This window comes from Meles meles, chromosome 12 (genome assembly GCF_922984935.1).
Source record: "Meles meles chromosome 12, mMelMel3.1 paternal haplotype, whole genome shotgun sequence".
In the NCBI taxonomy this organism is placed as follows: domain Eukaryota; kingdom Metazoa; phylum Chordata; class Mammalia; order Carnivora; family Mustelidae; genus Meles; species Meles meles.
The window spans coordinates 68,572,782-68,716,960 of NC_060077.1; the positions used below are offsets into that span (position 1 = coordinate 68,572,782).

Here is a 144,179-nt window from a genome sequence, read left to right on the forward strand (position 1 = left end):
GCAGAGATCAAACAAGCTGGTCCAGGCAAGAAGCCCACAAAATCAACCCATAATATCATGAGAAATAAGTGATTGTTTGCAGCTTATTTTAAGTTTTGGACTTGTTGTTAGCTGCAGTAGCTAATTGATAAAAGTAGCTTGTGAAATTAATGTCCAAAATAAGAGAGAGCAAAAAATATGCACTGTAAGAACCAAAGAAACTTGGTACCGGCATAACTTTATAGAAAGTAATTATATTAAATGTAAGCGAGAAAATGTTTTAGTTAAAAGGTAAAGATAGAAAAAATAGGTTTCTTTTAAAAAAAAACCTCTAAGTGTATGCCATACATGGGAGAAATATCTTAAAAGTAAGGATAGATGGATCCACAAATACGACATATTACATACTTCTGTTAGTAATTGGTAGAACAGGCAGGAAAAAACTAGCAAGGATACGGAATATTGAAACAACACAATTAGCAAACTTGATCCAATGGACATATAAAGAAGCTTATACCCAGCTGCCACTGGATACATGTTCTTTTTAGGTGCATCCAGAACATTTATAAAAATTGCCCAGGGGTGCCTGGTTGACCCAGTCAGTAGAGCATGTGACTCCTGATCTCAGGGTGATGAATTCAAGCCCCACACTGGGCATGGAGCTTACCTAGGGGGGAAAAATGTCCAAATAGTGGGCAGGAAAAGAAATCTCAACTACTATAAGAGCTCTGAAATATACAGCATATTCTCTCATCACAATGCAATTAGATAAGAATAAATAACTAAAAAGTTGTATGTTTGGTTTTTAAGAAATATACTCTACATAGCCTATAAATCAAATAATAATATAAATTAGAAAATATTTAGAAGCAAACAATAATGAGAACTATACATCAAAAACTGTATTTCTGCTTTTGGCCCTGATGGAGAATAGTGATCAGATTGACTATCTCGCTTTACACAGAAAAACAAATGAAAAATGGGAAACTATAGGGGTGACTGGGTGGCTCAGATGGTTAAGTATCTGCCTTCAGCTCAGGTCATGATCTCCAGGTCCTGGGATCAAGCCCCACATTAGGCTCCCAACTCAGTGGGGAGCCTGCTTCTCCCTTTCCCTCTGCCTCTCCGCCTGCTTGTGGTCTCTCTGTCTCTCTCTCTCAAATGAATTAAAACAAACAAACAAACAAACAAAAAAAAGTAGGAAACTATAGTCTTCAGACATTGAATAACAAACCAGCACAGGACATTAATTCATAAGAGAAGAAAACAAGGTGCGCCATCTGACTGCCCCAGCTTACTGCATGAAGATAGGTAAAACGGACTTTATGAAAATGAAAAACTTTTGTGTTTCAAAAGACACCATTAAGGAAATGAATAGGGGGTGCCCACCTGGCTCAGTAGTTGGAGCATGCAACTCTTGATCTCACAATTGTAAGTTCAAGCCCACCTTGGGTGTAGAGATTACTTTAAAATAAAATCTTAAAAAAAAAATGAATAGACAACCTGCAGAATGGGGGAAATACTTGCAAATCACATATCTGATAAAGGACTTATATCCAGAATCTGTAAAAATTCTTACAACTTAATGAAAGGCAAACAACCCAATTAACAAATGAGTAAGGGATTCAAATAGGCATTTCTCCAGTAAAAATGTACAAATGCCCAAGTAAGCAATGAAAAGATGCTTGACATCATTAGTTATCAGGGAAATGAAAATCAAAACCACAATGAGATGCTATCTCATCCTCACTAAGGTGGCTAAAATAAAAAAGACAAGTAACAAGTGCTGGTGAAGATGTGGACAAATTGGAATCCTCATCACTAATGGTAGGAATAAAATGGTACAGTTGTTTCAAAAACCAGTTTGTCAAGGTCTCAAATAATTAAATAGAAAGTTACTTTATGACCCAACAGTTCAACTCCCAGGTATGTATCCAAGAGAAATGAAACACACATCCACACAAGAACTTGCATGTGAATGTTTACATTAGGGTTATTCAGATGCCCACCACCAGATGAGTAGACAAACAAAATGGGGTATATCCCTACAATGGAGTAGTACTCATCCATAAAAAGGAGGGAACTACTACTGATCCATGCTACACCGTGGATGAACCCTGAAATCATTATGCTAAGTGAAAGAAGCCAATGGTAAAAACCATATGTTATAGGATTCCAGTCACATGAAATGTCCAGAAATACACAGAGACAGAAAGCAAATTGATGCTGCTTAGGGCTGGGAGGATGAGAGATATGGAGTGATAGCTAAACAGTACAGAGTTCCTCTTAAGGTAAATGTTGCACGTGTCTATGAATATATCAAAAACTAGTGAATTATACTTTATTTTTTTTTTAAAGTGGGCTCCATGCCCAGTGTGGAGGCATTCAGTGTGGGGCTTGAACTCATGACCCTGAGATCAAGAGCTGAGCTGATACCAAGAGTAGGACGCTTAACCAACTGAGCCACCCAAGCGCCTCAAATTATATACTTGAAATGGGTGAACTGTATGGTAAATAAAGCTGTTGGAAGGAAAGGTATGCAGATTAAAAAAGACGTACAGCTGTTTCTATTTGCAGATGAAGTTAGTGACATGAGCATCCATACCTGGAAGTGGATGTGGGGTGTGGGCAAGCAAATACAGAATTAAACCTTTTCTTCTAATTCCATTTCTAGGTCTCTAACCTGCATATTTTCTGGAAACATCAAATATACCCATATGGATGGGGCTTGGGTGTAGTGTGTGAGAAGGAGCCTCTGTTGTTTTTTTCTTGTCTCTAATTCTGACTCCTGGACTGCATGTTTATCTGGAGAGAACCACTGCTTTACCCCAAAATCATAGTGCGTTGATCTCTTAAGTACAGAGACATTCTTAGGTAATCACAGCAAAATGGTCAAATTCAGGAAATTTAACATTGGTAAAATATTACTACCTAATATATAGTCCCTACTCAAATTTCTCCAGTTGTCTGAATAATGTGCTTCATGGGTGGGGGGGATGGGTGAAATAGATACAGGGGATTAAAAAGATACAAACTTCCAGTTATGAAATAAGTAAGCCACAGAGGTGGAAAGTGCAACATAAGGAATATAGCCAATAAGATTGTAAAAATGTTGGGATGCCTAGGTGGCTCAGTCAGTTGTCTGCCTTCGGCTCAGGTCATGATTCCAGGGTCCTGGGATCAAGTCCCGCATCGGGCTCCCTGCTCAGCGGGGAGTCTGCTTGTCCCTCTCCCTCTGCCTCTACCTTCTGCTCGTGCGCTCTCTCTCTCTTTCTCTCTCTCTCACTTTGTGCATCTCAAATAAATAAATTAAATCTTTTAAAAAATTTAAAAGATTGTAAAAATGTTGTTTGGTGACGGATGATGACTGTACTTACTGTGGTGAGCACTGAATAATGTATAGAATTGTTGAGTCATTATGTTGTGCACCTGAAATTAATAGAACACCATATTTTTTTCTTTTTTTTAAATTTTTATTTTTTTAACTTCTTTTCAGTGTTCTGGAATTCATTGTTTATGTACCACACCCAGTGCTCCATGCAATACGTGCCCTCCATAACACCCACCACCAGGCTCACCTAACCCCTCACCCCTCCACCCCTCCAAAACCCTCAGATTGTTTTTCAGAGTCCACAGTCTCTCATGGTTCGTCTCCCCCTCCAATTTCCCCCAACTCCCTTCTCCACTATATGTTAACTCTGCTTCGGTTTTTAAAAATGTGGGCTGCTCAGGGGCACCTGGCTGGCTCAGTTCATGGAGTATATGATTCTTGATCTCGGGGTTGTAAGTTTAAGCCCCATACTGGGTGTAAAAATGTGAAATGCCCAGGTGGATAAAAGGTTTATATATATAAAAAAAATAATGTTCTTCCTAACAATTGTTTTTCCAATCCAGACCCTATTGTGCATCATTGTCTCTATCTGAAGTCAGCTTTTAACACCTGGTTTTGACCATTTTGCTTTTACTGTTTCATTAGACCCCCATTTCTAGACCAATGAAACATTGCCCCTCCACATCCAGCTGTCTGAGCGAGTTCAGCCAGGATGGCACAAACCCAGGGACCCTGCATGTAGAGATCCAAGGCCTGAAGAATCCCTGTGCTTTGCCCCATGTTCTGTCCTGTGAGAAGGGCAGATTTGCCTTGGCCTCTACGAAATTAAGAAGTTGTGACCTAGGCAGGGGCTCGAGTTTCCAGCAGAATGGGATTAGCTATTACAGTTTCCGCTACTTGGGAGACTTACGAAGCTCGATATTGGGTGAGAAGTGTAGCATGAATGAAAAGATGTTCATTAAAATGTGTCTGAAGCTATTTTGGGAGTAGACTGAGGATTGTATGTGTGGATGTCCTTGGAGCCTGTTTGGTTGCCAGGGGATATTTTTCTTGTGATTGATCACGGGAGCACGTGACAGCTGTGCCACAGTCTGGCTAGGACCCTGTGCCTACATGTCCCAGCTTTGATGAGACACCACCCAAGGAGGCCACTCTGCCAGCTATATTTAGTACCATGATGCACGCATGTCCTTCTGACCTTAGCTTCCTCTCACGTCATACAGATGTATATTTTTAGGTTTATCTTACAGCACCCAGCTCTCACATTTACAGTTTTCTTTGGATTCTGCAGCAGCGGTCGTGGGCTGACAGCCTGCCTCCACTGCGTGGGGAAAAAGAATTGCTCTCTCTGCCTTTTCAGGATCCGGATTTCTACAGCATGTTCAGACGCTGAGCATGAAATCTCGTTCTTACGTGTCCTGGAAATGTAACCTTAAAGACGTCATGTAAACTTTCAGGTGTCCTAAGGGTATAATAGGTGCCCTCCCTCACGCTTATATCACTCATTCCATCCATTCACCTATTCAGCAACAAGCTTTATTAAATACTCTGTGTTAGGTTTGGGGGCCTCAAAGATCAATAAGAACTTACCCCCTCCAGAGAGGCAGTTTATAAATTTCACAGATCATCAGACTGGAAGGGACGGTTCAGTCTAAATTTTAGTCTTATAGACCAGGAAACGGAGGCCCAAAGAAGTATAATAACTGCCCGGATGTTACACCCAGTCACTGACCAAACTGGGATTAGAGCCCAGATCGCTTAAAAAGAACACAGATCACCTTATTTCCCAGCCCAAGGATCTTTGCTCTATCACCTGCTTTTAGCTAAACTGTAGTGAGCTTCAATTTTCCTTACATGACCTTAACATAACATTATAAAATTAATATCCAGTGATTGAGAAAATATACAGTAACTAAAAGCTAACATGAAATCAGAAATCAGTACCATTTTGAGGGTGCCTGTGTGGCGCAGTCTGTTAAGATTCAACCCTTTGTTTCAGCTCAGGTCGTGATCTCAGGGCTGCAATAGAACCCCGCGTGGGCTCCACACTCAGCATGGAATTTGCTTGAATTCTCTCTCCATCTCCCTGTGATCCTCCCCCCTTCTCTCACTCTCTCTCTAAAATAGATAAATACTTAGAAAAAGAAAAAGAAACTAAAACCGTTTATAAATCAATTGGAGTTTATTCATCAAATAAGCATGAACAGATATTTGAAAAATAATTGTCATGTATGTGTGAGATGTGGTGCATATTCAGCCTACAGGTTTTCCTGTAAATTGCATTTAACTGCATATAACATAAAACACAAAACCATGGCTCAAACAAAAGAGTGGTTTATCTTTCATATGTAGAATACCAGAAGCAGGTAGTTCAGGGTGGAGATGGGGCCTTCTGGGGCCACCAGGGACTTCAGTTCCTCTGTGTAATTAACTATCTTTTAGCACTGGTTTCCATCCTTATGTCATAAAATGTCTGCTGCGTTATGGCACCTCACAGTCATATAATGGCAGCCGCAGCACCAGCTTTCATGTCCATGTCACTTTGGAAAACCCCAGCTGCCAGGGGGGCTAGAAAATGTAGTATGTTCGTGGACACATTGTTACATGGAATAAATTTGGGCTTCTTCACTTAAGGAAGAGTGAGAAGAATTAACAAGGGGTTGACTAGAAGTCCCTGCCACAGAAGAAACTATTTTACCTTCCAGTCCTGGGTTGAATTTTCTCTCGTCCTTCACTCTGTGGAAATCAGATTTGCAGAGATTAGATTTCCTTTCTTTTTATTCAGTTTTGCCACTTCTCTTTCTGCCACTTTTTGTTCTAACAAAGTTTAGTTTTCCAATTTGAGATGTCAGACTCCCTCTGTTTGGATTTTAAAGCAGCCCTACTTAACATTTGCCTCATATTCTAGAGTTATGTCTCTGTCTCTAGGTTTATAAGTGTATATGGTTTTTTAAAAAGATTTATTTATTAGAGAGGGGGAGCACACACACAAGTAAGTGTGAGTGGGGAGAAGGGTAGAGGGAGAGGATCTTCAAGCAGACTCTGCTGATCACAGAGCCCACCACCATCCCATGACCCGTGAGACATGACCTGAGCCAAAACCAACAGTCGCATGCTCAACCGACTGAGTCACACAGGTGCCCCCCACAAATGTATAGTCTTTTTTTTTTTTTAAGATTTTATTTATTTATTTGACATAGAGAGATCACAAGTAGGCAGAGAGGCAGTCAGAGAGAGAGAGAGAGAGAGAGAGAAGCAGGCTCCCTGCCAAGCAGAGAGCCCGATGCGGGACTTGATCCCAGGACCCTGAGATCATGACCTGAGCCGAAGGCAGTGGCTTAACCCACTGAGCCACCCAGGCGCCCCACAAATGTATAGTCTTAAGTAACTTTCTTTTTTTTTTCTTTAAAGATTTTATTTATTTATTTGACAGAGAGATCACAAGTAGACAGGCAGGCAGAGAGAGAGAGGGAAGCAGGCTCCCCACTGAGCAGAGAGCCCGATGTGGGACTCGATCCCAGGACCCCAGGATCATGACCTGAGCCGAAGGCAGCGGCTTAACCCACTGAGCCACCCAGGCGCCCTTAAGAAACTTTCTTTTTGAAGCAGAACATGTATGGCAAAATCATAAGTGTATAGTTTGATGAATTTCACGAAGTGAATATACCTAAGTGCACATCACTCAGATTAGGCTCCATAGACTATCACCTAGAGACCACCTTCCATACGCACCTCCCAGTTTTCACTCTCACAAAAGTAATAAAAATCCCCACTTCTCCCATGTACGTTACTTTACTCTGTTTTAGAACTTTCTTTAAGTGAACTCATACAGCAGTTACCTATTTTGTGTCTAGCTGTTTGCATGCATTGTATATTTGACAAATGTTGCATATAGCACAAACGTGTTTATTTTGACTGCCTTGAAGCAGTGATTCTCAATGGGTGGGGAGCAGGTGACATTTGGCAGTACCCAGAGACATTTTCGGTTGTCACAACCAAGGAGGTGCTGCTGTCACCTAGGGGGAAAGGCCTGGGGTGCTGTTAAATGGCTACAATGCGCAGGTCGGCCCCTCATGCTTGATGAGCATCTGGGTACCCTCTTTTGTGAGTTGCTTGTTGAGTCTTTCGCCCACTTTTCTACTAGGCTGTTTGCCTTTTTCTTACTGATTTGTAAGAGTTCTTTATATATTCTGATTATGGGGTCTTTATCAGCTGTTAAGTATTGCAAATACCTCCCCTCATTTTGTGGCTTGCCATTTTACTTTATTATTCTTTTTAATTTTTAAAAATTTTTTCTAAACCAGAATATTTATTCTGCTACCAATAATCGAAATCCTTAAGGTAAACTGATGTTGCCACGCTGCCCTCTTGGGTTTAGGAGTTGTGTCTCCATGGACTCATGCCTGCATCTGCCATATGCAATTTTCAGGTGCCTCATTTGACCCTACCCAGTGGTATTTCATCTTTTAGCCTCAGCACTCCAGTTACACTCTTCGGCTTGGCAGGGCAGCCACATCTGCCACAGGTCGACTTCTGGACATGGCAGTCCTGACAGCCACAGTGGCGGCACAAAGTGTGCATCTTCTTATGACGTCATCTCATTCCTGTAGCCAAGACTGGAGGAGAAGACCGCCATTTTGTTTGTTTAATGGCATCTTTTTGACAAACAGAATTAATGTTGATACCCACCTTATCAATCTTTTCCTCTTTCATGTGTGCATTTTGCCTTCATTTTTAAAGCTATTTTCACTGGGTTTACACCCATAGGTTGTCACTTTTTTCTTTTAGCACTTTGAATATATAATTCAAATATTTTCTTCCTTCCCTATGGCTTAGTTTTCTGCCGCCCTTCAGTATTACCACAAACTTAACATCTTAAAACACGTTTATCATCTCACAGTTTCTGTGGGTCAGATGTCTGGACACAGCTTATGTAGGTCCTGGACAAGGCTGCAGTGAAGATGTTGGTCAGTCTTGGGTTCTCAACTGGGGCTTGACTGGAAAAGACTCTCCTTCCATGTTCACTCAGTTTGTTGGCTGAATTCATTTCCTTGAAGTTGTAGCCATAAGGGCTTCAATTTGCTAGCTATCAGCTGAGGCTGCTCTGAGTAGCTAGCTCCTCAAAGTGCCTTGCCAAGTGAGATTCTCCAATACAGCCACTTACTTCTGGAAGCCAGCAAGGGAAGTGGGACTCCAGTAGACAGCAGCAGACAGGCGCCATGATCTTTTTTTTTTTTTTTTAAGATTTATCAATTTGTTTATATGAGAGAGAGAGAAAGTGCATGCACACGCATGCACAGCAGGAGGGGGCAGAGGGAGAGGGAGAGAGAATCTCAAGCAGACTCCTTACTGAGCAAGGAGCCCAATGCAGGGCTCAATCCCACCCCCCGAGATTATGACCTGAGCCAAAATCAACAGTTGGACGCTCAACCAACTGAGTCACCCAGGTGCTCCACCATGATCTTATATAACATTGTCGTGTAATCTCATCATTCACGCATTCACGTAATCATGTACCTTTCATTACCTTTGCTTATTCCCTGGATTAGAAGGAAGCCACAGGTCCTGTTCATCCTCAAGGATGGATCATACAGGTCACGAGCACCGGGAGGCAGGAATCACAGGGGCCACCACAAGAGTCTATCCACACAGCATTAGAAGCACCCTATTCATCGTAACATTGTTAATGTGAAAGTAGTATATTTTTTTTCTGTGGCTGTTTTTAAAACTTTCTCTTTGGTTTTCAGCAACCCCATGATATTCTAGGTGTGTTTTTCTTTGAACTTCTTTGAAGTTTCATAGAACTTCTTAGTGGCTTGATAGTTTTCATCTATTTGAGAACATTCAGCCATCATGTCTTCAAATATTGCTTCTGCTTTATTCTCTCTTCCCTTTCTGGTATTCCCAGTTACCCCACACATTAGACTTTCTCAGTGTATCTCATATGTTTCTTATACTCTTTTCTGTATTTTCCAACCTTTTTTTTCTTTCAAATTTTTCTGTCTTTTTTCCTCTCTTGAGTCTGGATATTTGTACCAACCTATCTTCTAGATTACTAATCTTCTTGTTAATCTGCTGCTGGTAGGCACTTCCTACCCCCACCACCTCAAATCAAGACACAGGTTTTATTGTATCTTTAAAGTACCACAGATAAGTCTGAGGAAGCTTCTGGCACCTCGCTGTTTCCATAGCTGGGCAACTTAGCTCTTATTCCTCAGCCTGCTGAACTGCATTCCTTTCTCAGAAACATAGATACAATCCAAAAATTCTCTGATATCTCCGCTTGGAACTTTTGTGGCTTACTGAATCAAAGCAGCTGAATTCGGTACAAGTTCAATGTCGTTTCATTCAAGAATTAACTCACCTTGGGGCGCCTGGGTGGCTCAGTGGGTTAAAGCCTCTGCCTTTCGCTCAGGTCATGATCCCAGGGTCCTGGGATCGAGCCCCGCATCGGGCTCTCTGCTTGGCAGGGAGCCTGCTTCCTCCTCTCTCTCTCTCTCTCTGCCTGCCTCTCTCCCTACTTGTGATCTCTATCTGTCAAATAAATAAATAAAATCTTTAAAAAAAAAAAAAAAGAATTAACTTACCTTTCTGGGCTTTAACATACTGAAAAAGCAAATGCAAGACCTCATCTGAGCCCCATGGGTGTATTTTTCACCCCGGAAATTTTGGATTTCAATAAGAGAACCATTCTCCTGAATGACAACGTTGATGGGGAGGTGAGCATACGCAGACAACATCTTGTAACAGAAGCCCAGGGTAACACCCTGGATCATGTTCTCTAAGTGACTACACAGAGTGAGAATGGTAGCCAATTCCTTTCTGTTTCTCTGCCATTTGTCAACTCGGAGCCTCTTCTTTTTCTTTCCAAGGAGACAGATCCACATTGGTGCATTCGAAAGTCCTCCACAGGGTTCCTCTGGGGCCCTTCACAACAACAGTGCACCCCTTCAGAGTGATGTTCACATTTTCTGGAACGTCAGCCATCCGATTGCGGAAAACAGCCCTCACTGTCACAGTAGATGCGGCAAAAAGAGAACCTTGTGAAACACTTCTGTCGTATCACTGCCCAGCTTTTCGGCATTTCTCTCCCACGCCATTTATGATACAGCACATTTCTCAAAGGGGGAAAGATATGGTCAGGTAGCAAGAATTTCCTGTCTCCTTGGGAAAGGAAGAATCATCCAGACTAAGAGTCCAATTGGTATGAGCCAGATTAATGGGAGAAAATACAATTATCCTGCATCCGTGGAATCCACACAGGCATGGAAATTCCAAAGACAGGCAAATTGGGGTACATATGTCAATTTGAACCAAGGAAAAGGGGGTTGGGGCCTGGGACTTCAAAGGGTAAGAATGCAATTTACAGGACAATGAAGAAAAGTAAATGGTGAATGTTTGCTAGAAAACAATGGCACATAGAGAGGAGTTAGATCAAACAGGCCTTGCTATGTTCCTCCCTGTTCTCCATAACTCGTTCATATCATAATGTAGTTACGAGGATAGCTTTTTTCCTGGAGAAGGTCCTCTATGAATTCTTTTTTTTTTCTTTAAGATTTTATTTATTTATTTGACAGACAGAGATCACAAGTAGGCAGAGAGGCAGGGCAAAGAGAGAGAGAGAGGGGGAAGCAGGCTCCCCACTGAGGAGAGAGCCCGATGCGGGTCTCGATCCCAGGACCCCAGGATCATGACCTGAGCCAAAGGCAGAGGCTTTAACCCACTGAGCCACCCAGGCGCCCCTCCTCTATGAATTCTTTTAGGCAGTTGTGGGGAAGGTAAAGAGCTTTTCCTGATTTTGCTGGGTTTTGATTACTTTTTAACTCAATAATTTTCATGCCAAAATGACCCATTTTGGTGGGGGGGGGGGCTGCTCTTGGCCCCTAAAACACCCTGTTCTTAGAATTTTCCTTCTCTCTGGAATCTTGGCTCCTTGAGTGCTGACTGTCTGGGCAGCGCTCCGATGTCTTCAAACAGAATTTTCTTTTTCCGTTTCTCTAGGCTTTCCAGTTGTTCTCAGCAAAAGGATTAATGTACCCACTTAGACCCACTTTTATACTTTAATGCAGATTTCTCTATACCACACCATCTGGTCTGAAATGTATACTTCAGTTCACATCTTTTTATAGGAAGCAAATATCTCACCAACCTGCTATCAGTCAAACATAGGTTTATAACTGGCTTACAGACCTCTGCAACACTGTGGACATATGAAGTGTGAACATTGTAGGGGTGCCTGGCTAGAGCATCATAGAGCAATGCAACTCTTGGTTTGGGGGTTGTGAGTTCAAGTCCCACCTTGGGTGTAGAGCTTACTTAAAATAAATAAATAAATAAATAAATAATTTTAAAAAGTGCAAACATTGTAATTCATGTTTCTTCTCTCCTTTATTTATTCACATGGGACAGAAGTACCAACACACCCATTCAGTGCAACACCAGGTAGATGCAAATGTTGAGGGAAAAGCTCTGAGCCCTTGGTTCATCTAATTAAGTCATTGCCCAAGGAAGAAATTTCAGAGGGAAGGTGCCTAGGCTTGCTCTCAGAGCAACACTATCTGTTTGGAATAAGATGGATTTCTTAGAAAAATGTGTAAAGTCAATATGGCTTTCTTTGCTGTTTATCAGAAATTCAGATTTAACTGGGTATCGCATTTTTATTTGCTAAACTGGCCACCAGTGTGTATTCTCCCCTGATGGTGTCTCTAAAAGAGAATTGATTCCAGTGTTATAGGAATCTTGACAATGGGAGTCATAACTTTCATTGGTCATTAATGCAAGTAAAAAATGGAAATAAATTTCGTTTTGAACCCAGCCCCTGACCGAATTAGCTTATCATTCTAATACTTTTTCTGTTGGTTTTCTTGGCTTTTCCAGTTGTCTAATTATTTCACAGCAAATAATGGTAAATTAACTTCCTCAACAATTTTGATTCTTCTCATTTTATCTCAGGAGGTACTCTCATATAGTAATACCAAAGTGGTGTTTGTGGTAATGGTTAGTGTTTTAGTCATTATTGCTGTGTAACAAATGATCCCACACTGACATAAAACAACCACGGATTCTATAGATGGGAAATCTGGACAGGGCACTTTTTAAAAAATTTTTATTTATTTATTTGACAGACAGAGATCACAAGTAGGCAGAGAGGCAGGCAGAGAGAGAGAGGGGAAAGCAGGTTCCCTGCTGAGCAGAGAGCCCGATGTGGGGCTGGATCCTAGGACCCCGGGATCATGACCTGAGCAGAAGGCAGAGGCTTTAACCCACCAAGCCACCCAGGCACCCCTAGACAGGGCACTTTTTAAGAGTGAACATCTTGAGACACCTAGATGGCTCAGTGTGTTAAGTATCTGCCTCTGGCTCAGGTCATGATTCCAGAATCCTGGGATCAAATCCCACATCAGGCTCCCTGCTCCATAGGGAGCCTGTTTCTCCCTCTGCCTCTGCCTCTCCCCCTGCTTGTGAGCTCTCTCACTGTCTCTTGCTCTCTCTGACAAATTAGTAAATAAAATCTTAAAAAGAAAAAAGAGTGGGGGTGCCTGTGTGGCCCAGTTGTTGGGCATCTGCCTTCAGCTCAGGTCATGATCCCAGAGTCCTGAGAACAAGCCCCACATTAGGCTCTCTGCTCAGTGGGAAGCTGGCTTCTCCCTTCCCACTCCCCCTGCTCGTGTTCCCTCTCTCACTGTGTCTCTGTCAAATAAATAAATAAAATCTTTTTAAAAAATTGACTATCTCAACAGAGCAAGGCAGAAGTGTACTGCATTGTTATGATCTAACCTTAAAAGTCACAAAGCACTGGGAAGACTGGGTGGTTCAGTAGGTTAAGCGGCTGTCTTCTGCTCAGGTCACATCCCACCACATGGAGCCCCACCTCCAGCTCCTTGCTATGCGGGGACTCTGCTTCTCCCTCTGCCTGCTGCTCCCCTGCTTGTGCTTGCTCTCTGTCTCTCTCTTTCTCTCTGACAAATAAATAAATACAATCTTTAAAACAAAGTCACAAAGCCTCACTTACACTATACTATATCCACCCAAGAAGATTCACAAAAGACCACCACAGAGTCAAGGGCAAGGAGGAAACAGAGACTCCCACGCAGTGGTTGGATTGTCAGTCTTGCATTCTAAGAAAAGCATGGGATAAGATATCCTTGAGGCCAGCTTTGCAACATGCAATCTACCAAAAGGAATGGCCTTATTGTGTTCCTGAGTTGAATAGCAATTCTTCTACTAAAGGTATTTCATCTTTAAGCCTCAGTTCCAATTTATTTATTTATCATGGCAACGAAGTTTCCCTATTCTGATTTTATTAAAATTTTAAAGAATAAATAATAAGGGCACCCAGGTGGCTCAGTTGGTAGAGTGTCTGACTCTTGATCCCAGGGTTGTGAGTCCAAACCCTGTGTTGGATGTGGAGTCTACTTTAAAAAATACATAAATTTAAAAGTAAAAGTAAAATAAGTAAGTAAATAAGAGATGGTGAATTTTCTCAAATGCCTTTCTGCATCTATGAAGTATCTATTGAAGAGGCATTTAATAAGACAAGAATGAATGAGGTTGTGTTTGCCCTCTTCGAGCCAAGTCTGCAGCTGATCCCGTCATTCAGTGAGCATTTCTGAGCACTCGTGTGCCAGACCTCTGCTAGGTGCTCCGACACAACACTGAACCAAAACAGAAGGGGGGGGGGCGCCTGGGGGGCTCAGTGGTTTGGGCCACTGCCTTCGGCTCGGGTCGTGATCTCGGGGTCCTGGGATCGAGTCCCGCATCGGGCTCTCTGCTCGGCGGGGAGCCTGCTTCCCTCCCACTCTCTCTGCTTGCCTCTCTGCCTACTTGTGATCTCTCTCTGTCAAATAAATAAATAAAATCTTAAAAAAAAACAAAAAAAACAGAAGGGGTTTCAGCCCTCAGGAAGCTTACAGCCAAAATGATCCAGATCCAGTTCAGTGCCTGAAATCTGGCTTTTGTGCCCCCAAAAATGCAGGAAGGGGAGTAATTCCCACCCTCCCACCTAAATCCCAAACTCAGTAACTTGGTCCTGCAAAGTCTCTCCATTTCGGTGACATCCAATCACTGGTCTGAATGTCGTCTGAAAGCAAGGGGCATTTACATGTATAATTTTAGCCACCAGAGGGCAGTCACATTTAAAAAACACTTTCAAAGGGGAAGAAATGACAAACCCAATTCCTTGAAAGGCTATACCCCGGGGTTCCCGGGCTAGAGTCAATCCCCATGGTGGGATTCTCTCCAGTGGAGAAATGGCCCAGCACCCAAACCACTCTCCCACTTCAGGCCTGGGGATCTCACCAGTTTATCTCAAGGCTCTGGTCCCTTGACTGGAGGATGATATCATGGAAACTGACATGGACAATAATGAAGTAGATCAGAGAGTCTCCAAAACCTCCCTTCAAGTCCTCACTAAGGGGAGTCGGTCAGTGAGCATTTATTGAGCCGTTATCTCCTCAACAACCAGCCCTGTGTGCTCGCTTCGGCAGCACATATACTAAAAAAAAAACAACCAGCCCTGTATGGGCAGGGGTAAAACAGATTTGTTCTGGCTACAGAGAGAGGCCTTGCTTGCACAACCTTATGAGAAAGCAGTAAGGACAGCCCCAAGGCAAAAGAGTGTCCAGTTAAGGCGTCCCTGCCCTCTGTTCCAGGGGAAGTGCACAGGAGGCCACCCAAGACGACAGCTTCTTCAGATGCAGCTTGAAGCCCTGACCCTGGGGTCCTGCCAGGGAAGGTGGTGCTTCCGGAAAGCCCAGTCTTTCTCTTTCCTAGCCTAGAGTAAAGGATCAATTTCCAATTCGGTTTGTTTTGCTTTCTTCTTGTCCGATGTGTTTTATCAGAGCCCCACATCCCCTTCCCCATCTGGGGCTTAAGTAGCATTGGGAACACATAAGCAACAGAGAATTTCAGGCTCTTTCCTACCCAGACTCCTTCCCCCTCTACATGAACAACTCTAGAGCCCACCTGAATGGGGAGAGGGAAAGGGAGAAAAATGGTTCATATCCCAAAAATATTCTCCTTCCACGGGGTTGTGACTGCGTAAGACCTAGCCCAAGAGTGGCATAGGGCAAGAACCTGTTGAGTGTTAGTTATTCTATGTCCACAATCCCGTTCTGGAATTTCCCAAGCTCTCAAAACCCAAATGTCTTTCAGAATTCATTTGGCAAAAGTAATCTGACCTAAATTCATTTGGCAGCAAAACCTCACCTGAACCATGATGCCACTGATGTTAGTCCATGTGTACCCTTTGCTGTGAATACTCATGGATTCCACTGCAGAAATCCACAATGCTCCATCACAGGGTGTAGTCCCAGACTCCACTGCGTGCATCGCTGAGTCTATGGTGTAAGCACCTGATTGTCTTCTCAAATTGAACATTCTGAATTCTGAAACATAATTGGCCTCTAGGACCTGTTTCTATATGAAATCTAGGTTCTATAGCTTATCTCTCCTATTATCTAGCTATGTGACATTCAATAGGGTGGACGGACCCTAGGGTGGCCCTAAGATTCATGTCTCCTGCATTATGCAGGCCCCACATAATCCCTTTAAGTGTGGGCAGAACCTGTGACTTGCTTCTAAGTAATAAAATATGGCAAAGGTGAAGAAATTTTGAAGATATAATTAAAATCTCAAATCAACTGATTTTTATTTAGTCAAAGGGAAAATTATCCTGAGGGAGTCTGAGTTAATCAGGTAGAAACCTTTATTTTTTTTATTTTTTAAAGATTTTATTTATTTATCTGACAGACAGAGATCACAAGTAGGCAGAGAGGCAGGCAGAGAGAGAGGAGGACGCAGGCTTCCAGCAGAGCAGAGAGGCTGATGCGCGGCTCCATCCCAGGACCCTGGGACCATGACCTGAGCCAAAGGCAGAGGCTTTAATCCACTGAGCCACCCAGGAGCCCCAGGTAAAAACCTTTAAAAGAGGGACTAAGTTAGGATATTCGGATGGCTCAGTGGGTTAAGTGTCTGGCTTGATTTTGGCCTGGTCATAATCTCAGGGTCATGAGATCAAGCCCCAGTTTGGGCTCCTGGCTTAGTGGGGGATGCCTGCTTGAGATTCTCTCCCTCTGTCCTGCCCTCTACACTCTCTCTAACGTAAATAAATAAATAATTTTTAAAGAAGGGGACTAGGCCCTCCCTGAGGTCAGAGGGTCTCAGATGTTTGCTTTGAAGAAGCTGTCAAGCTCTAAGTGGGTCTCTGGAGAGGGCCATGGGGCAAGGAACTACGGGCAGCCTTTAGTCATGAAAAGCATCCAGCTGACCACCGCAAGAAACCAGGGACCTCAGTCCTGCAAACGTGAGAAGATGAATTTTGCCCTTGAGGAAGTTCTGCCTACAGCCTGAGGGGGCCTGGAAACAGATCTTTCCCCACTTGAGACTCTGATGAGATAGCAGCCCCAAACTGATACCTGGATTCCTGGATAGCAAAACTGGGAAGCAGTGAACCCAGGTAAGCCAAACCCAGAACCCTGATCCTGACAACTGAGTGTGTTGTTTTAGTCCACTCGGTTGTGGTCATTGGTTACGCAATACGGAGAACTAACACAATGGAGACATCCCTTAACCTCCTTGGGCTGCGGTTGTTTATCTGCAAACTGGGGAAGTGTTTTGTCACACCTAGCAGCGTTTCCAGCTCTAGCTTTGGAGACCTGATGTATGGGGCAGATGCTGAGGGCTTTAGTGTTGGGGGGAGGGAGAGTGGTTTTCTTTGTGGGTGAGCAGATGCGGGGAAGGGGCTGTGGATGCCAAGGCGGTGTGCCGTTGAGGCTTCTGATGCACAAGCAGAGAAAAACACAGGCAGCTGAGGACTCAGAGAGTCCTCAGTGACCCGGCTGCCAGGCTGGACACTGACCACAGCTGGCATGGCTCCGGGCTGCAGGAGCGATCATCTTTCCAAAGCAGGAAAAACAAGCATCCTCTTTCCCCGGCTCTATAAGGGAAGCTTCACCACACTGGGCACCCGCCCCCATCTCTGTCAGTTTAGGAAGGGGCAGAAGATCCCCTCTCACCCTCTTCATCTCCGGGCACCTCAAGTTCTTGGGCTGGCAGCCTCGGGAGCTGACCTGGGGAGCTCATGGGGAGCTGAGTCAGTCAGGAAGGGCATCGGGTTTCCTGTGAGCTCTTGGCAAAGCCCAGACAGAGGTGAGGTTGTGCTTCTGTGCTCTCCCACCAGGCCAGTCCATCATGTCTCCTTGCCTTCCACACTCCTGCTGCCTGTCACAGGGGCCCCAGACCACTAACAAGCCCCAGAGGTGGCGCATGAACCGTCTGTCTTGCCTCCCCCAAATCCTCCCTCAGACACAGCTGACAGGCTCCTTTGACTGGCTGAAGCAATTGTCCCTTATTAAATTCTTTAGGGGATGATCTCATTAAGCCTTGTTATGGGTCACTTCTATTTCAGGGAGAATAAATTTGCTGGACTCTTTCTGTGTGCAGCTAGTTAATTGAAACCTGAAGTAGGAGGTGAGGGGAGGCGGAGGGACAGGCAAGGTGGTGAGCTGGCAGGGGTCTGTGGGGGGGGGGGGGCAGTGCGACTAGCTGGGTGAGGAGCTAGGAGCTGGTGGAAGGAAGAGGCAGGGGGTCCAGGTGAGGGGAACCAATAAGACAGAAGACACAGGCCTGGAGGGGGAGGGGAGATAAAAACAAGGGAGCCCTGCCGCCTGATCTGCAAGATAGCCTCCTAGCTGCCTCCCAGGCCTCTGTGCTCAACCCTGCCTGACACATGAGTCCAGACCAGCATGAAGCGATAACGGTCTAGGCCAAGATGTGGCAACAGAGATGGAAAAGAAGGAGATGTGAGAGGACTTGGAAACCAATTTAATATGAGGACAGAGGAGAGGAAAGTGCCCAAGATGACCTTGAGAGATCTCTGGAGAATGGGGAGGACTGCCAGCAAACAAGACCAGCAGACTCCTCAGATCAATACCACGCTCACGGCTCTATCGTGTGAAGATTTTCACCCAGTCTGAAAAAATGACCGTGTCCAGTCTTCTGGCTTTCTGCCACGATGCGCGGGGGCAGGAAACATGAACTGAGTACCCACCGTGGACAGGCCCCCCGGCTGGGCCCTGGGGAGGCAAACACAAACAAGCACACTGCCAGGCCAAGAGGTTCCAGCCCTTTTGGAGCAATTAGCCCCTCTCAGAGTGTTTTACTTCAATTCCCTTTTCAAACAGTTGTGTTGATCCTCAGCCTGGGCCCTTGGCAGGAGAGGGCATAAAGACAGAGGAGAGTTTTGTGTTGGGGACCTTAACATCAAGTGAACTTGGTATGGCTGAAAGACAGGTGGCTGCTGAAAGACAAGTGGCTCCGGGCCGGTGCCTTGAATTTGTGGACCGGGCTTCTTTCACCTGTAAAGGAGTGAGGGGGGTTAGGTGATTCCTGGAAATTGTCCTATCTTTCTTTCTTTTGCTTTGTTTCATGCATGGGCAAGTGGTGTGACAGGTCCGATTTCTACAGAAGTGTAGGGTCGTCCTTTATTCCAGAAAACGATAGTAATATGAGCACCCACAGAGTGGGTGTGGGGTGTGGCATGGACCCTCTATTCCCTACTCCTTGCGTTTCCATGTGGAGGTGGCTGCATTGAGCACGTTCTTAGAGTCTCCCTGGTCTCTCTCTCTCTCTTTCTCTCCCTCTCTTTCTGGAAAAAGACATCTGACTGGAAGACTTGAGGGAAGGAGCAGAGCATGCTGCACTAAGACCAGCTCCGCAAGTTCACATGTTGAAGCCCTGCAGTGTCTGGGTGGCTCAGTGGGTTAAAGCTTCTGCCTTCGGCTCAGGTCATGATCCCAGGGTCCTGGGATCGAGTCCCACATTGGGCTCTCTGCTCTGCAGGGAGCCTGCTTTCTCCTCTCTCTCTCTGCCTGCCTCTCTGCCTACTTGTGATCTCTGTCTGTCAAATAAATAAAGTCTTAAAAAAAAAAAAAAAAGAAACAGAAATCACATGTTGAAGCCCTAACCCCCCAGTACCTCAGAACGTGGCTGTACTTGGAGATCGGGCCCTTAAAGAGGGGATTAAGTTAAAATAGAGTCATGAGGGTGCATCTGGGCCCTCAACCACCTGGGTCCTTAGGAGCTTAGGACACAGACCACACAGACTGACGAGAGGCCATGTGAAGACACAGTAGGAGGGAGGTCATCTGCAAACCAAGGAGACCTTAGAAGAAACTAACCTTGCTGACGCCTTGATCTTGGCCTTCCAGCTTTTGGCATGGTAAGGAAATAACTCCCCGCTTGTTAAGCCCCCCGTGTGTGACACTCTACTATGGTAGCCCTCGTGAACTAATACAATATTCTCTTTAGGACTTGCCTGCCTATAGGGATGTATACTCAGAGCTGTTCATGACCAAACCCGCCTTCTGGGGGAGGGCTGAGTCTGTCCAGGTCTGTCTGCTGCCAGGTGAATGTCCGTCTGCAGTGCCTGGGACGTATTAGAAAGCCCCTAGGGATGGCATGTGTGTACCACGTCCTCCAATCTAGTTTGTATCTACCATAAAGTTGACATTGAAATGTTCCTCTGCTTCCCGTGTCTTATTTCCCAGTTGATCCCAAACTAGAGGAAAAGGGGCAAGGTTATTCATTGTGCCTACAGCCCCACCCCAGAAGGAGAAGGCAAAAGCACCATAGCCCATGTTACACATTTAAAGCCCTCTCTCACTGGTGCCCTCACCACTCCCACAAGGGCACTCTATGTCCAGGCCCACTCGTTCCCAGCATGGCCTGGCTCTTAGATTCCATTGGGACACCCACTTATTACACCTTTCCTCTTCTCTGTGCTGCAGAATTCTCTTCATTCTTTCAGTCTTGGCTCAGAGGTCTCCTCCTAGCTGAGTCCTTCTTGGGGCCCAGGTCATGCCTGCAGCTTTTTCATGTCAACGCCTATGACCCACTACATTATTTGTCATAACATCCTAATGTTAGGTGGCCATGTGTCTGTATTCTCCACTAAGACAGACTAGGCTGAGCACTGCACCTGGAAGGACTTCCTGGTCACACCTCTGTCCCCAGTGCTAGCTTGGGGCTTGGCCCAGAGCAGGTGTCCATAAAGTGCTGGAGTATGAGTGAGTGGCAGGATGACATTTTGACATATTAATCTGTATGTTTCTCATAGTTTTCCACCACACCCCTTCCATTTCAAGTGGACCGACCTGTTGGTAATTCTTCCATTTGTGTTTGGTATAAAGCAGAAGAGCCTGAGTTCAATGACTTCCTGTCCTTTGAAAAAAAATCTAAACTCATTGGATTTTGTGTGTGTGTGTGTGTGTGTGCACGCGTGCATGCATGTGCTGTGGGGGAAGTGTGGGAGTAAAGAGGGGAGATGGCTTTTGAGAGAGAAAAAATCATGTAGGCCTAGAAGGGGGGAGAGATGTGGGTGCCCTCACCCTTGCACAGCCCTCCATGATGGAGGTGGCCAGTCCTCCTTTAATGGCGTAAGAGCAAAGAAGTCTGCTCCTCTAAAGGACGTGAAAACAGAGCCAGCTGCCACCCATCATTGGGCTTTGGCAAATCCTGTATTTGCATGGGTGGAAGACAAGACCTCACCCCACCTTGAGATCTAGAGTCCTAAGTGGGGAAGGGAAATGAAAATTCAGCAAAGACTTGGGGCACCTAGGTGGCTCAGTCCATTATGCATCTGCCTTGGCTTGGGTCATGATCCTAGGGTCCTGGGATTGAGCCCCATGTTGGGCTCTCTGCTCAGTGGGGAGTCTGCCTCTCCCACTCATTCTCCCTCTGTGCTCTCCCTCTCTCAAATAAAGAAATAAAAGCTTAAGGGAAAAAAAATTCAGCTATGACTGACATGGTCTTTCCTGCCATGTGGGGACCTTGGAGTAGAAATTAAATTGATCTCTAAGACATAAAGAAAGTGATGTTTCTTGCATATTTGAGTTGGGAGGACTAGATTATCACCCACCAGAAATGAATTCTGGATCCTCTAAGTCCTGAAATGTTTCTTCCTTTCCCCCTCTTCTGACCAAGAAATTTGCCAAGGCCTGAACTGGTCCAGAATTTAGCCCCTCGTTCCCTCAACTATTGTTTGGAGTGTGGTAATTTGGGGAGAGTTTTATCATTTTCAAGATTGTATGGTGACTCATCCTCTCAGCAGCCTGGGGAAGCCCCAGAAGGCGAATCCTTCAGCCATTGGATGTTCCCTTCCAGAGACTAAAGGTCCTAGTATGAACATTGTATCCTTCCTTCAGTGAGGTTGGAGAGAAGTGCTGCTCAAGGTCAAGTCTCATGCATGGGAGGGAGAGGCACCCAGGGAGGCCAAGAAGAAGCTCCACTGGGAAATGACCCCAGGTGGGTAGGGGTTGGGGGTGAGGCTCTATGAGACAGGAAGGATCCCTCTAGCCAGCACTGGGCTACTGGGAGCAAGGTGCCCAAGAATGCCATGAGATCAGTAGAGCTCTCTCTCTCAGGCCCAACAAGTCACCTCTACTGCAGTTAAGACCTCTTAGAAACCACATCTCTCTCCCATCTTTAGCCCCTCTCTCATCCCTGCTCCCCCCCCCCCGCCCCCCCGCCCCCCACCACCACCTTGGTGCAGAGCCAAAGCTCCCAAGGGATGGTGTGGTGAAAGAATGTCTGACTTCCTCACCCTCACTCGGTCCAAGGACATACCATCTGTTTCTGAGGGGGACCGGGGAGGAGAATGTATGTTGAGAGGAGGAGAGCAGACCAGCAAAGAGAAGAGGGGGGCCGAGGGGAAACCAAGTTGGAAGGGACAAAAGAGAGGAAGGAGAGCTTGGGTTTGGCTTTGGGTTCCCCCCAAAAACAGAGTCTGAGACAAGAGCTGGCATATGGGTAGTTGATTGGGGAAGCTGCTTGGGAACAGAAGGAAGGGACTAGGAAGATTGGCACGAGGAAGGAGGGAGAGCCATTCCGGGGAATGCTCCCACACTGGTCTCGGTGGAGACCGAGTGTCCCCATGGTCCTGCTGGCTGTCTCTGAGGGGCACTGCAGAAGGGGCCACAGAATCATCCACCTGAAGGAAGATGGGACATTTATCCACCAGCTCTGACCTCTGCTGGCTGAGCGCCCCCCTGTGGGCTGCTGATTCCTTCTTCCAGATTCCTCTAGTGTCGACTCTCTGCCCCAGGAGGGAAGACCCAGGACAGGAGACATTAGCACACAGGGAACAGGGCACAGTGCAAGAGCAGAGGGTGAAAGCAGAAGATGCAGTCAAAGGATGGAGAGAGAGGAAGGGAAAGAGGGCTGGTGATGGGGACGGGAGGACAAGATGAACAAAGATAGTCCCTGTTTGGGGGAGAGCTACACGCCCAACAGAGGCATCATGTGGACCCTCCGCAGAGCTCTGGAACTGACTGGAGTGAGCCCTCATTGTCATCTCCTTATCTGCTATGGGACTTCAGCAGGTACAGGGGACCCTTGGCAGTGATCAGACATCCCCACCCCTAGCAGCCAGGAGCAACCTCTTTTGGGCCTTCCAGGAAGACAAACTGTCTTCTTAGTGTTTCTGGCTCTTCTGGTTCTACAACATCAACTCAGGCGTTCTGGCTGAAAACACACCTCTCCCAAGAGGCAGATTGATGGCATATGATTATACGAAAGGATCATGACTTGCCAGAATGGAGCAAGCCTCCTGCAGTCCTTGTGGCAATGGGGAATCTAGTTTGGGGCATGGTGGTCACTCCTACTCCAAACCTTCAGTGTTGAGCAGATCTGAGAGAGGCTCTTGAAACTTCTGAAGTTTAGAAAGGTCTGGGACATTCCATATCTGTATTCTACCTACACTGTAGACCCAGGATCTTCCCACCATACAGTAGGACTCTTTCTACACAGCACTGACCTTTCCTTCTCTGATGTATTATCATTCTACTAATAATCAAGAGCCCAGATTGATCTCTCGCCTGTCTTTTTTTCCTTAAAGATTTTATTTATTAATTTATTTGACAGAGTGAGAGCAAGAGTGTACAAGCAGGGGAAGCAGCAGAGGGAGAGGGAGAAGCAGGTTCCCTAAGCAGGGAGCCCGATGCAGGGCTCCATCCCAGGACCCCGGGATCATGACCTGAGCTGAAGGCAGATGCTTAACCGGCTGAGCCACCCAGGCGCCCCTCTCAGCTGTCTTCTTAATATTCTTTTCCTTTGAGTTATTCTTGTCTTCTTTACTTGTAAATTCTAGAGCTTCTTAGTTCCCAGTACACCAGAACTACAAAACAGCTGGGGTTGGGGCCCAGTAAGAATGTATAGATGAATGGGTGTTAGACTGGTCCTCCCTAGGCTGTCAGATTGCTATGATTTGAGAATTCTGAAAAACCTGGCTATCCAAAAATATCTCCCTCCTCCCAGCTGACTTGCCTTGTTGTCTGAAATCCTGTCTTTTATGTCGTTCCTCGATGGTTTCTAGAGAAGCACTTACGTTAGTTGGACAAAATGTGGTCGCCTGGGAGAGGTAATGCATTAGTCAGCTATCACTCTAGTAAGAATTGGGTTCCTTATAGAGGGTATCATGCTTAGTGAAATAAGTCAATCAGAGAAAGACAACTATAATATGATCTCCCTGATATGAGGACGTGGAGATGCAACATGGGGGGTTAGGGGGATAGGAGAAGAATAAATGAAACAAGATGGGATTGGGAGGGAGACAACACATAAGTGACTCTTAATCTCACCAAACAAACTGAGGGTTGCTGGGGGGAGGGGGGTTGGGAGAGGGGGAGGGAGGTTATGGACATTGGGGAGGGTATGTGCTATGGAGAGTGCTGTGAAGAGTGTAAACCTGGCGATTCACAGACCTGTACCCCTGGGGATAAAAATACATTATATGTTTATAAAAAATAAGAAATAAATAAAAAATTAAAAAAAAAAGAATTGGGTTCCTTAATTTATTGTTGTTAAGATGTGGAGATGAGAAGCCTTTGAGATTGAGTCCTAGGGCAGGATGTTTTGGTTGTCAAAGGTGGGGAAGACCGGCAAAGAAGGTTAAAGTCCTCCGGCCTTCCGTGGTGACGGTAACAGTGCTGACTGGGTCAAGGAGGGTCCTGGGTGTAGTGAGCACAGACACACCAAAGAGAAACTGATTGTATGGCTTGCCTTAGGTAAGGTCTACGTATACATCCCACGAACAAGATCTTAGTTCTCTGCGGGCAGGGCCTGCCTAGACACCTCATGTATCCCCCAGACTGACCCACAGTACGTGCGTGTGTGTTCTCTCGGGTGACAGAACAGAGCCAGATTTGCACACACACGTCACTCCGTGAGGCCTCCCCATCCACTGCTCTTTTGCCCTTCTGGTGACTTGAAGGACTTACAGCAAAAACCACAAGCAGGATGAAAATGCCAGAGCAGCTCTACTGAGTGCTTTAAGGGACACATTTCTCCAAACAAGCAAAATTAGCCAAACAAAAACACATTTTTCTGCAAAATAAAAGGATGATCTCTAAGGCCTCCCTCCCAGGCCTGCTGGTTACTCGTGGTTTTCAGTAAATGACAGTAACTCTAGAGGAGGGAGGCCTTTGGAAGTTGCCTGGTGCTTGCTGGCCTGGCTGGGGAGGGGACCTCCCAGCCTACTGCCCCCACACAGGTTCTGGAAATCTCTGCTTTGTCTTTTTCCCGGGGGGGGGGGGGGCATCCTGTTTCCCAAAGCCTGGTGCCTTTGCACTGACTCCTCAAGAGAGGGGTCACATGAGATACTCTGCTTCATTTCATTTTAGGTTATTGTTGCTGCTGTCAGTCTATTGAAGGACTTTAATGAATGCTTGTATTGTTCTCGGGCTGGAGCCTTTTTCAAATGATCAGCACATTATAAAACACAATAATGAGTCTAATTCCCACCCCCCAACACACACACACGCACGCACGCACCCACAAAGGCATTGCTAAGTCCCCCAGATATGTACGGTAGCGAAGAGTCTGGGATTTAAGTGCAGCAGAGCTGGGTTTGGCTCTGACTCTCCTGTTCAGTGCTGGTGAGCAAATCCATTCATTCATTCATTCATTCATCCAGTAAGCATTTATTCAGTACCTCCTTGTGTCAGTCATATAAACTCTGCAAAATGCTTTTTTAAAAAAAGATTTTATTTATTTATTTGAGAAAGAGAGAGAGAGAGAGCACGTGAACATGAACAGGGGAAGGGGCAGAGGGAGAAGCAGGCTCCTTGCTGGATCCCAGGACTCCAGGATCATGACCTGAGCCAAAGGCAGGTGCTTAACCGACGAGCCACCCAGGCGCGCCTTTCTGCAAAATGGTGCCAATGCCTGCTCTTACTATCTTTCCTAGCTGTTCAGAAGAGCTAATGAAGTCATACTTATGAAAGATCCTTGGTAAACTCTGAACACACTTGTGTTGTTGACATTCATCAGCAAAAAGTATAAAACAAAACTGGAGGGTGGGGTAGGAGGGCCCAAACCACAACACTCCATACATCACTTGTGCCAGAAATATACCTGTTCCAGGCTGGCTGGTGTGCCCTGTGTGTTGAGAGCCTAGACGTCCCTCAAGCCAGACTTTGCCTGGCATACCTTTCTGTCCATCTCTGTCCTTGGAAACCCTGCTTTCTCCAAGGCCCTGGCTGAAAGCTTCCTCTTGGCGCAAAGTCCTTCTTGCTCTTGGGAATCCATTTCTTCCTCCCACGCGTCCTTCCTCTGCTTTGGACACGTTGTGTCCCACCTGTGAACTACTGTAATTTGTTTCTAAATGGAGCCCTATTACTGGACGGACAGCCGTGCTGTGGAAGGAGGTGAGAGGTGTTCTTTTCCAGGAATCCTGGCTCTGCCCTTTCAGCTCCTGGGATCTTGGTCAGGCACACTGTCTTCTCTGGGCCTCAGTTTCCTCTTCTGTAAAACCTACGTGCCCTTGCTGACTGTGGGGAGGATGAACGAGATACCACGTGTCAGGTCCCAACACAGTGTGCCTTGCTTTCGGTGGGTGTCTTTTAAGTAAAACCGAAGGGCATTTGTGCAGACTTCGGTGCGCTCTCCCGAGACACACATGGAGGCGGTGCCCACTTAGTCGGTGCAAATGAAGAACACTGGGACCATCTCTACACAGGATCTGGTACCTGAAATATCCCCAGGAAAGGTGAATTCCTCCTCAGAGGCACTCTTTTATGTGTCAGTACCTCTGGGAGAGGCAAACATCAAAGCGCTCTACTTCCACGGGTGCTGGGTGCTGGCAGCACTGACCGCCAGTGAAAACCTGGAACACCGCAGGGAAGGGAGGTGAGGCGTCTGAGGAGAGATTTGTTAGGACTGGTCTTGCTTAACATAACATGTATTTAAAACCAAGTATGTTGATTTCAGTCAAAGTTTTTTGGGGAGGGTCTTAACAATTCACCTCAATTCTGACAGGAACTTCCCTGAGTTCGTGCAGACCCCACAAGTGCCCCCATCTCAGAGGCCAGGAGCAACTGGAGTCCCCAGGCTACCCACATGTAAGCCTGGCAGACTGTGGATTTGGGGGTTCCCGTGACTCTATTAGTTCACTAGAACACTCTCACAGAACTCAGGAGAGTGCTTTACCTGTGATTACTGGCTTACATCAAAGGCTACAACTCAGGAATAGCCAAATGGAAAAGAAATATGGTGGAAGGGGGGATGGGGGTGGCGCAGAGCTTCCACGCCCTCCCCGGGAGCGCCACCTTCCCAACATCTCAGTGTGCTCGCCTGCATGCGCTCTCTGTGAACCCGACCATTCAGGGGTTTTTATGGGGTTTCATGAAGTAGGCATGATTAATTAAATCAGTGACCATGGGTGACTGAACTCAATCTCCCGCCTTTCTCCCCTGCCCAGAGTGGGGGCTAGGGCTGAATTTTCCAACACTCTCCTCAGGAGGGGAGGTTGGCTAGCCTCCTGAAGCTGCCTGCGGGCCCACCCGGAGAACCCTCATTGGCATAAACTCAGGTGGGGTTGAAAGGACTTTCCTAAGAATGACAAAAGGCACTCTTATCACTTAGGAAATTCCAAGGCTTTTAGGAGCGCGGTGCCAGGAACTGAGGACAAAGACCACACAGTTTTAATCAGGCCACAGATCCCCTGATGTTGTTCTTAACTTAAATAGCATAGTTTTCAGAGCTGGAAAGGGGAGGGTGAGGGACTGGGGACCTTGTCCATAAGGCTAGTGTTTCCATGGCCTCCCTGTTTGCTTTGATGTTGTCTCCTGTTTCCATCTCGAGGGTCGTTGTCTTCCCAACATCCCAGGGGCTTTTCCACCTCTTACCCCCGCCCCCCCCGCAAGAGTCTTTTCTTTCCAGTCCCAGTGTGTCCTACCAGCTCCCAACAAGGAAGGTCCCTAGGGCTGCAGGCCCTTACCTTATTTTTTAATGTTTTCCTTCCTTCGACTTCAACAAGAACCAGACTGAGCCTTTCCCCTCCCAGAGCTCTCGCTGCCCCGGGGTGCGGTCAGTGTGGGGTCGATTCCTTGCCAGATTGTTCTTGGGCAGGGAGGATCTGCTGTCTGAGGTCTTGATAGTAACACTCAGCAGAGGGGGAGACACCTGCTTCCCTGTTAGTGCTGAAGGAACACAGCCCAGGCTCACCTGCAGTCCCCCACCTCCCCTCTGACCATCCCTCTCCTCACCCCTCTGCTACCAGTCACTGGCATCTTGGCGCTAGGGTCGTTGTCCTCCCAGCATCCCAGGGGCTTTTCCACCTCTTTACCCCTTTCCCCATCAAGATCAGCTTCTCTGCATATTTTCCCTCAGTCATAAACAATTGTTGGCTTGCTCTTTCTACCATGCTCTGCGCTGGACACCAAGGGAGCTCAGAAGAAGGAGGCCTGAGCTTTGCCCTCAGGGCACTGGCTCTCTTCCTCCTTTGTAACAGTGGTCAGGCCTTCCCTCAGGCATCCGTCACCGCCCTCAACTGTAGGCCTACCTCCTTCCAGCCTCTCACCCACTTGGCACCTGGCACCACTTCCTTGTCTTGACATCCCTTCAGGCTTCCATGTCTCCCTGGCTAGATGCTCCGTGGACTTCCTCCATTCACACCCACAGACTTGTGTCTGCCACAGAAGAGCGCCCCGAGGCTCTCCCTGGTGAGTCAGGTGGGTGAGGAGGAAGAATGCGTACAACAGGTACACAGGAGGGCAGATGTTACAAAGGGAACAAGCAGTTCCTGAAGTAGGCAGTGGGGTGCTGCTCTGATGGTGTGTCTGAGGAACCTCTTGCTCTTTCCACCCTGGAGGTCCCACAATGTCAAGTCCTGAGTCATACAGAGCTACTCCTTACATTGAAAAATGAGAGGACAACACACACTAATCGAGAAATTTTAAACTCCCTGTTGCATTTATTTCCACTTTTTTTTTTTTTTAAGATTTTATTTATTTATCTATTTGAGAGAGAGAGAGAAAGAGATCACAAGTAGGCAGAGAGGCAGGAAGGGGTGGGGGAAGCAGACTCCCTGCTGAGCAGAGAGCCTGATGTGGGCCTTGATCCCAGGACCCTGAGATCATGACCTGAGCCAAAGGCAGAGGCTTAACCCACTGCGCCACCCAGGTGCCCTTATTTCCACATATTAATACAAGCTATAGACTTTCCATATAGAAGGGGGTATTGCTGATTGGAAAGAGGGTTGGGGAGCCCAAGACAGAGAAGCCTCACTCAGCCACCCCAGGGAACGGGGGAGCTGAGGGGAGGCGTCCCCTCCCAGCCACCCTTGGCCACGAATGGCTCCACTCTCATGGCCTCTTCTGCCCTGGTCCATTCTGGTTCCATGTGAACCTGGGAACTGAGTTGGCAGCATCACTGTATTTAACCAGTGAGTCTGGGTGCCTCTAGGAGGTGCCTGTCCGGAGTGTTACCAGTAGAACAAGAGCCGCGTTTGTGGAGTGTTCCCTCTGAGTCAAAAATCCTGCTGACAGCTTTATATACACAAGTCACCTCACTCTTAGCCCTTACAAAAGCCTGCAAGGTGGTGTCAGGAGTGTGATGTGGTACACCGGTGAGGACCCCTGTGCTTGGCAGGGTTACTGAACTGCCCAGGGGGTCACTGCTACAGGGAGGCAGAACTGTATCCGAATTCAGCTCTGTCATATTCCAGAGCCCCTAGGGCTGATAACCATGTGACCCTCTGCTACCTGGAATCCTTAGAATGTTCTGGATAGCCTTCCGTGTGGAGGACATAATTTAATTCCATGGAATAATGCTCTGAGGCCAAGCAGGTAGTGTTAATTCTGAAGGCAGTGACTTGTCTGAGGTTATGTGGACAGCGCAGGGCAGACATTCAACAGTTCCCCTTACAGTGTATGCTGAGAGATTGTAGTGAACACTGGTCATGCTGGGGTTGGAGGGTAGAGGGCTGGGTGGTTACCCTGAGGGAGGGGTAGACTGGTTCTTAGCAATCTAGAAGAAAGACGGGGGCAACCCAGACCCACAGGTAAGGGTTCTGTCTCTCCAATCTCCCATTTTCCTTATCTAAAGAATGGCCCTAATAGTAACATCCACCTTAGGAAGAAATGGCAGAAGTAACCAGCTTGGTCAGGAGGGAAGCGGCTATAGTCAAAGCAAGTCACAGGCCAGCCATACTCTGATGCTACTGTTCAGGTCACCATTTCTAACAGGCACCTGCTACAGGCCCAGCCTCAGTGCTGGTGGTGCACCAGGTATAAGCAATGATTCCAGAAGAGTGATTCCCAAGTCTTGGCCTCCAAGACTTAGGACGAAGTTGGGAGAACTACAGCCCTGATTTAATAATAACACTGCTGGTAGGCTAAGGGATGGAAATGTTTGTGGGATGGTGTCTGCAAACATAGGGATCATATTCAATTTCTGGTAGCGACAGTGGAGTGGAGGGGGTTGCTAGTGACGTGGATGCAGGGGGAAGGGAGGCTGGGCCAGGCTGGTTGAATGGAGATGGGATTTCAGGAGCTTAGAGAGCTGAGCAGGCCCTGCGCTTGAGATTCCGGGAGACCATTCGGTATCTCTACAGCACTGATGAGATAAGATTGTCCAGGAGTAGTTTTTAAAACCAAAGGTATTAATCCACATTTACTCTTTCACTTCAAGACTGACAGGTGTGATCTTCCTAGTGAAATTTTCTCTTTTTGTACTGAAAGAGCTTGGGCTCTTATCACTACCCCACAACTTCTCAAATTCCTTGAGGACTAAGGTAGCACGGAAATAAGTGAACAAAGGGATGAACAAGTGAGTGAAATATACATAGACAAAATGTGTGTCGGGCACGTTTGAATCTCAGTGAGTTTCAAAGAGATAGGTGGTGGTAGAGGTTGGGAGAGCAAGGCCTAGAGTTGGACTATTTGTGCTGGAGTCCCATCCTGCTACTCCTGATGTGTGACCTTGGGTGGGTCACTTTAACCATTCTGGGCCTCAGTTTCCATTTTTGTCACCTGGGGCTGGTAATGGTACTGAGCTTATAGGGTTGTTGTGGGAAATAAATGAATAAATCCATTTAAACCCATGCTACAGTGCCTGGCACACAGTGGGCATTCAAAAAAAGTTGGCTAGTAATATAAAATTATTTTATACATGTATTCATTTAATCGTGGAGGGAAAACTCCCATGCTTGTGGGCAGTCAGCATAAATGAGTGAACTGGGGGAGCTGAAGCACCTGGTAGGAAGGGGAGACTGACATGGGGCCAGTGCTGTGACTTCCATAACCTCCTCTGGGGTAGTGTTACCCCAGGTGCCAGCACAGCTCCTGAAAAAGTAAAGACCTTTACATTTTCTCCTCAAGCTCTTATTTATTTATTCATTTACTTCTCAAAACCCTTACTTTGGGAGCACCAGCTAGACCTCGAGTTGCGTTTTTGTTCTCTGTGCCTTCTGAGCCCTGTACGGGCCAGGTGGCCGGCGTCCACTTCACCTTTCCTCCAGGTCCCGCGTTCAGCACGTTTCTTTCCATCACAGACCTGAAGGAAGGGCCTCGAGAGCTCAGAGAACCCGAGCGCGTCCCCAGTCCCATGGTGAAGTGCAAATGAGAGGAGTGACTCTGCAGAGGTGTAATTTGGGGCGTCCGCAAGTCGCGTAAGGGCGGAGGGGGCTCTCTCGGCAGACCCTGTCTCACCAGCAGGTGGCGGTCTATCAGCCAGGCCGGCAAGGTAACCGATCAGAAACTTGAACGGGATGCTGATGCCACTGCAAGACGAGCACAGCGGAGTCTCCTAGGGACGAGCTGTCGACATCCGCGAAAAAGTGGGGAGAGAAGAGAGCCGACTCCTTGCTGAAGTCACTCAAGAATTCAGACACTACGAGCTTCATTCCGGAAGGATTCAGAAGGGGTGAGTACTGAGAAGCGCGCGGAAAAGGGAGTATTGTCCTTCTCTTAGGGCATTGTCCTTGGCTTATACTGACTGATTTCCAGTCCCCTGGGAAGGGTGTTCCTGGAAGGGAGCTCCCTGATCAGATGGATGAACGCGGGAAAGAAGCGGGAGAAGCTGGTGCCCGCGCGCCGGGAGCTCTGCAGTGGGAGGAGCGCGGATTCCTTTCCGCCAGATGGCGCTCTCTGGCTTTCCCTTGGCTTCCCGCTCCAGTCCCTGGAGGCTGCCGCCGCAGTGGCCTCTCTAGCCGACCAGTGCCGGCTCTGTGGTTCCGGGCGGAAGTGAGGCGCCGAGCGGAACGGCCTCTGGTGACATTTTCTCCGGGCGGCGCGGACGAGTGAAGGGACTTGGTGGTGAAGGCTGTGAAGGTGGCGAAATTCGTTTTAGCTTCGGCGGGGCTTTGACCGCGACCTTCTGCTCGCCGCTGGGGCTTCTGCTGAGGAGGAGAAGGCGGCGGTGGCCGTCGCGTCCCGAGTCACCGCGGCCGGGGGAGTCCCGGCCGGGGGGTCGGTCCGTGCCCCGACGGGGCGCGCGGAGCGGTCGAGGAGGTGCAGAGCTGTCGCGAAGCTCAGGTGAGCCGGGAAGGTGCGCAGGGCTGGGGCCCGGCTGCGTCCTCGGGAGGGGTCGGGTTGGGTTGGAGGGGTACGGGCCGCGGGTGTAGGCTGTGCGGCGCCCGGGCTGCGGGGTCGTGACGGGCCCGGCCGGCGGGCGCAGAGTGCTCGCGCCGGGACTTGGCGGGAGGCACAGCCCGGGTGGAGGTCCCCGACAAGAGCGGAATCGCTGGACGCCTTGTTCGTCCGCCCGCCGGTGACCCTCAGGTCCTCCCGGCCCGGGCGAGCTGGCGGGCCGAGTTCCCTCTCCCCTTCCCCGGGCCGCGGGCCCCTCTCTCCGGGGGCGGAGAGGAGGCTGGTGGTGCCGCTGCCCGCGGGCCGCGCAGGGGAGCAGCTTTTCTGCCCTAGAGTTGTCTTTATGCAACTTTCCGGCGCCCCGGCCCGCGGGAGAAGCGGCGGCAGCAGCCTTGCCAACTCTGCCAGCTCCGCGAGCTGGGATCTGGCGCCGACACCTGCCACTGCTCCCGGGAGCCCGGGCGGCCGCCCGAGCGCCGCGGTTGCCGGGGCCTAGGAGGAGGGAGAAAAGGCTTCCTTTGGCTGGCGCCGCCTGCCTCTCGGTGCTTCCACCACCTTCGGTCGGCAGACGCCGCCAGTCGATGGGAGGGATGTGTCAGCCTCCAAAATTGACCTCTTCTGGAGAGTTTGTCAACTTTATGTAGAAAATAGGCGCAGATGTAAACTGACGGGCCCCAAGTTAAAGATCATTGTCTTCTTTGACTCTTCCCAGGGAGTTTTCACTTCTCCCCAGTAGCACTTCATGCTTTGTAACTTATTTCTTACAGCACCGACCTCCGTTCTTTGTTGGGGCCGCAGCTCCCACGAGAAACCGCAGGTCATTCATTTTCTCTTTTAAGTCCTCCTCTCCGCTGTCGCGCGGAATAGATGCTCGCAGGTTGAACGAATGAACCTCTGTCTCTACTTGTTCTTCCAGATCGAACCGCCTGAGCAGTTTATGCTTAGATGTGCTTTTCATTTCTTGACTGAGCTTTTGCTTTCTGAATCCATCCACCCAGTAGGATGAAAATCCCACTGATGATGCTTTGTCAAGGTTGGACCTCTTAATTACAAATACATCTGGCAGTTTTGCTTAGGCTATTATTGTGTAGTGTCGTTGGGCACATGCTAACAGTTTGAATCACTTCCTTTCTTCTCCTGGGATATTTTAAGGATGGAGGCTATTAACTTTCTAATGTAGTTTTGCTGATGCAGGCAATCTGGATTCCTTCAGTAAGAGCATTGCCTTTTGGTTTAACAAGCATTTTTAGAGGCTTACAATTGATAGTTATTACCTGATGTCCTGAGGAGTCACAACGCTAACCGTTTGTTAGTGGGAAGTGTAATATTTTGGCCGTCTAATCTGGCCAATACGATGCTTCATTCAGTGCTTTATGCACAGTAGGTGCTCAGTAATATAAAATTGAGTTAAGTCTTAATTAAGGAAACTAAGACGGAATTTACTGCAGTGACCTATGCTGCTTTAAAAAGAATCTTACTGAAATTTCATGCAATTCCATTGAGAAATAAAAATATTTTTAGCCCTTTTTAAATTAGAGTGCTTTTCAGTATCACTGTACTCTTAAAACTTCAAACCATGTTTGTTTTTCATAATAACATTTTGTAGATACAAACTTCAAAATAAGTGGGGTGCCTGCTCAGTTGTTAAGCGTCTGCCTTTGGCTCAGGTCCTGATGGATCGAGCCCCATATTGGGCTCCCTGTTCCGCGGGAAGCTTACTTCTCCTTCTCCCACTCCCCCTGGTTGTGTTCCCTCTCTCGTGTCTTTCCCTGTCAAATGAATACATAAAATATTTTAAAAAACCCTTCAGTATAGGTGTGTGCAATATGAAAGGCAGAGAGAAACTTCAAGGTAATTATATCTAAAGCATCAGCTAAATGATTTCTTTCTTTTTAAAAAAAAATTTGTTTTTACGTTTATTTGACAGAGGTCACAAGTAGGCAGAGAGGCAGGCAGAGAGAGGGGGGGGAAGCAGGCTCCCCACCGAGCATAGAGCCTGATGCCGGGCTCCATCCCAGGGTGCTGGAATCATGACCTGAGCCGAAGGCAGAGGCTTTTTTTTTTTTTTTTTAAGATTTTTTATTTATTTATTTGACAGAGATCACAAGTAGGCAGAGAGGCCGGAAGACAGAGAGGAAGGGAAGCAGGCTTCCCTGCTGAGCAGAGAGCCCGATGCGGGGCTGGATCCCAGGACCCTGAGATCATGACCTGAGCTGAAGGCAGAGGCTTTAACCCACTGAGCCCACCCAGGCGTCCCCAGCTAAATGATTTCTTAATGAAAAAATTTTTTCTGACATCTTTTTGTGAAAAAGGAGTGAAGCTGGAGACTTTCCTCAGTGCTAGCTTCATATTAAGTTCACAGTGTAGTTGTTATATTACTCACTAATTTAGTTTATATTTACTCTTAAGTGCATTTATGAAAGTGTCCTAATACTCTTTGTCTTGTACTCTTTGTGATTAATCCAAGATCTGTATATTAAAAAAAATTCAGCTTAAATTTTAATTTAATGCAGTTCTGTTGGAACTGAGTGCTTAGTATTTGTCCTTCAAAGATTTTATTTTGTAAGTGACATTGGTACCTTAAGTCTCATTACTATACGACTGGTAACTTCTCCAGGCTTGTGTAACTTGTAAACTCATTATTCAAGGAGTTGTTTTGCTGGGATCTTCAATCTTAAGAGTTTTGTTCTGACATCTACATGAGTAAACTTGATGTATGTGCAGTTAGAATGGTTTTGTTTTTGTTTTATCTTCCTTTTAAAGTTTGGTACTGGTATAAGAGACTCAAACCCTATGTAATTTTGGTGAATTTTCTTAGACCTTCCTGTAAAACATTAAAAATGTTCTATCTTTTAAAAAATTTTTTATTTATTTATTTGACAGAGAGAGAGGGAGAGAGAGAACGTGAGTGCGTGTGCACCCACACCGCGAGCAGCAGGAGGGTCAGAGGGAGAAGCGGACTCCCGGCTGGGCAGGAAGCCCATGCTGGGCTGGATCCTAGGACTTGAGCTAAAGGCAAACACTTAACTGATTGAGCCACCCAGGCTTCCCAAAAATGTGCTACTTAAAAAATTTTTTTTTTTTTAATTTGAGAGAAAGAGTGAGAGAGAGAAGGAGAGAGAGAAGGTCAGAGGGAGAAGCAGACTCCCCATGGAGCTGGGAGCCTGATGTGGGACTTGATCCCGGGACTCTGGGATCATGACCTGAGCCGAAGGCAGTTGCTTAGCCAACTGAGCCACCCAGGCAGCCCGCTACTTTTACAAAATTTTTATTTTTAAATACTACACCTAATGTGGGGTTGAGACGCACAATCCCGAGATCAAGAGTCATATGCACTATGGATTGAGCCAGCCAGATGCCCCTCAAAATGTGCTATTAATGTGTTTTCTTTTGAACCATACTGATTATGGTATTCTATATTATTTTAGGAAAGAATCTGTGGCCAAATAAATTTTCTTAGCTGTAGTAAAAATGAAATAGACATATTAATAATTGGGGAAGAGCTACTGAAAACTTTGAGCAAACAGAGGACAACACATTCAGGTAGAACCTCTTTATTCTTACAACACTAATTTATTGATTGCCTACTATGTGTCGCTAATGCTCTAGTTGCTAGAGATGTACTTGTGAAAAGGACTGACAAGGTCCTGATGCTGAAAGAACAAACATTTAAACCTGAGTTTAAGATGAGTTTCCAGGTGGGCATTCCAGCCTAGGTAACTGCTTACCCAGAGTCATGAGTATCAGTCTTGACTGGGTAAGTGTGGCCAGTGCCTTGAGTTCACAAAGGGGTAGGTTGTGAAGGTACCTTAGTCTGCTAAAGTGTTTTTTTTCCTTTTAGGGGTAAAAAGCTCAGGTGGAATATGAAGGATATGATAGGCATTCCTTTTGAAAAATTTTCTTCATCCTTATCTTCAATGAGTAGAAATGTTACTGGTTTAATTTTATTATTATTATTATTTAAAGATTTTATTTATTTATTTTGACACAGAGAGAGAGAAATCACAACTAGGTAGAGAGGCAAGCATAGAGAGGGGGAAGCAGACTCTCTGCCGAGCAGGGAGTCCGCTGCGGGACTCGATCCCAGGACCCTGTGATCATCACCCGAGCGGAAGTCAGAGGCCTAACCCACTGAGCCATCCAGGCGCCCCTATTATTATTATTTTAGAGTGAGCAAGCGAATGAGTGAGTGGAGAGGAGCAGAGGGAGAAGAGGAGAGAGAGAATTTTAAGCAGGTTCAATACTCAGTGTGGAGCCTTATGCTGAGCTCAGTCCCAGGACCCAGGACCCTGAGATCATGACCTGAGCTGAAATCAAGAGTCAGACACTCAATCAACTGAGCCATCCAGGTGCTCCACTGGTTTTCTTTTTTATTTTGGGTTTGATTCTTATTTGTCAGACTAATTTGATAGTTACTTTTCTTTAGGTTTTAAATATAAATTTGATTGTTGTCAAGAAACTTTTCTAAATCCTTTTAGGGTTTATCTTTTTTTTTTTTTTTTTTTTAAGGGTTTATCCTTAAAGTGTACCTGTCTTTCTTACTCTTTCGGGGCTCATGATAGGAGAAATAAACAGTGTTTTCTGCTTCTGTGTGGGCAGCCTCTCAGCACAAGTGGGATTGATGTTCAGTCAGTTTTCACACTCAGCCTTCAAGTCCTTGTGGTAAAAGGAAGGAGCAGGGTGAAACTAAAAAGTATTTTATATTCCTTCTGTATTTCTGGGCTAAGGGAGGAAATGTGTGTTGTATATATTAAACATACTTTTCATAACACATTAGTAACAGATGATAATACTGAACGTGGTTTAAAAATAATAGAAAACTAGTATGACTCAGATTTGATGATTGTCTTGTTTAGGATTTGTGGCTTTATAGTGTTCATTTTAAGTTTTGTTTCTGTTCTCTCTCATGTCTTCATTCAAAACAGGGACCTCCAATTCTGTCACTGAATAGCCAAAAGATAGATGGTGTAAACCCTAAGTTACTAATTTGACCTGATTCAATTTTAAAACAACCTGGATGGGTATTTTCTAGTTAAGATTAATTAAAAGTAGAAACCTACTACATAACTGCCATGTTTGTTTGTGAGGGTATTTATACCTTTTTAAATCAGAAGCCCATTTACTGAGTACTTAGGTGCCAGTTGGGGATGGGTAGAAAGATGAAAGAAAATTTCTGCATGAGGTACTCAAATCTAGTGAGCCAGATGACCTTTAAGTTTCTTTCCTGTCCTAAAATGTGAAGAAAAGTAGGCTATAGCAGAAAAACATATAGTGAAGTGTAGGATGGAGTTAGTCTTTTCCTTTATAAAATCATTTTAAATAAGGTATTGGAGAATGAGGTTTTTCCTAACTAGGTCTTTAAATGTGAAAGAAAATGACTGGAGACTTGAGTGTTCTTTTTTGTACTGCAAAATACTTTTTCCTCTGTCTGGAATTCAAGTCCATGTATTAGTAAATTAGTTTTGATTGTTCAAAGAGCAACAAAATTAAATCTTTAAAAATTTATAGCAGTCATTCCTAAGAATTTAGATAAACTAGGCTTGTGCTTAGGTAATCTAGAATTTTAAGTTTTCATTAGCATGATAAACATTTGGGAAACAAGATACTGACTGAAGTGTCCAGAAGTTATTTTATACTGAGTTGTCTGGTTTAAAGAAAAAAAAAATTTTTATGATGTTCTGAGTCAGCATTTTGCTAGGTGCCTTATAATTAGAGAAAGGTATTGTTGGGGATAGGGAAATTGGGTGTGGATTAAAACTCTGGGAAAACAGGACTGTTTTCCTTTCTGTATTAAGAACAAAAACCTCATGTGGTTAAGATTTTAAGTGGAACTCTGTCTGCCTTAGTTTTAACCTAGCATAGGAGCATCATTTATTCTTACATCAGTGCTTTATCAAGGGTTTCCCATTACTTTATTCCACTACAGTCCATCAAATAATTGCTATGTTAAGTTTTTGACACCATTTATCTAGGGGACCTCAGGTCCTGGCATATGATGACCCATCTTTATCCCATCTTTATGTGTACTGTATTTTGAGGGAGATAGAAATGGCCAGAGCAGAGATCTTGGAGGAAATCTGGAACGTGTGTTTTAAAGTATTCTTGATTTACACTCATAGTGCTTTTGAGTACTTAGAGGGTCTCATATTAGCCATGGTGCATTCTTTGCATGTGGTAACTTCTTGGCTCTTGATGCTGGTTTATTCACAGCCGGGGGCTGGGCCAGTTGCATGTCAGTAGTGGTGGTATCTGCAACATGAAGTGATTTGAGCAGCCATTATCACTCTTGGCCTATTTATAGAGGTTGTATCAGTGGAGGAAGGTTGGCTGGCAAGCGAGCAGAGCTGCTGTCTTCCCGTGGTTGCAGTCTCACAATTTATATTTCAGTCTAGGTGGGCCAAATCCATTCAGCTGTGTTAATTTCTAATGTTTCTTTTCTGTACTCCAATTTTTTAGCACTTCAGTTTCTTAGTCAACTTCACTCCTGAAGGAAAAAACCCAAATAACTATTACCACACTGAAGATAATTAGCACTAATTTCTTACTATCATATGATATGTAGTGTTCACATTGCTCCATTATCTCATAAATGTATTTTTACATTTATTCAGACTGAGTCAAAAAGGTCTGTGTATTGTTTGGTAATCTAAATGTTCCCCCTACATTTTTTCCCCTGGCAAATAACTTGTTGAAGAAACAGTTTTCCCCATTTGAATTTGTCAGTTACATTCCTATGGTGGTTTTAAACATGTTCCTCTGTCTCTCGGTCTCTTGTTATTTGGTATTAGGTTTAGAGGCTTGATCAGATTCAATTTTTATACTCTGTGTGTGTGTGTTTTAAGATTTTATTTATTTGACAGAGAGTGCAAGAGCGGGAACACACACACAAGCAGGGGGAGTGGGAGAGGGAGAAGCAGACTCCTCACTGAGCAGGGAAGCTGATGTGGGACTCCATCGCAGGACCTTGGGATCATGACCCAGTCCCAAGGCAGACACTTAACCAACTGAGCCACCCAAGCACCCCTGTAATGTATAGTTTCTCTCCTTTTTCTTTGAAGGGGCAAAAATATACCTTGTTAGATCATGTTGAGTAGTTGTATCAGGAGGCACATAATGTTTGGTTCTCTGTGGTGTTAGCAGCTGTTGACACCCATTGCTGAGCTGCGTTACTTAATTACTCCTAATTCCTCACTCTGAATGCCTTTCATCATTCTCATTTCTGAGGCTTTTATCCTGTACCTTGTTTATAGCCTCTTCAACCTCTTCCTTTTGAGAGCTAAGGGAAGGGATGAGTTGCTGTGGAGAAGAGGGCTGTTTCCACTACATCATTATATTGTAGTGGTTTTATTTCAGTCCTGATCTTTGGTTCCTGGACTGTACATATTATCTATGCTACCTGCAACTTCTTAGTGAAAAAACTAACCCCAAATACAACAAGTAATCAAAAGAAGTCCTTTGGGAGCAAAATTTGTTTTGAGATATTGGTGCTTACTAAGGTAAGAATACTGTTGTTATTAAAGTAGGATAGTGGGCGCCTGGGTGGCTCAGTCAGTTAAGTATCTGCAGTTGGCTCAGGCATGATTCCAGGGTACTGGGATTGAGTCCTGCATCAGGCTCCCTGCTCAGTGGGGAAGTCTTTTTGTCCCTCTGGCCCTTACCCCCAGTCGTGCTCATGTGCTCTATCTCAAAAGAAATAAAATCTTTAAAAAAAAAGAAGTGTGCATATATAAAAATTAGAAAAAAGGTTGATTTTTCTATTTCAAAAGATTTGGCAACATCACTGTTAAAGACATAGTGGATTCTCTTCCTAGAACTGCGGGCTTTGTTTGGATTTTTAGTAAGATAATTCTACCTTTTACCTTATTTGTGTTATGTTGCCTAAAAAATTTAGTTTAGTAGTGTCTGATTTTTTTTTTAAGATTTTATTTATTTATTTGATAGACAGAGATCAGAAGTAGGCAGAGAGGCACACACAGAGAGAGGAAGGGAAGCAGGCTCCCTGCCGAGCAGAGAGCCCGATGCGGGGCTCCATCCCAGGACCCTGGGATCATGACCTGAGCCGAAGGCAATGGCTTTAACCCACTGAGTCACCCAAGTGCCCCAGTAGTGTCTGATTTTTGCATCTTTATGCATAAGTTCACAAACATTTATATATAGTATTCTAATTAGGGAAAAATACCAGGATACTAGCTGTGGTGTCCATTTTTGTGTTAGGGGTTTTTTTTTTTTTTTTTTAAGTTTTTATTTATTTATTTGACAGAGAGAGACAGCACGAGAGGGAACACAACCAGAGGGAATGGGAGAGGGAGAAACAGGTCTCCTACTGAGCGGGGAGCCCCCATGAGGGGCTGGATCCCAGGACTCTGGGATCATCCCCTGAGCTGAAGGCAGATGCTTAATGATTGAGCCACCCAAGTGCCCCTGTCTTAGGTTTTATGTGGAAAGGAGAGTTACATTGTCAGAAATCATGTTGACTTTATGTAATGGAAAATATTTTTATATACAAATTGATAGTTCTGTTAAGCAAACAAGGGGTTTCATTAGTGGTCTTGGTGATTTTTAAAAATGATTCAGTTCATGGAGCACTGGGTGTGATGCCAAAACAATGAACACTGTTATGCTGTAAATAAACAAATAAAAATAAATAAAAAAAATGATTCAGTTCAGTTTAACAGTATTGTGTATAGGGGAAAAGACCATTAAGTATTAGGAACTGTGAATGAACTGAAAACAATGTAATCCCTGTTTTCAGAGGAGATTGCAATATAATAGGGCTGGAGGGAGTGAGTAAAAACATTTGCATAAGTAACTGGTTTCTTTTTATTACTTTCTTCATATTGTGCTGTTTCCCTCCTCCCCCATGTTTAAGGTTAACTCTTAATTTCGTGGGCTTAAATTTTCTGTTATTGCTGTGTGTGTTTGCTTGCTTTAAAAAATCACCCTCATAGCAGTGTATGTGTTATGTGCCACAGTCAGAAAAATCAGGTAATTTATTAGGTGCTAATTTTTTTTGGATGATTATTTATACTGTGATTCTCTCCCACCATTAGCTTGTCATATTATCTGTATCCAACTTGTCTGACATTGTGGAGTCACTTCATAATCTTTGACAGTTGCCCACACCAGCAGGAAGTAGGCTTACAAAACTGTTTGAAAGCCCTGCTTCATTCTAGTTTTATCTTCTTGGGTTGCAGTTTGTCTCTTGGTCTCTGTCTTCAGTTCATGTTTATATTTTATTTATTTATTTATTTTTTTTTTTTTTTTTTTTTTTTTTATATTTTAAAAAGTAAAACCATGCAAAACTTCAAAACACCTTAACTTGGGCCTTTTCTTTTAAGTTTTTGGTTATAGGGTAGGCAAAGTTAGGTAAAGAACTTAGAAAGTGGTTTTAAAGACCCATAATTGTCATAGAATTTTTTTTTTTTAACCTTGGTCCCAATTACTAGGAAAGTTATTACTACTGCAAGTGAGTCAGTAGAAGATGCAAGCTATGCAAGAATTGCAAGCATATGCAAGAATATGCAAGTAACTCTTGGAGGCAGAAATTTCTACTCTCTCAGAGTTAAGCTACATTGTTCGCGATGGTCTTGTGATTTCTTTTGTTTTTAAGGTCCATTCATATAAGAAGTGTTTTTATAGCAGTGTAGAAGCAGTCCAGTTGCTTTTAATTTTATTGCAAGGAGAGTGCATCGTTTTTGAATCATAGATTCAGTAATAAATGCATAGTTGAGGGGTGCCTGGCTGGCTCAGTCAGTAGAGCATGTGACTTGATCTCGCTCGGTGCTGTAAGTTAGATCCCCATGTTGGCTATAGAGATTATACTTGAAAGTATTTTTTTAAATAGAACAGCCTCTTTTATTTTTTTTAAGGGGAGAAGTACAGAGGGAGAGGGAGAGAGAAAACCTTAAGCAGGCTCCTTGCATGGTGTGGAATCCCATGTGGGTCTTGATCTCACAACCCTGAGATCATGACCTGAGCTGAAATTAAGAGTTTGATGCTTAACCAACTGAGCCACTTGTTTGTCCCCCAAATTAAAAAATCCTTAAAAAAACGCCAAAACAAACAAAAACCTGAACAAACACATGTAACTGAATATTTAAACTATAAGTCAGCTAACAGTTTTTGGATTTCAAAGCTAAACCAGTTAAAAAATTAACTTTAAAAAATTTGCTTAGACTGCTGTGAGGCTATTTGGACTGCACTTCCCTTGCTTAATAACTCCTTCCCTCCTTTATATGGCATAGTTTTTACTTATTTTTAAAAAAAGATTTTATGGAGAGCACAGAGGGAGAAGCAGACTCCCTGCTGAGCAGAGAGCCTGATGGCAGAGCTTGATCCCAGGACCCTGAGATCATGACCTGAGCTGAAGGCAGATGCTTAACCAACTGAGCCACCCAAGTACCCTGGCATAGTTTTTCCTTTTATTGATTAATTGTATGGTATGCCTTGGGCATGGTTTTAAATACGTGCAGTATGGAAAAGTACACTGCTTTTTTCAGATATAAAGATACCGAAGAGGTGGTGGTTGTGTGGTTTCTATAAAGTGAATAAAAACAATGGATATTTGTTTTTAGGGAAAGTTATCAAAGGAGTATCCTTGTTTACCTTCTTAAGTGTAAAATGTAGATATATTTTAATTTATACAAAAGATTTTTTTTTTAAATATTTTATTTATTTGACAGAGAAAGATCACAAGTAGGCAGAGAGGCAGGCAGAGAGAGAGGAGGAAGCAGGCTCCCTGCGGAGCAGAGAGCCCGATACGGGGCTCGATCCCAGGACCCTGGGATCATGACCTGAGCTGAAGTCAGAGGCTTTAACCCACTGAGCCACCCAGGTGCCCCTACAAAATATTTTTTTTTTTTTGGTTCAAGTTTTTTTTTTTTTTTTTTTTTAAGTAATCTGCACTGCCAGTGGGGGACTTGAACCCATGATCCCAAGATCAAGAATTGAACACTCAGGGCACCTGGGTGGCTCAGTTGGTTAAGCATCTGCCTTTGGCTCAGATCATGATCCAGGGTTCTGGGATCGAGCACTGCATTGGGTTCCTTGCTTAGTGGAGAGCCTGCTTCTCCTTCTCCCTCTGCTTGCCGCTCCCCCTTTTTGAGTGCCCCCTCTCTCTGTCAAAAAGTAGTATCTTGAAAAGAAAGAAAAAAAGAGTTGCCCATTTTTCCAGCTGAACCAGCCAGGTGCCCCACAAAACATGTATTCTTGTATAATTGTGGGTAAAACTGAATAATGAAGTAGCTTAGTATTTAAACATTAATAGCTTATATTAATTGAGCCATAGATTGAAGGAAAGAAAAAATTGCATGTCATTTGCATTTCCTATAGCTGCTATTGAAAAAAAAAATGTTAAGCCTTTATCATTATTGTATATCTCTGAAAGGCATGTGTTAATAATATGTAGTTTATTTGTAGATAAAGTTAGTGCTGAAGTAAAGGGTAACTGCACTTGTAGCAGAGTTTGTTCTTAAAATTTTTAAATGGTTGGGAAATTATTAAAAAAACAAGAGATTTTAAAAGATTTTATTTATTTATTTCACAGACAGAGATCACAAGTAGGCAGAGAGAGAGGAGAAAGCAGGCTCCCCACGGAGCAGAGAGCCCGATGTGGGGCTCAATTCCAGGACCCTGGGATCATGACCTGAGCTGAAGGCAGAGGCTTTAACCCACTGAGCCACCCAGGAGCTCCTAAAAAAATAAAGAGATTTTATTTTATTTTATTTTTAAAAAATATTTTATTTATTTATTTGACAGAGAGAGAAAGATCACAAGTAGGCAGAGAGGCTGGCAGAGAGAGAGGAGGAAGCAGGCTTCATGCTGAGCAGAGAGCCCGATGCGGGGCTGGATCCCAGGACCCTGAGATCATGACCTGAGCCGAAGGCAGAGGCTTAACCCACTAAGCCACCCAGGCGCCCCCCAAAATAAGAGATTTTAAAAGCCAGTGTTTGAAATAGCAAAATGTCCTTAAGATTCTATTTTAATGAGACCTATTTTTAATAAAGGATATCCACAGGCCCTAGCAAAATATCTTTTGCTTCATAAATACTGTATAAATATATGTTGTTCAACAAATATTAAGTGTCTGGCAGGTTTGGGGTATTTTTCTAAATGCTGCAGGTACAGTAATCAATGCGACAAATTCCCTGCCCTCTTATGTCTTATATTCTATGAAGTAGACAGACAATAAACTGTAAACACAAATGAGCAAGGTAATTTTAGTTTCCTTTTAAAAAATAGAGAATAATGGGGATATGAGAGAGGAGGTGTTTTAGTGTATTTAAGGAAGGCCTTTTAAAGATGGTTTTGAATTGAGATCTTAAAATACAAGAGCAAGCCAGATTTCAAAATAGCGACTACCTTTCCTTGTAGTGGGAACAGCAAGGGCAAAATCTCCTGAATCAGAGAAGATCTTAGCATGTTGAAGAATTTGGAGCCTAATGAAGCAAAATGATGCTGAAGTGAGACTTGAGCAACACAGGCCTTTCTGAAGAAACTGTAGGTCTAAGCAAGGAACAGTCTTGTTTACCTTTTTTTTTTAAAGATTTTATTTATTTGATATATATGGAGAGATCACAAGTAGATAGAGAGGCAAGTAGAGAGAGAGGGGGAAGCAGGCTCCCCGCCAAGCACAGAGCCCGACGTGGGGCTCGATCCCAGGACCCTGAGATCATGACCCGAGCCGAAGGCAGAGGCTTAACCCACTGAGCCACCCAGGTGCCCCTTGTTTACCTTTTTTGATGTACAGTGTCACACAGAGGAGTTATTCTTGTATATTTATGGGCAAAACCTGAATTTTAAATATCAAACCTCAAATACATTAGGAAAACTTACTTTAAAGGAGTCTGATGAAAGCCATATCTTTAAAATGTATAACCTAAATGATCTTTTGTAAAGATCCAGATGTTCAGAGTTTTCATTTTGGTTAAAGGAGGCTACTTGTGTGTCTTAGGTTAAGAAACAGGTTGGAAATTCAGAAACTGTTCTAAATATATCTATGTAAGTCTATCTAAATATATCTTGGCCATTGACCTACATATTCTTTTCTTAGAAATGAGCATTATATTTTTCAGGTTAACTATGAGCAGTAATTAATAAAAATAATTAAAATGTTCTGGAAACCTAAATGGAATTGTTTAGATAGTTGTCAGTGTGGCTAGACCACTTACTGTGTGTTATCTTTTTAAATTGTAGCTTTGTAAAAAGCCTGCAAATAGGCAATAAAACAGTCATCAGTTTGTTTTTAAAAATAGCAACGGAAGCATTCTTTTAGTAGGCTTTTCAGTTGAAATCGCCTGTATTTTTTTTTGCTTTTTAAAATATTCCTTGAGGGGTGCGTGGGAGGCTCTGTGAGTTGGGCATCCAACTCCTATAATTTCAGCTCAGGTCACGATCTAATCTCATGGGTGGAGAGCTCGCACATTGAGTTGGGCTTTCCATTCAGCAGGAAGTCTGCTTGGGATTCTCTCCCTCTGTTCCTCCCCCACGTATGCATGTACTCTCACAAATTAATAAATCTTTATTTATTTTAAATATTAAAATTAATATTTAAAATATTTAAACATCTTTTTATTTTATATATTATATATTTATATATTATACTTATAATATATATATTTATATATATTAAATATTTAAATATCTTTTTATTTGAGAGAGCCAGAGAGGGAGAGAGCACAAGCAGCATGAGGGCAGGGGGAGAAGCTGATTCCCCACTGAGCAGGGAGCCCAATGTGGGACTTGATCCTGGGACTCAGGGATCATGACCTGAGCCGAAGTAGATCCTTACCAACTGAGACACCCAGTTGCCCCAATAAATAAATTTTTGAAAATGAAATAACCCTTGAACGTTTTTAAAACATTGAGATCTTGGCTGATTCATGGTTGAGTTTTATGCTGTATCTAATAGTCCTCAGCAATAGTGCTTATAGGCACTAGTTTTCTGATGCTGAGAAGCAAAGGCCAGTGCAATGCAGATTGCTCTCATGTCCGCTTTTCAGTGAAGACTGCAAGTAAATCCGTTAACTTTGATGGTTTTCTGTGAGCAGTGACTCTAGCTCTTATAGAAATGGTATGCAAAAGATGACTAACATGTATATTGTAGCATCATATGCACTTTTTAAAAAGCAAAAATGAGATTTAATAGGTTCCTTTAATTTTGATAAGTTTTGTGTGCAGCTGGCCTCTAACCTAGTTGGAGCTAGGAACTTGACATCGGGGCACTATTTTTCCTGTTTGTTTACTGGCTCTCTACTGCTTTTCTTTGTGGGCTTCGTTTTCAGTCAGGCTTTGTTCTTATGAGGGCAAAGTTGGCTTCCCAGTAGCTCCAAGCTTACAATTTCCTAAGCATTAAAAAAAAAAAAAACGAATAAACTATATTTTAGACCAGTTTTAGGTTTGCTGAAAAATTGAGAGAAAGTACAAAGAGTTCCTCCTCTTCAGTTTTCCTATTGGTGCATTTGTTAACAACTATGAGCTAATATTGATACATTACAAAAGTCCAAGTTTATATTAGGTCTCACTTTTTGTGTTGAAGAATAGAGATAACATAACACAGAATAAAAGTCCTGGGGATTTTGACAACTGCCTGCCTGTCATTATGGTATCCAACAGAATAGTTTCACTGCCCTGGAGATCTCCTTTGCTTCACCTGTTATTCCTCTCCCTTCTCCATTTCTCCTTGGCAACCGTGGGGTTTTTTTGGTGGTGTATTTGTCTTAATAGGCTTTATTTTTCTTTTTTGGTAGTTTGTTTACAGCAAAATCAAGTGGAAGATACAGAGATTTTTCCATATACCCCTTGCTCCCACATATTATCAACGTGCCCCATCAGAGTGGTACATTTCTAACAACTGAGGAACCTGCATTGACACATCATCACCCAGAGTCTGTAGTTAACATTAGAGCTCATTCTTGGTGTTGTATAGTTTTTGGGTTTGGACAGATTTATAATGTATATCCACCACTGTAATACTATACAGAGTAGTTTCATTCCCTAAAAATCCCATGTGCTCCACCTGCTCATTTTTCCCTCCTCCAAACTTCTGGCAACCACTGAGTTTTTTAGTGTCTCTTCTCCATAGTTTTGCCTTTTCAAGAATGTCATATAGTTTGAATTATAGAGTATGTAGCCTTTCACATTGGCTTTTTTTTTTTAAAAATATTTTATTTATTTATTTGACAGAGAGAGAGAGGTCACAAGTAGGCAGAGAGGCAGGCAGATAGAGAGGGGGAAGCAGGCTCCCTGTGGAGCAGAGAGCCCGATGCGGGGCTGGATCCCAGGACCCTGAGATCATGACCTGAGCCGAAGGCAGAGGCTTAAACCACTGAGCCACCCAGGCGCCCCTCACATTAGCTTTTTTAACTTAGTAATATGCATTTAAGTTTTTTTTTCCCCATGTCTTTTTTCGGCTTAATGGCTCTTTTTTTTTTTTTTTTTTTTTAAGATGTATTTATTTTAGAGAGGGAGAAAACATGCATAGGCAGGGGGAGGGGCAGAGAGAAAGGGAGAGAATCTCAGGTAGATGCTCCGCTGAGCTGGGAGCTCGATGAGGCGAGGCGCTCCATCTCACTATCCTGAGGTCACGACCTGAGCCAAAATCAAAAGTCAGACTGGACCCTTAACCACCTGGGCTACATGGGTGCCCCATAGTTATTTCTTATAGCATTGAATAATATTCCATTGTCTGGATATACCACAGTTTACTTGAATGGTCACCTGCTATAGGACATCTTGGTGGCTTCTAATTTTTGGCTGCATATCCTTTAGCACTTTTGACTGAAAATCACAATATTGAAGGCACTCTTTTTCTTGACTTTATTACTGTTATCAATAGCAAATATTTATGGCCCCCCTCCCGCCCCCCACACTGGTATAAGAATTAATTATTAGTTTTTCAAAAGATGCCAAGTGTTAGAAGAAATTTTTCTCTTAGGCTAAGATAAGGACAGGTCTGTTTTAAAAACTATAAAATGCAAATTAAATATTTCTCCATGGTTAATCTAGCATTCAATGGCTTACAAAATATTTTCTCACACACTAGTGAAATTAATACTCATAGTAACATTTTGTGGGGGGTGCCTGGGTGGCTCAGTCGGTTAAGTGTCTGAGTCTTGGTTTTTGCTCAGGTCATGATCTGGGGTGGTGAGATTGAGCCCCATGCCTGCCTCTGTGCTCAGCAGGGAGTCTGCTTGAGACTCTCCCTTTCCCACTGAATAAATCTTAAAAAAAAAAAAGTTCTGAGGTTAGTACTGTAGTGTCATTTTGTAACTGAAAAATAGGCTCAGAGAAGTTACATATATGACTTGTCCAAAGTCATATATGTGCCAGATAAAAAATAGTCACTTTACTGTAAGTCTTGTGGGTTTTGCTCTCCCTTTACTTTATCCTAACATTTTTTGTGGGGAGGAAGCACCAGGTACAGGTTGTATTTAAGTTTTTCAAAATCTGCAAATTCTTTGCATAAACCCCTCCCTGTAATCTCGATTTCTCTAACTCCAAAGCCCTGTACATTGGCTTAACAAAACTACCACATAATTATGAAAAAATAGGATTGAGGATTATCAATAGCAGTTATTTATTGAGCAGCTCCTTATTTTAAGGAATGGTGCTAGGTGGGATATACTGTGCAGTGATGAGTGATAGAGAGTCTGGAGTTGCTTCTGTGAAAATCCTGACTCCAGTATTGACTTTGTGCAAATTCTTTAACTTTGCCCCTATCTGTAAAATAGGGTGATAGTGTCTGCTTTATAGAATTCGCCTTGGTGGGGGTGGGTTATACTTTTTTTTTTATTTTTTATTTTTCATTTTTTAAAAAAGATTTTGTTTATTTATTTGACAGGCAGAGATCACAAGTAGGCAGAGAGGCAGATAGAGAGAGAGGTGGAAGCAGGCTCCCTGCTGAGCAGACAGCCCGATGCGGAGCTCCCCACGACCCTGGGATCATGACCTGAGCCAAAAGCAGAGGCTTTAACCCACTGAGCCACCCAGGTGCCCCTGGGTTATACTTTTAAATGCTTTGCTGATTTTCTGGAGGTTAAAGATTGCTTTGTTTTATTTTTTATTTTAAAGATTTTTACTTATTTATTTGACAAAGTGAGAGAGAGCACAAGCAGGGGGATCAGCAGAGGGAGAAGGAGAAGTAGGCCCTCTGGTGAGCAGGGAGCCTGATGTGGGATCCCATCCCAGAACCCCAGGATCATGGCTTGAGCTATCCAGGCTACCCTATTTTATTTTACTTTTTAAAAGATACTATTTATTTGCCAGACAGGAGGAGTGTGTGCATACAAGCAGGGGGAGGGGCAGAGAGATAAGCAGACTCCCGGCTGAGTCTGAGGCTCAACCCTAGGGCCCTGAGATCTCGACCTAAGCTGGAGCCAGAAGCTTAACCGACTGAGACACTCAGACACCCTACGAGCACTTGATTTTAGTAATGTTATTATTTATATGTATATATACTGATGTAGTGTATCCTTGGGCATCAAACACTTCTATGCAGTCATCCCAAAGGGTGGATTATTTACAGTTATTTTTACTAAAATGAAAAATTAGCACTTTCATTCAAATGAAAGATTAGCACTAAAATACTACTGAAACAACTGCTTGTCTTTCCTGCGTACATGCTATATATTGAAATAGTGTCTTGAACAATGTGTTTTTGATGCTTTTGACTTTTTAAAGCATTCTTACATTGTTCCATATATACACACGTTTTGTTTCTCTTAACTTGCAAAATCTGTATTTCCATTCCCTACTTAAAGATTAAAAAAAAAATTATTCATTAGAGAGAGAGAAGCAAGCAAGGGGAGAGGAGGGAGTGGGAGAAGCAAACTCCCCACTGAGCTGGGAGCCGAACACGGGGCTCAGTCCCAGGACCTGGAGATCATGACCCGAGCTGAAGGCAGAGGTTTAACCATCTGAGCCACCCAGGTGTCCCCCTCCACACTCAACTTTTTAAGTTTTACAGAGAAGGAACTGAAGAACGGAGTTAGAGCCTCATGTTAGGTTATACAGTTAGCGGCAGAGCTAAGGTTAGAACCCAGGTTTCTGACTCCTACCTAAATTACTTTTTTCTTTCTCTACTTGTTGCCTTTCTTTTTAATATAGTTATTTTTACAGAAAGTGAGAGTCAGGTGCGGACAGAAATAGAGACAATAGTAACTGATTCTCAAAGATTTAAATTTTTCTTTTTTTAAAAAAATATTTAATTATCAGAGAGAATGAACAAGCAGGGAGAGTGGCAGGAAGGGGGAGAAGCAGTCGTAGGGCTTTATCCCAGGACCCTGGGATCATGACCTGAGTGGAAGGCAGACGCTAATCGACTGAGCCACGAGGTGCCCCCAAGATTTGAATTATCTTTCTAATTCATTGTTTTATTTGGTCTTAGGAATGCCAAGAATACTTTAATGTTATTGGCAGGAAAATCCAACCCCAATCTCTGCTGAGTTTTAGGCCTGAATATTAAATACTTAGTGCTTCTCTAACGTTTCTTTGAATGTCTCAAAGGCGCTTTAAAATCTCTAAGCCTAAAACCAAACTCTTGATGTCTTTTTCCCTCCATTCACTACACAAGTCCTTTCATGTTCCCTTAGTGTTTGGTTCTACTGTCAGACTAGTTGCAGAATCCAGAAACCAAAGACTTGTCCTCGACACCTTTCTCACTCTACATATGTGCTCTGTAACCTCCTATCCATCCATATCTCTCTGTTGCCAGTACCATCAGTCTAGAGCTACTGTAATTTTTTGCCTTGCCTTGGAATTGTTCTATTGACATATATTTGTCTTTTCTATCCTGTCTCTGCTATGCTGCCAAAGTGCTCTTTTTGAAGTACAAACCAGCTTAAATCTAAGTCTCCTTCCCCTCTTTAAAACAGTGGGTTCCTATTTACTTTTCAGGGAAGCCTTCTTACATCTTTTAGGCTATGTTACATTCCTCTTCCTTTTCTCTCTTTGTGGTGCCAGTATATCTTCTCTCTGTAATACTTAACCACAGTAGTAAATTTTGTATTTGTGTGATTATTCAGTTGTCTCTTCCTTTTTTTTTTTTTTAAAGATTTTATTTATTTATTTGAGAGAGAGAATGAGAGAACATGAGAGGGGAGAGGTCAGAGGGAGAAGCAGACTCCCGGCTGAGCAGGGAGCCCGAGATGGGACTTGATCCCGGGACTCCAGGATCATGACCCGATCCCAAGGCAGGTTGCTCAACCAACGGAGCCACCCAGGTGCCCACAGTTGTCTCTTCTTTAGACTGCAAGTACTGTTAGGAAGGTACTGTATGTTTCTCAGTGCCTGGCACAGTAGCTGACGCTGGGTACTCAGTAACTATGTGCTGAATGCGTGAATGTTGCATACATGAATGAATGGAGAAGTGACGTGTTAGCTCTGTGAGGGGCTTGAAGTGAAGAGAAAGAAGAGAATAGAAGGGCTAAAAAAAAATACAGTTTCTTGAAATTTGACTTTGTGGTTTTTACATATTAGGTACTTCGAATGTGTAACTCATTTCATCTTACCAGGGACTGAAGTTTTACAAACAAGGTAATTGAGGCTTAGAGAACATGAATAATTTGTCAGCGGACACCTAGCACTTCAAATTCCCTTTCTTTTCTAGTGTCAGGACTGATGTTTTTATGAACTTTTGTTTTCTTGTTTGAGATGTGTTAGGTCACCATATCTTATTGCTACCACTGTCTAGTATTAGTGCTACTACCTTTTTGTATGAGTGTTGAGAGTGACATTGATGAAAAGAGACTGAGAGCAGTTTTGGTTATGCAGGATTACTGTCTTTGCTAAAGTAGACCCCTCATCTTAATCTAATTAGTTCCAAGTCACCTCGTGTGAAATTTTGAAATCCCATCGTGGGTTTTGAGTCCAGTGCCTCTGACCTTTCCTGCTGCTTTTGATTTTTCTTAGGTCTCTTTTGTTACAGAGTTTTAGGATTCTGTAGTAGCCCTTTTAACTCTTGCTTTTGTTTATTAAAATCATTCTTACCTTTCCAAGTGCAGTTAAATTATCCCCTTCGTGGATACTTTTTCTAGTTCTGAGCTTGTGAAGGTCTGGAGTTCTTTATACTTCTTTTGTAGTACTTACCTAATTTTGCCCTACTTGAATAGACTCATTCAGTTCATTTGTGTGAACTTCTTACTGTCTTTATCTGCTCTGAAACAAATAGTAGATTTTCAACCTACACATTTGTATTTGATCACACCTCAGTATGAGTACTGGGACTTACTCATTTTTTTGTAATCTCAAACCTAGCATATTACTTGACATAATAGGCATTTGATACATATTAGTTGAATTAAATATCTTCTGCCCTAGTTTTTCTTTTAAAAGTAGTTTTAGTATTATGAAGAATTTGACCAGAGGAAAACAAGATCAGATTAAAAAATTTTTTAAGAACAGATTTTAATTTTTTGAAGATTTATTTATTTGAGAGAGGACAAGCAGTGGGGAAGGGGAAGGGGAGGATCGAGGGAGAGGGTGAGAATTTGAAGCAGATGGCCTGCTGAGCTTGGAGCCCCACACAGGGCTCTGTCTCACAACCCTGAGATCATGACCTGAACTGAAACCAGGAGTCAGATGCTTAACCATCTATGCCCCCCAGGTACCCCAGTTTTAAATTTTTAAACAAAAACAATTCTGTACTTTTAATCAGGAGTGCGTGTGGGAAAACCACTATGATTATTATAATAGACCAGGCAGTGGGTCATGGTAGCTTCATCGAGGCAGTAGAGATGTGAAAGTATTTGAAGATTGTATTGGATGGCTAAGTTGATAGGACTTGGTGATGGAATGAGATTTGGGGGTATGTTTTTGGATTTGGTAATGAAACAGAATTAATTGTACATTAGTTGCTTGCTAAAGGAGAGGCAAGTTTGGATGTGTATTTTTTAACCTTAAATTTGCAGTATCCTTGAGATTATTTATTTTATTTTTAAAAAGATCTTACTTATTTATTTGACAGAGAGAAAGAGATATCGAGAGGGAAGATCAGGCAGGGGTAGTGCGAGTGGGGAGAAGCAGGCTTCCTGCAGAGCAGCGACCCCGATGCAGGGCTTGATCTCAGGACACTGGGATCATGACCTGAGCTGAAGGCAGATGCTTAACAACTGAGCCACCCAGGTGCCTCTCTTTGAGGTAATTTAAATAGAATGTCAAGGATGCAGTAGGTCATCAGGATTTGGGGATCTTTGGAAAAACCCTTCAGGCTAAAGGTGAGAATTTGGGAGTTAAGGGTATGGATGATACCACCTAGAAGTACAATAAGAGAAGGGCCGAAGATTGGGTCATGAAGAACTAAATTTGGAGCTTCTGGGTTGTTGAACACTAGGAATTTGGGGAGAGTGGTATGCCTGTGGAGGGCATGGAAGTTTCACATACTTTCCTTACGTGTCTCTTCATCTGGTTGTTGATTCATATCCTTTAAAAACTGGAAAATGTCTGTTAGTCCATCAGGATGACCTGGTGGAAACGCCTCAGACAGGGGTTCTTAAAGTGGCAACTTTGGATATGACATACTCAGGGCCCCTTCCAATAGATAATCCGTTGTTGAAGTTGAAGAACATCACTCTGACACCTCATATTGGAAGTGTGCCTCATCAAGCCAGACGACAGATAATGGAATATTTGGTTGAACGCATCCTGGCTTCTCTCCATGGCCTTCCCATTTCTAATGAAGTGGTACTTAAATGAGCTTAACGTGGGCTGAAAATTCAGTGGGATGAAACATGGCAGATTCAATGGGGACAAAAATTCTAAAAACATAACTAAATTTAGAGAGATGAGAATAAGTCAATAAAGGATATATAAGTTGGTTGAGTTGGAGAGGAAGAAGGAAAAACCAGAATAGTGTGATGGATAGAAGTCCATGGAAAGGGATTTTCAAGGAGGGAATGGTTAACAGCGTCAGATACTGCTGAGAAGTAAGAAATGAAGACTAAAAATGTCTCCTGGATTTAAAAAAAAAAAAGAATTAATTATTATATATATTTTTACATTTTTAAAAATTTATTTTTTATTTTATTTTTATTTATATATTTTTACGGATTTTATTTATTTATTTGACAGAGAGGCAGCAAGAAAGGGAACACAACCAGGGGGAGTGGGAGAGGAGAATCAGGCTTCCTGCTGAGCAGGGAGCCCTGATGCAGGGATCAATCCCGGGACTGTGGGATCATGACCTGAGCCAAAGGTAGATGCTTAAAGACTGAACCACCCAGGTGCCCCAAAATGTCTCCTGGATTTAGCAACTTGCAATAAAGGTAGTTTTAGCAAGCTTTAAGTGGAATGATGGGAACAGAGATTAGATTACATTGGCTTAAACAGTGGAAGGTAAGGAATAAGAGACGCTGATAGATCTTAAAGTTTGATAGCTGACGTGAAAGAACAAGAAAGATGTGTGCTTTTTGGAGTGCTTGGGTGGCTCAGTAAGTTAAGCATCCTACTCTTGGTTTTGGCTCAGGTCATGATCTCAGGGTTGTGAGATTGGGCCTTACATTGGGCTCCATGCTCAGTGAGGTGTCTACTTTAGGTTCTCTCTCTCTGTGCCTCACCATGCTCATTCTCTCTTTCAAAAATAAATGAAATCTTTAAAAAGAGAAGTTTTGTTTTTTTTTTAAAGAGGTTCTCGACTGCTTTTTTTTTTTGACAGAGAGATCACAACTAGGCAGAGAGGCAGGCAGAGAGAGAGGGAGAAGCAGGTTCCCCGCTGAGCAGAGAGCCCGATGCGGGGCTCGATCCCAGGACCCTGAGACCATGACCTGAGCCGAAGGCAGAGGCTGAACCCACTGAGCCATCCAGGCACCCCCGTTTTTGTTTTTTTTAAAGGTGAGACTTGGAAATACGTTTAAAACATTTTGTTTTGTTTTCTTTCTTTCTTTTTTTAAATTTTATTTGTTTATTTGACAGAGAGAGAGATTACAAGCAGACAGAGAGGAAGGCAGAGAGAGAGGGAGAAGTAGGCTCCCTGCTGAGCAGAGAGCCCAATGCAGGGCTCGATCCCAGGAATCAGGACCTGAGCTGAAGGCGAGGGCTTAACCCACTGAGCCACCCAGGCACCCCTCAAACTTTTTGTTTTCTTGGCAGTGTCTTTGCAGAGCAGAAATTTTTAATTATAATAAAGTCTTTTTTATGGGTTGTGTTTTTGGTATTATACATTGCCCAACCTAAGTTCACCTTAATTTTCTCCAGGTTCCCACTATAAGTTTTTTAGTTTTGCATTTTACGTTTATGTCTCTCATCCATTTTGAGTTAATTTTTGTGAAAGGTGTAAGGCCTGTGTCTAGACAATCGTTTTCCCAGAGAATGTCCAATTGTTCCATTTGTTTAATAGACTTTATCCACTGAATTGTTTTTCTTGTTCTTTTGTCAATGGTCAGTTAAATGTGTTTACATGCATCTACATCTGGGCTCACTATATTCTGTTCCATTGATCTGTGTTACCGGTTCTTTGTCTAATACTACACTGTCTTGATTACTGTAGCTTTTATAGTGAGTCTTGAAGTTGGATAATGTCAGTCCTTCAATCTTTAGTATTATGTTGACTATTCTGGATCTTTTGCCTTTCCATATAAACTTTAGGATCTATATGTCAATATAAGATAGCTTGGGGTTTTGATTGGGAATACACTGAAACGTTGGATCAGGTTGGGAAAAATTGACGTCTCAACAATAATGAATCTTCCAATCCATGAATATAGACTATTTCCCCATTTGTTTATAATATCTCGAAGGTTAAGAATAGACAACGTTGATCTGTGGTGGTAAAGTCTGTAAAATGGTTCCTTTTGGGAGAGGGCAGGTAATGACTAGAGATGGCATGGGGGAGGTTTCTGGGATTTGGAAAATGTTCTGTATCTGTGTGGTTGTTACATGGGTACGTTCATTTTGTAAAAATAATGAACGATGTGTGTACCACTCTTTGGTACCTCTCTTAATACTTTCAATATTTCTTAAAAACAACAACAACAACAACAGAATCTGACTGTTTTGATTAAAGAGGAGAAAACATGGGGCACCTGAGTGGCTCAGTGGGTTTAAGCCTCTGCCTTTGGCTGAGGTCATGATCCGAGGGTCCTGGGATAGAGCCCTGCATTGGGCTGTCTGCTCAGTAGGGAACCTGCTCCCCACCCCCCACCTGCCTCTCTGCCTACTTGTGATCTCTGTCTGTCAAGTAAATAAAATCTTCAAAATAAATAAAGAAAAAATTAAAAAAAGAGCAGAAAACTTGTATCTAAATTTGTGTTTTGGTGGTCTCTGATACCTACGTAGTATCTTTGAAATTTTGTGGGTATAGATTTTTGGGGGGAGGGAAGTAAGTAAGGAATTTAAGTATTGAGGATAAGAGCAAACTCACATTAAAGGTTTTAGTGTTCCTTGTAGTTGTTTTTATATTAGGTAGTTTTTGGTCACAGATACAGGCAGAATTTTTTTTTTTTTTTTAGTATCAATTTTAGATAAAATGAAAAACCCAGGTAGACTAAATCTTGAGAAAAAAACTATGTTATAAATTCTGTTTGAAACAGTGTTCTCCTGGGGTGGTTTGTGTAAGCCCTATCACTTGGTATTTGACACTAGATTAGATAAAACAGTAGAAGGTTTCCTGTTTGGAACAATCCCACTTTATTGCAAGGAAATAGGGTCACTTGTATGGATTTTTTTTTTAACTTAAAGTTTTGTGACAGAGGAAATATATCTTCTGCTTTAGTGGTCGGAAGCATTGTTATTTTGTCGTTAAAACACTGGCCCTCTTTAAAGCTGCTTTTTTGTCTAAATAGAAAACCATATTTAGTGCATTGTTTTGTATAAGAGCAATGTTGGAATTCATGAATAATCTAATACTGTGACTTATACATGTGGAGAAGCAGTGTAAGTTAATGGGTTCATATAGATTGTTTGAATCATTAGCTGCTTATATTTCTTATACATCTAGGGTGGTGATATGAACTAAACAGATGTAGGAGTGCTATTAATTAGTATGCCCCATTTTACATGACTGTAGAGCAAGATCTTTCCTAGAAGCAGTTTCACTTAATGGGCTGTGCTTGTGTCAACTTGTGGTGTCAACGGAACAGTGCCTGTAGCAACAATAAACTTCTAACAGCAAATGACTTGAGTTTGCATTTGTCACATAAGGAAGGACGATACAGTTTCAGTTTATTCATTCATTTTGTGTTATTATAATGGTGTTTAAAGGATGGTTAGTTGCTTATTAGGAGTAAAATTGAACAGTATAAAATAAGGCAAACCTTTCTTATGTTGAGTGCTTAATGATTTTATATACAGTGCTATGTCAAAACTCTCAGGAGGATTTCCTGTAGTGGTTGGCCTTAGATAAGACCCCATCATTTAGGGTGCCTAGGTGGCTCAGTGGGTTGAACCTCTTCTTTCAGCTCAGGTCATGATCTTGGGGTCCTGGGATCGAGCCCCGCATCGGGCTCTCTGCCAGCAGGGAGCCTGCTTACCTTCTCTCTCTCTTCCTGCCTCTCTGCCTACTTGTGATCCCTCTCTCCCTGTCATATAAATAAATAAAACCTTAAAAAAAAAAGACCCCATCAATCATGATCCATTCTCACAATTCTAAGTTCATAAGAAGTTGTTAATCATCTAAGAATATGTTGTGAGAAGGAAGACTTTCTTCTCTGTGTTTTATTGATACTTTCATTTTTTTTCCTCCAAGGATAATTGTTTTACCTATCAGTTTATACACTAAAGCAACAGATTCACATTAAAAAAAAAAAAAACTGTTTAGAGTTTCTCCTATGTTTGCATTTTATGCTTTCTCCCTGGATTAGCTGATATAGTCATCTACCCCTGTGCTTACATTGATAATGTCCAGATCTGTATTTCTGTGTTTTTGAGACGTATGTTCCTAAGCATTATGTAGTTCATATTAAAGTTGATTATTTCACTTTTTAATTTTCCAGTAGTTCACATCACTTTTTTGTTTTTTTGTTTTGAGAGGGAGAGAGAGAAAAAATGGTGGTAGGGGTAAAGGCAGAAAGAGAATCTTAAGCAGACCCCACGTCCAGTGCAGGGCCATATGTGGGGTTCAGTCTTAAAACCCTGAGATCATGACCTGAGCCGAGTCAGACACCCTCCAGTAGTTCACATCTGAATTTGGGGTTACCCTTTACCCAGTTGTAAATGCCAGCAACCACCCAGGGGTGGGGTGTTCCATATTGTCATATGGATTGAATTGGTTGATAATGTTCAAGTCTTCTAAATTCTTCTTGACTTTCTGTCTTTACAGTGAGGGCTGGAAATCTGCAACTATGGATGTTGAATTCTCTCTCTCCTTTTCATTTTGTTAGCTTTTGCTTCATATATTTTGATTTTTGTATTTCACTGATATATTAATCTTTGAGTCATTATGAAATGTTCTTCTTTGTCTCTAGTAATATTTATTGTCTTAAAGTCTGGTTTTTCTGATGTTGATATAAATATTTTAGCTCTCCTGTGGTTGCTCTTTGTGTAATATATCTTTTTCCATTTTTCTCTCAACCTATTGTATCTTTGAACCTAAGGTATGTTTCTTAGACTATATACAATTGGATCTTTTTGTTGTTGTTTTTGTTTTTTTACAGTTGGATCTTTTTTTATCCATTCTGACAATATTTTGCTTTTTGTTTGGAGTATTTAGGTCATTTATATTTAATACAGTTATAATATGGTTGGGTTTACATTGTCATTTTATTTCATTTTATTTATTTTAAAGATTTTATTTATTTGACAGAGAGAGACACAGTGAGAGATGGAGCACAAGCAGGGGGAGTGGGAGAGGGAGAAGCAGGCTACCTGCTGAGCAGGGAGCCCGATGAGGGGCTCTATCCCAGAATCCTGGGATCATGACCTTATCGGAAGGCAGAGAGTGACTGAGCCACCCAGGCGCCCTGTTATTTTATTTTTTATAATGTCTCATTTGTTGTGTACCTCTGTACCTTCTTTAACGTCTTTATTGCAGGGGTTAGTTTTTTAACTGTATTTATTTATTTATTTGTTTGTTTTTTAATTGTTGCTCTAGGGATTATACCTATATCTTCATTTATCACAATCTTCAAATTAATGTTTACTTAATTTCAATAAAATATAGAAACATTGTACCAGTAGGGAAGAGCTCCATCTCTCTCTCCTTTTTAAAGTATTACTTTTACATATATGACATCTGTGTATATTATAAATCTCACATTACAGTGTTATAATTACTGCTTTTTACAACCATTTATTTTTTAAAAGAAGGTGAGAGAAGAAAGAAGAATCATTTATAGGATCTTCTGTGTTAACATACATACTTACCATTTTTTGTCTGCATTTCATTTTGTGGATTTGAGTCACAGAGTCTTTCCTTTTAGCCTAAAGAATTTCCTTTATTATTTCTTTTAAAGCAGGTCTGCTACCAATGAAATTTCTTAGTCTGCTTATCTGGGAGTTCTTTTCCTTTACATTTTCTTTATTTTTAGTATTTTTATTTTATTTTACCCTATTTTAATATGTCATATTATATTATATTATACAGTCCCTCCACCCAGTTGGGCTGGGACCCATGACCCTAAGATCAAGAGGCACATGGTCTTCCCATTGAGCCAGCCAGGCACCCCCAAGTTTAAAAAAAAAAAAAAAATTGAAGTAATATCTGTGTCCAACACAGGGCTCAAACTTGCCACCTCAAGGTCAAGAGTCATGCTCTTCTCACTAAGCCAGTCAGGTTCCCCTTTTGTCTTTGTTTTGAAAGAATATTTTTGTTGGATATAGAATTCTTATTTTTTCCCTTCAGCACTTTGAATGTCATTCTCCCTTTGGGTCTCTAGTGTTTCAAAATGAGAAATCAACTGCTAATCTGATTATAGTTTTCTTGTATATGATGAATTTTCTTTTACTGCTTTCAGGATTTTTCTAATTGTCTTTCACTCGTTTGACTATGATGTATCTATGTGGCTTTTATTGAGGTCTCCTTTGAGATTTGTTGAACTTCTTGGATATGTGTGGATTGATGTTTTTCATCAGTTTAGAGGATGTTTTGGGCCATTATTTTTTCAAGTATTTGTTCTACCTCATTTTTTTCAGGATTCATATTATATACATGTCGGTATTCTTGATAATTGTCCCTTGTGTTTCAGAGGCCCTATTCATTTTTCTTTAATCTTTTTCTCTCTATCCTTCAGATTGCACAGTTTCTGTTGACTTACTTTGTTCGCTGATTTCTTTATTTGCCATCTTGAATCTGTTGTTGAGCTGTTTTTGTGAAATTTCTTTTCAATTTTTATACTTTCCAACTGTAGAATGTCTATCTGTTCCTCTGTTAAGAATTTGTTTCCTTATTGAGATTGTCTACTTGTTGATTCATTGTTATCATACTTTAATTTTTAAAATGTATTTGCCTTTAGTATTTTGAACATATTTAAAATAGCTCCTTTGGGACTCCTGGGTGGCTCGGTGGGTTAAGTCTCTGCCTTCAGCTCAGGTCATGATCTCAGGGTCCTGGGATCAAGCTCCATATCTGGCTCTTTGCTCAGCAGGGGCTTGCTTCTCCGTCTGCCCCTCCCTCTGCCGGCGCTCGCTCGCTCAGGCCCTCTCTCTCTCTCTTTCTCTCTGACAAATAAATAAATAAAATATTTAAAAAAAATAAAATAGTTCTTTTGATGTCTTTGTGAAGTCCATCATCTGAGGACATTGTTTTTCTAGTGACTGCTTTTTATCTCCTGTGTATGAGTCACGTTTCCTATTTCTTCAAAGGTCTCTTAATTTTTTATTAAAAACTGGACACTTTAGATAATATATTGCAGCAGCTTTGGATTCTAATTGTTTTTCCCTTTGAAAGGGTTGGTGTGTTTTTGTTTGTGTAACTGGGATAAATTTGAAATCTGTCTCTCTTGCACTGTGTTGTTTCTTATGTCTCTGCTCAGTTTTGTTTTTTTTTTTAAAGATTTATTTATTTATTTGACAGAGATCACAAGTAGGCAGAGAGGCAGGCAGTGAGAGGGGGGAAGCAGGCTCCCTGCCGAGCAGAGAGCCCCATGCGGGGCTCGATCCCAGGACCCTGAGATCATGACCTGAGCCGAAGGCAGCGGCTTAATCCACTGAGCCACCCAGGTGCCCCTCTGCTCAGTTTTTAAATTTTTTCTATTTTAACTTTTAAACCTGGCTTTCTATTCTTTGCTCTTGTCCTTTCCAGCATACTTTACTGGTCAGCCAATGCTTGGACAGAAATTGTGCTCAAATACCTCCCACCACTAAAGATTTTTGGCATCTCCTCTGCATAATCCTGTAGCATCAGCCAAGAATATGCTTGATCCATTCATGATCACATCCTCAGGCTAGTGGTACCCTTGATTGCCCTGTCTGCCTGCTGCTGAGATGGTCACTTGCACCAGTAATGCCCCTGGGTGTAGGTGTGGCCAACCATTCCAGATTGGGGGCTCCTTTGTAAATTCAAACACAGATCATCCAGGTCTGTGCCACCTAATTAGGCAGAACCTATTTATTGAGCTTGGGGGGGGGGTATGATGATGGGAGTGGCCCCTACTGTTCTTAATAAAAATTCTACAGGGACGCCTGGGTGGCTTAGTTGGTTGGACGACTGCCTTCGGCTCAGGTCATGATCCCGGAGTCCTGGGATCAAGTTCCGCATCGGGCTCCCAGCTCCATGGGGAGTCTGCTTCTCCCTCGGACATTCTCCTTGCTCATGCTCTCTCTCACTGTCTCTCTCTTAAATAAATAAAATCTAAAAAATAAAATAAAATACAAATTCTACAAGTTCTTATTTTTTAAGATTTAATTATTTATATGAGAGAGAGAGCTTATAAGCAGGCAGAGGGGTAGAGGGAGAGAGTCTCCTGAAGCAGGCTCCCCGCTGAGTTGGGAGTCTTACACTGCTCAACCAGGATCCTGAGATCATGACCTGAGCCAAAACCAAGAGTCTGCCACTTAACTAACTATGCCACCCAGGCGCCCCAAACCTGCATTTTTTTTTTTGTTTATTTGTTTTTAATTTTATTTATTAAAGCATGTGCAAGCAGGGGGAGGGACAGAGCAAGGGAGAAGCTGACTTACCCCTGAGCAGGGAGCCTGATAGGGGCTCCATCCCAGGACCCTGAGATCATGACCTGAGATGAAGGTAGATGCTTAACTGACCAGGTTCCCCGATACTGCAGGTTTTTAAGCATCAGCACTTCTCTTTGTGTATGCATTTGATAGATTTCCAGAGCTCTGAAGTGGTTTTATTTTTTTTAAAGATTTATTTATCTATTTGAAAGAGAGAGAGCACACCCAAGTGGGAGGGAGGAGAAAGACTCTCAAGCAGACTCCACCCAGTAGAGAGCCCAATGGGGGGTTGCAGTGTGTTTGGGGGCTCCCCAATGCAGGGCTGATGTCATGACTCTGAGATCATGACCTGAGCTGAAACCAGAAGTCAGGTGCCCAACAGCTGGTGCCCCTGAAGTAGTTGTTTTAATTGATTTTGTCTTGTTTTATAATTATATTTTGGGGGTATTTGCTGACCCTTTCCCTTGCTCATAACCGGCAGTGTCCTGCTTTACCAGTACTTATGAAACCCTACATACTCATAATCTATCACCTCTTCCTCACACTGAGGCAACCATTGTCTTAACATTTTGATAATCATTCCTGAGCTTTTTTTTTTTTTAAGATTTTGTTTAGGGGCGCCTGGGTGGCTCAGTGTGTTAAAGCCTCTGCCTTGGCTTGGGTCATGATTCCAGGGTGCTGGGATCGAGCCCCACATCAGGCTCTCTCCTCAGCAGGGAGCCTGCTTCCTCCTCTCTCTCTCTCTCTGCCTGCCTCTCTGCCTACTTGTGATCTGTATTTGTCAAATAAATAATAAAATCTTTAAAAAATAAAGATTAAAAAATAAAGTCATCTCTAGTCAGTTTTCTTAATTTCTGTACTTCTCTCACTGCAGACAGTCCTTTAAGAACACCACTTTGAGTGGCACTATTTTAGATCTCATCTTTAAAAAATAAAAATTTTTTTATTTATTTGATAGACAGAGATCACAAGTAGGCAGAGAGGCAGGTAGAGAAGGGGAAGCAGGCTCCCTGCCAAGCAGAGAGCCCGATGTGGGGCTCGTTCCCAGCACCCTGAGATCATGACCTGAGCCGAAGGAGAGGCTTTAACCCACTGAACCACCCAGGTGCCCCCATTCCTGAGCTTTTTAAAGTAGTTTTAAAGCACAACTAAGTATTCATATATATTATATCATTTCATATTGTCTTGATTTGAACTTTATCTACACTGAATGACACAGGGTTTTTTGTTTGTTGGGTTTTTTTTATAATTTGCTTTTTTTTTTTTTTTTTTTTTTTTTTTTTAAAGATTTTATTTATTTATTTGGCAGAGAGAGATCACAAGTAGGCAGAGAGGCAGGCAGAGAGAGAGAGGAGGAAGCAGGCTCCCTGCCGAGCAGAGAGCCCGATGTGGGGCTTGATCCCAGTACCCTGGGATCATGACCTGAGCCGAAGGCAGAGGCTTTAACCCACTGAGCCACCCAGGTGCCCCTATAATTTGCTTTTTTTTGTTTTGTCTTTACTTACTATTGTTTTTATTATTTTATCCATGTTGATGTAGTTGTCTTTTGTTTCCACTGCTGTATGCTTCTTTATTGTAGCGGTGTACCACAACTTACTTTTTCATTCCACTGTTTGTCAGTAGATGTTCTGTTTTTGTTTTGTCTATCACAGAAACAGTGCTGCTATGACACATGGTTTCTCTAGACAGTGTTTTTCAACTTTTAGGTCACCACCTATTGGGTTGTGAAATCAATTGACTGAGTCATGACTAACAGTAAATTTTTTAAATATATAGGATGAAAAAATATCTGAGTGCTTTACATAAGTTTTGTCTCACAAATGTAACCACAGGAAGCTCCAAACTCCTAAGTCACCCCTTATTTCCTGCATTTCAGAAAGCACTGCACATTCCCTGTTGTTTGCCCTCCCCTCCTTCTCCACCTCTTTTCTACTTTGGTTCATCATCAGCAAAATCACCAATATTCTTAACTTCCTCTCTGAACTTCCCCTTTACCTTCTTGCACTAGTAACACTGTGGCTTTCCACTGAGGGTACAGCTTCATCTTGCAAGGGGTACCTGTGCTTTTTTTTTTTTTCCCTCCTGCAGTCCTTATCAACTCTGCCTGGATTTCCTTGTTCCTCACTGCCACTTTACAGGTAATTTTCCTCTTCATTAATCCCCATATTGCTGTCCTCTTTTGACCACTGACTGTGGTGATTTTTGTTCCTTGCTTGGTGTCATTTTGTCCATTACTACTTTTGTCTTAATTATTTCTTCCTGATTTTAATATATATAGATGATCCTTCTGACAGCGCCCACTCAGTTCTGTGAACTCTCTCATAATGATTTTGTACTCTACCTCAGCCAGGTATTTCCACAGTCCTACTCTGACCAATGCTTCTCAGACTATTTGTTGTGATGAACTAGTGTGTGTGTGTGTGTGTGTGTGTGTGTGTATAAATATATATATACATATATATATATATATATATATATTTTTAAAGATCTTATTTATTAGAGAGGGAGAGAACTTGTGTATGCACATGAGCCAGGGAGTGGGGGATGTGATGGAGAATGGAGAGAGGGAGGAGCAGACTCTCCCCTGAGCAGGGAGCCTGGCATGGAGCTTGATCCCAGGACCTTGAGATCATGATCTGAGCCAAAGGCAGGCACTTAACCTATTGAGCCACACAGGTGCCCCAAGACCAGTATATTTTTACTTCCAATCCTTCAGTAGTGGATTTTTTGGGTAAAATACAATTAATTAAAGTGCCTGGGTGGCTCAGTAGGTTAAGTATCCGCCTTTGGCTCAGGCCATGATACTGGGGTCCTAGGATCGAGCCTTCTCCTCCCTCTGTCTTTCATGAATAAATAAATAAAATCTTTAAAAAAATACAGTAAATTACTAGGAAATTGAAATGCTGTTTGGTTGTCATGACCATACCAAATTGCTGTAAGTCTCTAGTAAATTTTCTTAATTTCTATACTTCTCTCACTGCAGACAGTCCTTTAAGAACACCACTTTGAGTGGCACTATTTTAGATCTCATCAGTTACCAATAAATGCAACCCTTCCGTAATCTGTTTCATTCACAGTACTCTTGGACTACCACCTTCTTTATGCAGTTCACTATAGTACCTTGACTCCTCTGGGATGTTCATTCCATTGGACGTTTCCACTGCCCTCTCCCTTCTGACTGTGATCATTCCAGTCATTTCCTTGTATATACCCTTCTTTCTTGCACTGATCTACTTGCTTAGTAAAACTAGAATTCTGGTTAAACCAACTTCTTCCTCCTCAGTGCTTGGACTTACACAACTGAATTTCAGAGGAGAAAAACACACCTGTGTGTGCCAGTCTCACTTGAAGTTCATGCTACAACCCTTAAAAAGGGCCCTTATTACTGTCTGAAAATCATGTACTATACTACTCTAGTGTCTTCACTTCCATAATACTTTTTCACACCTTATTTTCTGATCAGCTCACCACCATCTCATTCATCCTCACTCCTAATGATGACCTTGCTTTCCACTTCCTTGAAAAATTTGTAGTAAGAGGGAATGTCCATAGATTCCCATTATGTTTATCATTCATTGGGCCTGAAAATTAGGATGACACCTTTTGTCTTGACAAATTCTGTCTTAAGGTCTGTTTTGCCTGTTAATCATAGAGATAAATAGATTGGAGGATTATGTGATTTTTTTTCATTTATACAATTTTTTATTTCTTTAAACCTTTATAAGTCCCCGTGTATGGTAGATGGACAGTAAACAGTAACACAGTTAACTATAATTATGCAAAGTGCTATGGAAGAAAATAGGTATGTAATCTGTATATAACAGGGAACCTATTAGTAAGGTACCAAAGGCTACTCCAAGGAAATGATACTTATTCTGATATCTGTGAAGAATAGCCAGCAAGGGGGAAGGCTCAAAATGAGTGTGAAAGGCCAGAGATCTGGAAAAGCTGTTTATTCTTTGTATCTGGAAAGGGTGTGAATGGCCCAAGATGAAACTGGGGATGTGGGCAGAGATTTTGAGCAGGGAAGAGCAATTGCACACTACCTTCTCCCCTAAGTTTGTGTTAATGGTCCCTACCTAGTGTGAAAATTGAGTAGTATTGCAAATTATTCTTTTTGACACTATATAAATTATTGTGCTTAACAGTTTTATTCTCCTCACATTTTCTGTAGCGAGTGTTAGAATCCTTTTCCATTTTCACAAACCTCCAAGCTTGCTCTTTTCACCTTGTATTAAGTTTGCTCACCAAGAATGAGGTCTGATAGAGAAACTCCCTCCAGATTTTCACAGTAGCCTCATTTAGCCTTATACTTTGTACTTTCCACTTCGTTTCCCTTAATACTTTCCACTTCTCTGTCTCAGAGGGGCAGTGTATTGCTGTCTTTCCATGGTTTGGCTCTCCTACCTGTCCTCATCTTTTGTTATCTTAGTTTCTTAATGAACACAGGATTAATAAATGCTGCATTTTGACTGTCCCGAACGGACAGGCTGTTTTCAATTTATTTATTTTCTTAAAGACTTCATTTATGTGAGAGAGAGAGAGTGTGTGTGTGTTCACAAGTGGGGAGGAGAGGGGTGGGGAGAGAGAGGGAGAAGCAGACTCCCCACTGAGCAGGGAGCCTGATGTGGGCTCAATCCCAGGACGCTGGGATCATGACCTGAGCTGAAGGCAGACGCTTTACTGATTGAGCCACTCAGGCACCCCTTTATTTTTATTTTTTAAAAAAGATTTATTTATTTATTTTGGAGAAAGCAAAAAAGTGCAAGCCCTTGGGAGAGTGAGTAGGGGGAAGGACAGAGAGCAAGACCCTTCAAGCAGACTCCCATCTGGGCTCAGGGCTCAGTCTTATAACCTATGAGGTCATGACCTGAGCCCAAACCAAGACAACGATACTTAACCGACTGAGCTACCCAGGCACCACTCACAGCCTGATTTTTAAAATTACTGCATATAATCCTTTTTAAAGGGAAGAGGGAAACTCCTCAGATAAAACTTAAGTTGCCTTGAACTACTCTCCTCTTGGTCATTTCCCTTGCTCTTATAAGACATTTATAAAATACTTTACGTGGAATCTACAAAAAACTCTTTCCTCTAAACACGTTATATTTGCCTTGTAAAAATGTTGTTCTCTTCTTTATAGAACAGGTTGGTGGGCAGGAGTAACACTGAACATAGAGAGGAGATGATGATTATTGATTGTTCCATTGAAGAATAAATTATGGAGATTGTGTTTAGAGTGGTTGACACTGGAGATGGAGAATACTGGGCTGGAAATATGAGGTAGGACTGATAGGAATTAGTCAATGATGGGATGTAATGAATAAAGGAGAAGGCATTGTCAAGGGTAACCCTCAGGTTTCTGACATGAGCAACTAAAGTAATAGTGGTGTTATTTTTAAAAGATTTATTTGTTTATTTTATAGATAGATAGGGAGAAAGCATATGTGCAAGCTCGGACGCAGGGAGGAGGAGGCAGAGGGAAGAGACTCTTCAGCAGATCCTGCGCTCAGCATGGAACCTGATGTGGGGCTCAACCTCATAATCCTGAGTAGGACCTGACCTCACCAAGAGTCGGGTCGTCTTCTGTGCCACCCCGGTGACCCTAGTGGTGCTGTTTTTATGAGCTAGGGAAAGCTAGAGAACGACCAGAGTGGGATAATTCAGAGATGACTAATTTGGTTTTGGACACGAAGAGGTTATGATACCTTTGTGAAATCTAAATGCAGATGTCAGATGGCTGTTTGGGTAGACTGGATAGAGCTTGGAGAAGAGCTGAGATGGAGAGACAGAATTACTAGTATAGGGATAGTATTGGAAACTGGATGTAGAAGAGCGTTACTTTGATGGGTGTGAAAAGGACCTAGTCCTAGGAGTAACACTGGAGGTTTGGTAGAGTAAGTTAAGTCTGTTATAAAATAGGCTGAGCAGGAGCAACCAGAAGAAAGGAAACCTTGGAAACCAAAGAAAAACATTAGCTTAAGGAGAAGAGGGGAGTGGTTAAGCATAGAAGGCTGCTTAGACGTTAAGATGAGGGCGAAGCTGTTTGTTGGCTTTAGATACACCAGGGTCATTAATGTTCTGCTGTTCTACAGGTTTAATAAAAGCAGATGTCAGATGGGATTGGGTTGGAAGAGTATGAGAGTTAAGGAAATAGAGGCAGGGAATTTAGACAGCTCTCTTAATGAAGTCGTGAAAGAAGAGAATGGTTTCTGGAGGAGATGTGAGGTTGAGATGGTAAGTAGAAGGAGAATTTTTTCAAATGAATGAGTAAATGGATGGATTGATGATCCATTTGAGTTTGAGAAGTTGATGAATGAATATCCATGTAGAAGGGGACTGCCGTTAGACTGGAGGGAAGAACAGCATGGTGGAAAATGCTGTTCTAACGAAATAAATGCTGTATTTACTATTTCATTTACTTAAAATGCTTATTTACTATTTCACCAGGTGTTTGAGAGCCTTTTATCCCATTTATAAGATGCAACTATTATTTGATAGTTTTATCTTTTTTTATTGCCAGCTACTTTTAATTACCTCTTCCAAGAATATCCATGTATTTTCCTGGACCAAAAACAATATATGCAGTAAATACTCTGGTTGTTGGGGAAGATTACTTTGTACACATGACATCTTTCCCCACTGTGTTTAGGGCACTTTATTTTTATTCTGCTGTAGAGAGTTTTGTCAGAGCTTGTATTTTCATTTCCTGTGACTTTTTCTTTCCTTTGTGTTTTATGAATTACAACAAAATTCCGCTACGGGGAGGAGACTCTAATAGACTTCACTGACTAAATTTGACCTGAACAGTGGTTGCTGTCATGAGCAGAAAGGTGCAACTCCCCTTTTATTCAGAAGACTTTTCAGTAGACTTTTATGTTTGAGTGGGGTTTTGAATAGGTAATACTTGCATACTTGAACGAGATAGTCGAATCAAGAGGTAAAAACAGAAAAGGTCTTTTGACTCCTGTTCTCTCATTCGCTTTCTTTCCTTGCCAGAGTAGCTGCTGTTATCTGTTTTCTTGAATATCCTCCTAGAGATTCTGTACATCTGCTGAACTCATAAGTATAATTTTGTTCTTTATTTACACAAGAGGTATAATGTACCTTTTTTATTCATTTAACATTATGTATTGAAAATTGCTCCATATTAGTGTACTAAAGAACCTTTTCATCCTTTATGGCCACATTGTATGGACATGTCATCGTTAGCTAACTGGTGTCCTATTCATGGTTGATGCTAGTGTTTGTGATTAAAATTGCTTTTTTTAGGCAGCAGAAGTCATAAACTCTTAAATATAAGGATCTTGAAATGACAGATAATTGAGTTGTCATATTGAAAGACAATGATAATGTGATGTTTTCTTACAAACAGTCTGGATTTATTTGTCCTACCCACACAATTTATTTACTGAACAAACAGGAGTTTGGTTTTTTTAAAAGATTTTATTTGTGTATTTGACAGAGAGAGAGACGGCAAGAGAGGGAACATAACTAGGAGGAGTGGGAAAGGGAGAAGCCAGCTTTCTGATGAGCAGGGAGCCCGATGTGGGGCTTGATCTTAAGACCCCGAGATCATGACTTGAGCCAAAGGCAGATGCTTGACAACTGAGCTACCCAGGCAACACATAGGAGTTTTATGGTCATAGCAACATATTCACTTTTCCACCTGATGTTATATTATGTACTTCAAAAAGGTCCAGGGCCTCCTGCTTTCAAAAATTAATTTGAGACTTTTGATTCTTATGTTTTATTTATGTCTGACATTAATTTCATTTGAGTATATTTCTAAAATATTTCAGCTGTAAAAAATTTTTTTATTCTGGAATAGATAACATCATTCTCTACAGAAGAGTCAACTCTCATTTTTATTTTGGTAGAAAGTCTTGATCTATTCCTCATATTTGGGGTAGTTCATATCTGAATATTTTATTTCCTGTTTGTATTGCCAACATGCTTTAGTTATGACACTGGCAGTTTGCTGGTTTAACTTTCACTCCCTCTGTTGGCTTTCAGAGGTGTTACATTCCTTTTGGAATTGTGTTAGGAATAACATTTATGCTTATTTTCATTTAATTCAAAAATTAGTAATGATGCAAATATGCTTATGAAATAGGCTACATATGGGATTGTTTTACATTAATGAATGTTTCAGTGGCCGCAGTTGTTCTGGTTTTCATGATTGTGTTGAGGAACCTTCATCAGAATGTCTGTTTCACCAGCAGCTGAGAACAAGGCCATGAAAAACAAAAAATAGGAACATAGAATATTCATGTTTATAGTAAGCAAAAAGTAGGCTTGGAATGTTAGATCAAGGAAAGGATTTTCTGAGTATCTTCTGGTTGCCGTCTACCGTATATTAAACTGTTAGTAAAGTTGATAGAGTGAAATGAAGATGTCTTATGGCATCTGATTAGCACACCATCTAGCTCAGTGTTTGTATCTGTTACCATTGGGACATCATAATTGCCTTCCATAACATTACATGTACAGAGTGAGATATTTACTTGTTTTGCACATTCTTAGCACCATCCTTTTAAAACCAGACCACCAGTTAATGAAGTTTGCTCTGTATAGGTCACAACTCTTGTGTTTAAAGATTGTGTCCTATTTCTCCATGATTAAGTAGAGTTGTAGCACAGTCAGTACGGAAAGGATGTTAGGTTCTCAAGTTAGCATATAGGGCACCTAGGTGGCCCAGTCAGTTGAAATCCAACTCTTCGTTTCCACTCAGGTCATGATCTCAGGGTCTTGGGATCCAACCCTGAGTTCAGGGAGGAGTCTGCTTGAGATTCTCTCCTTTTCCCTCTCCCTCCTCTGCCCCTCTTCCCACTCATGCTTTCTCTCTCAAATAAATAAAATATTACAAAAAAAAGTTAGCATGTAAGGCAGAAAATGTATGTAGGGTGTTTTAAACTCCTTAATCACTCATAGACTAGAGTGTTCTAGGCTTTCTGGGTTCACAAAGTAGTTGGTCTGTATTTAATGGCTGCTGTTTATGAAACAAAACATGTTGAAACACTAGGCTCACATTCAGCCTGATGAGAGGTATGTGGGAACTAGGAAGGACTGTGAGGGAACAGCATAGTGAGGCCTGGCCTCTTCATACCCGTGTAGCGCAGCTTCTTCTGAGAGGAATAGCACAGAGGTTTGATGCGTACAGTTACTTTGGGTGCTCATTTGCTAAATGCATGTAATTGAAAGTTTTTTTTTTTTTAACGTTGTTTTTAAGTGTGTACATTTGATGTTACTCCACTATAACTTCCTCTCTTTGAGGATTTGAGTATAAAAGTAATCATTCTAGCTAACTTTTTCTGAGACTTTTTTTTTTTTAAAGATTTTATTTATTTATTTCACACAGAAAGAGATCACAAGTAGGCAGAGAGGCTGGCAGAGAGAGAAGGGGAAGCAGGCTCCCTGCTGAGCAAAGAGCCCCATGCTGGGCTCAATCCCAGGACCCTGAGACCATGACCTGAGCTGAAGGTAGAGGCTTAACTCACTGAGCCACCCAGGCGCCCCTGAGACTAGTTTTTTTGAAGCATTCTTTTTCATTGATGTTAAAGTCAGAATATACACATTTAACTGTATCAGAGTTTTGAGGATCCTTTCTTGAATATTTTAAGTAAAGTTTTAAAATTGAAAATCCTTGTTTGGTTTCTTGCTGGGCTTGCAAGTTCAGTAATTGAGGATTAATATTATGCCATTTTTAGTAGTTATGTATGCTAGTATTTTGATAGTACTAAGTCCTTTGGATTTGAGTGTTAAGCAGATAACAGGTAGATTTTAAAGGCCTGGCTAAGGGTAACTTTTGCTACTCATTTAGAAAGGTAGGCATGTTGTATAGATAAATAATCTACCATTTCTGTTTATTGATTTTGTGTGTTTTTATACAGGTTGCTTTCCTGTTGCATCTTTGACCTAGTTTCCTAGACTCTGCTCCATGATTTAACTTGAAAGTCTGAAATGAAGATGGAGGAGGCAGTGGGAAAAGTCGAAGAACTCATTGAGTCTGAAGTCCCACCAAAAACTGAACAAGAGACAACTAAGGAAGAAGATGGATCTGTAGAACTGGAATCTCAAGTTCAGAAAGATGGGGTAGTGGATTCTACCGTTCTCTCTTCAATGCCCTGCTTATTGATGGAACTGAGAAGGGACTCTTCTGAGTCTCAGTTAGCATCCACAGAAAGTGACAAGCCGACCACTGGCCGAGTTTATGAGAGTGACTCCTCTAATCACTGCATGCTTTCTCCTTCCTCTAGTGGTCATCTGGCTGATTCAGACACTTTGTCTTCTGCAGAAGAGAATGAACCCTCTCAGGCAGAAACAGCAGTGGAAGGAGACCCTTCTGGAGTGTCTGGTGCCACAGTTGGGCGCAAGTCTCGGCGTTCCCGATCTGAAAGTGAAACATCTACCATGGCTGCCAAGAAAAACCGGCAATCCAGTGATAAACAGAATGGCCGAGTCGCCAAGGTTAAAGGTCATCGGAGCCAAAAGCACAAGGAGAGAATCAGGCTACTGAGGCAGAAAAGGGAGGCTGCTGCACGGAAGAAGTACAACCTGTTGCAGGACAGTAGTACCAGTGATAGTGACCTGACTTGTGACTCAAGCACGAGCTCATCAGATGATGATGAAGAGGTTTCAGGGAGCAGCAAGACAATCACTGCAGAGATACCAGGTAGAGGATGTTTTTTAAACTGACTGTAGAGCAACCGATGGCATTTCTAAGCTGTCAGGCTCAGTTAGATGAGTGACACTTGAAAAAATCCAGGACCTGCAGCTCTGTGTAAATTTGAAGACTGCAGTGTATTAACAAGACATGGCCAATTTTAAAAACCTGTTCTGAGGTTTCCAGTGCACTTTAGCACGTCAGCAAAAAATACTTAAATGGTTAATGATAGGGACAAGATTATTTTTAAGTAATGGAATTTCTCACAAGTCTCTTTCTCTGTAACACATTACCTGAAGTCCCATCATTGCCTTTTTAGCACTGCTTAGATTTAATACTCACTGTTCAGCATTATTACTAAGTAAATTCTCCTCAGGAATAGGCACTTTGCTTTATTATATAGCCACTGTACTTGAGCTTATGATGTCTGAAATGACATATTCCATCTTCTGTTAAAGTTTTCCAGTAGCTGTTCTTCCTAAAACAGTAGTTGTATGAGCTTTTCCCCAGGTCAGTGCATGATGAGATATTTATCCTTGTTGCACATTTTTCTATTCTGAGTTGTCACTTGCATTGGAAAGAATGCTTTTTTGCAGTATTTTCTCTTTACTTTAAGAAGTTTGGTAGAAATCTGCTTATTCTAGCTCTCATTGCTGTAAGGGGGTATAATTTATTACATGTTCGACATATCTACTTTTTCCATATTATCATGACTAATACTGTATACTACAAAGGCATTCTTGAGATTTCAACGTGCAAGAATGATGGGGTCTGAATGGTTCTTAATTGGTGAATTCTCATTATTGAAGAGACTCTTATGATTAGAACATTTTGTAAAGTACATGGCATTTAATAGATAATGACAGCATTGTTTATTGCTACATTAAAGAAGGGGAGGTCTTGGTTTTTAAAATTTTATGGGTGACTGTTCTTTCCTCTTATTTTTCTGAAAAGTTTATTTCTATACATGAAGACAGCATATTGCTGATATACAAAGAATATTTCAAGAAAAATCATATTGGTTAATTGAGACTATAGCCAACCAAACTTACATAAACTCAGTAACAAGAATGATTCTATAGGTGTTCATCTTACAATAATAAAAGTCTCATCCATATATTACATTAAATAGTTTTTAACAATTAGAAATGCTTACTGTTTTAGTATCTCTTGAACTCCTTTGGTAGTTCCTTGTGTTAAAATTGCTGGGGAGGGGGTTTATTTGAAGTTCATCAGTTGAATACATGAGAGAAGCAGACTTTGGGGTCATTCTCAGACACACTCTAAGTATGTTTCAGTTTTTCATTTAATATTTTTTAGAAAGCTTGATTAACACCTGTAAAATTGTTCATGCATTCTTATGTCCTGTGTTCTGATCTATTAATCAAGATATGATGATACAGTGCTTAATTTCACTCACTAAACAGAGTTTTAGGTAACCACCCCAATATTTTGCCTCCTTACAGAAAGGGAAAAGAAGGTGGGTGAACAAAATAGACCCATTTATAGAGGTGGCATGAGAAATGTGTTCATGGGCACTGTCCTGTTTGAGTTACATAGATTAGGTGTGCTTTATTTATATTATCCAAACTTCCTTGCTATTTGACTACTTTCACCAGTGTTTAAAACTTCTAAAACCCTGGTGGTCTGTTTCTTGTCTATTCTGAATTGTATACAAACCAAAAGACCAAAGTAAGTTATCTGAGTCTGTGATTTAATTTCTCTTGCTCACAGCATTTAACAAGATTGTGGCTTTTGAAAGTTTGTAGGGTTTTCTAAGGTAATCCCGGAGAATCAAACGGTAGGTAAGGTGCTGGGCCACTTTATCTGACTGCCTAGACCGTGCACACTGCACAGGTTCAGGAGGTGCTGTTCATGTGAGCGGGTATATAAAGCAGCAAAGATGGAGCAGCTGAAGTTTAAGTATTAGGAGGTTCCTTTCAAATGTCCATATTGCTACTCCTAAAAAATTATGACATTGTGCATTTCTAATGTATAATAATTATGTATATGTCCATTTCCTGAGTCACATTATGAGTTCAGGGAAGGGGATACACTCAACCTAATAGCAAGGGCAATTTTTGAAAAGTTGTATAAATTGTAAAGATTGGATAAATTATGAACTGACTTGAGTGCAGCAGTGTAGACATTCAGGTGAACTTAAACTCAATGTGCCTGACAGTATCTCTTGGATGTTGACGTTTGAATCAAGCTGTTTGCATAGAATGGATATCAAGAAGAAAAGTAAAAACAGATTCTTGCTATCCTTTTTCATTAAGGTACCACTGATTTAGTAATTCAGAAAATGCTTCATTTATAAACTTTATCAGTGGCATAAATGTTGAAGGAATTAGGCTTAAAGTTCTTTTACAGCAAATTTACAATTAATGCATTTTCCTTTTTTCTTTTCATTTTTATTTTTTTAATGCATTTTCTTTTAAAGAGTGAAAATGGTGGAGACTTCTGTATTTCATAGTGCACGATCATGTTTAATTGAATTTGATATCTGGAAACAAATGTTTATGAAGATTGTTTTTTAGTTAACAGTTAACTGACAGGCAGCTTATTATCTATGCTAAATCATTCTCTCCATGAAGTTTTTGAGGCTATATTGCTGTTTTATGAAAGTGTTTGGAGAGATCATGTCAAGATAATTCTGACAGTTCTTGTACTTGGGGGACTTAGAGGTGAGCAAAATAGAGTATTTTGTAGTGAATATTAATGTGAAAATACTTTGTAGTGGTCTTGAGTATTCAAGGTTTTTGATCAAATATTGCATTTATCTTTATAGATGATCTTTTTGTGCTTTTAATCACTCTTTGCAGTTTTATAGTTGGATAGTTGGACATCATTTCTCTGTAAAATCACTTTGAGTTGAAATTAGTTCTGTAAAGTCTGCTCTTGCCGGGAATTTTGATTTTAGTGAATATAAATGATGGACATTGGACTTCATTCAGGTAAGGAGTTAGTTCTCTGAAGAAACTTACTTAGGTCCATCAGTATACATGGGGAGCAGGGAAAAGTTTTTTCCAATAACTTTTTTTTTTTTTAAATATTTTACTTATTTGAGACAGCGAGAGAGAGAGAGAGAGAGAGAGAGAGAGAGAGCGAGCAGGAGTGGGGGAACAAAGGGAGATGCATACTCCCCACTGAGCAGGGAGCTTGCCCCAAGGATCATGACCTGAGCTGAAGGCAGGCAGACGCTTCACTGAATGAGGCACCCAGGCGCCCATAACTGTTTTTTTGTTTGTTTGTTTTTTGAGGTTTTATTTATTTATTTGACAGGCAGAGATCACAAGTAGGCAGAGAAGCAGGCAGAGAGAGAGGGGAGGAAGTGTAGAGTAAACCTGAGGGTAGCTTCGTCTTGTCTTGGCTATAATGACCTGCTTTTGTGTGCTTTAAAAGTCCATCATATAAATGCCTCTTCAGACTGAGGTTCCAAAAGTAGTACCCACCTTTGTAGGTAAGGGTCAATTTTCTTGGTGGGTTTGCATTTAGAAAATCTATTTTTACATTTAGAAAATCTCTATTTCGGAGAATGTCAGGGAGGCTGTTGAGGACAGCTGTCCAAGATCATGTAATTCTCAGTCCATGTGGCCAGGTCAGCCCTGCTGAAGCCAGGATCTCAGTATCCCTTATTCACCATACACATTTATGCCCTGAAATGCATCCTGATAAGCTATTATCGTAGCTCACAGTGTTTCTAAGGCAGAGACTTACTATGCTTCATCAACTAATTCTTGTTTGAAAATGAAAAAAATTTTTTAAGTAGTAAATGCTTTGTAGAAAATTTTGAAAACACAAAAATGTGAAGTAGAAGATTAAAATCACCCACAGTCCTGCTTTTGTTAACATTTGAGTATGTTGCCTTTTATAATATGTAACAAAATTCACCACCCTATGTGTACTTCTGTCTTCCTTTCCTCTTAACATTGCGTTTTGAACATTTTAACAAAACACAATATTCTCCCTAAAATGTGTGGATTTTGAATTATTTAGCTGACTGTAAGATAAATTCCCCAGTGTTGGGCCTTTGGGCTGTTTTTAGTTTTTGCTATTATGAGAAAAGGCTATGAATACTTTAAGGCTCTTGACACAAACTGCTTTTTAGAATATATTAAGTTTATTGCATCCAGGAGTTTGTGTATTCGTCGCATTATATTCTTGCTGTTGAACATTTATATTTTTAAAAAGTCTTGCAGATTTGATAGAAGAATTGTATTTTAGTGTTAATTTGCATTTCTTTGATCACTAGTTAAGCTGAAAAATCATGTTTGGCCATTTGTTATTTTGGTAAACATTCTATTCACATTCTTTGCACATTTTCCTCCTGCCACATTTGTTTTTTTTACTGATTGGTGAGTGTTCTTAGCCTGTTGGAGATTGAATTACTTGAAAAATTTTTATATTAAGCAGTGGGAACTCATGGGCGAAGACCCCAAGCCCACATTAGCAGTCCTTACAAATTTTTTCCTGGATTGAATATGAAGTGGCTAGAAGCTCCACCTTCCCATTTTAAGCCTCTTGTATTCTTACTGTATTTTAGGAGACTCACTGATACCAAAACACTGACACATAGTAATCAGGTGGAAACTGCCTATTTTCAGCTTAGTAAATGCAAACAAGGCAGGTAAAATCTGTGCAGTTTTCAATCTGACTATAGGTTAGAATCACTTGGGAGCATTTAGAACTAATGATGCCCAGGCCCCACTCCAGACCAATTCAGTCAGGATCTCTGGGTCTCACCCAGGGTATCAGCATTTTTTCCCAGCTTTTTTTGAGATATAGTTGATACATAACATGTAAGTTGGAGGTGTACAATGTGGCAGTTTGGTATATGAATATATTGCAGAATGATTACTGCAGTAGGCTTAGTGAAGATATCTGTCACTTAGGTGTGTTGAGAACATGTAAGATCTGCTCTCAGCAGCTTTCAGATAATACAGTACATTGTTAATTGCAGTTACCATGCTGTACATTACATCCCAAGAACTTATTCATCCTATAATTGGAAGTTTGTACCCTTTGATCACTTTTACCCATCTCCGCATTCATCCACAATATATTCTCTATGAGTTCCCTTATTTTACATTTTACCTACATGTGAGATCATGCATTTTTAAAGCTCCCCAGGTGATTACCATGAGCAGCCAGGGCTGAGAGCTACTAGTCAGTTAAGTGGTGGTGTTCTAAGTCTCCCATAGCTAAAAATCATTGTGAAACTAATAGTCTGATTCAGTTTTGTTATTGCTAATGGGCATCAAGTTATGAACAATGGAGTCCAATTTTTAGAAATCATATTAGTTATAAAATCCACAGCACAGTTTTGTATTAATTAACAAGCATAAGCATTCTCTTACTTCAGTTAAGGGATTATTTTCAAAGCATGCATTGTTTAAATGTGGTTTTCTCTGTGGTACAATGTCTGTATAATGTTACTTCAAATTTGGAAGCTTCACAATCTTACTGGTGGGTATTTTTTGGTCAGTCTCTTATGTTAAAGCACTAAGGTATTATTTTCGGCCTGCTTTTCCTAACTTCCCAAAGTTGAGTGCCTACATTAACTTTGTGTACATGGAAAAGTGTAAGCTTTGCTTTCAAAGTCTTTTTTTGCAAAGTAGGATTATCTTAGTATTAATAAAAGGACATGCATATGTTTAAGGTGAGAATATGGTCCCTGGTTTTTTTGTTTTGTTTTGTTTGAAGGTTTTATTTATTCATTTGACAGAGAGAGAGGGGGAAGTAGGCTCCCCGCCCAGCAGAGAGCCCCATGCGGGGCTCGATCCCAGGGACTGTGAGAACATGACCTGAGCCAAAGGCAGAGGCTTAACCCACTGAGCTATCCAGGAGCCCCCCCCCCACCTTTTTTTTTTTAATAGACTATTTTTTAGAGCAGCTTTAGGGTTGCAGCAAAATTGAACAGAAGGTACAGAGACTTCCCAAATATTTTCTGCCCCGACATATGTACAAACTCCCCCACTATCAGCACCCCCACCAGAGACAGTGATGAACCTGCACTATGTTATCACTCAGAGTCCATAGTTAATATTAGGGTTCACTCTTTGTGTACATTCTACGGGTCTTGATAAATGTATAGTTAATTGGTCCTTGATTTTAATACTTTAAAATGTCTTATTAATCAGTGTTTATTACTACATAGAGATGTAGTCATCTCTGTGAGGCTGCAACTTATCTCAGTATCCATAGCATAAGTATCTGACACCATTTTCTGAATTCAGCCATTTTTCAGTGTTTGCTGAAAAATAGTAGCACCAGAATCTGAAACAGGTCAAAGTAGTCATCTTAATTACCTATCCTATACACTTACGTTTATCCAGCACTTGTAATGGGGATAAACTGCTTAAAGAAAGTTTAATATTCTTTAAATTTCATTTAGTGTTTCCATAAGCCAAACACAAATTTTGGGGAAAGGTATGTTCTTAAGAAAATTTTTGTATGAACAAGATATATATTTTTTTAAACATAAGGACAGGGGATGGAATAGTCAGGGGAAAAGTAATAATGTCAAAGAATAATAAACTTACCCTTATTTGCTAAGTAGAATTGGGCCAAAAATTTGTTTCATAGCCATTTAGGCATTGGAAAGAAGTGACATGACTGATTAAACAATTCTCATTATCTAGAAGAAACACTGCTAGTCTTTTTTTTTTTTTTTTTTTTTAAAGATTTTCTTTATTTATTTGACACAGAGAGAGAGTACAAGCAGGGGGAGAGGGAGAAGCAGGTCCCTTGCTGAGGCAGGGAGCCTGATGTGGGGATTAATCCCAGGACTCCAGGATCATAACCCAAGCCGAAGGCAGACGCTTAACCGATTTAGCTACCCAGGTACCCCAACACTACTATTCTTAAAACAGACCTGGGTGATTTTTCTTTTGCGTCTTCATAAAAAGCCACTATGAGATAAGTAAACCGTATTTTCAGAAGTACCGTGGAATAAATACAATAGAGCATTTCATATGGCTGTTCTTTGTAAGACTTCTTTGTATAGGTAGAAGGGCTAAGGCCAGGATTGATTGATTTCCATCATTCATTTATTCAGCAAATACTTGAGCACCTACTATGTAGCACGTGAGTACAGCAGTGAATGAAAAGTCTCTGCTGTGATAGAACTTACTCTTTTTTTGAGGAGATGGATGCTATCAGGAATATACATCATGGATAATAATAAAGCAGGATATAAGAGATAAAGATTGACTAGGCATGGGGTAGAAAAGCTACTGTAGTCAGGAGTGGTCTGATGAGGTAACATTTTTTTTTAATAGTTTCCTAAAGAAAAGAGGTTGGCATTATTAGTTTTATTGGAGACCCAGTCCAATCCAAACCAAAGATAATCACCTAGTTGAAGGCTAAATTCTAATTCAAGGTTAAATCCTAGTTCAAGGATAAAACAGTGTTTAGAGGAACAGATCCTGAACTGGAATCCCATGAGATGACTTCCTACTGTGTATTAATAGCTGTACACTGTTCACACATTTGGAAAGTGCTGGACCATGTTGAAATAGGTTTCTTTACTGCAGGACAACTCAGAGCCGTTAATGTGCTCTGTAGAGGAAGAGGATATGATTCGTAGCATATCCTAAACTTAACCACAAAACTTTTTTTTTTTTTTAAATAAAGGCATACGTTTTAGCACTTGCATAAACCTGGGTTTGTAAAAAGCTGACCCAGAGGCATATATGTGGATTGTATATATCCTTAACATAGTTTCCCATAAAGAATATTTTTAAACTTAATATAAGAGCTTTTGATATGAATCAGTCAGTTGAGAATTAATTGTATACTGATTTATTATGGATCAGCTGTGAAAACAGCTTTTAGAATTTTAAAGTTAAAGCAGTGAAAATATCACCTGGGGAGCTTAAAACAAAGTGACCTTCAGTGCCTAGGAGCCCTAGGTTTTGATATTTGTTAAACCACTCCAGGTTTTTATGTTCAGCAAAGGTTGAAAATCACTTACAGATTAATAATTAGTTGTATAGTAACACAATACAGGTTGCTGGGCAAATAATATTGAAGCTGCGAAAAAAGGTAGTGTAAGGTTACTTAATTTTTCTTGGAGTTACTTTTGTTAATTTAAATGCTTGCTTATCAGTGCTTTACATGGCTCTTTTTAGTAATGCTTAAGCCGTTTTCCTAAATAGGCATGTCTTAATAAAAAATACAGTTTTCTGAATTAATGATGTTTTATCAGATGGCCTCAATGTCTTTAAAGCTGACTTCAGTCGTGCTGGGGGATCTGAAGGAGTGCCCAGGGAAAGTCCAGTACTTGACAGGGGTGCTGTGTATGATAGGCACTGCATAGGCAGTGTCCTGGAAGAGGCCATGAGCTGTTTTTCCGAGATGCAGAGGCAGACAGAGGAGAAGTTTCACGTGTGGATGGAAAAGTTAACTCACCTTGACACTGGCGAAGAGAACAAGCAGCTATGGAACCCAGGGAACTTAAAATGCAACTAGTTGGCCAAAGAATTTCCCCTCTCACCCAGTCAGGTGCTTATATGCAGATGCCTGATTTCCAAGAACTACCACAGCAGCCCTTTGGTTCTTGTGTGACTTGTCGAAATGCTGACAGTACAGAATTCCCGAAGACTTTTAACAGTTTTCCAGTTAACTTTGCCAAAAATGGCAATATTACAGAACAACCTTTGAATCTGTCACAAAGTTGTGTCACAGATAGTAAACACAACTATCTGGTTTTTGGATTGTATAAGAAGGAATATAGTTTTGCCTATCGTAAGTTTCTTTTGATGTGTTTTAAAAATTATGATAGTAAACAGTTTCTTTTTAAAAAATCAGATATTCAAAACAGCAGAGTTGGATAAATTTTAGCTTGTGTTTCGTTACATTTGGTTGGAACATAGAACCATATTTAGATGATAATAGGAGCGATCTTCATCTTTATGCTTTTTTGTGCCAAAAATATAAATAAGATATAAGATAGGGAATGTTAGTGAATCCAAATAGTTAAGTGATTAATTCCTTGAGAATCTCTTAGCATTTATTCTCTAAAAACACTGTTGACTTCCTTCTGTTTTCAGCAGAGGAAATCATGTAATTAATCCCACTCTGAAGATCATAAATGATGAATGTACTGCATGAACATTTTTATATCATTCTTCCGTATGTCATTTAATGAATGCATTTGTTGCTGTCTCTAATGAATTATAACTTTCAGTAACATATGTATGTAGGAAGAATGAATTAACTTTTGAGGAAATGTATACTCTACCTACTATGCAAGATATTGTAGAGAAAGCAGAATAGAATGCAGTTTGATTATATGCATGAGAATTTTTCATTGCTACATAGATGAATTTTTATCTTCAGCATTAACTTAAAACTCAGTGCCTGAGTAACCTGGCAGATAACATTCGGTGAAATTGTCTGGTACCCTGATGTAAAGGGTACTTCTAGAGGAAACAGATGAAATGTTCACTCTGTTAAGGGTGTATATTGAATGGGGTTTTTAAGTTACTAGTGACTAAGTGTATTAGTTAATGTACTACTGATTTAATTTTGTTTTTTTAATCCCTAGACAGAAAATAAATGGCCCTTTGGCATATTAAAGGGCCCATAGAGTATGTCAAAGGGGAGAAAACATCACAGGATTGAAAGTCTTACAACATGATAGCTGTTTTTATGTGCAGCCTGGGATTGGGAAATATTGATATTTTATCTTTTCTGGGTTGGTAAGACTATTGTGAGAAACTGCTAAATTAGGATGAAATTTTTTAATAGGAATATGTAACCTTGCTAACACATTTTTTAAGATTATGCTTTATATTTGATTTACTTACAATAAAAATTTACTAGTCTTTCCCTTCAGATGTATAACTTGTAACTTCTCAGTATGAAAAAGGGTAATATTTTAACATTTAATGAAGTTGCAACTTTGGGAGAACTGTAATTCTCTGTTTTGTAAGAGAAGGATGGGTGGTTTACATAACAATGAAGACCTTTATTTTAATAATTTATCAGTAACTTTACTCAGAAAATTGTCAGTACATTTTCTGTTTAGTTCTTTATCCAAATATTTGTTACTTCTAAATTAACTGTAATAGAACAAGTCACTTTTTTTCTTTTCTAGTTTTTATTGTTTGAAAAATAAACCGGGTGATTTTTTTTTTTTTTTTTTTTTTTTTCCTTTTTAGAAACTGATGGATGAGAGTTGGGAGTTAACTTTGGGGGAGGCTTGTTAATGTGCTCCATTCTTTTTGAAAAATGTGTGGTAGGAATTGATGAAAAAGACTAGAAGTCTCTTTTTTATTGTGTAATGACTGTCGGATTTCCTGAACTTGGTATTTGACAAATAGAGGTAAGGTTTGAACACCAGTGCAACTTGCAATAAATTTCTTAACATCAGCTACGCTCTTACATAATGTTAGTATGAATTTTTACCATAAACTGTACGAGTTTATTATAACAGATTTCTTTGAAATGATCATGCAACATTTGTAAATGACTTCAGCTAGTGTTTTTCTTTTTTTAGTTTAAGTTTTATATCAACAGAAGAACATACTAGTTTGGGATGACTGACAAGATTTTAAGTAATGTGTAATCTTTACTTGAATTTGAGATATTTTCAGGGAAGTTTGTTCTGTCTTCAGTTTCTTACTGGGATCACAGATTTTACTAAATATGGACCTTTAGGCATAAAAAATGTTAATTTAGGGGGGCTCCTAGCTGGCTCTGGTAGAGCATGCAACTCTTGATCTCAGAGTCATGAGTTCATACCCCACATTGGGCATGGAACCTACTTAAGAAAATGAAGTTAGTTTCAGCATGTTAATGTGACTTCTTTTCTATGCATGTATAAACTGCTTTAAGCGCTTAGCAGGTTTCTTTTTTGTCTCATAATTTAATATTTGATATATTAAGCATGAACTGCTGTTTTTATTTTTAAAATAGAAAATATGAATTCATCTTTTAAGAATAACACAAATTATTCCTAGTATTGATTGGATATATTCTAGTTTTTATTACTAGATAATTGAGCAAAAAGGCTACAGATATATTTTTGCATTTAAGAGAAAAATGAAAAAATTTCAGTGAATAGAATTATCAAATACAGGTTTTAATTAACATTCTAGGTAGGACAAGGCTTCAGATATTTGGGAAGGTGTCAAACAGTAATTTTGGGAAGCCTTTCTACATAATGGGTAAAGAGGTGAAAAAAGGTTTTGGTAGAAAGAAAAGGACCACCAAAATATATTGATTTCATTCATAGAATATATTCCAAAATACTAAAATTTATTCTAAAGTAAAATTGGACACTTTGTGGTTTGGAGTGTTAAGAATAATTTTGAAGCAGAAGCATACATGCAAATTTTATCCTGATTTTCAGTTTCTCACAGTGCCTTGAAAATGTGTTGCTCTCTTAGGGAATATTGTTTTGAAAAACAGTAAGTTTTTATATGAGTTGTGCTTTAAAATGATTACACCTTGTCCAGATTGCACAATTTAAAAATACCTATTTTTAAAAAGTTTGATTTTATATTCTGTATATTTAAGGAAGTATCAAGTATTGAAGTAGTTTTAATACTTATTTTTATATGATTGCTGTTGTGGATTTTTGAATTCTCCTTTAGTGAGTCAAAGTCTTTATCCCTAAAATTATACCCCCTCATCCATGGGGATTAGGTCCCAAGACCCACATGGATGCCTGAAAGAAACCATGGGTAGTACCAACTCTACATACGTTGTTTTTTTCCTATACAAACATACCTGTGATAAAATTTAATTTATTAACTAGGCACAGTAAGAGATTAACAACAGTAATGAAATAGAACAGTTATAACAATATATTGTAATAGAAGGTATGTAAATGAAGTCTCAGAATCTCTCATTGTACTGTACTCGCCCTTCTTGTGATGATTTGAGGTGATAAAATGGGGGTGATGAGAGGAAGTGAGGTGAATGATACATGCACTATGATGTAGTGTTAGGCTGCTGTTGACCTTCTGACCGTTTGTCAGAAGGCGGATCATCTGCTTCCGGACCACTGTTGACTAATGTAACTGAGACCATGCAAGTGAAACCACAGCTAAAGGGGACTGTTGTACTACGGGGACGACAAATAAGAAATGGGAATGACTTTTGGATCATGTGTGGCATTTCAATGTAGGTATTGTTTTAGAAGTGCCTAGTGGTCCTCCCTAACTTCTCTTGAATTCCCTTAATTTTCCTAGAATTTTACAAAGGGTAAGAGATGTATCCTGTTCTGACCTTTTTGTAGTATATAAAGGGCTAATGCTGGGAAGAAACTTCTTTCAACCTCTAAAACATAGACGTGGTTGAAATGCTTTTTATTAAAGAATAAAGTCCCATTTGAGCATGTCATTTCTCTAATGTGTACATATGGAATTAGGTGATGATCTTTAAAAAGGGGCATATCCTCTCAGTAAAGGTAAATGTGTTTTTGGAAGCTCTTGTCTACAGACTACTTCTGCCTAGTTTTTACTAATTCAGTGTTCTAAAACATTAGATTTTTAATCATTTTAAGAACATTTAGCCAGCAGATTAGAACGATCTGGTTATTCGAGCCATTTGTTAGATAATAATAACTCTCTTAATTGTATTGATGTGTATTTTGTGCACATTATTAAAAATGAGTGTAATCAAAGCCCAAATAAAATTTTAATTTATAACACAACACAGTGAAATTAAAATCTTATGATGTAATGTTTTGCATGAAGTGTTTTTTTTTTAACTTAGAAGTAGAATAAAGGATTCTGTCATTTTGGGGCTCCAAAAGAAAAAGCCTGTTTTCTTGTTACTGAGTAAGAGGAATGAGAGTCATCTTAAGGATGTGTATGTCTGCGCATGTTTGTGTACACATATGCCCATTCAGAATTCTGAAATAATTTCAGAATTATAGAACTAACGTTCTATTTGGCAAGTTGTTGGAGACAGGTAACTATGTAATAGTCTTACAGGGATTTTATTGGATTTACATCATTAATATCCATTCATTGCTTCTTACTCGTATGTAAGAAAAAGAGTTGCCCACATATAAGCTTAGTTAGCGTGAATAAATTGGAGAAAAGTGTTACTTTATGGATATTTCCATTGTCAAGGTTTTTGGCCTCTTGTTTCACTAGCAGACTAAGTAAAAAGATAATTTTGCTTCATTGCTTTTGTCATTCTCTACTGTTACATATTTACCAGCAGAGATCCAGGTCTCTGGGTCTAGGTATATCTCAATTTACCTGAGGTTTATTACTTAAAATTTGCATGCAAGTCAGACTATTAGAAATGAAATAATTTAAAATGAATTAAATCTGGTTAATAAAAGAAATGCCATAGTGAATCTTTCTCTTGAACAAATCACCCAAGTTGGTATTACTGATAATTTTCATTTTCAATGTCTAGCTGAATTTGCCTAATGGTACAGCTATGTGGAAGTCATAGGAAAGATGGTGAACAGGTTTCTTGCTGTTATTTTTTTAGAATAACAGATTATAGGCATCTTAAGGATGGTGACCTTTTAAAGTAAGTGTACCTGTTACCTTTCTTTAGTTTATATTGATTTCCTTCTCTCCTGTTTGTATTTAAATGATACAGTGATGGAGACAATGAAAAAGATCTTCTGGAATGTCACATGTTAGAAAATACAGCATCAGAACTCTTTCAGCAAATTTATTAAACTTGAAATTCTTTTTCTGTTCAGTAAAAATTTTTCTTGAAGGAAAATTCTCAGATCCTTTCTAAAAATGGTGTGTGTCCATAATCATTGTACAGATAAGAAACTTGTCTTCTTAATTTGTCTAGAATGAATTCTTCACAACATGAATAGCTTCTGAGTTTCTCTACTTCTTTTTTTCTTGGTTTTTGTTTTTAATTTCTCTGAATTTTAAGAAAGTTAGTGGGATTGAAAACAATTAGTTTCTAGCATTGAATAGATCTTCTTAACCTTATATTAAATTTACCACAACATAAAGTAGAAGACATCCTAAAAATTGAAGGAATAATAATCTATGAGGAAGTATATTCTTTGGTAATGAAATCTTATAACTTGAAGATTTGGGGAGAATGTTATCAAATAACTGATTTTTATTTTATTGTATTTTCTTTATATTTTTTACCTAACTGCATTTGAAATGTAATAACTAATCTAGATAAATAAAAGTTTTAAAAAAAGAAATGTTTCTTGTTGCTATGTTGAGGACAGCATTGGTTATATTAGTGATTCTCTACCAGTTAATTCACATTAGGTGTTTGGAAGTTAAGAAGCTTGCTTTTCCGTAATGTAATGATGGTATTAATTTGTAGTTAGAATAATGTTTTTGAGGTAACTTTCAGGTTTTTTTGTAATTGGTGTATTGAGAAAGGTAATAACAAATTCCAATATTAATAAAAAAGTTGAGATTCTTTTCCTTTGCATGTCCTATTAAGTTATCCTCCTAAAAATTGAGGAGTATTTGGAAAATAGCAGAATGTAGACTACTTTGAGAAGTAATCAGAAGGGAGTGAAGGTATCTTTAGCAGGGAGCATAGATACGGAGATGTGGCTAAAATCATACCTAATTTTTATGTCCTTCATGTATATAGTACAGATATTTCAGTTTTGTTCCATATAGATCTGAATATTAAAGCAGTAGGTTGTTGTTTGTTTCTGAAATAGGCAGAAAGATTGAAAGATAGTGACCTCTTCAGGTGCCCTGTTTTCTGTATTTTTAGGGTCTTTTTTTGAATATCCAGATACATATTACCTGAGTTATCTCATGAATAACCTTATAATTTTCCCAGCTTTGTAATTAGGGGTGAAATGTTAAAATTAAATTTTCTTTCTTGCGATCAGCTTTCTAACAACTCTGATAATCTTCAATATTTGCTTTTATCTCTTTGGTCCTTTCAGAATTAACTCTTAATCAGTATCATAGGTAACTTTTCTGGGTGACAAAGTAACCTGTCATTGACCAGTATGATATAAAGACAGATAAAATGTTTAAAACTTTATTCCCACCTTGCAAACTTTATAATCTCAAAAATTTTAGTAATTGGGATGAGTATAGTGGAAAAAGCACAAAATAGGCATTGATTCAGTTTTATTTTAAAAATGACTTAATGCCAGGTGCCTGGTGGCTCCATTGGTGGAACATGTGACTCTTGATCTTGGGGTTTAAGTTCGAGCCCCACTTTGGGTATAGAGATTACTTAAAAAACAAGTAAAAATTTAAAAAGTAGAAATGACTTACTGCCTAAACATAAATTTTCATTGCATATTGCGCATTTCCATTTAGCTCTGTTCTCTCATTTTTCTTTTCACCAAAATAGCTTTTGATAGAAAATATATACACACAGTTTTTTTTTATTTAAAGCTGTTTTTCTAGAAATGGCACTTTTCTTTTTTTTTTTTTTTTTTAAAGATTTTATTTATTTGACAGACAGATTACAAGTAGACAGAGAGGCGGGGGGGGGGGGTGGGGGCACAGAAGCAGGCTTCCTGCTGAGCAGAGAGCCCGATGTGGGTGGGACTCGATCCCAGGACCCTGGGATCATGACCTGAGCTGAAGGCAGCGGCTTAACTGACTGAGCCACCCAGGTGCCCCGAGATGGCACTTTACTATATAGATTTTTGTTTTTTTTCTGGTAGATGTAATTATTCGTCTTTTCCAAGGGCTGCTTTGAAAACGACTGCTTTCTGTTTCTTCAAATTGGTGTGTGTGTGTGTGATAGTAATAAAAATATAAGTATTCTCAAATATTTTTTCTTATTTACAAATATAAATTTTCACTTTGTTAAGTATTTTGGTATGTAATGAAAAAGACTTTTTCCTTGAGTAGGTTTTGCTAACATGCAAATTTCCTTCTTGAAGTTTGCCCTTTCCCTCAATACCTCTTATCCACACCTTACTTCCCCACACCTCATTCCCTCACCTGGCCACCACACATACACATACTCTCCCTTCTTAGACCCCTCGAGTAGGTAATTTCTAAGAAGTCTTTCAGGTGTAACTGTTTTGAAACTATCTGGTTTGAGGCCAAGTGTGATTTCCATCATTGTCTTGATGTTGTAGGTAATGGCACTGGGCCCAGGCCCTTTAATGACTGTGGCAATAAAGCTTGTATGGGATCATTTGGCAGTAAAAGATAGATTTCTCCTCTCCTCATGAGGGGTTTCAGGAGATTGGCTATAATAGGAACAACAGAAGGAATTTTCTCTGGGCTTTACTATATATTACTGTAGTCATAGAAGTGGGAGTTGAAGGGGCAAAACATCTTTTGGGCCATTGCCCCACCTTTCCTTGGGCCTAACACTTAACCAGTAGAGAAGGAAAATTGGCATTCTAGGATGTCTGGGATACAAGAGGAATTCCTGTCTCCTAGATCTAGTCAGACCTCATACTGGGAGACTGACAACACTTGTGTTAGTGAGAGGGCTCTGTAGGCAAGGATGGTGCAAAATATGAAATAATCCAAAAATGATCTGTTTGGCTTTGAAACACTTTCATATGAATACACCAAACTGGTATGACACTTCAGACAAATAAAAACGTACAAAAGCTCCATTTGTGGTGATCTCAGTAATCCTAGCAAAGCATTTACTTCACAGGTTGGGTTAATTTTTTTTTAAACATATAATGTATTTAACAAATAATACATTATATGTTTAAATGTATTTAACATTTGTTAAATGTGAATCATCAGGCTTACACATTATATGTTTAAATACATTATATGTTTAATGTTTTAAATATTTTCATTTTATTAAATATTTGTATTTAACAAATATTTATAAATGTTTTATATATTATTTAATTATATGTTTAAATACATACATTATATGTTTAAAGGTATTTAACAAATAATACATTATATGTTTAAATGTATTTAACATTTGTTAAATGTGAATCATCAGGCTTACACATTTCACAGCACTCACCATAGCATATACTCTCCCCAATGTCCATAACCCGGTAACCCTACCCCTGTCCCCCTACCTCCCAGCAACCCTCAGTTTGTTTTGTGAGATTAAGAGTCTCTTATGGTTTGTCTCTCTCCCGATCCCATCTTGTTTCATTTTTCCCCTTCCTACCCCCTACAGCCCCCTCATACCAGAGAGAGCATATGATAATTGTCTTTCTCTGATTGACTTATTTCGCTAAGCATAATACCCTCTAGTTCCATCCATGTCTTTGCAAATGGCAAGATTTCATTTCTCTTGATGGCTGCATAGTAATTTTATTGTATATTTGTACCAATCTTCTTTACCCATTCATCTGTTGATGGACATTTAGGTTCTTTCCATAGTTTGGCTATTGTGGACATTGCTGCTATAAACATTCGGGTGCACGTCCCCCTTTGGATCACTACATTTGTATTTTTAGGGTAAATACCCAGTAGTGTGATTGCTGGGTCATAGGGTAGCTCTATTTTCAACTTTCTGAGGAACCTCCATACTGTTTTCCATAGTGGCGGTACCAGCTTGCATTAGATTCGGTTAATCTTATGACCAGAACGAGGCACCAATCTAGGCAGTGATGTTTTCTCAAAGCTGCTTGTTTGCAGGCTCTGTAGGGCAGAATTTGCATGTAAAGATATGCAAACAAATAATAAAGCAGGGCAGGTGCTAATTATAATGGAAGGATGGGGCAATGGACCAGTATTAACGCTGTTATGTCATCTTTAACTCTTACCATAACCGTGTGAAGAAACTGAGTCTTACAGCTTAGCAGTAATAGGCAGGACTTTTAACCTATGTATTTGCTTCTAAAGATCTGTGTGTTTCCTGTGCCGTTGTCAGTCTCCTGTATATTCCCAGTTCCCTCAACAATGAACACTGTAATTGATTCTGGTTCCATCTAAGTAGGACTTAAGTCTCTCATCTGTAAAACAAGAATGGTAAATTATGTATTACCTTACATAATTTTAAAATTCTGTGCTTTTGGCTGTCAAATTTGAAAAGGGGTTTGTTAGGGATAAACATAATAAAGGATGTTGGGTTTGTTTTGCCTCTTTAATTTTTGAAAAAAGATTAATTTTATTTATTTAACAGAGCACAAGTAGGCAGAGAGGCAGGCAGAGAGAGAGGGGGAAGCAGGCTCCCTGCTGAGCATAGAGCCTGCTGTAGGGCTCGATCTCAGGACTCTGAGACCATGACCTGAGCCAAAAGCAGAGGTTTAACCCACTGAGCTACCCAGGCACTCTGCCCCTTTTTATTTTTGATTCACATTCTTTCAGTGAGGTTTAAAAGAACATATTTGAGAAAACAAAATTAAACACCCAATGGCAACAGTATGAAGGTTTAAGGTCCATAAAAGTGTGAACTTCACTATATCGGGAATGTGTGATGACACAGACATATCTGTATTTTATTATTTGAAAAGTTAGAATGGTGTTTATAGCTAGGAGGTCAGTGAGAGGGTACAAACCTATTTCCAGCATAAAACGGATAAATCGATATTCTTAAAAAGGCAGTGGATTGCTTAACATTATTTTTTCTTGCCTTATAATTGTAATGACCAGCAAAAATTTCAAAATATTTCAATTGGGAGAAACAGTGCTTTAACCACAGACCAAATTGTTATTAGTTAATTGTATTAAATTTACCTTTTTGTGAGATATGCTTTTAATGATTCTAGAAAAGCTAATAAGTTCTTATTATAAATTTATGTTTTAAGATTGTGACAAACTTCAAGGTAACAGATGGGAGATTGTGCAGTTTGGCTAATCCTTAAATATTGTTAACATGGAATGTGCTTATATTAATGATTAAATTTTAAATTGGAACTGTTTCCATGTGTAACTACTTGAAGGGACTATTTTGATATTTTTGAAAGGGAAAATAATCTTAGTAGCGGTGCATTTGTTTTACCAGCATATAAGAATAATCAAGTGGGAAGGAGGACAGTATCTCCTCCTTTATTCCATCCTGTAGTGAATTGTTAGAGTCAAGTTGGAAGCATAGTTGTTGCTTCTGTTTTTTATATTCTGAATTTTCCTAGCTCCTCCTCAGTGGCTTTCCCCCCCCTTTTTTTTTAAAAGGCAGATAAAATTACTACAGGGTCTTACCTGTCTGTTAATTCTGCTGTATAGCAAGAATCACTTTTAAAAGACTATCACAAATTATCACTGTCAGTTAGCTAATGCTTAAGGGTTCAGGTCCAAGCCCTGCTGCTAAGTGCTTTAACATGCCTTATTTAATCTTGGTTTGCTAATGATAAGTGTAAGATGACCTTGGAACGCAAGATTCTTAATTGTGGTGTGTTGTTGGAAGAAGGATTAAAGGGCAGCCATTCCTTTCTTAAAGTTTGTATAGTATTGTCATCATTTTGGATACACCAGAAATGAGAAACGACACTGGTAATTTTTTAACTTTTAAGTTTAATTGAAATATGAAAATATTACTGTCTTTGTTTATGATGAATACTAAATTTAAGCTAAGCTATAAGGTGTGCTGTTTGGAAATACAGAAGATGCAAGAATGAAGCCAGATAACAAGTTTATGCTTGTATTTCCTACTGATGAAGACTTTCAGACAAGTTATTGCATTGGGTAGGTGATGTTAACTCTGCATGTACATATACAACTATACTCTTTGCATGATTCTACATGTAGGAGTGGTACAATTTTGACTTGACTGTTGACCTCATGCCTCAATTTGGTGGTTGTGGGAGGGAGAAATGTGTGAGCAGGAGGTTGTGGATGTTAGTAGTGTTCAAATTTTAAAATAAAGCATTAATTTTTTGTAAAAACAACACTTAACTAAAGCCCTTTTAAAAATAGAACATTTGGTCAAATAGTCAATATTGTACTTGACCCTCATATCTTCTGCACCCAAATATTTGGACATCACACAGTATCTTGATTCCATAATAATCATTTTGAACTCTGACGAGAACTCCATAAATGATAGAGCTTTCTTTTCTTTTTTAGAAAAGAAAAATATCAAACTTCAACCAATTTTTTGCTATTTGAGCTAAAATCCATTACCAACTGATACTGAGGCCATACTATTGAATTCTATGAACTTGCTGTTACCCTTTTGGGAGAATTGGAAATTATTTTTAAGTAGTCAACTGAGTTGTCATGATCGTCAGAATTTCATATTGTGACATGTCTGTTCTTTATACAGTGGCTCTTAACAACTCATTTGCTTTTATTTGGTCATTTTTTATTTTAAAAATGTTGCAACATAAACCTGTGATTTGATAGCTTTGCTTTAAGGGATAAATACCCCAAGTGTGTTCCATCTTTTGTTCAGTGACTATTTACACAATGGATGTTTGTGTTAAAACTAATCCTTCATTGTGTTCTATTTTAATGATTCATTGGCATATGTTTCATAAAATAGGTGTGCTTAATGTTAAATAGTCTTGATCTTAAAAAATCTTAATAGACATACATAATTTGCCTGCACTTCATAAATAGCTGTTGGGGGAGAAATTGCATTCCTTTATTTATGCTTCTTCTAAAATGCAGATAGGAGTAAGGGATGTGTTTCATAATTGAATGAATATTGTATTTTTGCTTTTTGCTGTTGCATTAGAAAAAGGGTAGCATTAGCATTTTAAAGCATGTATCTGTTCTACAAGCATGAATATTGAGTTATTTTAGCATGAATCACTGCAGTTTAATTACCTTGGAACTCTGCTGCCTTTTTCAGCTTGTTAGGGTGATTTGGAGGTAGAAGGGATCTCTTTATTAGCCAGTAAGAACTTTAATATCATCTCTAAAATAACCCATAAGGTTGCATATCGTTGCTTGGAGTGTGAGCTGGTTGTCTTTCTCAGGGAAAAGAAAATTTGAGTATCCCTAATAAGACATCCAAAGCAAAATCCTGAATGTGGATTTTGTGAGTATTGTCTTTTTTGTAGAATGTTGTAAAATGTGTAACATCCCTGATATTTCTAAAGGGCTTTACTGGACATGGTCAAGTAGAGCTCTTATTGTTAGCCTTATTTCTCTAGAATAGGAAAATACATATTTGATTTTCTTCTTTGAATCTATTAGTGACTTTTAACTATCAGCTATTAAGAGAAAGAACTAGATTCATTCTCTTAAAAACTGTAAATTGAGTTTAAATAGTTTGCATCAGTTTTTTTTTTTTCCTTTAAAAAATCAGTTTTACTCTGTGGAGTCTTCCCCTTTTTCGTAATCTTTTGCTCTTTAGAATTAAGACAAGAACTCAGTGTATTTTTCAGTATACTGTTGTCCTCCGTTCTTCATAATGCTCCTTTTCTCCTTTTCAAATGTGTCCCTCATCTTTATAAGCTTGGGTTATCTCTTCCACTTTCACATCATGTACAAAATACTAGATATATGAAGTGCAGCTTTTCTGACCAGAGAGAATAAGAAGATAAAGGCAACTGCATCTTAGTTGCAGAAGTATTTTTCACCCCAGAAGTTAGATACAAGTATACATTTTCTTTCCTCCCTAGATGGACCTCCAGTTGTAGCTCATTATGATATGTCTGACACCAGCTCTGACCCAGAAGTGGTAAATGTGGACAATTTATTGGCGGCTGCAGTAGTTCAAGAGCACAGTAATTCTGTAGGAGGCCAGGACACAGGAGCTACCTGGAGGACCAGCGGCCTTCTAGAGGAGCTGAATGCGGAGGCAGGTTGGTCTCCCTCCCCTCCCCCTCTCTAATGGTGTACTGTGCATGTGTCCCAGCAGCTGTTTTCCTTGTAGTGACCCTGCCGCTGAGAGCAGGCCAACTAGACATCTGGCATTAGATGACTGTGACTGTCCAGGGTGCCATTTATAACTGAAAAGGAGATGTGGGTAGCATGTCATTCATTTTGCCTAATGTGAAGGAAGCAAAAATGAGAAATAATGGTAGGCATAGGTAGATTGCAGTAGACCTATTTCTTGGGATAAAAATGCTTCATATATGTTAAAAACCACCCAGATGGCCTTGATACTCTGCCCCACCCCTCTTCTCCAGGGGCTTCCTTCACTTTATCTGTATCTGACCTTACCTTGCAGTTTGGGGAGGGAGCTGATTAAGCTGGCCCCTAGGGGCTGCTGTGCAGGGCTGTACTGTTTCTTCTGCTTTGGGTGTTCCTGTCCCTGTAAGTTCCTATACGGTAACTCTCAGGTTCATCTCTTCCAACCCTTTTCTTTCAGTTTCTGCTTCTGGTATCTCAGGAAAATCTCCCTCCCTGTCTTGCATAATTTATCTGGGCTCTGTGATGATTCTGAAGAGTGATACTTATTCACTAAAAAAAAAAAAGTATTTCTTTTGAAAACATTGCCCAGTGCCCCCAAGTCTCCATAATTGTGTTCCTCAACACTTTTTCAGCATTCTTTCTCACTTAAACCTTTTTCTTAAAGCCCTAGTACTTAAGTTTGAGAAGAGAGGGAGAGGGGATTGAGAGACTACTTTTAGTATATATTTTCTTACATTAGTATTAGAGAAGGATTATAGTTTCCTAGTTAAATAATAAATTGCATTGGCTTTTATGAGCTACTCTTATAATTTAATCACTACCTAAAATACTATGTATGTGCGTTTTGCAAAAATAATAGTGGGTTTAGAACTTAATATTGCAATTGCTAAGAAATAGAAAAGGAGACAGAGCGCCACAGATCATTGCCCTTAATTCTGACATAATGTTTGATTGGAACAAAATAAAAGACTCTTACTTGTTGAGTTTCTGCTTAATTGATTGTAGTTAATTTTGGAGCAGGACCTGACTTTAGTTTTAAATATGTTTTGACTGCTGCCTATTTGACCTTGGATAAGGTGTTTCTCCTCTGGACTTCAATTTTTATATGTATAAGTACTTGCTTTGCCCAACAATGATCTTTTTTTTTTTTTTAAAGATTTTATTTATTTATTTGACAGAGATCACAAGTTGGCAGAGAGGCAGGCAGAGAGAGGGAAGGAAGCAGGCTCCCTGCTGAGCAGAGAGCCCGATGTGGGGCTCCATCCCAGGACCCTGGGATCATGACCTGAGTAGAAGACAGAGGCTTTAACCCACTGAGCCACCCAGGCACCCCCCCAACAAGGATCTTTTAAGGATTTATTAATATGTATAAGTACTTTTAAAAATTATGCAGTAATATTTTATATCAAAGGAGAGTAGTTTGACCACATTTTGTGCAATGTGTATTTCTAAGTTACACGATTTGTTCTATACACTGGATAGGTTATCTTCATTTTCTTCCTGTTGACTAGTGATCCATTCTACTTCACTTTTATTTCCCTGTTTTTTGGTCTTGCTGTTAAATATAGATCACTGGGTAGTAAAGTCTTGGGAGTAAACATGAATGATTACTTTTTGTTTTGTTTTTCATGTGAAGAATTTTAATATTAGTTTGAGCCGTACGAAATTGTTAATATTTGACTTTTTGACCTATAACAAACCCAGCAGTTTCAGATAATTCAACCTCATAGTGCAAAAGGTTGTGGGGTTTTAAAGTATCCTTAAAGTTACCCGTGTTGGGGATAGTGTCACATTTTAAGACTCAAGTAATTGTTAGCTTGATTGTTCAAAACATCACTAGCCTTTGTGTGCTTAATTCTATTTTTGATTTTTTTTTTAATTTCAGTCACACAAATTTTTAAAGAATATATTACTCAGGTACCTTCTTAAGAACCACCATTCTTATGAAATGAAACATTACAAAATATGTAAGGGAAACACCCATGGCTTCAACTCTGTTCCCCTTTTCTCCTCTTCATTCCAAAGCTGTCTTGAATTGGGTATTTGATGTTTGGTATTCCTGTGTGTTTATATTTTTACTGCATTTGTTATGTACCTGTAAACAAGCATGTTTTCATACTAATTGATATATTGAAGGTAATGATTTGTAACTGCTTTTTTCAACATTTTGTGTTTTGTTCTTGTTAAGTGTAGCTCTAGTTCATTAATTTTTCACTGCTATTTAGTATTCGCTGTATGACTATATCGCAGTTGATTTACTCATTCTCTTTATTGGACATTTAGGATGCTATTCCAGATGATGCCACCATTAACATTTATTGTACCTCTCTCTTGGTACATGTATGTGATTAATTTCTCCAGGATATAATATATAGAGAACATATGTGTGTATTGGGTTATGTATTGTGTGTAGATTTTCAAATATCGTCACTGTTCAACAGATCTCAACACAGTTTCTTATGAAGCCATATATTGGCTCAAAGTCTTTTTTTCTGAATCTGACAGTGCAGGTATATGAGTAATAAAACTTAATAATACACTCTGGTCTTGATTTAATTGTCTTAGTGGGAGCCCATCTCACAAATTTTGAATATACTTTCAGTGCCACAAAATGTGAACAGAATTCATGCTTGCTTGCCAGTTTATAGTTTAGAGATTTGAACTGTTAGCATCAATGAGATGGTCATTCTTATGGTTTGTGTTTAAGATAAATTTTTTAAAATTTATTTTATTTTCCAGATTTTATTTATTTCAGGGGGTGAGAGGAGGAGAGAAGGAAAGAGAGAATGAGTGGGAGGAGAGGCAGGCTCCCCACTAAGCTGGGAGTCTGATGTGTTTGGATTAGGACCTGAGCCAAAGGCAGATGTTTGACTGAGCCACCCAAGCGCCCCTTAAGATAAATGTTCTAATGGTTAATCTTGAGTTGTTCTACTCTCTCTCCCAACAAAATAAGAACCCAATCACTGAACAGACTATTCAGGGGTTAATCAAGAGCAGCATCTCAGACCGGGTGTGCAGCTCCACTCCATTTAGGGTGCTGTAAGTATTCTTTGGAGATAGAGTACCTTGCCGAGTACCTTCCCTGTTTTTCCAGGCAATTAGACAATGAATTTTTTTTTTTTAAAGATTTTATTTATTTGAGAGAGAAAGAGAGAATGAGCAGGGAGAACGGGGGTGGGAGAGAGAAAAGCAGACTCCTAGCTGAGCAGGGAGCCTGATGTGGGGCTCTATACCAGGATGCTGGGATCATGACTTGAACCAAAGGCAGACGCTTAACCCACTAGCCACCCAGGTGCCCTAAATGATGTTTGTTTATGGAAAAGAGTTTTTACTCTTCAGTTTTAGGTTTTTTTTTTTTTTTTTTTTTATTTCTTTGACAGAAATCACAACTAGGCAGAGAGGCAGGCAGAGAGAGAGGAGGAAGCAGGCTCCCTGCAAAGCAGAGAGCCCGATGCGGGGCTCGATCCCAGGACCCCGGGACCACGACCCGAGCTGAAGGCAGAGGCCTTAACCCACTGAGCCACCCAGGCGCCCTCAGTTTTAGTTTTAACCGAGGAAAAGAATTGAAATTGGAAAGCCACTGGTCAGCGAAAGACTTAAGCTTTCCATTTTAACTCTTGCCATGTGTTTACTTCTCCTTTTTTTAGAGAGGGAGACAGAACATAAGCGGGGGGGGGGGGGGGGGGGGCAGGCTCTCCACTAAGCAGGGAGCCTGATGCAGGCAGGGTTTGATCCTAGGACCCTGGGATCCTTACCTGAAGGCAGATGCTTAACTGCTGAGCCATCCAGGTGCCCCTACTTCTCCTTTCTTGATGCTAGAATTGAACAGTGTAGTAGATGGTAGCCTGCTGCCAACAAATCCTGGTTTGAGCCAGCAGCCACTTAAATACTGTCTGAACTCACGTAAATTACATAGAGCCTCAGTTTTTCCTATCTGCAAACCAGGGTAAAACTAGTATCCATCCCAAAAGGTTGTTCTTCCCGTTAGGTGAAATAATGTCTATACTGTACGGAATATAGCACAAAGTAAGCCCTCAGGAATGCTGGCCAGCGTTATGTTAATGTATTTATGCTGAAGTGGGCTGTGTAAGGAAGTGATTAATGGACCTAATCAGTGAATTTCTAATTTACTGTTCTGTCCTGGAATGAGTTGTTCTCACCATAGGAATTTCCTATACTTGGCCTGAGCATAAGAATTACCTAGGGTGCTTATAAAAATTCAGAATCCTAAATTTCTCCCTGAGGAGTCTGTAAGTAGATGTGGCATGGGGTCTGAAAAATCTGTTTTTAGTAATCACCCTCAGGTAACTCTTGTGTTGGACATCTTGAGGAAACTGTATCAGTAAATAGGATTGTGGCTTAATTTTTACTTACTGCTGGTAGTAGCTCATTGTAAACATAAATGTAGATGAGGCTAAGACAAGCAGGAATCTGAAGTACTTTTGGTAAGGAAGGCTTATAATTGTGGTAAACTAAATTTATTTATAGTGTCTCCCCACCACTCCAGGAAATTAAAATTTATGAGAAACACGTTTTTTCCATCAGCCTTCTTGTCAAGAAGGTAGCCTATGAGCATGTTCCCATCCTTAAATAGGGATGATGATCTTGATTTGTCCAGAACGCTAGTTATAGGGCAGAGAAACAAATCTTGGGTTTCTTGTTCTTAGCTTAGGGCTTTTTATAATCAGACCAGAATGGCCATGTTTCTATAAATAGCACTTTAAAGTCTGTATCAGTTCTATGAAGGAGATCAAATTTGGTCAGGGTTTGCTTGTTTTTACCTGGTTCTTATGAACTATAAGATTTTTAGTTTTCTGACCTTCCCTTCCCCTTCTTTGTAAAGTTATTTTTCACATTCTTACTGAAAAAACTAAATACAAGGTCATAATTCACTTGTTTTCAAGCTAAATGAATAATGAATTTGGAATATTAAACTTTTTTATACCTATACATTGCCGACATTCTATATGTAATAATTTCCTTTAATGTGGTGCAAATCGGCTTTGGACTAGTTCTTACCCAGTAGATTTATGATTTAAAAAGTAGCTACATTATTTCTTTTGAAGACAAAAAGAAAATGTGCCATGATAATTTAGTTTACTTTTTAATGCTCTTTTCTTTCTGACTTGCGTATTGAAAAGGCGTTCAGTGGGAGGACAAAAATTTAGAATGTTCTTAGAGAGTGAAGTTATCTTTCCAAAGAGCTACACAGAGACAGCCAGCTGCCCCAATAGTTAAATATAAGTCCTCTGATTTATTTTCAGTTTACTATATGGTAATTGTGGTATTTACACTTTTTCTACAGGGCTTATTCTTGCCCTGGAAGAGGAAAGATTGTCACTGATAGTATTTGAAAACTCCAGAACATCTTTGAGACTCGGTTTTGTGTATGCTTTGGCCATTGCTGTGTCATTGGATTCCTGTGAGGTCATGGGTTGGAGGGATGACAGTGGAGGATGGCATAAAGGCCAGAGAATTTGAAGCTGTGCACAGGAGCTCGCGAAGGAATGTATGACGTACTGAAAGGGTTATCTTGAGAGAAAAGGACTAATTGCTCGGGCTCTGAAATAGACTAAAGAGGGAATATGTTCCTGGCTCTTGGAGAAAGCCTTGGTATCTCTTACAGAACATGGCGTCCCATAAAATTGGTGGGGCTGTAGCTGACTTGATATCTGAGTGGCACATTTTATCCAATGGCTCTGACAAGAAATGTGGCAAAACTCTCAGAACCAATGGTCTAGAGTTAACATTCACTGGGAAATTTATCTTTCGCCCCCATCACTTAACCTCAGTGTTCCTTATTTCATTTTATACTGATTTTTAAAGATTTTTTTTTTAAGATTTTATTTATTTATGACAGAGAGAGATCACAAATAGGCAGAGAGGCAGGCAGAGAGAGTGAGAGGGAAGCAGGCTCCCTGCCGAGCAGAGAGCCCGATGCGGGACCCGATCCCAGGACCCTGAGATCATGACCCGAGCCGAAGGCAGTGGCCCAAACCACTGAGCCACCCAGGCGCCCATTTTATACTGATTTTTAGACTAAAGAGTAAAAACACTGGCTATATGAGCAGACCCTGATTTTAAGTGAGCAGTTTTAGAACATCACACAAGTTCTGTAAATGCCAGCAGCGTGGGATTACAATTTTTATGGCCCAAGTTGTGCTACCAAAATGGTTTGAATTGATGTAATAATGTGAAGGTGGTATGTAAATTATTAGTGTCTAGATCCATAACAGATGACTGAAGTTAGAAGAATCTTAAATATTGATGGTAGTTACCTTATTTTTCTTAAGATAGTAAAATTAGTAAATAGTAAATTTGTGAGCAAATAGTAATATTGTGTATATTACACAATTACACAATAGTAATATTGTGTATTTTATAATAGTAAAATTGTGAGCAAAAGTAGCATAGTGATTTTTTATTTCTTCCTCTTTATTCTCTTTTTCTTCTTCCCCTTTCTTTAAACAAAGAAAGGAAAAGTGGTATTTCCAGATCTGAAATGAGGTTCTATAGGTGACAGAATCAGGATGAGGGGCCTAATCAGTGAAGACTGGTTATTCAGAAATACTGTTGACTGAGAGAGAACATTTCATAAGTTGGAATTATAAATTAGAACCGCAGGCTGCCCTCGAAAAAATAAAAAAAATTAGAACTATGGAGATAGAACTGGGTACAGAGATACTGAGAACTAATGGTGTCATATTTTCCTAATTATTGTTTAAAAGATATGAAAAATCAAGGAGGAATAGTTTAGTTATAGCAACCATGATTCCTATAATCTGCCTTTTTAGTTTGGTTTAATTCAGTTATCTTGTGTATTTTTAGGATGGTAAGGGCTGAGCCCCTTGCTATGAGTCTACTACAGGGAGTGTTAAGTGCCTCTTGAGACTCAGCTCCTTAGGGAGTATTTATGTCCCCATAAATAACGAGCACTCAGAGTAATAAGGAATCACGGTAACAGGACTTAACGTGGAAGGAGAGAAACTAAGCCCAGTGCCAGGAATGTTCCATGGAGGGGTGAAACTGTCCCGTAGTTAGTACTTGGAAGTGCTCTAGAAGAGGGGTGGCTGCTGCTGGTGTTGTGCATGAGGATGGAGGGCCATATTCCTAAGTGATTCTGGTCCCCCAACTGAGGTGTAGGAGCAGCCTCCGAGGACCACAGGGTAGACGGCATTTTCCGGAGATTCAGGTTTCCACAGGGAGGTGAGTGCAATTTTCCGTGGATCTGGCATTCCAGAGGGCAGTGGAAAAGTTGTAGGAAGGTAAGAAGTGGGTGGCTGGAGCAGAGGAGAGTAACAGTGGAGTGGAGGATGAGATGGGAGAGCAGTGGCTGGGTCCCAGAGGCTTGTGTTTGTGGGTGGCCAGGAGGATGGAATTACAGTGTTTTTAAATGTATTTTTTTTTAAGATTTTATTTATTTATTTGACAGAGATGACAAGCAGGCAGAGAGGCAGGCAGAGAGAGGGGGGAAGCAGGCTCCCCGCTGAGTGGAGAGCCTGATGTGGGTGGGGCTCGATCCCAGGACCCTGGGATCATGACCTGAGCCGAAGGCAGAGGCTTTAACCCACTGAGCCACCCAGGCGCCCCTGGAATTACAGTGTTTTACTTCTCATAATGGTTGGTTTTCCTCCTACCTATTCCTCTTGCTTTCTCCTTTTCCACAGGAGCTCCTGTACACTCTCATGCTGTTACTTCCCTTATACTGTTCTTCTGCCTCACTGACCATACCTGCTGGTGTCCCTTCTTCCCTGCTCGAGCATGTTCAAGCCCACCTCTCCTGGGCCATATCCCCAGCTCCTGTAGAGCGGGCTTTCCTGTTGGACCCAGCTGGCTAAGTCTGATCCCTGGGCTCACACTTGGAACCTGGATCACTCTGCTTAGCATAGCTGGAGAAAATCAAATTCCGCTAGGCAGAATTGAGGGTTGAGTTAGCTTCCTGATCTGCAGCCTCACCTGGCTCTCAGTGCTCTCTCCTTCCTTAGGCACTTCTGTCTTCACAGTGGTTACTTCACGTTTCTGAACCCCCACCCCACTACCCACCCACACCTTGCACTGCATGTGGCCTTGCCGCATTCTTCACAGACGAACATTGCCTCAGCCTTCTGCCATTGCGCCTGTTTCTTCTCTGCCTTTTTTCCAAATATGGCTGGATCTCTCCCATCTTTTAAAGTTCTTCATACACACACATCTCTCTCCCTCAAGCCCATTTTCCTTTCTCAGTACTGTCCTATTGCCTTTTTCTTCATAGTCAAACTGTTTAAAATGTGTCTGTACTTCGTTCCCTGCCCTTATTCTTCAGCTTGCTTTGCTCCGTTGGCTTTAGCGCTGTCACTCCTCTGAGGCTCTTCTTGCCAAGGCATATGTACGGTCATCTTACTGCTGATTCCAGTGCACTGTATCTAGTCCCTCTTCTCATTGGACCTCTCTGTTAGGCACTGATAAGCACTTCTTCCTAGAAATGCTCATTCCATGGTGTCCTGGCTTCATATTTTAAGATTTTCTTCCTACTTCTTACTTAACTTGGTGAGCTCCCTTTCATCTGCCCATCCTTAATTACTGGCATTTGTCAGACTTCTGTTCGAGGCCCCCTTCGCTCCTCTGCTGCCTTTTACCTTCCCACCTACTGCCGAGGACTCTATTTCTTCCCTAGACCTCTGACCTGAGTTTGAGAACAGTACCCCCAGCTGCCTGTTGGACATCTGAGAGGCCCACCATGGTCATTGGTGCTCTGAAGGGTGCTGTGACTTGGTCCAGTTTCCTAAACCTAGCTATTATTTTTTACTAAATTTGTTGATTTGCCTGATTCCCAGCATTACTAACCCTCTGTATATATATATACGTATACGGAGTATCCCCCCTCTTTTGTTCCTTTACTAGTTCAGCCGTAGTCATTTCTTACCCAGAAAACTAGAGCAGTCTAACTGGTTTTCTTGCCTCTCATATTCCCTTCCCTGATAGTAGTTCCATTTGTATACTCCAAAAGGAAATTTTTTATAATGGAAAACTAGATCATGTCACTGCTTAAATTCTTCAGTGGTTTCCCACCTCTCAGGGTCAAGTCCAGGCTCCTTACCATCTGAGTTCTGCTGACTTTGCCAGTTTCATTTCCCATTACTGTTTTTACTACATTACCCCACATTTTGCTCAACTTTTATACCCTACAGGGCAACCCGGTGTTCCTTGTTGCTACTTCCCTCGCCTGTGCCTACTCTTCCCTAAGACCTTTGCATCCTTGATTATTCCCAAGTCTGGGAAATTTCCCTTTCCTGTGTCTTTAAACACATACCTTCTATAACAGAGCAGTTTTTTTAAAAAAGATTTTATTTATTTATTTGAGACAGAGAACGTGAGAAAGAGCATGAGCAGAGGGAGGGGCAGAGAGAAAGAGAGAGAGAGATAAGCAGGCTCCCCACTGAGCAGGAAGTCCGATGTGGGACTTGATCCCAGGACTCTTGGGATCATGACCCGAGCCGAAGGCAGCTGCTTCACTGACTGAGCCACCCAGGTGTTCCTATAACAGAGCAATTTTCAAGCCATAGTATAATGGACTGCTTTTTATAATCCCTGAGTGTATCGTGAGCTCATTGAGGGTAGATGCTATATATGTCCTGTCTTTGTTCTCCATAATATTCCTAGCACCTAGTGCATAGCCTCTCATAAACAAGTACTTAATTTATTTAGGAACAAATAGATGAGGTAAATTGTTATAGTTGCACAAAGCAAGGCTGCTCAAAGGATTGAATATGGACAAGTTGAAGGTTTGAAAAAAGACTATCAATTTATAGTCCTTCCTAGCAGTGCAGTAGGAAGAGTGTGTGTGATAATAGTTGTAACTTCAACATTGAACTAGAAATTGGACAAAGCACTTGGCCACAAGCAAGGTATTGGGGTCAGAGCAAGAACCTGAGTTTACCAAATCAAGACTTAACTATACATACTCCTCATTTAAGTAAGCACCCCAGATTTAACAGAACTAGGTTTTGTCTGGTGAATGCCTCCTTTCATATGCTTGTAGGATTCAAAGTTATTTACCCACTGCCAATTTTAAGAATCCTATTTCTGCTGTTCTTTAATACAGAAAGTTAAGCCCTTGCAGACTATAATATAATCTCCATCACCAGTTGTATCTGGAAGTCATTTTAAGCTTTGTGGTCTTTTGTTTTCTCATATGCATCATAGTCAACTAAAGAAAAAAATTAAGGAATTGTTTAAAAAAAAAAAAAAAAGACCCACAGTTGTATTCAAACTTGATTGCTTTTTACCAGCTTTCACCCAGCACCAAAATATTTTGATAGTGTCTTGTGTGACACTTTGTGTGTTATCCATATACTTCTCCAAGTTTCTATGGTAGTCACTATCTTTGGACATCATTGCATTTTGCTTATTTAAAGTTTTTTCCCTTAGGCTAAATTCTCAGAGATGGGACTGCAGGGTCAGAGGGTATAAAAATTAGAAGTCTTTTGCTTTGGGACTGTCTATAACTTTCCAAAAGGGTTATACTAAAAGTTCGCAGGAATATGAAAGTATAAAGTTTCTGAGTGACAAACATTGGAGTGAGTGATGTGAAGGGGTGAGGGAGGGGGAAGGGAGGGTTGTATGTGTAAAATCTTACTGATTGTGGTTTAGTTTATATGAGGTGTCACCAAGGATTTTTTTTTTTAATGTGGAGACATAATGTGTCAGATGACAATATATTTAAATAAAAATACCCTCTAATTGAATAATTGAAAATTTGTACCTGTTGCAACTCGGTTTATTTCATAATTCCTAGATATTCTGAATTTCATAAAAGCCTGAACAGTTAAGAGCTGGGTACATAGGCTGAATTATTTTAACTCTTGTTAGAATTGTTTATATTGCTCTGTACTTTGTTGCTGTGCTCTTAGCCTTTACTGAGAGAGAGTTCCTTGAAGCCCATGTTTTTGGTGAGTTGGAGAGTGTGTTTTACTGCACCGTGTAATAGATGCTCCGTGAAGCCCCTGGTGAAAAAGTTCTTACATGCCCCAGTGCCACAAATTGTTGTGTTTTTCCCACAGTATGTGGTTTCTTTCTGTCTAATAAGAACTGTCAGCAATGTGCAGGTTCTCTTTCAGTTGCTCAAAACAAAAACTGTGATCTGCCTCTAGTCTTTTCTTTTAGATGTGGTTTTGAGTTTAGATTTTGTTAACTCTACATTCCTTTTGAGAAAGACTGTTAAAATTGTTTAAAATTTAAAGAAAATTGTTAAATCCTTCATAAAACATTCCAGTACAAATATGTTAATGAGAATTTCTGTATTTATTCCATTTATGCCTTTAAACATTTCTGGTTTAGAATTTTGTTTATTAAAATTCACCATTAAGCGGTAGAGAACCCCATTGCCCTCTAGGTGGTGACAAACCTGTTACACAGGTCATTTAAAAGCAGACAGAAGTTAAATGCAAAAAGCATTGTGGAATAAAATATAATAGAGTATTATCACAGCTTATATATATCTATTTACTAAAATACTCAAAGTTTTTTTTTTTTCTTTCTGAGGAATAGAGAGAAAGAGACTTGACAGTTTTGCTCTGGTGAGCTCTCGTACAGCAATTCTGTTTCTGTGATTAAACCTTGATGGGAAATCTATCAGTGAGTTGTTTATGCTGCTTGTGAGAAGTCAAACTGTAGAGCTTATTTTTTCCCCCTTCTCTCTCAGGTCATTTGGATCCAGGATTCCTAGCAAGTGACAAGACATCAGCTGGCAATGCACCTCTCAATGAAGAAATTAATATTGCCTCCTCAGATAGTGAAGTGGAGATTGTGGGAGTTCAGGAACATGCAAGGTAGGATATTAAGTGGGTATTCTGATATTTTATTTTATTCATTTTTTTTAAAGGTTTTATTTATTTATCTAACAGAGCATGAGTAGGCAGAGGGAGAGGGAGAAGTAGGCTCTCTGCTGAGCCAGGAGCCTGATGCGGGGCTCAATCCCAGGACCCTGGGATTGTGACCTGAGCCGAAGGCAGACACCTAACTGAGCTACCCAGGCACTCGTGTTCTGATTTTTTTTTTTTTTTTTAAGATTTTATTTATTTGACAGATCCCAAGTAGGCAGAGGGAGAGGGAAGCAGGCTCCCTGCTGAGCAAAGACCACCCCCCCCACCCCCAACGATGCAGGGCTCCATCCAAGGACTCTGAGTTCATGACCTGAGCCAAAGGCAGAGGCTTAACCCACTGAGCCACCCAGGCACCCTGCATTCTGATATTTTAAATGTGAATTTGATTTTAACCTGAAGCCAAGTGAGAAGAAAATGGTAGTCTTCATGGCATGGCTGGCATGAACGGTGGGAACTATCTCTCAGCTTCCTTTGGCTTAAAAAATGCCTTTTGATTAGACATGATATGAGCTTCAGTATGTGTTGCGTATTGTTTCATCAAGAACTTCTCAACCATACAGGTATGTGAACTAGAACTGATGTTTCCTCTTTATTTTAGCAAATGTCTAGGTCGCTTGACAGATTTTTCTCTTATGGCATAAGTATCACCCTACTCTCTCTTTCCCCTATCATTCATATTTTCTTGCCGTTCACTTTATCTGGAAATACATTGGGAGCAAGCAATTGGGAAATATACACCAGACATCATACCTCTATTGCTTGTTTCCTAAAGCTCCTGTCCTTGTCTGTCTTTAAAACTTGAGTTACTTCAGTTTGTTCCTAATGTAATAGATTTCTAGTGATGTTCATGTGACTCAAGCAGTCCTGTTTTAGTATTAAAAAAGCCAGAAGACATCAATTTTGTGTAGTATTATGAAAAATTTTGAAGTTTATCATTCTTCATGAGCAAACGGTAGCCCATGGGTTAAATCTGTTCCTCTGCCTGTTTTTGTATGGACCTTGAGCTAAGACTGGTTTACATTTATAAATGGTTAAGGGCCAGAGGAGGGGGGATCAGAAGAAGAAGAATGTTTTATGACATGTGGAAATTATATGAAAAGAAATTCAAATAAAACACATTTATCCAAAAATAAAATTTTATAGGAATGGAACCATATTTGTTCATGTGCATATTGTCTGTGGCTCCGGTGATGGTGTTTATAAGTTTCAACAGATGCCTTGGAGACCTCAAAGCCCAAGATATTTACCATCTACCCCTTTGTAGGAAAAAATGTACTGACTCTTCCTTTAAGATACTGTTCCTGAGAATTAGTTATAGCTCTCTCAGAGGTACTCCTGAGAACATTTAACACACACATGCATAAAGAATAAAAATTCAGGGTTGCCTGGGTGGCTCAGTGGGTTAAAGCCTCTGCCTTCGGCTCGGGTCATGGTCTCAGGGTCCTGGGATCGAGCCCCACGTTGGGCTCTTTGCTCAGCCGGGAGCCTGCTTCCCTCCCTCTCTCTCCCTGCTTCTCTGCCTATTTGTGATCTCTGTCTGTCAAATAAATAAATAAAAATCTTATTAAAAAAAAGGGAATAAAAATTTAGACTTTAGAAAATGTGTATTCTATATTAGCAAACAGTTTTTCTCCTGGGCCTCAAGAGTTAAGTTGTGATTTCCTGATTGCCCCAAGTAGGTATTGACAGAATATCTACATTACCTGGCTTTTATTTTATTTATTTTTCTTTTTAAAGATTTTATTTATTTATTTGACAGAGATCACAAGTAGGCAGAGAGGCAGGCAAAGAGAGAGAGAGGAGGAAGCAGGCTCCCTGCTGAGCAGGGAGCCCAGTACGGGTCTTGATCCCAGGACCCTGGGACCATGACCTGAGCCAAAGGCAGAGGCTTTAACTCACTGAACCACCCAGGTGCCCCATTACCTGGCTTTTAGATCTGATTTTACTCTTTGGTTAGAAAGTTAATAAAACATTCACCAGGATTTATTCTGTCATGTATATATAAAAGGCAAACTTAGGAGTGAAGAACGCAGGCAAAATACTCATGTGTGTAAATTGAGGCTACATTTGTCTTCATGAGAACTAATCCTAATTTCCTTTCTTTTTTTCTTTTTTTCAAGATTTTATCTATTTATCTGAGAGTGAGACAGAGATAGGGTGGAGAGGAGAAGCAGGCTCCTCACTGAGCAGGGAGCCTGGTGTGGGGCTCCATCCCAGGACCCTGGAATCACGACCTGAGCCAAAGGCGATGCTCAACTGACTGAGCCACCCAGGCACCCCGATCCTAGTTTTTGAGGGCGTTTTTCAGGTCATACCTGTTGGGACTTTAAGGATGTAGAGTTAAGTCATTGTTTAGCATGTCTTCTCCCCAAAAATGGCCAGTTCTCAGATGTTATCAGACCTAAACGCTTCCTCTTCTGTCCTGTGTTTATGCCGTAAGTATGTCTACATGGCTGCTTCCTTTTTCCTTTCCTGTTTTTAATGGTTATTTCCCATGTTCTGGTGGGAAAGAGTTTTCATTCTTCAGTCTTTCCTTAATCTCCTTTTTCCTTTTTTTCTTTGCCTTAATCAAGAACTTTTTCCTGTTCTCTTTTTTCACTTGTTCCCTGCGTGCTGACTTATCCCTCAGATGACAGGGGAAAGCTTTTGATTTTTTCCTTTACTTTAGCATGTATTTGCCATTATTTATTTCACCATTGTTCCTTAAAATACAGAAGATTATCCTTTTAAATCCCTACTATAAACCTTGTCTTGCCTGTTAACGAATTGATAGGGGTAAATTATCTCCAGTTTTGTCGGGAACACATTATCCATTCACCAACTTTCTCTTGAGTTACGTTTCATGTTTTAATTCACTGTTGGTCATGTGTTCCTACTGAAGTAGCAAAGAGCAGGTAATAACCTGTGTTGCTTACCTGATCTCTTTGTCCCTGAGACATATTACTTGGCCCAGTTCTCTACTAACTTCCGTCACTGCCTACAAGTGTTACAAAGTGAGCCACCTTTCTTCTTGGCTTCTTTGTTCAACTTTTCTTCCGTCATAAACTCTTTTAGCTTCTTTTTTTCTACCAGTATTTTGGTATCTGGAGTTAAAATTATCCTTATATTTCCACTGAAACTTGGAAATTTAAATTGTAAGTTCTTACCCACCACACACACACACACACACACATGCACGCGCACACACACACACACACACTCACCCCCCACATGTTAGTACACCGGTCCTCATACTTAATAGGTCTTTTATCCATATTGTCGTTTTACTCTATAGACTTGTCTGTTCCACTCTTGAACTAAATCAAGGGACTGCCTACATTGTAAATAACATGCCATAAATGTTACTTTCAAGGACTTTTTCCTTACGGGCTCTGAATCATCAGTATGTGTTTTATTCTGATCCTTTGGGTTGAATCCGGTGGAAATGCTCTCTTAAAGGTGACAAACTGATTATGAAATCTCAGTGATGGTGAATACTGCCCATCCGATAGAATGTACAGTTGGCAAGTTTTATTGGAGGAGTATTTTGAAGTGACTCCTGTGTCATTCTGAGGGGATCTTTTATTTTGCTTTTTGGGCCTAGGACTGAATAGAGTCTTGCTGGCTCTTCTGTGTCTTTCTGAACATTTTTCCAGTACTTTTTTTAGAGGAAGCCTGACAATCTTTCAAACATCTGAGATTAAAAATCTGAGAAGCAGGTCGGGGGAGAAGCTTTCTTGTTGGCTGCTTCGGAGTTACCGCTTTGGTTTCTGTATCTCATCAGGAATTTATTTCTTTTACAGGTCTAGGGTTGCAGTTATGAAGTATTGATGGGCTTCTGGCAGGGTTATCGCTTGGAAAAAAGGTTTTAGGTTTTGATCCACATCTTTTCTAATTTGATTTGCATGCATAGATGTTTTGTTTGAATTTAATTGTCCCTTTCTTATTTTTTCTTTTGACATTCTACCTTGCTCTGGGCTTTCTGAAAGTTTTGAAAAACTCAGACTCGGTTCTTGAGTTATTCTTTTTGGGATTGTGGTTGCTCTGACTTGAATTGTGTTGCCGTTTTTCCATATTGGAAGCATTTTGTTTCACATGGACTCAGTAGTCCTACTTACGATGTGTCTTTTTTTTTTTTTAAACAGTTTTTCTTTTCTTGCACGTTAATACCTTTCCCGGCTCTTTAAATGTAGATTTTAAAATATTCTTTTAGTTTCTGTGTTTCTTCTAGTCATGGACTAGAAAGCATGTCTTCTGAACTAAGGGTTTGAATGCATCTTTTATGGCTGTCTTGTGTTGCTGTGATTAACTCCTGTTGTTACCTAAATGTTATCATTTCTAAATGTTAATTTTGGGACAGCCCATTTTTACAAGATGCTCTTTCCCAGTGGGATAGAGACTTTTCCAGCACTCTAGTTCCTCTGTTCCTTCAATTTTGTCAGAAGTTTTAACTTATGGCCCTCTGCCAGTATTTTTCTTTGTCCTTGGTCCTTTTTCCTTTTCTTCTACTAGCCTCATTGGTAATTGCCCTAAGAAGATGAGTGCATGTAGAACAGACCTTTCTGTTATGGAACTGTTGAACAGTTTCTTTGGTACCTGTCCTATGAAGCTTTGGGGAGTAATCAAACCCTTAACTCATTTCACTGTAGTCTTTGGTCCTGTGGTCATTTTTCATCCCTCAACAGAAGAACTCATGCTAGAAGCCTTCTGCATTTAAGACTGACTGCTTCCTAGAACCAGTTGCAAACATTAATCTTAAAAAAACAAGGGAGCTGTACAGATAGGCTTTCCCTGAAGCCAAGGATTCATTTCATCTTCAGTTAGGAAAAATAAGTAGGAATGTTATCTAAGAAGTCACGTTCATGCTCTGTAAATGAGAGCAAAAATGATTAATGTTTAATGTTGTTTTCTTAGGATAGTAAGTTAACTGTATCAAAAGCTGACCATCAGGGCTTGCCCTCTTTCTGTGTTTTTTCTTTTCCACTGTGAAGTCTCTCCTTTATTGGTTTCAGTATATGAAGAGCAGGAAATTATTCTGTCAAAACTTATTATTTATAAACTAGGTTTTTTAGGAGGGGGGAGTGAGTCCTAAGCATTTTCTTGGATATAGGACTCAAAATATGACTTTAGGTTATGTTTTGTGCCTGTTACCATCATACACAGATCGAATGGCTTTGTGAAAGCACAGCCTATATCCACATTAGAATTGGATTGGAGCACTTAAAAAACAGCTGTGTGTGTTTCCACATCAGGTCTTTCATCATACAGAAAAGGGGTTTGTGGTAATCCATGAAACTGTATTTGTGTTTGTAGCCTTACCAGAAATTTGAGCCTCTTACATCCTTCTCTATAGGGCATCTTTATAGGGCTGATAACAATTCTACTGGTGCCTTTTCCTCCTGAAATTTTTTCCCTCCCTATCTGGTATCTATAACGTATACCATCTTATAAACAGTGGAAAGGTTTCTGCAGCACTGTTTTGTTTATCAGCTTGAGTCTTTTTGCCCTGTGCTTAAAAAGGATGTAGTAAAAGCCTTGTTCGGGCCTCATCCATCTCTTAGCTACCATTTTGTTCAAGACGGTTGAGGTCATTAAATCACAGATTTCTTGAATGTTGTACTGGCTTATAACACACAAAGGGAAGTCGTAAGTGTACACTTTAATTTTTGCAAACTGCCTACACTCCGGTAACTAGCGCTCTGATCAAGAACAGAAGTCCCTCCTGTGCCATCTTCCATTTACAACCTTCCCACCATTGTGCCTCCCTGTGACCACTAGCCTGACTTCTGAAAGTTTTTGCCTATATTATGCAAAATCTTAAAGTCAACACTAACCTTTGAAGTCGTCTTAGAGTACTCTTTAATATTCCTGACAGAGAGCCTAGCACTTGCTTGAACATTTAAAAGGCAGTTTATACCATTTGGTAACCGAAGCTGTACTTGTGGTGAAGTAATGATCATCTAAAACTTCCCTCCATAAACTGATTAATGGTTGGTAGGTTGTTCTCAAGATCTCTGCGCACAGTGGAGTAGCCACCTTCTCCCATGGTGATTCTCCATTCTTTGGGAATTGACCTTCCATTGCCGTTAAATAGGAGCCCAGAAAGCTTTTGACAGAGGATGGGATCATCACATAATCCAGAGAATCTAAAATTTTGAAATGAGAGAAATAGACTGAGAGGGTTGAGGCTTGGGTCAAATGAATGAGACTAGTTATTCCATCATCCTTAGGTTCTTTGAGGTACTCGAGTGTCTTTCCATCAAATTCGCTTTTTTGCTTAAAGTAGTCCGAGTTGAAGCACCTGGGTGGCTCAGTGGGTTAAAGCCTCTGCCTTTGGCTCAGGTCATGATCTCAGCGTCCTGGGATTGAGCCCCAAATCGGGCTCTCTGCTCAGCAGGCAGACTGCTTCCCCATCTCCCTGTGCCTGCCTCTCCACCTACTTGTGATCTCTCTCTCTTTGTCAAATAAATACAAAAAGTAAAAAAATAAATAAAGTAGTCTGAGTTGGTTTCCAGTAACTGGAATCATTTGTAACATAACTACAGAAGCGATCTAATTCAGATAGTTGAAGAAGTGCCTCACCTCCTTATTCTCCTCTCTGTGTCCATCATTCCGCAGTGGTATATACTGTCTCTACACCTCTCACTCTCCTACTCTTGAGTGTAGTCTAGAATCTGCTTTGCTGTTTATTGAATGATTCCCAGGGACCATGCTCTTTACAATCAGATGGAGTATACTGCGTTAGGTGCAGTCTGAGGAAGGCGTACTTAGTGGAAAATGAACTCCCTGATGGAGACCTTTTTGGGGGGTCCTGTGCTTAATTTGCTTAAGACCTTGGGCAGTTGTCTTTGGCTTTAGTTTTCTCTTCAGTGAAATGAACAGTATGGATCCAGTCCCTTTTATTTTATTTTTTAAGGATTCATTTATTTATTTTAGTGAGGGAACGCACTCAAGAGAGCAAAAGTAAGCATGGGGTGGAAAAGGCAGAGGGAGAGAGAAACTCTCAAGCAGACTCCTCTCTGTTTCCTCTCCTCTCAGTTTCACAACCCTGAGATCATGACTTGAGCTGAAACCAAGAGTCAGAGGCTTAACCGACTGAGCCATCCAGGAGCCCCTGGATCAGATCCTTTTTAAAGCCACCCCCTTGTACGATTACTTAGGGAGCAATGCAGAGTAACAGTTGGGACTAAATAACTCTTTTATTTTGGAGATATTTCTGGGAATTCTGCCAAAGATTACACTGATTCTCTCTGTAGCCATTCATTCTCTGAATTCTGCTAAGTTCTAGCCTTCTTTAATTAGTACTTATACAGATGAGCTTTTGAATTTTTGAAGAACTTTATAGTTTTAAATTGTTAATCTGGGCCTATATTTGCACTCTGCTTTGTACTCAGTGTTTTGCCTTACTAATTTAATACACACATTTGTAAAGCAACAACCCGATATGAAAAGCTAGGACTCAGGATCAGACCTGGCTTGAAGCTCCGTGGCCCACCACTTTCAAGCATTGTGACCCTTGGCAAATCATGTAATCACTTTAATCCTCAGTTTCCCTTCTGGTTGAGTGTGGATAGTGACTTCGTCGTTTGTTGGGATTGTCAAATGAGGTGAGGCTGCTTAAGAAACGCAGTATGCTAGTGCCATCAGTCATCAAAACCATTTCTGTAAATGCTGAATGGACTCCTTCGGTGACATTTTCTGTGATTACAAGATCACTTCATCTGAGTATACTTAATGGATTGGACAGATCTGCATTAGCCTTTGGACTTTATGTCTCACATTTTAGTGCTTTTCACTCACTAATCTTTAACGTAGTAACCTCTGGGTTAACAGCTACTTAGCCCATTCTGTACAGATAATGGGTTTCTGGTATGGTAACAAATCTGCATTCTGCCCCTTGCTCTGGCCCTGGGGGATCTGTCTTTTGGCACCTCTCTTTGTAAGGGAGTAATTTTCAGGCTGCCTTTGTAGGAGCAAGGAGTCTTTGCAGGATCTTAAGAGTCCTTCAGCCGTTTTGCAACTAAATCTTGTCCATTGTTACCCTAATGTTCTTTTGCATCTGGTAGTATAGGTAGCAGTGGGTCAAAGCTGAAGTTCTCCAGTGATCCAGCACCACTCATTGTACGCAGCCCGTTAGAGCAGCTACTCAAGACCCACTGTAATAGTTTATGTGACTAGAATCCTGCCAGCTGCCACTTTCACATATATTACATAGGATCTGGTCAGTAATTTAGGTGCGAGGACAAAAGTAGCAACGAAAGCTTGAGCGGCCTATCTTCCTCTCATCCGAATCCAGAATCACTCATTGATTCATCCGGGAGGTTCACAGTTCTATCATTTGATTGGAATGTGGAATTCATTATGTCAGTGTTTCAGAAGCAGTTTCCTTCCAGTGAACTCTTGGTGAGATATATCAGCAAGGCAGTTCTGTCCCTCTGATAAAACACTTTTAAAGGACCTTTACTGAGCACTTCAGCCTTGTTACTTTCCCTCAACTAAAACACATAGACAGTTCAGATGCATGAGTCAGGTGTTCTGTTGTGACCTTCAGGATAAGGGAAATTGATCCTTTATGTGTGACCTAGTACTTACAGACTTCCAGAAATCCAATCTGTAAAGGGGTATTACTGCTACTGTCTTGGAAGGTATTATTCCCAGTATAGCACAGAACTTATTTGGGAGAATAGCTTGTTCCTGTATTTCCTGCTGTTTTCATTTGGTTAGACTAAGGTTGTTTAGGTATCTTTTTTTTTTTAAAGATTTTACTTATTTATTTATTTGACACAGAGAGAGAGAGATCACAGGTAGATAGAGAGGCAGGCAGAGAGAGAGAGGGAAGCAGGCTCCCTGCTGAGCAGAGAGCCTGATGCGGGACTCGATCCCAGGACCCCGAGATCATGATCTGAGCCGAAGGCAGCGGCTTAACCCACTGAGCCACCCAGGCGCCCCGTTGTTTAGGTATCTTAATTTTGCTCTAGATTTATATTCTTCCCTGTCCTGAAGACCCCAGAAGTTTAATTGTGTTGAGAGAAACATTATATTATCTGTCCATTTCAGTAACAAATCTAGACATAACTCGGGAGTTTCTGAGATAAGACTCTTGTCTGTTTTTAGGCTAAATTGAGAGAGGAGGGAGACACAGAGGGAGGAAGGGAGGAATATTGGTTGTGAGTTTCAAGAACTCATGCAATAGGCTTATGTTTGTGAAAGTATCGATCGGTGCCGCTGGAGCCATACTGCCTTCTATTTTTCGTGTGGTGGGATTAACCATGCTTATGCTTTTCATCTCAATTGCAGGTGTGTTCATCCTCGAGGAGGTGTGATTCAGAGTGTCTCCTCATGGAAGCACGGTTCTGGCACGCAGTATGTCAGCACCCGGCAAACACAGGCATGGACTGCTGTGACTCCCCAGCAGACTTGGGCTTCACCTGCGGAAGTTGTTGATCTTACCTTGGATGAGGATAGCAGACGTAAATACCTACTGTAATACAGTGTCACTGTGTTTCCTCTGCACTGTTCCCTTCTACTTCCTCCTCCTCCTCTTTGTGACATGGAAGTTCATTGTCATAGCTTCAGCCTCAGAAGCTGTTTGTGGCATTTGTATAATCGAAACTCATGGAAAATTGCCCCCCCCACCTTTTTTTTTTTTTTTTAATTAAAAGAAGTCACTTAGGAAAATAACTTAGCACAGAGAAAAGAATTTCTTCTTTCCCTCAATAGGAATATGAGAATGATGAATTTATTAGACAGCTTCATTTTACTTGGTGACTTTTGATCTTAGGAAACTCTTCCTCCTAGAATAATATTTTAATGACTAAGTGAAATGGATTTCAGTTTTTGAGTCTTGTATTTATTTTTCTGTGTAATAAAATTAATATCTAGACTTGACCACTGTCAGCCCACCCATTGGCACTCCTACCTTAGGGCATTTGCACACATTTAGTCAGGTCCTTCTTGGCACCTAGTAGGGCATGTGCATTTGAAAACCTGTCCTTTAAAATAGAAGACAGAAGTATTACTTTTCTTTTAGCTTAAGTCTTCTGCCTTCTTTCCTGACTTTGCTCCTGGCTGACTTCCCACAACACAAATAATTGATATGGCCCTTTGTGTTTATAAATACTGCTAAGGTGACTTAGTTGGTCTCCTTGTTGCAATAATTCATAACTCTTTTGGAAAATGTCTGCTTTTGGGGCAGAGGCATTTCAGATAGATACCCACCATGAGGTTTTCTGGGCATGTGAGGAGAGTATTGAGAGATCGGTAGGAAAATCTCTCTCCATCAACTTTTCCTGGTTTGTTCAAATAATGAGAGAACATAGAAACCTACTACTTAGGTAGAATATGAAAAGTTGTGTTCACCTCTAAGACTGTGGGCACTTACAAGTCTGAGAAGACTGTGCCTTCTTTCACAGCTGGTCTCTCCAGAGAGGAGGTACAACAGTTGTTTAACACTTGAGCTGAAATAGACCTGATGCTGTATTTGGGTATTTCTCTCCTCTACCATCTAAAAGTGGAAAAATCAAAACGCACCGTAAGAAACCAGACGCAAAGCACATAAATGACACTGTAGGTTTTACAGTCTCTAACTAAGCAAAGGGTAGTAGGAGCTTCAGGGAATTTAGGAAATGCCAGTGTTGGAGTTCTGTGGCATTAGTTACTACCTTTTTTCCTATAAATGTTGTAGTTACTAGTGAATTCTTTCACAAGCAATACCTAGTTAGAACACTATGTACTGTGCACAGGGAGGAGTGAAGTACTATTGGCTTAGAAGACCTCATCTTTTGTTTTTCCGTGGTTTTTGTTTCCTTTTTTTTGTTTGTTTCCATATTTGCCATATAACATTGCTGTAGCCCTTTGCTTCCCTCCACAAATGCCTTGGTGGCCCTTCCTTATAAGAACATGAGAACTACCATTGCAGATGTCATTCAGTGGACACACATGTCCCAATGTCTGTCCTGTATAAGGCATTATGCAGGGTAGGTACGGTGGGGCCACCGTATGGGGACACCCCTGTGTGCGCATGCGTCAGAGTCTGCCTAGCTCCACCTGCCTGGCCTCCTTCTCTTCTTCCTCCTCCTCCTCCTCCTCCTCTTCTTCTTCTTCTTCTAAAAACTCATTTAGTCCTTTATCCTCCTTCTGCTTTAGTTTGTCCATGTTCCTTTTCCATGGGAATGGATGGAAACATGTGTTCTTTGATCTTCTCTGATAGCATCTCATTTGATCTGGCCTCTGTTCTTCATCACTTTTTATTTTCCCGTCAATCTACTTTTAATAGATCAGGCTTTTAAAAAGATCATGAACCTCCAGTTTTAGCACCTCATATATCAAGTCTCTCATGTGGCCACAATTCTAGACAAAAACCAAAGATCCAGAGGCCAGAGCGAAATAGGACCTTCTGCAGAGTCACTACTGGTGTATCCTTGGACCTTCATATTTTACTTTAGGATTAATTTATTGAATTTTGCTGTTACACGTTGTTTTTTGACTTGAATTAAAATGCTAGACAAAGCAGAAATGTACAATTTCTGGTCTGTGTTTTCCAGGAAAATCATTGGGAAAAGAATAGAGTGGATTATATGACTTGAAGTTTTTGCAGCTTATTTTTACCCCAGCATCAGGGCAGAGCCCCATTTTAAAGAATGTTTTCACATTACCTATTCTTATGTTAGTAGTGTGTTTTGTCCAGTTCCACACAGCGGGTGATTTCCCATGACATACTTTCTTTAGCCCCTAATAGTCATCCGCTAAGGAGAATTCTTCTGGTGAGCCGTGTGCACTGTGGATTGGGGGCAGAGAGCAGAGTCATAACCAGGCTCTTCTGTGGCCTTTCATTTTTATACCAGGTTGCACTTTCCCCGCACCTGCCCCCATTCCAGCATCCTGACTACCTGACTTGATGCACCAGAACAGGGATTTAGAAATCAATATGCAAAAGGGGGAGGGGAAGGGATGGTAGAGACAGTCAGCTGTTTTCCCCTACAGGGTTGGGATTTTTCCACCTACTAACTATAGAGAGACTCTGTTTCAACTCTTCTTTCATCGCCAGACCCAGAAGAGTTGGGGTGTGGTTTCTGGCAGGGTATTTTACTGATAAAATTCTGTGGGAAACAACTCCTGTGACATTTGAAATTTCTTTTAAAGGGATTGTTGTTAACCGAAGTGTTGCATTTGGTAGCATAAATACTTCTTTATGCTTCACAGAACATTGTTCATAATCTCTCTGCTAAAGTGGTGCACTTGGGTCACAGATTTGATTGTGGCACGAATTCAGTTAAGTCCCTCAGCCCTCGAGTTTGAAACCACAGAGCAGGAACTGGCTATCGCGTCAACGTGGCTGCCCTAGAACACGTACATGCCGCTCGCTAGCAGCTGTTCTTTCTTCTGATGGAAGGAGCCAGACTGAATGGACTCCGGTAGTCGTTACAGTTGAGCATTGCATAAACCCTGCTTTTATTCTCAGTTGTGAATATGAACTGTCTGATTTGCTAAGTTAGTCAGTTGTTCACTGTTACTTTTAGCAGATTAGCACCATAGGTAACTTAAAAATGAATTCGTTGCCTGCTTTTTATACTGTGTCACAAGGTTTTTGAAAGAGCTGGGACACAATTTTGTCTTTTAGTTTAAACTTCTTTTTTTAAATGCAAGAGCCCCTAATTTCTGTTTTCCGGTATGTGTATGATGTGACTTCCATGTATATATAAAAATGATTGCGCCCTAACCAAACTTCCTCAGATTGTGCACTGTTTGTTTAAAATAATCACGTATTTTAGTCCAATGCTGTTGTATTTTTCATTTTATTTAAAACACTACATACTTCTTATTCTTTTAACAAATTTTAAAGGGTAGTGATCTTAAAAGAAAAATCACTGGATAACTAGGAAATATTTTTGTTGTTGTTTTGTTTTGTTTTTTAAAGAGTACAAAGGTCCTATGAAGCCTTTTGCTCCTCTTACCATGAAAATGAAATGTTAGCCATTGTATGGCTAGGAACCAATGCACTTGGTGGTTAACAGGTCTGCTGTTGCTGGAGTGTGAGCGTGGACTTGATGCAGTGACGACAAATCATTGCTTAGAATTAATGTTTTAAAATGTGCAACTCTAGTTTTTAAAACAATTTGGTTCTTCTTTACATTCATTATTTAGTTTTTGTTTCCATTTAGTATTTAATGGTCTTTGGAGAAAAAAAATAATAAAACAGAGTGTTATATATATATTTTTTGGTGCAAGATAAGATTTTCTGTTTTTTGAAACAAGTCTGTAGCATAAAGGTTAAACTATTTTAAGACAAAATAAAATAGAGTGTATTTAAACAATGATAATTTCTGAGGATTTTTTTTTTCTATCTGCTTCAGTTAATTAGATGGTGCCTGGAGCAGCTTCTGAGTTAGCTTTTGGATGTGAAAGTGGATTATATTTTGTTAACAGATCTTACTGGTATGCCGACTTTTTCCAAGCAGCAGCTGTATCCTCCTCCCAAGATGTTTCGCATGTGGCCGTTGGTGTGTTAGATGTGGGTAAAAGTAGCTCTCCACTGGCTTTCCTGTAGCCCCGCCTCCCTTCCCAGCAAGACCAGTGAGGTTTCAGAGAGAGCCCAGAGCTTCCTAGTGCTAGGTGCCTTTGCTCCTGGGCAGAAAACTCAGCAGACAGTTACTTCCCAGGAGCCAGCACCAGACGCCCAACTGCATGCACTTTGCACGTGGTTGAACATCGAATCAAATATGGAGGATTTCAAAGCAGTCTGAAGAACTCCTTTAATTTGGTTCTATTTTCAGGGGTTTTATTTGGCTATAAAAATTTTAGGAACTACCATATTAACATCTCATGACTTTTTTCACTTACCTTCATGTAAAGGGGAACAAGGAACTGGGGTGAATGAGGCTATGTTTACTAAAATACCACTCCTGGATCTCTTCATGTTCATCAGGAATTCTTAGTTCTACTTGCACTGTAAAGGGGTCTGTTAACAATGAGGAAGTACACCGTTAACAGTTGGGAAATGTTTTCAGCATTCTGGAACAGTTCTATTGTACTACCTTATATCTGAAACCTTGATGTATTAGTGCCTGTGAGAGACTCTTCTTGGGACTCCAGGCCTTGCTTTTGATCCCTTTTGCCCTTGGCTGCTGCTTTTGTGGAATGAGTAAGTAAAATAATTTGTGGCTAGTTCTTAATCTCATTCTACCTTCCTCCTCCTGTGCTTGTGTGCTTGGCTGGCTTTTGGCTTTGCCTTTCCTTATTGGTGTGTTTTTCACGGTAGATGACAGCTATTTATAACTTTACTCCTGAGAAAAATTATAGATAAATCTTGACCAAATATATAAATAGCTCTTTGGCTCCAGTTTTGCAGCTGAAGTACAGTGAATCTCTTTAAGGTTTGGTGGTGTGTGTGTGTGTGTGTGTGTGTTTAAAGATTTTATTTATTTAACACAGAGAGAGTGTGCACAAGTGTGGGGAGTGGCAGAAGGAGAAGCGGGCTCTTGGCAGGGAGCGCGATGCGAGACTCGATCCGAGGACCCTGGGATAATGACCTGAGCAGAAGGCAGACGCTTCACCGACTGAGCCAGCCAGGTGCCCCTAGGTTTGGTTGTTTTAACTCTATTACTCATCTAGGAAGCAGTGGTCTTCCTAGGTCATTGGTAGGTATGATTTTCTTTACTTCCTTGACTCCATGTTTGAGAGCACCAAGTCACAGAGGCTGAGAAGTTCCTGGGCTACGGTAGAGCTTTGGCTGGGAGAGTCTGCTTGGAGCAGAAGAAAGCAGTAGAAAATACCGGAAGGAACAGTGAGCTTGGACAAAGATGCAGAGGATGATTGTGCGGATCCCAGAGCTGCAGACAGAGCACCCATTTGCTCCAGAGGTTGCGGCACTGTTCGGTTCAGGGCTGCCATGGAGCATCTCTGCGCAGGTGCAGGCCTTGTAGATGGAGGTGGCTTTAGGCAGGGATCCCTTTGTGTGATGAGGAGTCACTGTTCCTCTGTTTCAGCCTAGCCTTGAGATCCCATTTGGTGGGATGGGTGAGTGAAGGGTCAGCCTGAGTGCTGGCAGTGAAGTCAGACCTCAGAGGGGAGGTGTGGCAGCAGCAACCCATGTGACCTCAGAGAGTCTGAGGCCTGCTGGTTGGGAATACTCTTTGCTTGTAAATTATATCCATCGAGCTTCTTATTCTTTGGTGAAAAATCTATGATACCAGCTTTTTCCTTCGTGCTTTTGGTAAATAACACCTGAGAGGAGTCATTTCTGTTTCCTTTTCCATGATGACTCCATCCTAAGAGTGGAAGGGTGAAGTACTGTTTGCTGTTGAGCCCTCACACCTGTGATGGGGTCTGAAGCAAGCAAGTCTGACATTAGGATGGACCTTGGGACCTGGAGCACCAGGGGTCTTTAGACCAGAGGGGAGGGTGGGTGGCTAATGTATACAAAGCTGGAACCAGAGACTAGGAGACCCTAGAAAGACCATCTGACCACCTAAGGGAGTAAATCTCTATACTTATAAAATGAAGAATTTCTTAGATCTCTTTCCTGACACTGAAAGGTAGGGCCGTGTTCTTTTAGCAGGTAATTTGTTGTTCTGTAAAGCTGTCGGGCTTTTCAGGCAAGAATTCAGGAGAGCAACTCACTCCAGGAGAGCTGTTCAAAGGGCTACAGTTCTGTCCTCTTACTTAGGCTTTTGGAAGGCATTGGATGATTAACACTCACAGAACCTTGAATTTCGACAATCTCTTTATTTTCAAAGTTTTGAAAGAATGTTTATTTCAAAATTTCCACATGGGAGTAAGAAGTGGTACAGATTGTTATCCTAATTTTGCAGATTGGAAGACTGAGAACAGAAGAATAACAACTTTTGCAGATTTGCATGGCTAGACTTTGAAAAAACAGATTTTTTTCCTGTGGTCCAAATTAGGACTTCTTAGCTTTAAGAAAAACAAAACCTCTTTTCTCCACCTGGTTTTCCTTCATTCTTTTTGCTGCTGATTCTCCTTTGCTCTGGCCTGAGAAGAATTTGAAGTCTTCCTGAGAAAGTAATGTTTGATTGATTCCCTTTTCTCTTAGGTAAGTGGTCCAAGATTTAAACATCAGAAACAGGCGCTTGAGTATGCGTCCCAGTGCAGGCTCTGGAGTGACCATGGAAACTTTTCCCATAGATAGATTCCCTGTCTCATACTTTGTGGAACAGGAGACTACAGATGGCCAGTAAACACAGGAAAGATGCTTGGTGGGGCTCACTACTAATTATGGAAACACATACTTAACTTTACAGGATGCCATTTCACACGCAGGATCGGGAATACATTTAAATCCAACCAGGACGCAGAACAGTGGCAACTTGCTTGTGTTTTTGTGTGAGGATAATTTGCTACAACTACTTTGGAAAGCAGTGAAATTGTCTAGTAAAGCTGAATATGTGTATGCCTCATTTATGGGCTGAATGTTTGTGTCTCCCTGCCCCCTCCCCGCCCAATCCTACCCCCAGTTTATATGTTGAAGCCTTACTCCCCAGTGATGATATTTGGAGGTGGGGCCCTTGGGCAGTAATTATGTTTAGATAACATGGGAATCCCCGTGATAGGATTAGTGTTTTTTAAAGATTTTATTGTGTATTTATTTGAGAGAGAGAGAGAGAGCGCAAGCACATGAGAAGGGGAGGGTCAGAGGGAGAAGCAGACTCCCTGCTGAGCAGAGAGTCCCAATGTGGGACTTGATTCCAGGACTCCAGGATCATGACCTGAGCTGAAGGCAGCCGCTTAACCAGGTGAGCCACCCAGGCGCCCGGATTAGTGTTCCATTCTAAGAAGAGGAGGACACCTGAGCTTCGCCTGTGAGGACACAGTAAGAAGGAGGCTGTCTGTATGCCAGGAAGAGGACTCTTACCCGAATCCAGCCATGCTGGCACCCTGGTCTTGGATGTCCAACCTCCAGAACTGTGAGAAAACAATCTCTGTTGTTTAAGAGCCACCCATTCTTTAGTATTTTGCTCTGGTGTCCTGAGCTGACTAGGCGTCTCATGACCCACAGATTCCACACCTTGGGATAATAACCTTGAGCAGGTTTTAAAGTTTGGGGGTAGCTTATATAAGGAAGTCATAAACTCAGTTCAAGTGTCTGTAAACCATCTTTTCTTTATCTATTTAGGGGAATAGAACAACACAGCAGAAAACAGTATTGTTACATGAAACTTTTGTTATATGCTGATACACACAGCACACAGATATGTGTGTGTGTGCAGAGGGTCAAGATACAAAGTGCGTTTTTTTTTTTTTTTACTATGGGTTGCCATTAACAAGATTCGAAAAGCCGTGGTTCTAGAGAAGCAGTTTATGTGCTCAGAAATATTTGGTGTCATTTTCTCCAGTTTTTGTCTGTTTCAACATGGATGTTTATAAGACGGATAGTGTATTTATACTGTGTTTAGCCACTGTGGAAATTAATGAACTAGATCTGTACTCATATCCTTACAGCGGGTTATCAACATCGATCCATCTCAGTGTAGAAAAAGAAAGCTTCAGATTATGTGTTATGTGGTACCATTGATATGAAGCTTAAAAAAACAAAACACTCCATATTGATAAAGTTACATGCACATGTGTAGTAGGACTATAAAGAAGTTCGTGAGAATAATAAACACCAAGATCAGGGTAATGGTTGCCTCCAGAGGGGGAGGTGGAGCAGGAGGGGACACAGGGACTTCAAGTTTATGGGTGAAACTTCTTAAGTTGGGTAGTGGGGACACAGATGTATGTTGTTCTTTGTACTTTTTTAATCTATCTTAAATATTTCATAATAAAATTAAAAAATTTTTTAAAGATTTTTTATTTACTTATTTGACAGATTGCAAGTAGGCAGAGAGGCAGGCAGAGAGAGAGGGGGAAGCAGGCTCCCTGCTGAGCAGACTGCCCGATGCAGGGCTCGATCCCAGGACCCTGAGATCATGACCTGAGCCGAAGGCAGAGGCTTAACCCACTGAGCCACCCAGGTGCCCCTAAAATTAAAAATTTTTTCTGTTTCAAATAGGAAAGAACAAAAAGCTCCTTATGACTTCCCAGATGATATTAGTAGGCATGGATAAGATCTGAAGCTGATTCTTTTCAGATGTCCTCAACACTTTTTCTCCCTCAGCAGTTGTGTGGGTCACCAAAACCACAAACCACAACAAAAAATAAAACTGGCAAGTTGGACTTAATCAGAATAAATTTTGTGCTTCATAGGACACCATCAAGAAACTGAAAAGACAGTTCACTGAGTGGGAGAGAATATTTGCAACCTTTGATGAGGGACTTGATCTAGAATAAATAAGTAGCTCTTACAAGTCGATAATAAAAAGGCAAAACAATGAATGGACAAGGGATCTGAATGGATGTATGTAAGGGAGATACACAGTTGGTCAGTAACACATGAAAAGATGTTAAACATCATTGGTCATCAGGGAAACGCACCTCCAAGCCACAGTGAGCTAGCGCTTCACCACTACTAGCATAGCTAGAAGCCGAAAGACAACGTATCGGTGAGGAAGCGGAGAAGCCCGGAGCCTTGTAAGTTGATGGTAGGAATAGGAGGTGGTGCAGCCACTTTGGAAAATGGTTTGGCTGTTACCATACCACTCAGCCATTCCTATCCTAAGTATAATCCCGAAAGAAATGGAAACCTAGGTTCACACAAAAACCTGGACCCAAGCATTGATGGTAGCCTTAGTCATAGTAGCTGGAAGGTGGCAGCAACGTGAGTGACTATCAGCCAGTGAGGGGGTGAGCGGCGTGTGATCTAGCCGCAGTTGGGTATCCAGCTGGAGGTAGGAATGAGGCGCAGATAGATGGTATAGCATGGGTGACCCTGGAAGGTACACTAAATGAAAGAAGCCAGTTGCAAAAGCCCCACATACTCTTTCATCCATGGGAAATGTCCAGAACGGACAAATTACAGAAACAAAGTAGGTTAGTGGTTGTCAGGGGCTGGAGGGGAAGTGGAAATAGGGAGTGATTGCTAATGGGTAAGAAGTCTCTCTTTGGGTAGGTGAAGAAAATACTCTGAAACTCCAAAGTGGTGATGGCACGCCACTCTGAATATATTAAAAACCACTGAACTGTTCCACTTTAAAAGGGCGAATTTCATGGTATGTGTATTTCAATATGTCTGTTAATTGAAAAAATACCCAATCGTTTGGAATCGAGAGGACCACACTTTTTTTTAAGTGGTTACTGTCTTGGCGTGAATGGGTGCCACACATTCTGCAGAAACAGGGTTTAGGTCAATTACACCCCAGCAATGAAAAGGGACGCAGGAGCCCCGTGTGACAGGAAGTGAAGGCAAGCAGGCCAACACCCTTACTACAGACTGCCCTGCCCCCGAGATGAGCTTTAGGAGGGGATCCATCCTCTGAAGAGTTGGAAAGTGCAGAGGTTTCTGTGCAGATCAGATTTGCCACTGGGGGTGAAAGTTACTGTGACAGAAACCAACTCTTTCCCTCTGTGAGTGCGTGCCCTCAGCCCCTGGCCCGTAAAGATTGCAGCCACCTTCGGGCACCATGTCTGATAGCCAACAGCCTGCCAGAGGGACCCTCGCCGCATCCTTCGGGCAGCAAGAGGCAGTGGGCGGGCTCGGGGCGGTTTCTCACTCTGTGTACCTACTGCTGCCCTGCGAGATTTTGCCGAAGCGGTCCCCATCCCGCATGGTTGTGATGGACTCCAAGCCACTGTCACTGTTCTGGCTGGGAGTCTGGTGTTCCCTAAAGGGGTTGAGGTAGAAAATGTGTTGGGACCTTGGCTTTTAGACTGTGCTGGGTAGTACCTGTTCTCTTTCATCCATTTATAGGCTCCCACACCCCAAAGTGGATGACTAAAATTCTCCCGATTAGCTTTTTGGGCCCTTGACAGAGTACCTCAGTTTGTTACAGTGCAGATGCGAACCTTGCCCTCTGATGAAATCGTCCAAATCTTGTCAGCATAGGCCGGAGCCAGTCAGCACCAGAAGTAGGACTGCCACAGGCTGCTGGCAGGTGTGGGACTCGCCCTGTCACAGGTAACCTGCAGATCCTGACAAAGTGCCCCGGGCAGTGGGGAAGACAGGTGGCTCAAGGCAGGGGCAGCTGGCCAACTGCAGTTGAAGGATGTTGTCATTTTAACAACCGATAGACCCCATCTAAGATGATCGGTCTTGAATTCATCGGACCTCTCAGTGCCACCCATTAAGTGGGGATAATAGTACTCACCTTACGGGCTTGTCCTGAGGGGTGAGTGCGTGAAGGCCAAGCCGTGCCAGCCCCCCTTCAGTCATTTGGCTAGCTCAACCAGGAAGTGTGTAGACCAAATAAAACTAGGTGGTGGGCTGCTAATAATTTCCTAGCAGCAACACTAAATCCTTACAATATTCTTGAAACAAGTCAAGTACTTTCGAGAAGGCAGAGTCTGTATAACAGGCACGGGGTGGGGAAAAAAGGTCCCAAGGTCTGGATTTGAGTCCTGCCTTCACTGCTCAACAGGCTGTGTGACGACCTACCTTCAGCCATCTCTCTGGAGCCCAGCCTCTTCATCTATGAAAGGAGGATACTCGCAGCCTACCACAGGGTGGGGGGGATGGGGAGGCAATCAAAAAAGATCGTAAAATAGCAGAGGATGATTCGAAGCCCTTTAGAAGTTACAGACTCAAATGGTAACAAAGCAGGGCTGGTGATGGAAGCAGTCAGTGGGCCAGGCCGGTGGGGGTGTGGCCGAGCGCAGAGAGAAGTGTGCCTTGTCTAAGGGGGAGGCTGCATCGCTTGTCATGAGAGAGTGCAGGCTTGATGTTGCCAGGTCTGTGGATTTTTTCAAGACAAAGGGAATCAGGATTTTAAAAATGCAAATTTCTGATTTGTGTATTTTCTTTTCTTGTGTGGCCATGGTCAGACCTGCTGAAGATACAACCTGAGTAGATCTGTTGGTACAGGAAGAAATAAAAGTAAGGCGGACTCCTGCTACCCCCGCCTCTCCCACCACCCCCTACCCCCACCCCCATCCTTCTGGGTGGGATAAAAAGCAGGGAGCCCGGGTAAGTCTGGTGCTCCGATCCTTATTCTGTTCAGGTTGCTGAGCCTTTGAAGCTGCGGGCGAGCCCCCGCTGTAAGAGACAGTGCGCCCAAGGGGGCTGTGGTCACTTGCATTCTTGGTCTAGTGCATTGCCAGAGTCCCCGTCTGGTTGGCTAGGCAGTCAGCCAAAGGGAATAGAGGCCAATTCTGTGTCATCAGCCCTGTAACCTGGATCAGTCCTAGTTGACCTCACTCAGCTAGGAAGTGTGTAGGCTAAGGAGAACTTGCCTGCAGTTCTGACTTAGCCTGTAAGCTGTTGGTTTGCTGCTCCCGTACCATGCCAATTTCACTGGTTCAGCAAACACTTAGTAAATGCTCGCTCTGCGCTGGGCACTGCGCCAGTCCCCAGAGACACGAGGTGACTGGAAGCCAGTCCTCATTCTCAAGTAGCTTTGCTCTGTCTGGTGTAACAAATCATTGTCATAAAGCCTGACAGGCGCTGAGACAGAGCTCTGTGCGGTGGGAACAGAAGGAAGGCTGCCTAGGCCAGCGCTGGGGCGGAATGAACAAATAGGGAAAGAGCGCCTGCAGAAGGTGGCGGCTGAGCTAAGTTCGCGGCGGGCTAGGGACTGTGGGGTCTGAGGAAGTAGAGCGTGGAGGGTGTGGTGGGTGTCGTGCCAGGCCCAAAGCTTAGGTGAAGCATGAAGGTGAGAAGGAGCAAGTTTGGCTCAGTAGAGTAGCTGCCAGTTGGGAGAAATGGGGTGAGTGGTGGGGAGGAAGCCAGAGATCTAGTTTGGAGCCTTGTGGGGAAAGACCTCGAATGCCTCGTTAACACCCCACAGACACGCTGGGGGCCGGCCTCCCCTAGTGGAACATGTGCCTCACCCTCGGCCCGCCTACAGTGAAAGGCAGTGCGGTCTAGGTGTATCCCTGAAGCGATGGGAGCGTTAAGGTGTTGCGAGGAGGGGTGGAATGAGAGCAGCTCTCCCTTGTGGTAAAATGGGTGAATGACCTAGAAGAGCCCTGAGATTGGAAATGGGGGGTTGAATCAGGAAGCTTCTGTGGGAATTGAGCGGATAAATGAAGAAGGCTGCACCACGGTGGTGGGAAGGAGAACGGAGGAGAGTTCTGACTGAAGAAATCAGCGGAAGAGGTAGACTCTTCAGGACTTGGTGACAGAGGGTTCAGGGTGGTGCAGAGCATGTGAGTGAGGAAGAAAGAGGAAGGGAGGGACTCCCAGGTTATTGTACCCACTGAGGAGGAAATGCAGGAAGGGGTCAAGTGTAGAGTATGTAGCAGAGGCTTTGGGGTGTCTCCTGTCACCCTCCTCTAAGATGAGGGCAAGTTACTGCCCTTTGTACCCTCTGCTTTTATGAAGGAGACAGAGCACTTGGTGGACCTCTTTGGCTTTGGGACATGTAAGTAGCATATTTGGAAATATTAATCCAGTCCCTTCATCAAGTGACTTGGAGCAAGGAAGGGCTTTGCAGCAAGCTTGGCTACCAGGCAAGCTGCTTTGTGTGGACCCGGCAAGTGCTGGAGGTGTCCATGGTGGGCAAGGAGGGAGCACGGAGTCTGGCAAGCCCCAGGAGGAGAGGGGTATCATGGACTCTCCAGTTTCAGGAGGAGGACTGTGCTTTCTATTCCCCATTTGAAAAGCAGCTCCCAGTTTGCTCTTGGGCCCCGACCACAGGACATCAGTTAGCCGAGACCCTGGAGTTCCCATTGTGAGCGGGGTTTGTACCATTCTTGTTATAAATTCAGTCGACTCTAAGAGGGAAGTGGCAACATCTAGAATCGGGTGTCAGTAGGGCCAGGGGGCCCAAGTAAGTCACACAAACAGACTTGCCACACAGCTTCTCCCCCAGACCTCCGAGGCGCCCCCGCCCCTGCCCCCCGCCCCAGCACGGTTGACTCTCTGTTCGTGCCAAGCATTTTCTTGTGATGAGCTGATGGAGGAAGAAAGGTCCTAGGCCTGGTTCAGCGTCCTGGTGTTTGCCCAAAGCGGACTGCGGGTTTCACTAAAGCCCCAGGCAGGGCAGCCCTGAAAGACAGTGGTGAGTGGAGCCGACACCTGTCATTCAGTGCGGTTCAGAGGGAGAAGTGTGTGTTTTATAAGGACATGCATCTTGTGCGGTGGCCAGTAGTTGGGTTGGTGGGTCGGGTGCCTGAAAAGAAAATGCCGAGAAGAGGGAGCAAGGAGGTCTGGGGTAAGGGCATGTGTATTGTTCTGTGGGCGTGGACACAGAGCATGTGGGTCTTTGTGGTCATGCTCATGCTGGGCGGAGCGCACCCACCACAGAGGATGCCCTCTCGACAATCAGGCTGGACAGCATGGTGCCCCGTGGGGGTCGGCCTTGTCTTCAGCCTTGCCCTGGCTTGTGTGATGAGCTCATGCACGGGGTGGCCATGGTGACGGATGGAGGCTAGGCAGGGGCCCAATAGCCCCCGCTCCCGCTCGAAGACCGTCTGGCCACTGCCACTGCTGCCTGATCTGTGGGCACAGAGGCCCCAAGCCCTTGACTGGCCAGCTGCTTGCCGGGCGCCCCTCCCACCCCCCAACCCCCCTCCCGGAAAGAGCTCTAATCCTCCTTCTGGGGATTGATGCTTACTCTGGTGTTAATGGGAGCGTTTATAGCAGCCTGATTTATTTACATGTGATGACTCATCGCCTCAGCTCCAAAGGCCCATTTGATGACAAAGGAAGTGCAACCGTGGGTGCAGGACGGCGGGGTCGGCTGGTTGGTACATCCCAAGTCATAGGATCGACCAGAGTGATGGGAGGGTTTGTGAAACTCAACTAAGGTCCCAGCTCGAGGATGACACTGAGGTCAGACACAGTCACCAGAATACAACCAGTCGATGGTGCTGTGTCCCCACTTGCGGGAATACACGGGTCCAGGAGTCCCAGGTGGAGGGCAGGTTGGTCCCTCTCTCCGCCATTCTCTGTGCTCCACTCGCACCGGATGAGAGGGTGCCTGGGGGGCAGGGCTTCCAGGCCGGGGGATGTCAGAGAAGGGCCCCTTGCAACAGCCATGGCCAGATGAGGGCTCAGAGCACTCAAGGTTGTGGGTCTGAGTCACCCTGTCAGGCGACAACCTCAACTAGCTGACAGAAACATCTAGAACAAGTGGTGGAGAAGGAGAGCAACCATCAGCAGTTTCAGCCTTGACTTGCACACGACTGAGTGGCTTGGGGCACATCCCACTGACTCTCCCGTACACACTGTTTTCACTAGATTATGACTGCCCACCACCTTGATCCCATCGGGGATGGAATGGACTTCATGGGAGACATAGGTGGGTTGGAGTGGTGCAAGGTGAGGACTGGGGTAGATCATTTTGGGTGCCCTGCATCACATCCTCTTGGTCACCCTCTGATTTCAGCTGCAGCCATGGTAGACGTTGCTGGTGGCTTTCGCTCCTGTTGACAGCACCCCCCATTGAAGCATAGAATGCGTCATTCTCAAGTCTATTCTAGCACCTTCCTTAAAACCACAGAGGTCTGTTTGGCTTGCATGGCTCAACACAGCCCAGAAGTTCAGGGAGTTAATTCCCTGGGACAGCTCTCAACAACAAAGTGTGGGAGCCACAGGCTAGATGTCCATCCCCCCACCCCCCGCCCCTTTCACGTGCTCTGGCCCGGGGCTGAAAGCCCAGTCTTACATCTTTTGGTTGGACAATTTGGGGAGCCATTTTGTATGCCTCTCAGGAGATTCCAGGGGAAGTGAGCCCTCACTGCTCACAGCGCCGACTTTGATGTTGGACCTTGCACTGGCTTTTCCTCCTTTGCTCGTTCCTGTTTCCCGAGACCACTTCCTGATTAAACTGCCTGCACCCAGTCCTCATCTCAGGCTTGGCTTCTGGGAGAATCCAAACTAAGACAAGAAGATGGAGTCTGAGGTCACTCTTCATCTGACAGGCTGAAGAGGCATCTGGGAAACAGAAGGCAGGCAGCCTGAGGACATTTTTGGTGGTCACAACGGAGGGCGGGGAGGGGTCGAGGGGGTGCGATGTTGCTCCTGGCGTCTGGTGAGTAGAAACATCCAAAAAGCAGAGGGCAGATCCCTATAACAAAGAATGACTCAGCCCCAAATGTCAACAGTGCCGAGGGTGAGAAACTGCCCTAAGAAGATTGCGAAGGAGCAGTCCAAGTGGCAAGGAAGAAAACCGGGAGAGAGCGCTGCTGTGACAGCCAGAGTCTCATGGGGCCAGAGGGCCAGGCAGGTCAGTGCTGTTGGCGGTCCAGGGAAGAAGGAACCCATAACCACTTGCCTTCACCCAGGTGGTTCAGCCAGCCACGAGGGGCCGAAGTCAGCACCAGTGGAAGGCAGTTAGTGAGGACAAGGACAAGGACGAGCCTTCCCAGGAGCTTGAAGGCAAAGGACAGGAAGCGCTGCTGGGACTAGCGAGCAGGAACAACAGAGAGGAGGATGAGTTTGAAAAGATCCCAGAAAGACCAAACATCCTGTGTACGCGATGATCAGGGACCCCAGGGACCCAGGGACGGGGATGACTGATGGAAGACAGGGCCTCTGGGCATCTGTGCTACCAAACTCCAGAGTGCAGGGGCTGTAGCGTGCATCCGGTGTGAGCGTCTCCCCTGAGACGCCAGCCAACGCTCCCCTTCTCTGCAGAATGCCTGTGGAGATCCAGAGTTCTCTCGTGAGAGGTTCACGGACTTGGGTTTGGGTTTTGGGGTCACCTCTGCCTCCTGGTTTCTGGGTCTGCCTGTGCTCTCTGTTCTGCCACAGAGTCACACTCGGAGATGAAAACTTTCTGTCCTTTTGCAGAACCCCCTCACACCAAACGCTTGGTTTGTGACCGGTTTGGGCCGTGCTGCGCCCACCCTCGAGCCCTTGTGTGAGCACCTTGCTTTTCTTCTTCCCATCCTTCTCCCCCGATTTGCTCAGCCCTCCTGAGTTCCCCAGCCTTGAGGCTTCACCCAAACTGTCGAGGTGCAGAGTAGACAAAAGAGCTTCCTCTTAGGTTCAGCCTCCAGAAAGTGGTCATGGTTAAAATGCATGAAAGTGCGCCTTCTGGAAGACAACAGCTTCATCATCCGGGGCGTGGGAGACTCTACGATTCATGCCCAAACCCACTGCAGCTGCTAAACCCCCCACTCTCTGAGATCTATTCTCACCTTGCAGGGTATCAGCTCTTCCGGGGACTGTGTAGAGAGAAGTGAAAGGCAGAGCAAGGCTAGAGGTGAAGGAACAAGAGGCCCCAGTGGGAAAAGGATCACAACCCACCCAACCCCCTCCTGTCTCCAGAGGGTGGGCTTAGAGGTTAGGAGGCAGGGCTGGAACATGTTCTCCTGCCTGTCAGCCTTGTGAGCTTTGGCCTCTGTGTTCCCACCTGTACAGTGAGGACAATGAAGTCCCCCTGCTTCTGCAACCAGGAAAAAAAAATGCGAGTCTTAACAATTTTCGTCTGGGTGCTCAGAATGATTAGCGAAACGTTTGGTGGCCCTCCACCACTTCCTTCTGGGGCGCTGGTCAATCCGTCAGCAACCCACACCATCCCTTGCCACGAGGTCTGTGTTTATTTTGGAGTAAAATGAACTCGTATTTCATCAAAAAATTATTTTGTATTTTGACCGGTCATGAGGAATTTGCTACTGCCTTCCCCCCACCCCACACACCCAGGCAGGGCCAGACCCCCTCTCACCAAGAGGCAGTTTTCTGGCTCCTGGTGCAATTCTGGAAGTTCCCAGCAGGGGGCAGCCTAGCTCTTCTCCGTCTCCAGCTCAGTGGCGAACTGCCGGCTTCTGGAGATCCAGTGGAGGCTCTTTAAGGGAGGGCTTGGCAGACTGTTTTGACCATGACCCACAGCTGGACATACATTTTTACATCAGTATTGGTTTGCACATGTTTATCTTGCTAAGCAGTACTTAAAATCCTTACTGCATGGGTGCACTCTGATCTATTTCTAGGTTGTTTAGTTCTGTCCGAGATTTGGTCATTTAAAAAATGCTGCTCACACCCACCAATAGATGGAGACCTGTACTCTGAAACCCACTGGGAATCAAAGCTCGGGAAGTGGGGCTGGGGGAGGAGATGGAGGGGATAGATTTGGGGTCACCTAGGATAGGATCTCGAAGTACAGTGGTTAAAGGTGTGGGCCTGGGAGCCAGGCTGCCTCATGGAATCCCAGCTCTGCCCTTTCCTCCCTCTGTGGCCTGGACTCCACCATCTGTGCTCAGTAAAAGGACAGCTTGGCTTACAGTCACGGCTCCTTTTCCATGCAGAGACAAGGATTGCTACAGAGTGCGATCGCCATGCTAAGCCTGCCTGGTGTGTCATGGACTCACTCGTCCAACATGCGTTGGCCCAGGTTAACGAAGATAACCGAGCAGGAAGCTCTGGGCCTGGCAGAGGTGGCTGAGAAGCACACAGACGATTACAACAGATGTGACAAGGGCGTGGGCGGTGATTAGCGCTGCGCCCCCTGGGAGCACATGGGTACCAGGAGGACTCCTTGGCTCAGCAGCTCTCCAATTATGGTCCCCAGGCCAGCAGCAGCAGCAGCAGAAGCTGAAAACTTGTTAGAGAGGCAGTCTCAGCTGGGGAGCCTGTGTGGCTCAGCCATTAAGCATCTGCCTTTGGCTCGGGTCATGATCCCAAGGTCTCTGGGATCGAGCCCTGCATCAGGCTCCCTGCTCAGCGGAAAGCCTGCTTCTCCCTCTCCCACTCCCCCTGCTTGTGTTCCCTCTCTTGCTGTGAATCTTTCTCTGTCAAATAAATAAATAAAATCTTTAATTAAACAACAAAAAAAGTCAGTCTCGGGGCCTTAGCCCAGGCGTATAAAATCAGAAATCCAGAGTTAATGCTGGTGCACCCCCAGTTGGGGAAGGATAGCCAGTGGGTACCAGACTTCTATGCATTTCAGAGTCACCTGGGGGCATCCCCTGCCAATTAACCACAATGTCTGGGAGAGGGAGCCGGGAAGCATAAGTTTTTAAAAAGATCCCCAGGTGTTTCCAATGTGCAGCAAAGTAGGGGAACCACTGCCCCACCCAGAACCTGGGCACACAGGAGTGGGGGTGGGCATCTGAGAGAGCTTCCTGGAGGCAGTGTCATGTAGGCAGAAACCTTCAGTGCAGTGGCGGCCTGTGAGCACACGAGTTGGAAGGGAACGTGGAGGGTGAGGGGGTTGCTAGTGCCACAGAAAGTTCTGAAGGGACTGTGATCCAGTGCTGAGGAAGCTGGGCTCTGGACAGCAGCCCTCTGGCCGTGAGTCCCGCTGTGCCCTGACTAGCTAGTGGGACTGGAGACAAAAGTCATTTAACCTCTCCGCTCCTTATGCACGTAGCCTTCCTGTGAGGGTCAAGTGCATATAAGAAATGTGCCTTATTACTGTTGGGATGGGGCTATAATTTTAAATTGAGCGATTGAGCGAAACGCCCAGACAGGAGCCAGATTATCTCTGGAGATGACATTGGAGAGAAGGGACAAAGCCATGGAAGGCTTTACCACCACAGTCTGGACCCACAGGCTCTGGGGAGCTTCGGGGAGGTTCAGGTGCTGGAGGAGCCGCGGGGAGAGGTGTGTGGAGAATGTACTAGAGAACAGCGTAACACCGGAGTGTGGGCAGGGCAGGGGTGCCGTGCCCCCGGGCAGGTCGGAGTGATGGCGGCCAGCCTGGCAGAGAGGGCTGCTAGAAGGCCTACGAAGATGGTGAAATAGGACGGGGAGATGAGGCCATGTCCTGTTTGGGGCCAGACAATGCAGCCTTTTTGACCATCCCCTCCCCTGCCCCTCCACACACACTGTTCCCAGGCACTGCTGAGTGCTTTGCATTCTGGAGCTGGTCCTTGGGGGAGGACAGTGAAGGCCTGTCCGGGCAGGGGCACCTCTTGTCCCTCGAACATGTCACACATGTTCCCAGCTCCAGACCTTAACCACACTTCCACCTCTCTCCTGGCTCTCAGAATCCTGCTTTCATTCCATGCCCGCCCTCCTCCATGCGCCCACTCCCCGGCTCTAACCTCCTTGAAGCCTCCCGACCACATGGACTCTCCTGGGGGGTCACCGGCATGCCACTCACTCCTGTCGCCAGTGTTGTATCGGTGGCACCTGCAGTAGAAGCCCTCAGGAGCCCAAGAGGGTCTCAGGATGTCTGGCGGGTGTTTTGCAGAACAAATGTGGGGGGTAAGCCCCCTGATTGGTTTGGGAGAAAAACCCAGAATTCAGCGACCAGCCAGGAGGGCCTTGTCGAGAATGAGATGATCAGAAGTGGTAGTGGGGGCCTTGGCTCTGGGGGGCTCAGTGGGAGGGAACAGAGGATGGAAACTTCTCAGTGTCCACCTCCCTGGCTTCTCCGGGGGTTATAGGCACATCCCTCTTGTTTCTGTGATGTGGTCCCTCTTTCAACCTGCAGCGAGTAGTGGCCATAGCTGGGCCCTCTCTGCACCCTTGCTGGGTGCCTCTAAGGCTACTTCTCCCAGCACCTGGCGGTGGGGCTGAGGGGTGCAGCCAGCATCCCTCCAGGGGCAGGACCAGGAGCAGCTCAAGCAAGACCACTTAGCCACTGAGGAGGTCAACTGTGTGCCTGCAGCCGTGTTAGGTGCTCCCAAGAGGCACCAGCACTATTAAGATGAAAGCCCCAGAAACAATAGGAGAGAGGACCACTGAATTGTGTAACAGACGCTAATGCCTGGGGGAGGGAAGTGAGAGTTCGGATCCAGACAAACCTGGGTTTGTTCACCAGCCAAGGGACGGTGAGCAACGCAGGAACCCGAACCTCTCCAAAGCTCAGATTCCTCCCCTGCTAAATGGGGGTCACAATAGGACTTGTTACTCAAGTGGATAAAACTTCAATTATATTGATTCAAATATACGATACCGTGATGAACTAAGTCATACATGTGCTAAGGGATGCAAAGTCCTTCAGCAAAGCTTCTGGCACAGACCAAGCTCTGCTAGGTGGAAGCTGGTACTGTTGCTGTTGTTTCACTTGGTCATGAATGGTTGTGGTTCAGGAAAGGGGGAATCCACTGAATGAAGGCAAATGGCCCGAGACAGGACGTGTAGGAATGGGTTCCAGAAGAGAGGAAGGACTAGCCAGCCAGAGGGAGCAAAATGTCCTGATTTTCTAAAAGAAAGGAATATGATGGCTGAGATGTAAGTTTCATGTCACTCACAGCTCTGTAGAATTATCAAACAGATGGGTTTGGAGCGCTTTTTAGAGAATCATGCTTTTCTGGAATTAATCCATTAAATCATGTCAAACCAAACTTGCAGCGACTTTCATTACCAAAGGATTTTTTTTTTCATTCACTCAGCATATTTATTGTCATCATGTTAGGAAAAGCAGAGCTCATGTTGGCAAGGCACTCAACGAAGTTTTCCATGCTCTCCCTGTGAACATGAGAGAGAAATGTAAGCAGGGTGGTGGATGGTTAGGTGAGGTCTGCAACAACATGAACTGTTTCCCCCCAGGAGCTGGAGGAAAGGAGAGACATCCGTTCAAGGTCTCCTATGGCAGGTCCCCGGGCTAGAGTCCTGTCACTGAGGCATTGGAGGAACACATGATGGGGAGGATGGCACGATAGGGCACAGAGTTGGCACTTAAGGATTCAGCTAAGTAAGAGCAAAACGTAATTCATAGCAGAATAGCAAAGAAGTCTATTATTTTTTTCTATTAATGGGAGTCATATAAGCTCATGGTAGAAAATTTGGAAAACATATAAGACCATAAAGAAGTACCTAAGAGACACCTGTAATTGTCCCCGAATGGCACAGTTTGATAGCGTGAGCTACGAGAAGGGTGAGAGTGGAGTTTGGGTGATGTTTAAGACGGTGAGGAATTCAGGACTGTCCAAACCGGTAAAGGGCTGGGGCAGTCTATGCGGAGTGGACGGGCTATCGGGAGACTGGTGGCTCCCCAGCACGGTTCCAGAGCGCAGTTAGCGCTCAGAGACTGGCGGGGGGGTGGGTAGTGGAGGGGGGAGGGAGGGGGGTAGTGGAGGGGAGGTTGCAGAGGGGAGAGGGGTGGTGCCGGCTGTCTGCGCAATGACAGAGAAGGCGGCTTCCAGGAAGTAGCTCCGCCCACCGACGGCAGAGGCGCTCAGGGAGGGCGGGGCGCGCTCGCGGGGAGGCTTCTAGCAGAAGCTTCGCCTCCCTCTGCTCCGAATGTTACCAGAGACTCCCTGTCCTCCTGTGGTTCCTTTCCACTCCAAGACTCGTGTTATCTAGAGCTGGAAACGGGGAGGCAGAAAGAAACGCGTTTCAGTTATTGCCAAGGGAAACGAGCATGGTACAAAACGGCAGGCTCTCAATTTTGTTGGAAGTATACAGTTAAACGTAATTCATTGAAAAGTAGTAACAAGAAAATTTTAAAGCTTCTGTGGGAGATGCTTTTCACCTTTTGGGCCCTTTTGATTTTTCCAAGTTTTCTACATCTGACTTATTCTAAAATCCAATAAATGTCATATTAAAGCAAAGTAAATGTGTCTCCAGCGTGTGTGAGGATACTTTCATGACCAAAACAATAGAGGAGGGAGTAGGGAGGAGGGAGTGTAGTCCAGGCGGATGTGTAGGGGTGAGGCTTGATTGTGGAGGACCCTGACATCCAGGCAGAATTGTTTCGATTGATTTGGCCATTGCACTGGCAAAGGTCATGACCTTATTTGCTGACCCAAACTCAGGATGGATAATCTGATAGATAACGGCGAATTTGGGGGAGGAGAGGACACAACACAATGATTAAATTTGCAGAATTCCTAGAAAATCAGTGTTACAATAGAGAGACTGGTGGGATCCTCCAGGGATAGACACTCATTTGCTTATTCATTCATTCAGTTGCATCCAGTTTCTTAAGCTCCAGCTGTATGCCAGACAGGTGTGCACCCTGATGGGAGCAGGTCTCTGGGGAGCTGAGTGCAGGACACACCAGAAGATGAAGACAAAACCGGCAGTGTGGGTCCCTACACACCCAGGCGAGAGGTTCTGAGTCTCAGGAGTTGGAGTGGTAAGAATGGAACTTGCAGTGATATTTCAGGATAGTATTTGATTGCTTTGCAGTTGCCCTGGGGGGGTCCTTCTTCAGAACCCTCCCACCCCCCGGGGGCAGAGTGTACAGGAAGCACTCAGCAAACATTTGGCAAGTATTGGGAATGTTACTATGGTGGGAGGAGGGCTGGAACTGAACCCCAGACGATCAGCAGGGATTCATTTATTTACGAAGTGGACCCTTCATTGCAATAAGTATATCCTGAGTGTTTACTACGTGCCTGCCGCCATATTGCTCCAGGCTGAAGCTGCCAAGATGAGACATAGTTTCACCCTAGAGGAATTCACAATAGGACAGTCCGACTGGGGAGAGAGACACAGCTATAAACAGTGAAAGTGCTTATAGGAGACTGTTTTAAGATGAACCTAGATAAAGGTATAATTAATACCTTTAGGCACAATTAGGAACTAATTAGTCACAAGCGCCCCCAGAGAGGAGATGGCCCAGGGTGGGAGTGGAGTAGAAGGAAAGCCCAGCATATGGAAAATTAGTAAGGTACAAAGTACAAATCCGGGAATGGCAGGTCCTTCTCAGTCGGCTTTGTGGTGTCTTCACTTCTGTCTCTTCCTCCAGGATGACTCCACTCTTGCAGGCCCGTAACTCTGTCGGGCTGTAGGCGAACCCCTCTTTCCCTTCTCTGAAACCTATCCACCCCCATCTAACACAGTCACAGCAAGACGTGTCACGAGGACATACACATCTGCCCATCAGGCCAGAGTTGACTGGTCCAGGGACGGGGCTGTGACCAAAGTGGACCACACGGGGTCCTCCCTGGGAATTTGGAGTCGGGACACTAGCTCCCAGGGCCAGTCTCATTGGTCTCTTGTGGTCAATGTAAATTTGGGCGTCATGGGGTCCTGGGGGAGGCCCTAGCAATGTGTTTTTATAGAATGTTTTTATATGGCCATATGTTTTTATAGAATTTTCTTTTTTGTTTTTTAAAGATTTTATTTATTTGACAGAGATCACAAGTAGGCAGAGAGGCAGGCAGAGAGAGGAAGGGAAGCAGGCTCCCTGCTGAGCAGAAAGCCCGATGTGGGGCTCAATCCCAGGACCCTGGAATCATGACCTGAGCTGAAAGCAGAGGCTTTAACGCACTGAGCCACCCAGGTGCCCCTAGAATTTTCCAAAAGTAAGATAATTTTCAATGTAATTGGTTAAGTCCGCTGTCTCTTTTCCTTTTCTTCCCTCTGTCGCCTCCTCTCATGATGGATGGTGTTGGAGTGACTCTGGGTAGCCAGGGATCTAGCTAAGGGGAAGCGGGGTTGAGGGTCCATTTAGTTAGGGTGAGGTAGGAGCCCTTTGTGTGGTTTGCAGCCACTTACAGCCATAGTCAGTGTAGCAATGGCTTTGGGAACATTCCTGAGGCTCACTGTGATCCTCGGGACGCCAGATGCAAGGCCAGCCCGTCATCTGAGGCCGGGCTAGGGAACGATTGGGTAGTGCAGGAGAAAAAGGTTTGAAATGATGTGTTCTTCTGGTTATCGGATCCATAAAATCAGAAACTTTGGGGTTTTGTTTGTTTGTTTTTCAAAGATTTTATTTATTTATTTGACAGAGAGAGAGAGCACAAGTAGGGGGAGCAGCAGGCAGAGGGAGGAGAAGCAGAGTCCCCGCTGAGGACACAAGCGTCCCCGAGATTATGACCTGAGCCGAAGGCAGCCACTAAACCAACTGAGCCACCCAGGCGCCCCAGGAACTTTGGTTTGATCGATCCTATAACTGGCAAAATTCTCTCCTTGCCTAAACTGTACTCGGTCTTAGCTGGACCCTGACTGTTGGGCTTCCATGTTTGCAGTTTTAGCAAGAACGCTGCCAAGTGAATTGAGCCTGAGGGCCCCCGCCTCCAGATCCCATCTCCGTCGTCCTCCACCAGCACTCAGGGGAGAGCTGAACACCCAGGCCCGCCCTCGGCAAGAGCCCTGCGAAGTCAGCCTAGCTAGGCTCTGTTCTCACCTTTGATGGGCCCTCTGAATGCCCTTCTACCCTCTGACCCTCCCCCTGCTCCTTGGCTAGGTATTCCCACGTTTCTTCCTTGTGTTCCAGGTGGACCCTGATTTGTCTCTGCTACAAAACTCCTCTCTAGGGCGCCTGGGTGACTCAGTTGGTTAAGCAACTGCCTTCAGCTCAGGTCATGATCCTGGAGACCTTGGATCGAATCCCGCATTGGGCTCCCTGCTTGGCAGGGAGTCTGCTTCTCCCTCTGACCCTCTCCCCTCTCATGCTCTCTCTATCTCTCAAATAAATAATATATGATAAATAATAAATAAATGATAATTAATAAATAAATAAAATCTTTAAAAAGAAGAGAAAACCCCGCTCTAATAGCCTGCTTGAATAAAGTCTTTTTTACCCTCTTTCTTGCAAGTGTTGTGAATACTTTTTTTTTTAACATAATACACACCATACTTTCTTTTAAAGTGGGAATCATGTGCAATTAGATATATCAGATTTTTTTGTGTTTAAATTTCTGGTTGATTGGAACAAGAAAACTTGAAATGCCCTGAATTCCATAGTTCAAATACAAAAGAAATGGATAGGAGTTTTTCAGAGTTTTTGCGACAATCCTAAATATTTACATGACAATAATAATAATTTGGGACCAGGAACCTTTTTAAAACCATCCAGAATAGAAAAACAAAATTTGGATCAACCACGCTAAAGGAAAGACTGGAATATTTTTTGCATTTTCTCTGTGGAAAATATTACAGAATGGTCCCAAGCAGAGGTCATCAAACAGGATGCAGCCAAAAATCATAATAATGATCATAACAATAATCATAAAATAAAAAGTAGGAGTAACATACAGTGCAGGAGGATTTGGCTGCAAATTCATTAAACATTTTTTCCCTGGATTTTGTGATATTTTTGGTGTTTCTTAGCCTTTTAACTTTTTTTTTTTTAAAGATTTAATTTATTTATTTGACAGAGAGAGACACAATGAGAAAGGGAACACAAACAGAGGGAGCCAGAGGGGGAGAAGCAAGCTTCCCACTTGAGCAGGAAGCCTGATGCAGGCCTCAATCCCAGGACCCTGGGACCATGGCCCGAGCCGAAGGCAGACACTTAGCAACTGAGCCACCCAGGTGCCTGCTTTTTGACATTTGTAAATTTGCTATGCTTTCTTTTCTCATTCTAGATACATTTTCAGGTTTGAATTAATTTTCTATCTGTCATTTTGTATTCTTCTTTTCCCAGAGTCTCTCCCCAACCCCCAAGCCCAGAAACGCAGTGTAAGCTTTGCCCTGTCCCCCCTTTCCTGTCCTGCCTTTCTATGATGTGGTCACTCTCTTGGGGCCTCTGTGTCTTTCCTCCCAGTCAGGGTTCGTGTCCTCACCTTCCACCTGAGGAAGTATTAGAGACGAGCTGGTTAATCCTGCTGGCATTCCTCCTGCTTGCAGAGAGCCAAAGCACGTGGCATCCGTTATTACATTTGGTCCTTATTGCAAACCATTAGGGGGAAAAAGCCCCGCTCTTTTTGTTACGGGAATGGTCAGATTTCCAGGAAAGGAGGAGGAACAGCCACAGCCCATGCTGCAGGGTCAGGCTTGGTGAGGTCCTGTGGCACTGGGCTAACGAGTGGAGGAGCCAGAAGGTAAATCTCTGTGGTCCGCATCCCTCTCCTCGCCGTGCCCATGCTTCAGGACGCTGGCACGTATGGTTAGGTGGTCCCATCTGTGCTTTCTGCCAGGTGGGGAGACAGGCAGAACCTCTGGCCCACAATTGCCGGCCGGGAAGCCAGCTGTAGCCCCGAGGCTTCCTTGGGGACATGAAATGGGACCTAGGCTACCTCTCCTGAACCCTCTCTCTCCTGGACCGAAGTTTTGGGGGCTGGTGGGGGCAGCCTCAGAATCACTGGGGGTGTTTTTCCTGCTTACATTCTGTGCACCCCACCAGCAGACGGGACAGGTGCCTTTTGGAAAATTCAGGCAAATCTGATACCCACCCACTTTCAGGATGAACACCAGGCCAGAGGGGCTCCTGAGCGTAACCAGGAGACTGTGGAGGCTCTGATGTGCTCACCGCCAAATGGAGTTACTTGCTCCTAGAGGAACACAAAGCCAGACTGCCTGGGGGGGAGTCCCTGACCCGCCTCCTCACTAGCCCTTGGGTCCTGGCAAGCCACTTGACCCTAGAATCCGCCCGCTTCTCTGTAATATGGAAATCACTAGAGCACCGTACCTGAAATGTGATGAGGCACAGAAAGTATCGAGCACAGAATTTGACACACGTGGTTCAAAAATGTGAACCAGTGCCCTTCCTTCCTCCATGGACATCAGCCAAGTGTGAAGGGACAGGTAGACAGTGTTCCCCTCCCCGAAGCCCAAGCTAGCGATGGGCTTCCCTCCCTCCTTCCCACGGAGGAGGCAAGAGGCCAGAGGCTGAGGGTCAGGGACTTATCCTGAAATCCAGACTAGCCAGGATCTTCTTTCAGCTCAGAGCGGTCGGGAACCCCCTCTTTTGTCTGGGGCTGGGGAGACCGGTTTGAGGCAATCGTCTCTGGTGTCACCGGTTCCCTGTCTCTTGTGCAGACAACTGGGGGTGTCCTGGGGGAGTCCGGGGAAGCCACAGACAGTATTTCCTTTTCAAAAGGAACAGGTGGACAGCCGAGCCAGAGAAGGAAGAGGGAGGGCTGGGAGGCTGCTGCTGGAGGCTTGTTTGTCTCAGGCTCCCCAGCCTCCCCTTTCCCTCCTCTCGGGCTGCCCTGATCTCCTGGGGTGCTCAGGCCCTCGCACTAAGGCCGTTCAGGAGGATAGAGGTTTAATAAACTCATTTTCATGAAGGCGTTGAGGACTGAATGCACTTCATTTCAGACTGGGCAATGCCCCATAGTGATATTCTTTAAATGTTCTTACTTGAGGGGCACCTGGGTAGCTCAGTGGGTTAGAGCCTCTGCCTTCGACTCAGGTCATGATCTCAGGATCCTGGGATCCAGCCCAGTGTCCTCAGGCTCTCTGCTCCGCAGGGAGCCTGCTTCCTCCCCTCTCCCTCTGCCTTCCTCTCTGCCTGCTTGTGATCTCTGTCAAATAAATAAATAAAATCTTAAAAAAAAAAAAAAATTCTTACTTGAGGGCTCAGGCTCAGACTGGGGAGAGACCGGGTCTTGGCCTCCTCCCCCAGGTAGGTGTCCCTGTGGGCCGCCAGGGCCAAGCGCGTTGGAGAAGCCCAGTCATTCTAAAAGCCAGAAGGCCCCTTCCACGGCCTTCTACTCCTCTCCTGAAGCCAGTCAGAACAGGGGGTCCCCAGTCAGGCTTCTGGCCTGGGGGGATCCTCCTAGATGCTGGGGTGAGGGCTCAGGGTCAGGCCTCTCTATCCCCCAACCCCAGGGTCCACAGTCTCTCTCCAGGTGGTTCTGTTCCCCAGTCCTGGGAGTAGGGGGAAAAGGAACAAAAGTGAAATTCTGAACCCAACACTCATTCCTCCCCTGTCCAGGGACAGGGATAGACAGGGAGTGTGGTCAGGCAGTTCCCAGAGCCCCGCTGAGCTGCTGAGGGAAGCTGATGAGCTGTGACACCACCACGTCCCTTCTGCCCCTACCTTCATGCCCTCTGTGCCCCGGGAATGCCCACTACACTTGCCCCACACCACCCCCCGCCCCCAAAAGAGGCCAGCACCTCGCGCATTTATCCGAGCCTGACTAGATGGACGAGAACACAGTGCAGTCACTGGCCCCCCTGGAGATTAGATCCGACAAATCCCATGTTTGAGGGCCAGGCTGGGCCCTTTCCCATCAGCCATCGGACCCGAACAGTCCTGGGTGTCGTATCCTCCCGCCCTACCCTCGAGGCCTGTCTCACGCCGCCCTGCACACGGCAGC

The 144,179-nt window shown here is 42.4% G+C and overlaps 1 protein-coding gene and 1 pseudogene across 2 annotated transcripts; one reads left to right on the forward strand and one right to left on the reverse strand.

The window, feature by feature from the left end:
• Positions 1-9,517: 9,517 nt before the first annotated feature.
• LOC123953915 lies at positions 9,518-31,194 on the reverse strand (annotated as a pseudogene).
• Positions 31,195-31,863: 669 nt separating this feature from the next.
• C12H18orf25 (chromosome 12 C18orf25 homolog) lies at positions 31,864-117,453 on the forward strand. 2 transcript variants are annotated; one of them, XM_046025606.1, is made up of 5 exons: positions 31,864-32,121; positions 72,105-72,886; positions 94,278-94,460; positions 106,193-106,319; positions 115,650-117,453. In XM_046025606.1, exons 2-5 carry the CDS (start codon positions 72,175-72,177, stop codon positions 115,837-115,839), a joined length of 1,212 nt encoding a protein of 403 aa, XP_045881562.1. In that variant the 5' UTR covers positions 31,864-32,121; positions 72,105-72,174; the 3' UTR covers positions 115,840-117,453. The 2 variants fall into 2 exon arrangements, with proteins under 2 accessions (XP_045881562.1, XP_045881563.1); XM_046025607.1 differs by lacking the exon at positions 94,278-94,460.
• The last annotated feature ends 26,726 nt before the right edge of the window (positions 117,454-144,179 follow it).

Bases quoted from the DNA above. Each gene is read 5' to 3' on its own strand.
- C12H18orf25 (XM_046025606.1), top strand. From the start codon at position 72,175: ATGAAGATGGAGGAGGCAGTGGGAAAAGTCGAAGAACTCATTGAGTCT. The intron at 72,887-94,277 runs GTAGAGGATGTT...TTTCCTCCCTAG, and splicing joins AATCACTGCAGAGATACCAG to ATGGACCTCCAGTTGTAGCT. The intron at 94,461-106,192 runs GTTGGTCTCCCT...CTTCTCTCTCAG, and splicing joins GGAGCTGAATGCGGAGGCAG to GTCATTTGGATCCAGGATTC.